The sequence below is a fragment of the Castor canadensis genome, chromosome 16, assembly GCF_047511655.1.
Source record: "Castor canadensis chromosome 16, mCasCan1.hap1v2, whole genome shotgun sequence".
NCBI lineage: Eukaryota > Metazoa > Chordata > Mammalia > Rodentia > Castoridae > Castor > Castor canadensis.
In genome coordinates, this window is record NC_133401.1 from 51717683 (window position 1) to 51861861 (window position 144179).

A 144179-nucleotide genomic window follows, 5' to 3' on the forward strand; every position below is an offset into this window, starting at 1 on the left:
CTTTTTTTTTTTAAAGAACTAGTATTCATAAATAATGAGAACAATTCCATCAAGGATAAGAGTCCTATGCTTTCAAGTTTCTCAATATGAAAAGAAGTTTTCTTTGTTCAGCTTAAATGTGTTTGGCTGACAAGTTTAGTTGAATGGTGGCTTCCAAGTTTTTGAATGCATAGAGCTTAGAAGTGACAATCCAGTGATCAAAGAGAAAGGTAGTGGACCTGTCTTGAAAAGGCATTTTCAGATTGAGTTAATGATTTTATTTAGATTATATACTATAGATACTAAAAATAGTCAAGTTTGTGATGATGTTTTCCTCAACCCACCACCTGGTTGGATATATTGTTGCCCTGGAATTAGACCTAGTTAGATTTGAGACAGTCACTTATTAAACCCCTTGACTGGGGACTGGGGTTGGTAGGGGCAGACTATAAGCAGTGAGTAAGAAGAACCATAGAACTAAGTGGGGGGAGGGGTGATTATAGGGATTGGGCAAGGCACAGACACTGCTCAGGAAGACATACTAGGAAATAGTTCTTCCAAAAATGTAAATTCATCTTCATCTTCCTTCTGAAACATGAAAATAAAATCTCATTGTGAGTTTTCCCTAGAAAATGTGGAGAATTATCCTTCCAAATTATAGTGAAGACATAAGAAAATAGAATAGAATTGTCACAACTCTAACACTGAAGTCTTGGATTTTCTTCCATAGAAAAGGTCCTTATGACTTAGAAACATTTTCATGTTAAAGAAACCAACATTAAAATGACTTAAAGACCTTGACTAAAATTACAGAGATGGTGGACTAGGATTTGAGCCCAAGTTTATCTAACTCTAAAGTGTTTTTTTTTCCATGATAAGTAGACATTTCCAATATAAAAACATCCTAAAAATGATGTTTTTGAATTGATTAAATAGAAATCATGAGTTCCTAGTTACTTCAGAATGTGGAGACAAATCATAGCTTTTTCATGTTATTTGATTTATTTTGAAGACAGAATTTCAGAACCTATATTAACTGTTTTAAAGAATATTGAAATCCACATTTAGAAGAATAGCTTAATTTTTGTGTTCTTTCCACACCTACTACAGAGCAAAATTATTAATATTGGAGTTTCAGTGCCCATGGAACTCTGCAGCACTACTAATTATAAGCAGATAAATTGTTTTGGAAGGTGAACTCTGAAACATCTGTATTTTTTTCCAGCAAAGAGAATTATCTTCTGGATATTTTGATTCTCAATGACTTGGTAAGGCAGGAAGTCAATGAGGTACAATAAATAGATCCAAAGGAAACCTTTTCCTTAAACAGCCCCTCTGAAACACTCATTCTTCAGATGGTACTGGGATTAGATTAGTCTGGCTAGGAGTTCCATTTTTTAAATGAAAACAGCACAGTTTTGCCATGTTATTATCTCTTGAGAAAATGAGCAAACATTATTCCCCCTCTCCTGGATACTTGATATGAAGCTGCTAGGGTTTGTAGACATCTCATCCACTGCCCCACAACTCATATACAAGCTTAATAATTTCCAGATCATATGCTAATGATATCAAGAGTACAGAAACCCACTCTGGTGGTGGTGTTTAGATTTGGGGACTTTGGAAAGAGATTAAGTTTAGAAGACTGAATCCTGGTGGCTTTATAAGAAGGACAGACACCAGACACAGATAATGGACATTCACACTGCCTGTCTCTTGACATGTGATGTCTTGTGCCTTCTCAGGGTTCTGCCAGCAAGAAGGCCACACTTTCTGAAGTGACACAGCTAAAGGAATACTGGCAAGAACCTGTGTCATGCTGTGTGGACTTTTAGCCTCCAAAACTATGAGTTAAAACAAACAAACAAACAACTTTCCTTTTCTTCATAAGTAGACTTTATCTGATATTTCATTATAATAACAAAAAGTTGACTAATACAGAAGCAAAAGCCATGTTTGCAGGAGAACTAGATTTCTACCTGACTCACCAATACTACCTGCTGGGATAACAGAGTATTATAAAGCAATCAAAGGTGTATATGCACATTGTCTCAATCACAACCATGCACAGTCTTCAGCCTGTAATGCATTACCTCTTCCAATGTTAGCATACGTACATAGAAAGACTTTGGAGTCAACACAATCAGCCAAATCAAGCAGATGGTCAAATTCCTCAAACCCCATGCATCACATGCATCACACACAGCCGTACTCTATCGAATCTAAACAGGCTAAATAACTGTCACCTTCAGGTCTAGCATTCTCGTGGCTGAGCATTTTGAAAGAGAATAATGAATTATAGTGAGTGTAGGATCAGGTGACAGGATGACAAGGAGCTTTCAGAGAGCTAGGCCAGTACATAATGGAGTGCCAAAGTAAAGACTTGAGAAATAACCAGGTAATACAGGTAAGAACAGGAACAAAAATATTGCACTTCCAGAGGGAAGTGAACATGGAATAGTGTAATCCCTATTTTACTGCTGACTTATGAACTAAGAATAAGTCCTATGAACTAAGAATAAGGCTTTTTTTAAATCCTACATCATTATTTCTGAGGGTCAGTTTTCTTTTTAAAAAACAAAACATGGGCTGGGCTCAGTGGTTCACAGCTGTAATCTCAGTTACTCCAGAGACAGAGATCAGAGGATTATGGTTTGAGGCCAACCCAGACAAAAAGTTAGCAAGACCCCATCTCAACAAACAAGACAGGCATGGTGGTGCCTATGTGGAAGGTCTTAATTAGAAGGATTTTCAGCACTTGGAGGTAAAAATTCCTACCTTAAAAAATAAACAAAGCAAAAAGGGCTTGAGGTGTGACTCGTGGTAATGTGTCTGCTTAGGAAGCACACAAGTTCAATCAATCAATCAAATAAAAAAACAATCCCACGAACTCCAAAAATAAAAAGATTAATATCTTGAAACATTCTTTCAGAGGAAAATAAGACAGTTTTTCTACAAGACAAAATGAGAGCAGGAGACCTTTGGTGATAATTATTTGTTGATCTACTTGAGCATCTGCAGAAGATAAAATGGCAACAAGTCATTCCATGTCCTCCATACCCCACCTCATGACACATCCGTGTCCCCTAACTTTCAGAGTCCAATTCTGAAGCTGCTTTTCCAAGAAGTTTTCCCTGATTCTTTCAGCCTGAAATGGTCTCTCATTACAGCCTGCTTCTCACTCTGTACTGACTCTTCTGCCATACATCCAAATTCTTAAAATCTGGGATAATGTCTTAATTCACCTCTGTAACTCAGCACCCTGTCAAAAATATAATATTTTACCATTACTAAATTACATTACTAGAATACTGAATTACAAAAATGTAACTGAAGTTTCAGTCTGATGTATTAATTCATACTCTATCTTCCAGAGTATGGCAAAGAACAGTGGAGTAATTACCAAAGGCAGTACTTAATGTGCAAAGTGCTGAAGAATAAAATACAGTGCTGCCACTGCGACTGTCATTGTAACCATTACGTTCACCGTTAGTCAGAGCAGTCTCAAAATGCCATGAAAAGAGTGAGCTGCCCTGACAGATGGAATTTAAAGCAGCATTAATTCTTTTTCAGGTAACATTTGACTGTCAAAAATCACTGATATTTAATCATTTCTAAAGTGCATCACCTATCATGAGGCATAGCAAAGTGATTTGTTTGAAGTAACCTCAAGAGAAATGCTTACAGCCTGAAATTGATATGATTTTACCATTCTAGGCTATTTCAGAGAGTGCAGCAGAAATTTCTCAGCTGCTCAATAGATACTGTGCTGTAGGATATTAAAGTTGCACCATGACACAGGAGTCCCAGGTTCTGGTTCCAGCTTTTTGCCAATAAATATAAAGTAATTTGCTTTTAATGGTTGAGATTTCAGCTTATTTTCTTATAATGTGAGACCTTTACTTCCAGTGTTTGACAGGTATAGGGGTGTTAATGGCTAATTCAGGAAATCAATGTGAATGAAGCCAGATAACTTAGCATAGACACACTGAGGAATTAAAAAGAGGAACACATAATTTCTACTTTCAAGGAATTTAAAAATACAAGGGAGAAAGGATAGAGATGACTTTTGAAGTTAGTTATGTTTAACCACTTGGTTAGATCCAATGGGAAAGGTAAAGTGAATACAATTACTGTATGACAGCAGCAGTCCTTAAGGACCTACTTGCTCTTGTTTAATTGTTACTTCTTTTACCCAATGTTTTTCAAAGTTACAGAATACAATCGATATGGACCTTCAGGACAATGTATATTTGTTACAAGATATTTTGCTCTGTCCCATACTTTTAAAAAAGAGCTTATATAATTTGTTATTCCTAGTGATATACATCTTGAGATTTTTCAGTTACTGGGAATAACACTGTTTTAGGAAAGCCTATTGAGACATCAGCATGGTTAAATAGGAAACAAAACATCTTTATTCCCACCACCTATTTCTCAGTAACAATTGAGAAAACTAAAAGTTCTGGGCTTCAGTTTACTTCCCTCAGAATTCTTCCTTCTTTCTTTTATTCACTTGCACCACAATGGTATTTATAAAGTTTCAGGCATTGTACTGGTCACTGAAAATGCAGAGATAAAAGATGGAGTCATGGACACAAAAAATTACATGCTTGTTAGATGACATGCAAGTAAGCAAGTGAATAAAATGAATAAGGTTCACCTGGAATAAGTCTGAGGAACAAATAGGAACTGTTCTTCTAAGCTTCAATAGAGGCAAACACTGCTGTGTGCAGGACATGACACACCAGGATCCCCAGACAAGGTGGGAAAAGGTTAGAGGAAACCAGACACCACTTACTAGAAAATACTTTTCAGTTTGAAGGAAAGAAAGGAGTTATACATGCATAAGAGAAAGAGTGAGAGTGAAAACTCCACAGAGATGCAGGGAACATATAGAAAAGCACTGAAGTGAGAATGAACATGGGATTGCTGGAGTTCAAGCTAAGGATGACAGACTATTGTAAGAAATCGGGCAGAGATGTAGACAGCAGCAACTTTAACAGGACTAGTATATGCTAGATAATTTGGACTTCATACTGATGGTCTGGTTACAGGTGGTCCTTGAAGGACAAATAACTGGAATAAGTTGATCAGTTTACTTTTTAAGAAAGATCATGCTAACAACAGGGAGGAAAATGCATTGGATGAGGATTATAATAAGAATAAGGGAGTCAGTAATAAGATATGGAGGATATATAAAAGATAGCATGGCAACAAGGCAAGAGAGGTAGAGTGAGATGTAGGTGACATTGCAAAAGTGAATTTGGTAAGATTTAGTTATTATTTCATGTGACTGTCAACAGAGGTGAGGTTAGGGATGGCTGCCAGGTTTCTCGTTTGGGTCTTGATCATACAACTGCTACTGTAACTTGAGCACAACAGGGATTGACTCATCATCAGGTGGGGTTCAAATCTGCTCCCTGTGCCTCTCAGCATCCTTGGATTCACATCTACCCAAGCTATTTCATAATGAAGACAGGTACAGAAGGGAGCAAGCCAATGGCCTTTTAGACTTTTGGCTGTGTTAGACACATCACTTTCACACTGACCAAAAGAAATCCTGTTGGGGAAGGTTGCAGTCGGGTCTGGTGGGTCAGTGAACTCTCTGTGAAGCCATGGCAAGGGTGTGTATACACAATACTGTATGTAGAACTAAGACCCAAATTCAAGTTCCCATCAGCCCCATATGGATGGTGGGGGGATTTCCTAAGATAACAAAGGAAAAAAGCATAATATGTGTATTAGAAATAGAATTTGGGTTTTGACATATTCAGGTGACTCTAGCACTTCAGAGCACAGATGTGCCATGGGCAGTTGGGTACAGACAGGGCTGTTGGGTGCAATGCTTCTGTACTGGGAACACAAATCATGGTATACATATACTTCCATGTAAAGGTGTAAAGTATTACTACCCATTGCTAATATTCTGGTAATGGGAAGTTCTACCTGGTTTTTCCTCTGACAGTCTCATGCTGTGCTACTCTCCCTCCAGGACAATCTACTTCACCCTCAGTATCCTCATTTACTTTCTTCAATCACCCCAAGGTCACTTCCAACTTAGTGTCATTATCCTCTCCAGTATTTGTTCTTTTTGATGATAGCCATTCTAAATAGGGTAAGGTGGAGTCTCAGTGTCATTTTGATTTGCATGTCCTTGATTTCCATTTGCTAATTATTTCCCTATTTGTTAACTTAAAAAAATTATTCAAAAGACCAAAAATAAAAAATCGTATGTTCTCCCTCATATGTGGACATTAGATCAAGGGTAAACACAACAAGGGGATTGGACTTCGAGCACATGATAAAAGTGAGAGCACACAAGGGAGGGGTGAGGATAGGTAAGACACCTAAAAAATTAGCTAGCATTTGTTGCCCTTAACGCAGAGAAACTAAAGCAGATACCTTAAAAGCAACTGAGGCCAATAGGAAAAGGGGACCAGGAACTAGAGAAAAGGTTAGATCAAAAAGAATTAACCTAGAAGGTAACACACACGCACAGGAAATTAATGTGAGTCAACTCCCTGTATAGCTATCCTTATCTCAATCAGCAAAAACATTTGTTCCTTCCTATTATGGCTTATACTCTCTCTTCAACAAAATTAGAAATAAGGGCAAAATAGTTTCTGCCGGGTATCAAGGGGGTGGGGGGGAGAGGGAGGGGGCAGAGTGGATGGTAAGGGAGGGGGTGGGGGCGGGGGGAGAAATGACCCAAGCCTTGTATGCACATATGAATAATAAAACTAAAAAGAATAATCCAGTATGGTATACTATCAATTATAGAATTACTTATAATTCACAAAAATATAATCTCCAAAAAAAATTAAATTTCAAAAAATGTTTGAGAAATTAGACTTTATTATTCAATGATCAAAGTTATTCATTTAGTAGAAATATCCCCAAAGCCCTAAATATATTGTATAAGGTCCCTGTTTAGATATCATTGTTAGCTTTATGTGAAGAGAAACTTGTTTTATGTTAATGCATAACTGACTTCATTCTGGTTCTATTACATATCTCCAAACCACATCTTTTACACCCATAAAAATAGAGAGGATGATAATACCTAATAGGATACTTACATGGGTTATAATAAAAATTAAATAAAATAATCTTTGTAAAAAAAAATTCTTTACATATCCTGGATACTAATCCCCTGTTGGATGTACAGCTAGCAAAGATTTCTCCTGTTCTGTAGATTATCTTTTAACTCTGATAATTGTTTCTTTTGCTGTGCAGAAACCTTTTAATTTGATGCAATCCCACTTTGCTAATTCTTGCAGATAATTGTATTTCTTGGGAATAATTTTCCTGAGCTATTAGAATCATTTTCAGAAGTCGTATTTTGAAGTCTTTCCCTTTTTTTGCTTTAGTAGTTTTACAGTTTCAGGTCTTCTATTAAGAGCTTTAATACTTTTTGAATTGATTTTTGTATGGGATCAGAGGTAGCGATCTAGCTTCAATCTTTACATGAATTTCCAGATTCCCCAGCACCATTTGTTGAAGAGCCTGGTTTTCTGCACCATATGCTATTGGCGTCTTTGTTGAGAATCAGCTGACTCTAGCTCTATGGGTGTTTTTCTGGGTCCATTAATATATTCCACTGGTCTTCATGTCTGTTTTTGTGTCAATACCATCCTATTTTTGTTATTAGGGCTCTGTAGTGTATTTTGAAGTTAGTTATTGTGATAACTCCAGTATTGCTCTTTTTGTCTCAGGATTGCTTTGACTGTTCAGGGTCTTTTGTGCTTCCATATGAATTTTAGGACTGTTTCTTTCTAATGAAGAATGACATTGGGATCTTGGTAGGATTGCGTCAAATCTGTAGATTGTTTTCTGTACAATCACCACTTTCACAGTTTTAATTCTGCCAATCTATTAACATGAGAGGTCTTTCTACTTTCTAGTGTCTTCAATATAATTTCATTGCAGTGGTATTTCACTTCCTTGGCTAGGTCTCCTCCTAGTTTTTGTTGCTGTTATTATGAATGAGATTGTTTTCCTGATTTTTTTCCCCTTAGGATGTTTGTTATTGGTACATAGAAAAGCTACTGACATTTTTTTTTTTCTCCCAGCATTGTGGTTTAAACTCAGGGTCTCTAGGCAGGCACTCCACTACTTGAGCTATGCCTCCCAGCCCTTTTTTGATTTAGTTATTTTTTAGATAGGGTCTTGCAGTTTTGCTTGGAGTCAGCCTCATTTTGTGATCCTACCACCTACGACCTCCTGCATAGGTGGGACCACAGGCATGAACTTACATTTCTGGCTTTTGGATTGAGATGGGATCTCATTAACTTTTTGTCCATGTTGGCCTTGACCCATGACCTTCCAGATCTTTGCCTCCTGAGTAGCTGGGATTCATGAGCCACCATACTTATGAAAAACTCCTGATTTTTATATGTTGACTTTGTATCCTGCTGCTTTGATGGAAGTGTTTATTAGATCTAAGACTTTAGTGTCTTTTAAGTATAGAAGAATAGAACCATATGGTCTGTGACATTTTGACTTTTTCCTCTCCAATTTGTATCCCTTTCTCTTGCTTTATTTCTCTGGCTGAGACTTCAAGTACTATGCTGGATAACCATAGAGAGAGTGAACACTCTGTGTCATTCCTGATTTTAGAGGACATGCTTTCAGTTTTTCCCATTCAGTACAATGTTGGCTGTGGGTTTGTAATATATAGCTTTTATTATGTTGAGGGACAATCTTTCTATTCCTAGTTTTGTTTTTAGACTTTTACTATGAAGGGATGTTGAACGTTGTCAAAGGCTTTTTCTACATCTATTAAGATGACTGTGTGATTTTTGTTCTTGTTTCGACTTATGTGCTGAATTACAATTATTGATTTGCATATGTCAAAATATCTTTGCATTCATGGAATGAAACTAAATTGACCATGGCATACCATCTTTTGAAAGTGTGGTTGAGTTCAATTTGCATGAATTTTATAGAATATTTTTGTCTTTATGTTCATTAAAGAAATTGGTCTATAGTTTTCTTTTGGTGTTGTTTGTCTTTGTCTGGTTTTGCTATCAGGGTAATACTGGCTTTGTAGAATGAGTGTGGTAACTTTCTTTCCCTGTCTACCTCATGGGATAGTTTGAGGAGCACTGGTGTTAGTTCTTTAAAGGTCTGGTAGAGTTTCCTCAGGGAATCTTTCTTTATTGGGAGATTTTTTTAATCACTGCTTCAATCTTATTGCTCATTACAGGTTGTTTATGTCTGTTGGGCTCAATTTTGGTAGGCAATATGTTTCTAGAAATTTATCCATTTATTCTAGGTTTTCTAATTGATTTGAATATAAATTTTCAAAATATTCACTAATGATCCTCTAGAGTTCAGTGACATCTGTTTTAATATCTGTACTTTTATCTCTAGCTGTATTAATTTGGTTCTTCTATTTGGTCAGTTTGCCTAAGGTTTTGTCAATCTTGTTTATCTTTCCCAAGAACTTTTGTCACCAGGCTGTCTAGCTCACCTTTAGTTGTGACTTCAGCCTCTTCCCATACTAGGGAAAGAGACAGGATTGGAGCTGTGGACTGTTTTCTACTTTTCTCTGTGTCACTGACCTTTCTGTGTCACTATGTTTTGAGATACCCTGTCATCTCTTTGATTCCTGGGGCTCTTTTTCTCTTTCTCTCCTTTGCTATTCTTCCCATTCACAGAGTCACATGCAGGAGTCTTCTGGACTACCATTTTACCCCCAAAATCTCAATCAAAGACATTAAGTCTTATGAAATATTCACAAAATTCGCTTTCAAATTAGTTTCTACCTCAAAATCTGTTATGAATAATGGGCATCATATGTCCAAAAGTTTGCCAGTTTGGTACATGAGAATACGAAGTTTGCTTCAATGGTTCTTTTATTATTAGTAGAGGTGAAATTTGTGTACATTCCTTTCAGATTTCTTTTGTGAATTATTTGATTATTTTAGCTGTCTATTTTTTCACAAGAAAAATTGTCTTTTATCCCTGATTTTTCATAGTTCTTTCTGTGTTTCCATTGTATTTAAGAGTGTAATATAAAATAAATTATTATGCTTCACAGATTATCATTTTATGATAATGCATATTGTTATGTAGAACAAGAGGGAAATTGCTGCCATTTACAGTACAACACACCACTGACGTTAAGGTTCATCCATTTCAAGGAGATTAAATTTTGAAAAAAAATAGTATACTGTTGTGGTATGGAGATTAAGGATGCCTCAAATGGCTGTGGTAGGGTTTTTTTGGGAAACATATCAATACATATATGGAGATTTATTATGGAAATTGGCTCACAGGATCATGGAGACCAAGAAGTTTCACAATCAGTGGTCTGAAAGACTGAGAACCAGGAGAGATGGTGGTGCTGATTCAGTGTGAGTCCAAATTATGAAGGCCAGAGGAGACCAAAGGCCTGCTGTTTGTGTGAAACCTAGGGTCCTTAGTTACTGTGAACTCACAGCTCCAGTGTCTAAAGAGAAGAGAGAACAGATGTCTCAGCTTGAGGAGGGGGGAAAGTGGAGAGAGGGAGGGAGGGAGAGGGAGAGGGAGAGGGAGAGGGAGAGAGAGAGAGAGAGAGAGAGAGAGAGAGAGAGAGAGAGAGAGAGAGAGAGAGAGGTGCTTGTTGTTTACTTTTTAATTCTGTTACATTGGACCCCATGGATTTGATGAAGTCTGCCCACATTGTTAAGGATGGATCTTTACTTATTCCATTGAGTCAAATGTTAACGTCTTCCCCCGTTCTCTTACGGGCACAGCCAAAATAATACTTTGCAAGCTATCTGGGCTCCCTTAACCCAGTCAAGTTGGCACATGAAACTAATCCTCACAAATATGCATACCCCAATCCTGAGGAAAGACAAACATGGTAGTAAGGAACAATAGATTTGGCCCATGTAATTAAGTTACTGAACACAAAATAAGATTACCCTGTATTTTATAGGTGGATCCATGCTAATCACAGGAGCTCTTAAAAGCAGAGAATTTCTGTGGCTGGAAACAACAGGTATGTTGCAGCAGGTGACTGCAGAAAGAGCCCAAGGGTGAGAAGATGTCAATGTGCCACCACTGGCACAGAGCCCAGAGGAGCCAAGAGTGGCTCCCAGCCAGGGCCCATGGGAAACGGGGTTAAGTGCCACCTGCACTTGAATTCTGCCCTCAGCCAGCAGAAGCCTGGGGGCAAATTCTCCCCAGAGACTCTGGACATGAGCCTAGCTCAGGTGATGCCTTATTTTGGCCTTATTTAACCCAGATCAGAGTCAACATTTGACCCATCCAGACTTTTGGCCTATAAAATTGTGAGAAAATAAATGTGCATTGTTTTAAGCCATTATGTTTGTGATAGTGTTTTGGGCAACATCAATAGAAAACAAACACAATTATATAATAACAAAATTAGCATAATGAATTCAGAAAGACAGTTGAGTTGTGAGACCTAAATTTCACCAGATTTAGAACTTACTGATTTTTGGAAACCAAAGTTGTGATGGAAGAATCTTTTATTAAGGCAGATAAGGTTAAAAATTCTGGAGATTTTTTTTTTTCTTCTTCTTCTTTTTGGCAGTATTGGGGTTTGAACTCATGGCCTCATGCTTGCTTGGCAGGTGTTCTACCACTTGAGTCACTCTGACAGCCCTGGAGATTTTAAATCAAACTATCAATTATAAAGTTTTACTTTGTAGGCTAAAACTACATTGGCAACTAGAAGCTTGGATATTTTTAATATTTCTTTGTTTTTGCTAATTTTGAAAATTACCCACTTGTCTATAAAATGTGCCCAACTACTGATGACCTGTCATCCAAACATCCACATTAGTCAGAGGCTGAGTAGTTTTCCTTCACTGGATGAAGTACAGAAGAAAAGTAGAAATGTAAATATGTTTCCTACGCAAAATTCTAAGGAGATAATTAAAACAACCAGCTGCTATTTTAAGTGTCCTTTCAGGTTGTAACTTCTAAGCTGAAGAATTATTCTGAGATGACAAGCCAAAGGAAAAAAGCGCTTATAAAAACATGAATATGAGAGTAGCTAGCTTGATTAACAGATGGGGGGAGGGCGGAGGTAGGGGGGTGATAAAGTTTCCCAGATACTTTGTATTTTTTCCTTTAATTACTGTAGCATTCAACTCAGAAGTTGCAAGACACTCTTTCCTTTTCTACCTCTCTCTAGCGTCTTAGGTAAACACTGTGATTTCACATAGGCACTGCTATCCACTTCATTTTGATGATAAGTTAAAGCCACACTATTGTCTTCTCATCAGAATCATGCTCAATGTGTCTGGATTGATTGCTAAAATGCCTTGTGAAAGGTCCAAGTTGGTAAGAGAATTTACCCCATTAACATGGGATTACTTTAAAAATGAAGGTTCATACAAAAATGATGATTCCAAACTAGAAAATAATTAAATGCAGGATTCTTTTGTAGGTTGTAATGTGTTATTTTTTTCTTAGTACCTTGACTGTGCTGAAACTCCACATACTGGCTGGCTGAAGTATTTGTCCCATTTTGTTTCTGGGCATTTCTCTTCAGACAGCTCAGCCAAAACAGTTGGTGAGAAAATACACCAGAGCAAGGAGTGATGGGTGACTTGCTTCTTTTTTAGCTTTACAGTTAAGGATTTGAGGGGGCAACTTTGATCAATTTAGTTCATAATTACTTCCCGCAATAGGTTGGGAAATTGTGTGGTTCTTTAAGAAACTCATGTAAGAAGGTCGCAATGATGACTGGGGATGATATAACAGTATCTTGTGTTAGAGTGTAATACTATTGAAAGAAAATACGTTGTAGTAAATTTCTTTTACCAAAAAGACTTGCTGAACTATTTGAACAAAAATATCTTTTTGGTGATTTTTAGAGATACTTAGAGCAACACATATAGGAAAGATTATTTTAATAAGCATGTATATTACTAAATTAATATAGCCATAATTATTTTCTTCTTAGATGGGGTTTTTTTTTTAAAATCACTGTATTCCTAGCATTTAAACACAATACCTAACATAGACATGGTAGATAACTGATATACAAGTGTTTAATAAATTAATGAATAGCTATCCTCCTCCATGTTTATTTAAATAAAATTCTATGAGCCCTAGCAATAGCAGAAGATACCAGGTTCTTTTCATTCTTTTTTTGTGGCAGTACTGAGGCTTGAGCTCAGGGCCTCACACTTACTAGACAGGTTCTGTACTGTTTGAGCACCTTTTTGCTTTTTGTTATTTTTTGGATAAGGTTATTTCTTGCCTGAGTTGTTCTGGACCATGATCCTATTTACACCTCCAACATAGCACCCATATGTTACCAAGCCCAGCTAATTTGTTGAGATGGGGTCTGGCTAGGTTTTTTTCTGAGTTGGCCATGAACTGACGAGCCTCCTGATCTCTGCCTCCCAAATATCTGTGATTATAGGCATAAATCACCACACCCGGTTGAAAATACCATGTTGGCTAGATCTTCCACACTTCAGTTTTTGCAACTACAATTCAGAAATGAGCCAGGGCTGAGAAGAAAAAGAAGTCAAGCTAGAGCCACATAGGTGACAGTAATGAGGCTGTTTTATCCTGGAGTCTGGAGATTGGAGTCTCATTTCCTTCCTGTACTGATTATGGGCTGATCTTGGGCAAGTACTTTGAGCTTTTTTCTCATATGTAAACAGTGATAAAAACATCCAGTTTATAAGATTGTTGTGAAGATTAGATGCAATAATACATTGCCTTTCACTGTGTCTAGCACATAGAATATAAATGTTTAATTGTTAAGAATATTTTGAAGTAAAGCAGCTGAAGCAGTTTTTAGCTTAGTTACTTTGTAATGAATATTTAAGAGCTGCCTTTCATTTCTTTTTCTTGTGAAGTGGAATTCTTTCATTAACTTCTCTTGGAAGCTCACTGATTTGCATTATATCTCACTAATGTAGAATGAAACCAACCATCACTGATTACATTATGATTAACTTGGCTACTTTGTCATTATCAAACAGTGAAGGATGACATGGTAATGATATTCTGCAATTAGTTAAACAGTGCTCATTTATAAATTTGAAGATATGTTATGTCTCAATGAACTTAAATGTGTTTTGACCCCAAGAGGCTAATTGTCCTGTTTGTGGGTGTGGGCTGTTTGAACCTGCATTTCTTAGGGGTTATGAGGACAAGGGAGGCAGACCAGCCAGTCCTGTGAGAAGACTGTCAGCGTCAACAGTCTGAGTTGCTTTGGCATGGCAAGGTGAATGAGAGGGTCGTGGTCCCTAGTGAAAAGGGGAAAACTCAAGGTGAAAACACTAAACTGAGCCATCTCTATACCCCATCCCCAGGAGTAATAGAAAATTTTAAGTAAACAGACTTTTATCTCTATTATTAGAAACTTCAGCCTTATATTGCCTGGAATCTGCTGTCACAAACATCTGCATTAGAGATAATTTTACCTCTGGAGCCACATGACTCCAGCAGCCTACATGTGCCACAGGAAGCATTTTAGCTTCTAATTCTCCTTTTTGAAATAAAATACCAGAATTATTTTATTCACTCATTACCAGTAAGGTGCATATTATCATCTACAAGAATGTGTGTACCTGTATGTGTATCTGTGTGTATATACCTGTGGTGTGAGATGTATGTAGTCTCTCAGGTGCTTCCAATATGGCAGAAGTATGGGCTGGGGAGAAGAGCAGGCCCAAGTGAATACATATTTCCCACCTAACCATGGTGTCACCTTCCCAAGCACAAAATTCCCCAGTTAATTCATTAAGAGAAAACAAATAGTTTAGAAAGGAATATAAAAAACAGAGGGTTAAATGCTTTGTGAAAACTAAGAATGGTTTCTCTTTATACTGCTCACCAAAAAGAATCCATGTGAGTAAGAGAACACCTTGACTAGCTGCACTGATCAAACACAGCAGAGCTGCGTCCTAAGTGTCATAAGCCTCTAGTGTGATGTTTCCAGATTGCTCTTCACAGATTCAGTTCATTGAAGCTTTGTTCTAAATAAAAAAACATAAGACTACAAGGAACAACACAACACAATGCTGAATTTATATGATTATACGAAGTCTTTGCATTACTTCTAGAACTCTGTCTCCAAACCTGAGATGTTGAAGCCTCTGGATTCAAATATTTCATGTGATGATATTCCAGTTAATTGACAGTGAAATGAAGACCCAGGGCATCAGTTTTTAACTGTGCATTAAAATTTTTCTCCTGTTAATATTTTGTTCTCTCTAGCTTACCTGTTTGACTTGTACTTCTGTCCCTCTCCACTTCCCTTCTTTCCTTTCTTCCTTCTTCCCTTTCTCTTTGCTTAAAAAATGAAACTTAAGCATTGTGGTGGGGAGTTATCTGCTTTGGAATTATTGTAATAAAGTAGGATTCCTGATATTCTGATCACGTAAAATGATTGTGAGTTTTGATGTAACTCTATCTTTTTGATCATATCCAGTTTTCTGGAAAAATACCATAAGTATCCATGACCTGACCAAAAAAGAATAGTAGGCCAAATCAGAGCCCATACCAAGTAATTAAATGACTATATATTTATTTATGACTATCATCTCTTTATCCATCTCACTAAAAAAACCTATTAAGTCTAAGTGCTACTGTGAAAAGCACCAATAAATGACAAAAACCCTTTACAGTTAATATGCATTATTTTCTAATACTGGGAAAGAAGAAAGTAATTTTTTAAAGATTATTTAACGCTTAAAATCAGTGAGTACTCATAAAAATGATAGAAAGCTTTGCTGGAGTTCAGTCAGTACTCATAAAAATGACAGAAAGCTTTGCTGGAGAGTGTTAAAATTATGCACAAACAAGAAGTTTGGGGATAAATACACTTTAATAAATTTCAATAAGTCAAGGAACACAGTGTTATATCTGAAAATCAAAGCATAGACTAAGTTAATACGGGACTTTGTAGGTAACTCAACTTTGAGGTCTTGAGCATAACCTACTAGTGTTCTCTGGCTTCTTAACAGACCTGGTTCCATTTACTATTATAGCTCAATATCTGTTACTCTGTCCAGCAGGATTCTAACCTGGGCATTTAGGGATGACAAAACAATTAGGGTATTGCCAAGTTAGAAAACCACTTAAAAGGGCACCGAACCAGTTCCATGAATGCATTCATGTTGGCTGCATTGTCAGTGTCTGTTGTGTTCAGATACTTTGCCTTTCATTTCCTGAAAATTGAAGCTTCTTTATTTTTCAAACACAATATTTAAATGCTTGAATGAATATGAATTCCACACTGTAATGTCATCTCTTGAGGACAGAAATACTTTTTTATGAAGCATGGGGCATGAAGAAAATCAGGAAATCAAGCAGAGCACCAGTATTGGATGAGAATTTATTGTGAAATTTAATCTTGAATTAAAGTAGGGTTTTTCTAGGATTTATTCACAAATTTAGACAAAGATGACATGACAAGTGCATGACATGACTTTAGAGGTAAGTTGTAATCCCAGGCTTAGTAAAGACTAAAACAACAATATTCTGGTGTGTATTGTAAGACGACAGTCACTTACAAAAAGACATGGAAGAGATTTTTGCTTGTTGGGACATCATGAGCTTAGGGCCTCCTGTTTTATTTGTGGCACTACCATGTCTACACTGTGTATAGAAATTTCTAAATTGCTTCTCCTGGTTAGTAATAATTTAATCACTTGTACAGAATTTAATTATTCGAGGGTCATTATAAAGAGAATTTAGGGAGAGATCAATATCTTGAAGAGTTTTTCACTGTTAATTAAGTATTTAAGTCTTTCTAATGGATTTCCAAAGACTTTGTGTATCAATGTGAACAATATCCATTGTCAAGTTACACCAATTCTTCTCACAAAGAATTGAGCAGTAGCTGGAACTATAAAACGAATAGTAATTCTACAACAGATGCCAGAGATAAAATTAAGGTTTCTGGGAATACTGTCAACTGTTCTTTGAATGGCTGGTAAAACTGGAGGAACTTTACTTACTGTTAGAGGTACTGGACAACAGCCCCTTGACTGTCATATTGCACTGTGCAGCTAGGTGGCCCTACTGGTCTCCTGGAGTGAGAAGTCTCTGACGCCCACATTTGCTCTGGCTTCCTGTTCCTCATTTGCCAGACTGGCTCATATCAGGCTGAATTTTTGGGTGCTGCTTCTGACCTTGTGCTAAGGTCCATGGGTTTTGCTCAGTCATCTCTGTACTTACCTCCATGCAGTGATGATGTGATGGGTTAGAATTCTTATATTGAGAGAGACTAATTCCTTGTCACTCCTCGGATGAGCCCTGATGTTCAGCAATGGTATGTCCCTCTAACTTTCTTTTCTCTAAGTACATGCTTCATTTCTGAAGGAATTTGTTTTATCAATAGACATATAGACATGTCTATAATATACATAACTAGATTCAAAAAAATTCTTTAAGTCGATCATATTTGATGAGGTGATGGATAGGAAAAGTGTTCTTCATTGGTGCTAAAATCTGCATCACTATTTTGTCCTATTCTTTCTATCATGTGACATGCTACCACTAAGCTTTATTACATAACATTTCTCATTTTCTCTTTTATGAAAACCTTTGATCTGTCCTCCAGGAACACATTCTATCCTCTGCCTTTCTCTATTCTGAGAATTTTATTACATACCAACTGTACTAAATTCTAGAAATAGTTGTAAGTGACAAGTACAAAATCTTGAGAACCCAGAGCTTATACCTTCTCTGTTTCGGCAGCATGAGGGCAACAGAAAAGGAGTTGGTCTTCTTCCCAGAGTAATTGAGAAAATAGAGGGAGTATTGAAGGTAAAAATTACATGAGCTTGAGGAGAAAATGTTAATGAAATGCAGGAAGATATTAAAGCTTTTAATGAAACTCCCTAACACAGCTCACCACTGCAGGGTTCTGCAGTAATTTTGGTTTTGCTCAGAGATATAAATTTTCCTACATTTAGAAATGGGATACCATGGAATAGGGAACACAGGTGTATGTTAAATGACTATCAAATGTCTTTCTTCTGAGCAAGAAGTATGCCCTTGGCAACGCAATTATGCCATTTTTCTACAGGAGGTTACATTTTGATTTTAAGCACTTTCTTATTTTCTGGCTACAAGATTCTTGAGGCTCATCTTATATATTTCCTATCTCAGTGTTAGAATCAGCAATTTCTCCAAGGATTCAGGTCTACCTGATTAGAGAATGGAATTAGAAATCCAGATTTGGGCTAGAATGGAGTTTTTGATACTGAGATGATTTTGCTTCCAGAGGTTACATCAAGGTAACATGTGTACTCATGAATCCTTGTAAATACATGTATCTATTAATATTTGTAGGTGTAACATTTGTGTCCATGTCAAGCTGAACATGGCTACACACATTCCCATGTCCCTGACTGTAACCCACTACATGTGTCCTTCCTCCCCTTGTTTGTGTTTCCTCCCCATGCCAGCAGCAAGAAACCTGCTCCGTCCTCTTCCGAACCTTCGCTAAATTCTTCAATTCCAGTGTGCGTGCATGGTACTAAGAGACTTATTTACCAAACCCCACAGAAAATTTCAGCAACCAGAGCATAGTACTCATGTAGGATTTGTTTTGCCTCTAATCTTACATTCTCTACTGATTCCCAAGTTTATGGGTCAGCATTCCCTTCCCCCTCTTCTTAGTGAGGCTGTATTATGCATAGGCAGCTACAGTCTCTTGTCATAGTCTTTATTTTTTTCTTGGAATCCTCCAGCCTCCTAAATATTTGTCCTTAATTTGCATCATAAGATGTAAATCATAAGATTTACTCCTGATGTCATAAAGTCTAAAGAGTTTTCACAAATGCATAGGGCCATGTATCTGCCATTTTAGTATCATATAAAACAATTTTACCACCCTAAAAATACCCTAAGCTCACCCATCAACCCTCCCCCTGAAATCTCTGGTAATTACTGATCATTTTACTTTTTTTCTAGAATGTCACATAACTTGAATCATATAGGCTCTGTTCTTTCTACTCTTCTATTTGTATTCCTTAGTACATACCTATATATTGTGTATATGTATATATACACACACACACAGACACACACACACATATGTATACACACATATACACAAGTATGTGGGCACTGGTGATATCTAGATTCTCTACTAGTGTGGACACATTAGGTGGTATGAAAAGAGTTATACCAATTAAAGATACTATCCAGGAGATTTACAGTAGTTACTCTGAGCTAGTAGGCTCTCCCCCAGAGAATCTTCAAAGGAGAATGGAAGGAGAGTGAAAGACATAGACAGACAGACAAACTCAATTTAATAAATATTAAAAACAAGCTGAGCTTATATCTCCAACTCTCAACAGTGTGCAAAACATTCTTTGTCATTCTGTTGGTATATAAATGAAAAAATACCCAGGCATTATTATCTATCACTTTAATTAAAACACCACAAGTTTGCTTCAGCAGAACAATCCTTTCAACCACTTTGACATGAATTACTAAATATATGAGCACAGGGTAGTGGAGAGGAAGTGGTTGGGCGGGGATGGGAAAGAATCTGCTGCCTGTGCAGTCTGAATTTTTCTATAGATAAAGTGGAATCTTGTTTAGAGAAGACTGTCAGGTTAGGAAGACTAGAAAAAATACTTCACTCTTCCATGCCCAGAAGATGACAGACACAGAAAGTATTAAAGATCTAGGAAACTATAACCTCATCTACCATTAAAGATAAGAGGCCAGAAACTGACCAGAATGGAAGAGCTCTCATAGGAAAGGGCTGGGGAGCTGGGCACCAGTGGCTAAGCCTGTAATCCCAGCTACTTGGGAGGCTGAGAATGGGAGGACTGAGGTTCAAGTGTAGCCTGGGTAAATTGTTCATGAGACCCCTCATCTCCAAAATAACCAAAGCAAAAATGAACTGCAGGTGTGGCTCAAGAGATAGAGCACCAGTTTTGCAAGTGTGAAGTCCTGGGTTCAAACTCCAATCCCAACATTCCCCCCAACCGAAAAAAAAGAGAATTTAAGGCTGGAGGTGTAGCTGCCTTACAAGTGCAAAGCCTTTAGTTCAAACACCAATACCACACACACACACACACACACACACACACACACACACACGCAATTTAAAATAGCTATTTTTGAGCAAAAAAACACATAAAATATTTTAACACTGTGCAGAGGTGGAAAAAATTTTTAAAATGAAACAAATTACTGAGCTGAAAAGTGACTCTCTGAAAAGAGAAAGTGGGATAAAGCATCAATAACAGAAAGTAAAAGATAGAACTAGCTGGCTCTAGATGAACTATTTGAAACTGTAGTTGGAGGAGAAAAAGCAACAAGAATGGTGAGGAATGAAGTCTGATCACAACTTTGAGACTTTTTTTTCTGTTACTGTGACTTGAACTCAGGGCTTCTCCCTTGCTAGGCAGGTGCTCTACTGCTTGAGCAATGCTTCCAGCCAGAGACAGTGTTAAAAGAGTGAATATTTGGGTTATTGGGGTTCAAGGAGAACTTGAGGTAACAAAAGAATAGAAAGTTTATTCAAAGAAATAACAGAAAACTTCCCAAATCTAGAGAAGAATATGAATATCTTGGTACAGGAAGTCAAAAGTCACCAGATTTAACTCACTCAAGCCCAGACATCTCATAATTAAGATTTCAGAGGTGAAGGATAAAGGAAAGACACTGCCTGCTGAAAAAAAAAAAAAAACGATAGACATATCACACAAGGGCTGCCTCATGGCAGGGAACTTAGCAGAAACCATCCAGAGTGATGATGAGTAATGCTAGATTTCACAGCAAGGAAGGATAAAGCCTGCAAACCAAGAATATTGTGACCAGTAAATCTATCCTTTAGGAATGACAGAGGGATAAAAACAAACAGACAAGCAGAAGAGGAGAGACTGTGTCTCCACCAGACCTGTCCTACAAGAAGTGCTGAAGGAGTTCTTTAAGCTAAAAGAAAGAGACATTGGGGCTGGTGGTATGACTTAAGTGGTAGAGTGCCAGCCTAGCCAGCATGAGACCTCGAGTTCAAACCCCAGTTCCATCAAAAAAAGAAAAAAACCAAAACAAATGAAAGAAGAGACACTAATGAATTAGCAGAAAACATGGGTAGGTATAAAACTCACCATTAAGAGTAATGATTCAAATGAGCTAAGCATGCTCTGATATTGCAAGTGTGGTTCATACACCTTCCATACCCTTAACATGGTGACTAAACTAAAAAAAAGTACAAAAATAATCACTGCTTTAATATTTTAAGCAATAGGCAATATTCAAACATACAAAAATGAGATATCAAAAACTCAAAATATAGAGAGGAATGAAATGCAAGTTTTTGTAATAGTGCATTTTCTCTCATCCTTGTCTTTGTTTTTGTTCTTACATTATTTGCTGTCATTCTAAGTTACTATCACTTCAAAGTAGCACCTTCTAATTAAAACAAGTTTTTGTCAGTCTCATAGTAACCAGAGCAAAAATCTGTAACAGACGAACTGAAAATAATAACAAAGGAATCAAAACACAAGGCTAGAGCAACTCATCTAACCAGAAAGGAAGACTATAAGGGAGGAGGAATGAAAGGAACTATGAGAAAATGCAACAATTTGCATAATGACTGTGGTAAGACCTTATCTATCAGCGATTACTTTGAATGTAAATGGATTAAATTCTCCAATCAAAAGAAAGTTATTGAATATATAAAAAAATAACTATCTGTTCCTTCCAACAAACTTATTTCACCCCTAAGGACACACACCAACATCTGACAGGGCATGGATTAAAAAGAATAAAAGATGTTTCAGTCAAATGGAGGCCATATTATAACAGATAAAATAGACTTTAAGCCAAAAGCAGCCAAAAGAAATAAGGAAAGTCATTATGTACTGAGAAAGAGCTTGATGAAGCAAAACAAACTACAATTCTAAGTGTATATACACCCACCATCGAGTACCCAATATATAAAGCAAATATTAATGAACTTTAAAGAGATAGACTCCAATACAGCAATAGCTGGGGACTTTAACATCCCACTTTCAGCCATGACAGATTGAGACAGAAAATCAAAGCAGGATCAGCACAGATAAATTCCACTTAAACCCACTGGGACGTGCATAGTATGTTCCCCAAGACAAGCCTCAGCAAATTTTAAAATCTTGAAATCCTGACCATAATGTGATAAAGCTAGGAAAAATTAACTAGAAAAATGTTGGAAACTGTACAAATACATAGAAATTAAACATCTTAGCCTCAAACAACCAATGGCTCAAGGAAGAAGTCAAGAAGGAAATATAAATAAACATAAAAATATAAAGATTTCTAGAAGTGGATAAAAATGGAAAAACAACCAAAGTTACCAAGAAGGAGGTTTAGAGCAATTAGTGTCCACACCAAATAAGTGGAAAGATATTAAATAAACATTCCATTATTACATTGTAAGGAACTAGAACAAGAACAAGCCAATCCCCAAATTATAGAAGGACAGAAACAATAAAGACCAGAGCAGAAATAAATGAAAAGGAGGTTATCTCCCAAAATACAAAAGATCAATAAACAAGGTACAGTTCTTTGAAAGATATACAAAATAGACTAAAGCTTAACTAGACAAAGACAAGGAGAGAGAAGGCTAAAGTAAATAAAATCAGAGATGAAAAGGGAAACATTGCAACTGATACCACAGAAATACAAAGGGTAATTGCAGAGCAGCTCTGCAAGGGTAATTGTGAGCAGCTCTATGCCAACAATCTGATACCTTAGTGGAAATAGACAATCCTAGACACATAAGCATTAGCAAGACTGAATTATGGAGAAAGAGAAAACCTCCATAGACAAGTAACAAGTAATGAGAAGCCTCCCATCAAAGAAAAGCCCAGGACCACCTGGCTTTACTGCTGAGTTTTTACCAAACATTCACAGAAGAACTGATACCAGCTTTCTTTAAGCTACCCTAAAAAATGGAAGAGGAAAGAATTCTTCCACTAGCACTCTACCTGGTCAGTTTTACCATGATCTCCAAACCAGATAAGGATACAACAAAAAATGAAACACACAGGCTAATACACCTGATGCACATAGATGCAAACATCCTGAATGACATACTAGCAAACTGAATCCAGCAGCATGTAGAAAGATTATTTACCTTGCTCACATGGGACTCAGCCCAGGGATGCAAGGATGAGTCAACATAACCAAATCAACAAATGTGACATGGTGCCTCATCAGAATGTAGGAAAAAGCCATTTTCATCTCAATGTAGAAAAGGCAGTTGATAAAATTAAATGCCCTTTCATGATAAAAAACACTAAACACATTAGGCACTTAATGGATATACTTCGACATAATAAAAGACATTTATAATAAGGCAATGGCTAATATTATTCTGAGTGGGGAAAAGCTGAAAGCCTTCTCTCTGAGATCTTGACTAAGACAAGATGTACACTTTCACCACTAGCATGCAACATAGTGCTGGAAGTCCTAGCCAGAGTAATTAAGCAAGAGGAAAAATGGGTGCTCAAACTGGAAAAGAAAAGTCAAATTGTTACTGTTTGCAGATGACATGATCTTACGTACAGAAAGCTCTTAGCATTCCACCAAAAAAACTATTAGAACTAAATGAAGTCATCAAAGTTGCAGGACACAAAATCAATGTATAAAAATCAGTAGCATTTCTGTATACCAACAGGAATGCATAAAAATACAAACCAAGACAACAATGTCATTTTAAAATGCTGTGTAAAATAAAATACCTGGAAAAAATTAACCAAAGAGTTGAAAACAGCCTCTATAAATGAAATTTGCTGAAATTGTTCTAAGAAGTGGGGAGGGGGAGAGAGGGAGAATGATAGAGGGGGTAAATCTAAGATATGTTGTAAGCACATGTGTAGACATCACAATACATCCTCCTGTACAACTATTATATGCTAATAAAATCATACAAAAATAAAGAAAAAAGAGAGAAAAAATGATCCAACATTTCTGAAAGAAATTGCATAGGTTACAGAAAAGTGGAAAGAAATCCTGTGTTCATGGATTAGAAGTATCTATATTGTTAAAATGTCCATACTACCAAAAGTGATTTACAGATTCAATGCATTCCCTGTCAAAATGCCAGTGGCATTCTTCACAGAAATAGAAAACGATTCTAAAATTTATATGGAAGCACAAATAGCCAAAGCCATCTCGCACAAAAAGTAGAAAAGAAGAAGCACCTGATTTCAAAAACATCACAAAGCTGTGATGTTAAAGATGGCTTGTTATAGGTATAAAAAAGACACATAGACCAACAGAACAAAGTGGAGAACCTAGAAGTAAACCCACACATCTACAGGCAACTGATTTGGGATGAAGGCACCAAGGATACACATTGGTGTTGGGAAAATTGGATATCCATGTACAGAAGAATGAAGCTAGACTCATTCTCACTGGCTATCAAGAAAAACTCAAAGTGGATTAAAGACTTACTTTTGTACTACTTTACAAAAGTAGTAAAGGAAAACAGTGAAAATAAGGCAGGACGGAGTGGCTCAAGTGGTAGAACACCTGGCTAGCAAGTGTGAGGACCTGAGTTCAAACCCCAGGGCCACCACCACCAACAAAAAAAAAACTCAGTGGAAAACAGGAAAAATACTTCAGGACATCAGGATGAGAAGGACTTTTTTTGGAGAAGATTCCAAAGCACAGGAAACAAAAGCAAAAATAGACACATGTGGTTATCTCAAACTAAGACGTTCTACATGTCAAAGGCCACAGCCGGTAGATTGGAAATGGAGAGTTTGACATCTGATAAGACATTTAGGTTCAGAAAATATAAGAAACCTCAAAAACTCAATAGCAAAAAACCAGATAACCCAATTAAAAATGCATTTGGCCATTTCTCAAAAGAAGACCTATAAATGGCCAACATAGATATGAAAACCCCTCAACACTGCCAATCAGCAAAGAAATGTGAATCAGTTGCCTCATCCCAGTCCGAATGGCTTTTATGAAAAGGAAAAGGCAGCAGTGCAGGTGAGGATGTGGATAAAGCGAACCCTGCACCCTGTTGGTGGGACTATAATTAGTACAACATTGTTTCTCAAAAACTGGAGGTTTCTCAAAAACTTAAAAATAGAACCATCAAGTCATCCAGCAATCCTGCTACTAGGTACATATCCAAAGGAAACAATGTTAAAATTTTATCTATACTGCTGTATTAGTTTCAGTACTATTCAACAAATGAAAATGACCTATGTGCCTATCAACTGATGAGTGAATAAAGAAAATGTGGTAAGTGTATACAATGGAATACTACTCAGCTATAAAAAGAATGAAATCCTGTCATCTGTAGCAACATCGATGGAACTGGAGGTCATTATGTTAAATTAAATAAGTCAGGCACAGAAAATAAGTACTTCATGACTTTACTCAAAGGTGTAATCTTTGAAAAAGCTGAGATAGAATGGTGGTTACCAGAAGCTGGGGAGAGGGGGGTGGTGGAGCTTGATTTAAACATTACAGCATGTATACATGCATCAAACCTTACAGGACACCCACCAACATGTCCAACTTTTATGTTTTTATGTATCCATTAAAATAAATTCAAAGCCCTTAATAAGTTTCTGTTTGAAGGCAGTAGTGTTTTCCTTCCTATACAATGAAGAATGAGAAACTTAGAAATGACAATTTGATAAAATTAGGAGAATGCTAAAAAATTACAAAGAAAAAAACAGATTTAATGGTTACTAAAAACAGCAATGATTGATTTGGGGCAGAGTAGATGGAAGAGAGAAACCCAGAAGGCACATTTCTTCGTGATGGGGACCATATCCTAAGGGAAAAGCTAATTGTGTCTGCAGGAAGAGAGCATAAAGACTGACCACAGGAGAGTTTCCAGAATGGGTTTTGTTCTGAGTTGTGAAAGAGTTGAAGAATCACCAGGAAAAGTCACTGAAGAGAAAGTTCAGGGTCAGAATGAACCAGTAAAAAAAAAAGAGACAGTCTGCACTGTTTAAAATCCCACAGCTCTTGAATTTCATTAGTGAGACAGCAAAAGCCAAAAGGACCCCCACAACTAGTTTATGAGGAAAATTCCTTCTAGGCCAAAACATGACTTCGATGCCTCCTGCACATAAATCACATGTAAATCGTTTACTCAGAAGAAACTTTTCTCTGTCACAAGTGAGAAACGAATGAATAGTGTGTCATCACACGATTTATGTAAGCACAATATATGAAAACCAGAGAAATGAAAAAAAAAGCAAGAATACACTGATGAGAGAAATAAATAGTGGAACAAATTTTAGATCAAACGTCTTACCATGATTTGAAAATTAACCAATCGCGTCAGTCTCTATCTGAAGAGACACCATAAGGGTGACAGAGGGAAATGAAAGGTAAGCCATCAATACAAAGAAGTAGAAGACAGAACTCATACAAATAGAGGCAAAATTACAGGAATGAAAGCAAAGTGAACCTTGCTTTGTACACAATAAAATGCTTAGGGAATATAAATTACTGAAGTCAATAAAAACTATGTAGAAATAAATGAATTGCTAAACACAATTAAAGCCTTACAGAAGGTCAAGTTCCACACTGATGACTGTGGTTGAAGAATAGGACCTTCTGTCCTCCCAGTTCCCCATCAAGGATGGAGTTATGCCCAAGAGGGGGAAGACCACTAGCATTTCTCAACTCACCTATGTTGGCCATGTACTGAAGAGGCTAAATTCCAGAAGGATGCAGCTAAGAGATGGAGGCCTCCCTTCCTGTACAATTTCCACTCATGAGGTATAGGGAGGAAGGAAATACTGGGGACCAGAACGCCCCCACACCAGCTGGCTAACAGGGTAAAAAGATCCTAAGCTGGGAGAAGCAAGCCAGGAAGTTCCAGAGATCAGCACCCACTCACTGCTTTGCATCATCCCGGAAGCAGGCTGCTGTTCCTGCTGCCAGCTCTGGACCAGTGGGGCAGAGACTGTGCCCAGTAAGAGAGCTGGACACGAGAAAGTCCCAAAGCTCTTCCAAGGGGATTGGCTTCATTTACCCCAAGACACAGTTTCTGGGATTTTTCAGTGGTCTTTGTTTTCTTTTTTAATTAAAATGATTTTCTCAGAGTGTGGGAATGACTCAGTGTAAGGGAACTTTCACAGACAATGGAGACAAAGGCTTTATGATCCTAGGTCATGAAGTTAGAACAAGATATACAGGAATGATGTGGAGATGAAGGATTTATGATGCCACATTATAGAAGTTAGAGCGAGGTACACAGGGATGATGTGTTTTCCTCACAAAATCCTCAGGAGTTTAGTTAGATTCATTTTTCCTGTCTGGTGTGCTATATTTAGTGAATAATTTCCATTCTGAAGGTTATCTCAAGATCTGGAGGGATTGCCAGAACATTCTGCATGCCTGAACCCCAGGCAGAGGGAAGAAATAAAAGAATGAAGGGTGGAAAACCTTATAGACAAGTTAGCTCCTTTAAGGCAGTTATCTTCAAAGCACCAACACTACATCTCCTTGGCAATAATTTACTCACATGACATCTTGCTGCCTGTGAGAAAGGAAAATGATATATATTTATCCTAGTGTAGGTCAACATTTCTCTTTAAAACCTTTAGTGAGTCAAAACAAGAAGTCTTAAAGGAAAGACATACTTTGATTAAACAAAAATTATCTTCTGTATTAAAAGCATTAGTTTATCAAAGTCAGAGACAAACAGCAACCTGAGAGAGTTTATCCGAAGTCTTGCCTGTTACACTTTGAACCATGAGCATATGCTTCTTATTGAAAATGACAATAATTTCAAATAAGTAAATCTATTTTAATTAGAATAAAGACTTTATGGAATATTAACAAATTACCAGTTCTGGTATATCCTTGGAGAAATTTGCTTTAAAGGCCTGAACCACCATTCTGACATATGTTATAAAATTTATTTTTCTGTGTCTCATGAAAAAAATACAAATTGTGACTAAAAGGAAATTATATTAAAAAAATCTGCATTTACTTTTAAGGAAAACAAATTCCTACACTGCAACAAAGAAAATCGGAAATTGTATAGACTTCTTGTAGTGTCTGACAAAGTGCTATGGCCTTTTGTTATTCAAAGCTTTTCCTAAAATCATCAAAACACAGAGGATCACTTGCCCATCACATGTGCCTCCAACAAAGTAATGGAGTTGTAACTGGACATTGGTACAACCCATAATTTATTCCTTTGGAGTAGAATAAAACACTTTCATCCTTCCCAATGACAGTCTGTGTCCCCTTTCCTCCCCCAAAAAAACCATTGAAGGATGAATCAGACATGCTCAGGATTTTGAAAAATGAGAAAGACTCATTAAACAGAATAGAAAACCAGTGGAATTCAGTGAGATCTATGAGTAAGATCTGATATCATTTAAAATAAGTTGGGTAGAGAAAATCCCTTATGCCTGATTTTTCTCTCTTAGCATTCTGAACTTTTGTCATTGAAAATCAATGAATTAATTTAGAATTTGGTAGGAGAAATAAATCATACTAAATCCTGGAAAGAATTCTGTAAGTACAGCTCAGAGATAGTCTTATACCTATTTTTATATAAATAATTTATTTCATTACTTATTATCTTTTACTAGGGTACAAATTACAGAAATAGGGATTGGTAAATTTTGTGAGACAAGAGGTGGTTGAGGACTAGTGGAGGAGTAAAGCATCACCTTGGAAACTCTAATATTCATCTATTCTTATCTACTACCTTACAGACTGTGTCTACACTCTTATATCTAGTGTATTATTAAAGACAAATCCTCAAGCATTTATATTTTATATAAGTGGGTTTTCTCATAAATTAACTTTCTGTAAGTGGTGATTCAGGGATCCCAACACCTTCTATGTCTAAAGGAAAAGGAAAGGCATGGACGATCCAGTTGTGAGGGTTAGTAAGAGTCTGCCCATGGAGAAGCATTTCACTGTGCTCCCCCTCCACTGGCTGGAGCTCAGTCACCTTGCATGGGCATACCTGACTATTGCACAGGAGGCAATGTAGAGGGGAAGAGCTGGTTGTTGGCTGGCCATTTCTGCTGCAAATATGGACACACTACAACAGCATTGAACTAAAGCAAAGACATGGCAGACGAATGTTTTTTATGTCATTGAAACATGGATGAAGAAGGGGACAAATGTGTACTAACAGGTCGAGCATAGAAGCTCTTCCTCTTACTCACAACTTGGCCATAGACAAACTCTGCACAAGGAATCTCTGGAAAGGCTTAGTTGGTGTTACACAGAGAAACATGGGGATCATTTCTTTCTCTTCCTCTCATGACACTTACATCAAGGATGATATGGTGTTCCCTATGTTCAGACATGGACTTCCACAAACTCAGAGATTCTCCCAAAGCAGGTCTTCTTCATATAGTTTTGAAAATTACCGTGACTTGAAGTTAAGTGGGTATATTTTGTGGAGAAATTAATGAAACATGATTTCAGATTGATCTGACAGTGATGTACAATTTAGATGTCTGAGGCACAAAAACCAGATGAATATTCCCATTCTTATGATAATAAATGTTGACTAAAGAAGGAAAATCAAGAAAAAAAGTAAGGCATATGATAACAATAATTACCAAGTTAACAATGTGTAAGGGGCCTGTTCTTAGATATAGAGAGGGTGCTTCAAATTAAAAGTCCAACAATCACTTCTTTCACCTTACTATAAACTGTGTGAATGCTAATAAGGAAATTCAACTCTTTATGAAACACTAGGAAACAGATTTTGCTCGCTAAACTTCAGATGTCCTTTGCAACTCATAAGGATACTCTATTTTCACCTTAAATAAAATTGTCAAATTTAATAAAGAAATAACTTGTAAAGATTCTGCTACAAAGTGTTTGATGTTATCAGAACTTGTGAAATATTCAGGCAATACTTATAAATACGGGAAATCATGCTTCAGAACTGGGGTGTGGCCATCACCAGGTCAGTAGGGGAAGTCAGTCAGCTCAGTGTACACACATGGCGTGATAGGTGTTTCCTTGTAATATGTCACACTTTATTTCATTCAATAAGCCTGATGACTTTTGATAGGAGAGAGGAAGGATCATAATCTCCCTCTCAGTCCCCACAGCTCCTTGGTCCAAAGAGGAAGTTTAGAATTACTTTCTTTTTGAAATTTGGATTTATGAAGGGCTTCTTTCAGTGGCAGGACAAGTGTCTGGAGCCTATTGGGGACCCTAGGATGAGAAACAGAAAACAATGACCTTCTAAGGTCTGTGTGTATTTTAAGGAAAGGCCACATTTTCCCTTCCTCCTTTCCAGTGTTCTTGATCTTCCATTGCTTGCATGATGCCAATAAGGAAATGATTTGACTTCTCTCTGTACAGAAGCTGTGATAGCAAGAGTCTACCAAGTGCCTCAGGACCTGCCTGCTTCTCAAGCTGCAGTCTGTAGAGCCCAAGTCACTATTTAGGAGGCTATCACTTAGGGAACTGCAGCACCTGAATCCAAGCCCCAAGGGTCAACAAGGATAAGCAGCAGTGCATCTGTGTGCCAGCAGGTCAATCAAGGGAGATCAGGCAGAGCACAGACATTAGCAAATAGATTTTGGACAATCCAGACAGTAACATTAATTTAAAGGGGAGGGGTGAGAATTTAAAGAAATTAAAATATGCCATTGTCACACAGAAAGAGAAAAACCAAGCAGTTTTGGATTTTAAGAGTATGTAGTTTCCCAAATAACTCAACAAATGGAAGAACAACATGATTGCTTACAGAACAATCTGGACTAACAACTGTAAAAATTGCAATAACTAGAAAAGTATTAAGATACTGAAAACATGAGGGAAAAACAAACCCTTGGAAGAAGGAGTCCAGGAGCTCCAGTGTGTGAACAACAGCAGATGGGGAAGCCGGAGCAGAGTCAACAGTGTGCAGGAAAAATTAACAAGAGAAAAAACAATTTGTAGTAATCAATAAAGTCAACCAAAAGAAACAAGTGCACAAACTACAGCATAAAATAAATAGCAAACTCAAGTACAGAAAGAGGTAAAATAAAGCACGTTAGTCATAATCTTAAATGTGAAGGGTACAATATCAGGTTGTGTTAAAGCATATGAAGTTATTTGGTATTTAAAGAAGCATTTCAAACAAAGGAATGGAAAGGAAACAAATAAGAATAAAGCAAGGTCAGGCAAGGTAGAGCTTAAAATTAAAAGAACTGAAGATGAAATTGAGGAGTATTTAATAAGAAAATTCACAATTTATGAAAAAAGATGAACAATCATAAAACTGAGTGTGCCAAACTAAATAGTGGATAAATACATGAAGTAAAAGCTATTAAAACGCAAAAAGAATTTTATTAAAATCAAGAACAGGAAATTAAACCTCTTTCTTCCCATCTTGGGCACAAATCATTAAGGATTTGTAGGTATTCAATTAAAATAAACAATATTTAATATACTTGTATGTATCCATCCCTCAAGTGCATATTTTTCTCTGTCCATGAAACACTAGAGAAATATAATAATTTTTTCTAGGTTACATAGAAACTACCCAAATTAAAAAATGATATATCACATGATAGCTCTCTGACCAGAATCCAATAAAATCAGGCAAAATAATAACAAGTGACTAAAGCTTCTTAGTTCATTAGAAATTAAGACATAGGCCCCCAGATTATCTGTAGATCAAAGAGGAGGCCAACGGAAAATTGCAAAAATACCATACGTCATTGAAAAGAGAAAACTTTAGGCTCACGACCTCTGTGATACAATAAAGTCTGTGCCCAGAAAAATGTGTTCCATTTAACTCTTTTAATATTGAAGAAGACTACAAGTGGAAAAAATAGCTAATTATATATGTAAGTAAGAAAAGGTCAACAAACACGAAAGAAAATAGGTAACAAAGATGAGAGCTGAAATAAATAAAACAAAATAAACAAAAAGAAGCAGAAAATAATTAAAAAGTTTGACTTTTGGAAAGATAAATTAAATACTTAAATATCTTGTTATTCCAACAAGGGATAGGGTCAAGAAAAATGAAAAATACATAGACACACAGACATAGTTGTGCTCATACACCCAAAAGCACACACACACACACACACACACACACACACACACACACACACACATGTACACATACCCACATATACAATTAAGAAAGTTTCAACATTGAAAATTCCCAGAAATGAAAGCCTGCGCAGATTAGCACACAGCATTGGTATCTGTGGGGGCTACACAGAGCTCAAAAGAAGGATGATGGGTCTGTATCTGAGTAGCTCTGGCATGTGAACTTAAGGATGACTTACTACAGCTGTCTGACTTGTACACAAACCATGCTGTTTCACTGAAAATCAAAAGCCACAAGCTCGGGGATTCTTGGTAGAGCAGATAGCTCCAGCCCTTCCAGAGAAATCTCATAAAGTGAGTCCACAAATGCAAAGAACAGCACCAGCTGGAAGTCCTTAGGTCGTAATCCTTGTTCATGTGTTTTGGTTATTTTTCTTATTATTGTTGTCCTGGGGTACATTGTGGCATTTACAAAGGTTCTTACAATACATCAAATATATCACAGTTGAATTCACCTCCTCCATCATTCTTCTTTATCCTTCTACCCCATTCCTGGAATAGTTTCAACAGGTTTCATTTTTCCATTTACATACATGTGTAGACAGTATTTGCACCATACTCACCCTCCTACACCCTTTTCCCACCTCCTCCCTCCTCTCACTGGTAGCAACCCTCCCCCACAAAGCAGGACCTGTTCTGACCTCTTGTTCTCCAATTTTGCAAAAGAAAACAGAAAAAAAATGACATTTTTGCTTGTTTAAGATAGGATACACAGGTAGTTTCCTTGTGACATTTCCATGTGTGTATGTATTATAACCCAAAGTGGTTCATCCTCCTGTATTTTTCTTCATTCTACCTTAGTTCCCTTCTTGTGGTAGTTTCAACAGGTTTAAAAATTTTACATTCATTCTTGTATAGGAATTACATCAACATATTCACCTTCTTAACTTCCTTCTTTTACCCTACCCCTTTCATGTGTGACCTCCTCTTACTGTGACCAGTTTTTCATAATATTGCTGAATTTGTATTAGGTCTATAATCCACATATGAGAGAGAATATGTGACTTTTGGCCTTCTGAACCTGACTAACTTCACTTAAGATGATGTTCTCCAGTTCCATCCATTTACCTGCAAATGAAAGAATCTCATTCTTTTTTGTGGCTGACTAAAATTTCATTGTATATAAATACAGTATTTTCTTAATCCATTTGTCAGTAGTGGGGCATCTTGGCTGTTTCCATAGCTTGGTTATTGTGAATAACACTGCAATAAACATGGGTGTGCAGGGGCCTGACTCACATTCCTTTGGGTATATTCCTAGGAGTGGGATTGCTGGATCATATGACAGATCCATGTTTAGTTTTTTTAAGGAGCTGCCATATTGTTTTCCAAAGTGGTTGTACTAGCTTACATTCTCACCAGCAGTGTATGAGGGTTCCTTTCCCCCCTGCATCCTTGCCAACATTTGTTGGTGGTGGTGTTCTCAATGGTAGCAATTCTAACAGGAGTGAGGTGGAATCTTACTGTGGTTTTGATTTGCATTTCCTTTATGGCCAGGGATGATTTTGGTTATTTTTAACTGAGATTGTTGCTGTTTTATTGCTAGTCCAAATCTCCAGTGGTTTAATTTGAGAAGAATTTACTCTGACGTCAGGGGGAGGTGAATTTTGTCATCCCATGGAGCATACTAGTTGGCTCTGGGAGGTAAATGCACTAGTACTTCTCTGCTCCATGCCAGTCCTCAGCTGAACAAGGCCACACATCATTCACTGAAAACTATGTCGTTTGCACCCTGCTCTTCAGTACTGACATGGAATAATCCAGTGCAACAGGAAGACCTTAAACCTGCATCACTACATTGTTGCCACTCTCTACAAACAAACATTGTTCTGAGTTTGTGTCTTTTCTTATAGAGAACCTACTAAGCTTTTTGATGCCTTCTCCAACTCCCTGTCCAGTCACTATGCCGAAGCAGCTCAGCACTAAAACTGAAGAAAGTGTGTGTTCTTTACGGCTTAACAACACAGTATAAGCAAAGAAAATAAATTCAAAATGCAGACCCTAAAAGATGCAGCTCACACATTCAGGGATATCAACCTGCAGCAGTGTATGTTTTGATTTATCTGTTGTCAAATTCAATTTTGATATATCTTATGAGTGCTTATCTCTACAACTTAAAATATATTCTATAATCAGAGGCACGCATATTTTATGTGCTAACACACTGGCAATTATATTTTTCTGTGATACGTACATGATAAAATATAAACACCAAACCAGATATTAAAAAGGGATAGGAGCAAAATAAGTAAAACTTGGTATTTCAGATTCTTGCTCGTATAATCTCCTGGGGTAGCAGTTGCTTAAATATTGGGGAAAATGGTTTTCTTTGTCTATAGAAAGTCATGAGCAGAATTTCATTAAGCAAAAATGTCTTAAGAGAAATAAGCTATACACACTCCAGTTTACCTACTGGCTTAAATACAAACACTAAGAGAATTATCCTAAAGCTAAGCTATTATCTTGTGTGTGGGCCGGGGCGGGGGGGAAGGGAGGGAGAAGGAGGAAAAGAAGCAAGGAGGAGAGAGCATGAGAGAATGAGAGAGATATCTTTATGCATATCACATCCTTGGGAAATATGCACTAGATTCAATTTTATCCATCTCTTTGTTTCTCATTTCAAACTGGGAAATCTCTTTACCCTAAATAAGATTAGAGAGGGTCATTTACCCACTTACACAATCAGGAGAGGCTTTTTTGGGGGGCGGGGCAGTGCTTTTTGGGACAGAGTGTCACTCTAGCTCAGGTTTGCCTTGAATTCACTATTGGCCTGCCTTAGCCTGAGCGCTGGGATTATAGGTATGATTACCATACCCAGCTGTGAAAGGCTTTGTGTATATGACTATGCTGACACGTACAGTTTTTGTCTGAATTCTTGTGCTAGTTTGCACAGTGACAATTATATGACTCAGTCAGCAATTAGGTTGGTCACTGAAAAGTCATCAGCAAGTCACACTTTCTGGCCCATTTACTCTGTAGTGCTCCTTTGGTTACAGGCAGAGACTAGATAGATGACCGTGGATACCAAAGACTGTTTGCTACATAAATGACAAGATTTTGTCATTTTTTTCCAGATAATTCTTCCATTCGCTTCAGTGTTCTTTTAAACTGTGTTTGACAAAAATTGGTGAAACTAAACAAATAGAGTATGTCATTACCGTAACCTGTAGTGATATACATGACAGAATGACAGAGCTCTCCTGTAAGAGCTTTGTCCTGTATAGTGGGTCTTTTTCTTTTTTTTTAACACCCCCACCAAGACAGTGTGTCACTCTGTTGCCCAGGCTGACCTTGAACTCCTGGATCAAGTGATCCTCCTGCCTTAGCTTCCTGAGTAGCTGGGACTACAGGCAAGTACCAGTGCACCAACAAGCATACCATTTATAATAACTTGTGCTCTAAGTTTTGAGTCTTAATATTTGGAACTGGTATGTTAGTAAATATTTGACTTCTATATATTCTCTAGTATGAAAAATAAAGTATAGAGAAATTTACGGTCTATTTAAAAATATTAAGGAGATTGTTGATCAATAATAACAACAATCACCATTTTGCAGGGAAAGTAGAACACTTTGCTGCTGTGTTTTAAAAGTTAGTGAAAAGACATGGTGTATGAAGATGCCATGAACAAGTGTTGAAAAACACAGGAATCTCCAGACGACTTTGCACCATGGTATGTGGTGTGACCTGTGACTCAGTTTCCCTCTCAGCACCTGCTCTCTTCTGTTCTCTGATAAAGCCATGCTGTATGGATGACTTCTCCCAATGCTGATTCTTTTACCTGAGGAAGACGACATGCTGTCCTCTGGGATTTCTTCCCTTAATGTAAGTAGTCTGCAGTCCCCAAATCAACTTCAGAATCTCTACAGGGATAATTCTCTAGGCAGCTCTCAGCTACCTCCAGATGTCAGGGTGTTATGACATCATTCTGAACCCTTCCGATACTGGGCCACATGGTTTCTGACTCCAGAAGGGTCCCCCTTTTTTGTTATCCCTTACTTCATTAAGATCAATGGGCAGACACATGATTTTTATACATAAAACTAAAATTCAACTACTTGCAAAACTAGAAATTCACCACAGACCTCCCCCCAAAATGGAGATCTGAAATTTTCAAGTCTATAATACAAATATTAAGATCTAGCCATCTTGGGAAACCCATTACAAAACAGAATTTTGAAAAGAAGGACCAGGGCTTTTCTAATAAATCAAATACTAAACAGTTCTACCTCTTCCAGGCCCTAGAGCTCTTGGCAAACGTCGGAATCTTCTTACAATAGCGCTCTTGTTTGTTATTTAGAAAAGCTCAAGAGAGAATAATGAAGTACTATCTAAACGTTATCTGGACATTTGTGTCATAAGGAACAAATCAATGTTTATACAGTCACTCAATTTTCACATCTGTAAATGAGTGTGTTGGACTTAAGAGGTGATTGAGCTACAACTTAAGATGATTTTCCATGGCTAAGGTGGATCATGGTATTTCTTCAGCTGTTAACCTGATTATAATGTTCTAAGGATAATTGTAACATTACAAACATTTGCAATTCATTTGTTAACACACAAAAAAACCAACCCATGAAAATCTATGGATATTTAACAACTTGATGATCCCTCAGAATAAAGTCTCTCTCCATAAATTTCTGTTTAAAACTCTCTCACACAGCACGTTCTTACCTTTGTTTGGATATTGTACTATGTCTCATGCAAGCAAAACCTTTTTGACCATTTGACTCTTCTTGTAAGTCACATATAGGCCAGATGGGTTGGCATGTGTTCACAGACATCCAGATCAGCCAACAGAGAATTTTAAAAAATGACAGACAGGAGGGTAAAATCATTTACAGATACAGAGGAGTAAATCATTTGCCTGTGTTTTACCTGGATCTTGGTAACGGGAAGGGGAAAAGACTGGAAGGAGGCCATGGTAGAGACATGAAAATGTTTTACATATTACCCTACAGCAGGTCTAGTTACTTTCGTCTTTATTTTGTTTTCTTTCTCTTTTTATTTACTCCTTCTGGGAGTGGGTACCAGTGGGAGGTGGGTGGGCACAAGGAAACAAGGAATGAGGGCAAATATGGTGCCCTCATTTATCTTTATATGAGAATAGAAGAATGAAACCTGCTGAAACTGTTCTAAGAAAGGGGGAGAGGTTAGATGAGGGAAAATGATGGAGGTGGTAAATTTTGTAAGCACATATGTAATGTCACAGTGTGTCCCCCTGAACACTATTATATGCTAATAAAATTAAAAAGATTTATAAACTTTGAAAGAAAAGAAACCCTTTTTATAATATTCCCTTGAGAAACCTAGGATTTGCAAATACTTCCTCTTCCTTTTGATCAGTATATAAATCTTTTTTAAGACAAAAAGAATAATAATTCCCTTCCAGTTCTCCCATAGCCAGTCATGGCTCTGGAGTCTTTCAAGCGCTAAGGATCTCTTCATCAACCTTCTCACTGAGCTACTGTGGAGATCCGCTCACATGAGATCACTCTTCTTGCTTCCATACAGCTAGTAGTGACACTTTCCAGCTATATTTTACTGGAATTCCTGGACATGTACATAAATTGATTCAGTCCAAGAGAATTGGTGGCGTTATTACCAGTAAGACTGTTTCTTCTCACAGAGAGACGCACTGAGACACTGAAGAACTTCTCCCACGGTCACTGTTTGTGTTATGGACTCCAGTGGAGAATTGGGGGAAAGAAAATTGTCCACTTCTGGGTTATGCAGATCAATAAGGCATTCCTAACACCGAGGTTTCGATGCTTGGTGGTTGGATATACCCAGTAATATGCAGATTTATGTTGGAAACAGCCTTCACGTACCCAGAGCCCAGGCGTTACGCTGGACTGGTGAAATCCACTCACTCTGCCGAGCCCTGAGCTCCAGTCTTGGCCTCCCTTTACTTGGGTTGTTGCAACAGCCATCCAGCTGCTGTGTCTCTACCATGGCCTCCTTCCAGTCTTTTCCCCTTCCCGTTACCAAGATCCAGGTAAAACACAGGCAAATGATTTACTCCTCACAAAAATCCCTCAACACACTCTCATTTCTACCATGGTGGTTTCCATCATGTTGTACTTGGAATCGAGGGAGTAAGTGTGGGAAGAAAAAGGAGAGAAACTTCATACTTACTAGCATTTAAAATAAAGATTTACCATTGTTCAACCTTCAGCTTCTCACAACACTCCTGATCGTATCTATTTCACCTTTTTTATCCTCTGAACCGTCATGCTGTTTTTCCTTCCATTTTACTGAAGTAATACTATGAATTTGTCACATCATTAAAGTCTCTTGGCTTTGCATTTGCTGCACCTCCCATCTACGAGCAGTCTCTTAGTAATGTTTTATGAATGAGCTTAGGAGAACTTGTTCCTGGTCATCCTTCCAAATCCTGCAACAGGAGCCAACTACCTTCCCTTTTCAGACACTGACATGCCTGGACTGACCTTTTTGTGGCACAGAGCAGACTGTTGATTCCATTATTTTGCTGATTATAGGGCAAGTACAAATTTCCATTTCTTCTTGATCTTCTAGCTCAGTACTTTATTCTTAAGAGTTGGACAGACATTTTACTTCTTTCATATTAGTCACTATGAAAATGTTTTACATATTACCCTACAGCAGGTCTAGTTACTTTCGTCTTTATTTTGTTTTCTTTCTCTTTTTATTTACTCAACTTTATCAAAGTTTGTTTTCCAGTTTTATTAAAGAGTCAACAAGATTTTTTAAACTTTTCCACATAGCTGTGTTTGATATTTTTTAGTTTCTGCTCTTATCTCCACAATTTTGCTTCTGTTAATTTAAATATACTATGTTTTTCTGCTTAATTATAATTTTTGGATCTTGTTTTCATTGATTTTTATTATTTCTTTTCTAAGGCCATGTATTTTCTTCTTAATACTTCTTAATCTAAACTAAACATTTCACAGAATTTATTTCATTATTGTTCTGTTCTAAGTAGTTTCTAATTCCTACTAGGAATTTTTCACTAACACATAGATAATTTAGAGTGCATTATGCTTCTTAATAATGGAGTCTTGCGGTGTTTTAAAAATTATCTGTTGTTATGGGCTAGAAAATATGGTTTGTTCAATTCAAGTTGTGAAATTTATTGCACTGTACCACCATTTTGCATGCGGTCAGTGTTTGTAAGTGTTCTGAGTACTTGAAAAGAAAAGGTACATTCTTACCACTGATGTAATCACACTTCTTATTATGCTGCTCAAGTCTTCCATATTCCTAATGAATATGCTTGATTTATAAGTTAACAAGAGTTGTAAAAATATTCCACACTGTTGGAAAAAATTGTCACTTTTTTTTTAGTTCTACCAGTATTTATTTTATGTAGAACAGAACTCATATACAGAATTTTAAGGCTGTTGTAACTTCCAGGTGTGTTCACTACTTGTCAGGGACCACTTCTGTCTCTGAGAATAACCCTCCTGAGCAGAATACATTTGCTTATTTGATTCCTTAAAGACCACATTGTGCTATTTTATAGCTCATAAAGCTTTTTGTCATGAGCTCGTGACTTAATTTTTTGGTTTTTTAGTGTTAAACTCTTATGTTTTACATCTCTTATAATCACATGTAATAGACTGTTTTTCTCTTTAGTATAAAATGGCCATAATCCCGGCAGAATTTTTGTTTAAATTATTTATATTAGTAATGCATTTTTGTTAATTTCTCTTGTTGTTTTCTGTTTATTTCTTTGGTTCTTTATTTGTTTGGAATCTTTTTCTTCTTCCATTTTGGAAACATGATTACCTAAGCTATTGATTCTTTCTACTGCTTTAAAAGTTGAAGATTTATATCTATTATTTTGATATTTATCAGAGAAACCTTAACATTAATATTTAATTTAATGTTTTAATAACTTTCATAACATTCATGTTTAATGTTTTAATAACTTTAGGAGCCCACTATTAATATGGTACAATAATTTCTTCCTGGACCAATGTCTTCAAGATTTTATTTATTTTTAATTCCGTAACTTAAACATCCTTTTGACTGCTTTATAGAGTTAATGTATGCTCAAATACAATTTTTCAAATCATTTTGATCATGTTCCCCCATTTTTTCTTCTGGCTTCTTAGTTCCTTCTTAGTTCCATTTGTTTCCTCCTAAACTATAAATTTTGCAAGTTATTTCCTTAAAAACGTGTTATCATTAACTAGTCTCACTATTTTTTTTCCTGGAAATCCCTTCACTAATCATTCATTTTTGAAAGATAGCTGGAAATGCTATCCTAGGTTGGTGACCATTTAATCTCAGTAATTTAAAGACATGGTTATTTAATGACTTTAAGTGTTTCACCAGGAAAATATGTGAAGTTGTGTGTGTGTTAATTAGCTCGACTTAGCTGTCCTACATGTACACACACTCAAAGAATCATTTTGTACATCAAATGTGTGTATAACTCTTGTCACTTTTAAATGCTAAATAAATAATTTTTAAAAATTAAACATGAAGATATAATTTGCAGCACCTAAATTCAGTTGTTTCTATTGGAAGTCAGTAGTAAAATTCTTGTCCTTTTGTATAATATGTCATTTTTCTCTGCCTTCTTTTGAGATTTTCTCTTTTACTTTGGTGTTTTGTGGACTCACTAGTTTGCTAATGAGGACTTTTACATCATATCTTCACTAAGCTGGGCTTCAGGAATCTGAATAGTGGGTCATTTCATATGTTGGAAATTTCCACACATTGTTTCACAAAGTACTTTTGTCCTCTATCTTCTCTCCTGGAACTGCACTTGACTATACATTCATTCTTTCTTCCTGTCTCATTAAAATTTATACAACAATGCCTATCCAGTTTTGACTAGCCAAATAAATTGTATCTCTATTTTATTAACATATTAAAATTCTTGTTTTCATTGAGTATTATTGGCTAATGCATCTTGTCCTAGCTACTCTAGAGGCTGAGATCAGGAGGATCATGGCTTGAGGCCTGCCCAGGTGAAAAGTTTGCAAGAGCTCATCTCAACCAATAGCTGGGTATGGTGGTGGATGCCTGTCATTTCAGGTACACAGGAAGCATAAAGTAGCAGGATCATGGTTCAGGCTGGCCTGGGTAAAAAGCAAGAACCTATCACAAAAATAAGCAGAGTAAAAAGGACTGGAGGTGTGGCTGAAGCAGTGGAGCACCTGTCTAGTACTTGTGAAGCTCTGAAATAAAACCCCAGTACTGCAAAAACAAAACAGAACAAAACAACCTGCTTTCTATTTCTGATAGTTCCAATATTTGCACATTTGCATTCTTTGGTGGTCTGTGGAATTTTCTCTTTGTATTAGTCTTGCTTCTACAATTGGTCATTTTTGTAAGTTTGTGTTTAAGGAAGACTCATGCATGGTGAAATCTGAGATCTGGATTTAGAGTTTTTTCTTTATAGAGGATTTGCTACCCTCATCTATCATAACCATGTTTAGATAAACTTTTAGTTTTTCATACCAAAAGTTTTTGGATTCTGATTTTTTAAAAAAGCATGAAAGTACACTTGTGGTTAGAAATTACCAGAGGATTCTGTCTATGCCAGTATCTTCACAGTCAAAGCCAAGGCATTCATGTTCACCTATGTCTACTAATGAAAATACAGCTCAGTGGGAGAACATGTGCTGAGTGTTCATGAGGTCATGGGTTCAATCTACGGCAACATTCACACACACACACACACACACACACACACACACACACACACACAAGCTACAATTACCTGATTGCCCCAAACAGTCAGTGCCCACACTTGGTTACCTAGTCTCCTGTTGCTCTTGTGGCCCTTCAAGCCTGTCCTTAGGCTACCAGAGAGTCAGAGCAAATGCTCACACACTGATTTAGATCTTTACTTTCCTCACTGCTGTCAGTTCTCATGTCCCAGCAATTTCTGCTATTTTTGTGTTTTCTCAGATGAATTTATCTTCCAGAAACTAGTATAAAAAGTTATTTATCAAGAGAATCTTCTCTGAATAACAAGCCTATCATACTTGTATAAAATATGCCATTATAGACTTTCTCATGCTTCTTTGTCCTTTTCTTAAAAAAAGATGTTTTCACTGAACTCTCTTCACACACAGACTGAGAATGCTGTTTCAATCAAGGCAGTATGGAGGCTTGCTGACAGGTACCACTTCCCTTAATTTCCATGAATATGAAAAAAAACCTCAGGTTTTTTTATATCCCATGGCTACAGGGATAGGTGGGCAAGTTAGTATGCTAAAAAAAGAGGGTGCCAGTGTAAGGATAGACAGTAGCTAGTGTTATCAACCTCAAGTAGGCCTCTAAAAGTACAACTCTTCCATTGGAAGGAATCTGGACCTGCTGTATCCTGTGCCTCTCACTGATTTACTTTTTCTGTCTGGATCTGAGTTGCTTCCTGCAAAAGCCACTGACAAGGACCATCTTTCATGCAAAACAATTGCATGGAGTGGTAAGAGCCTTGACTGAGACACTGGACAGTAGTTAACTGCCAACCCTCATCTTGACCAAGACCAGACTGACCAGCCAGCAAACCAATCAGGTGAGCTAGGCAGTTTCAATCTCAAAGGTTACTACAAAGCCTAGCTCAGCATGTGAGAGCAAATTCATCTGACCCCAAGAAATCTGGTGGCTAAGAGAGCTGAATCTGACTCCCAAGAAAGCCTTTGAACAAGTGGACATATTGAAGGATCCCAGACTGGTTCAGCAGGATTGGGTTGAAACCACTCAGACCAGTCTCTATCTAAATGCTGTGCAGGGAGCCAGCAGGTTAGCTGGTTAGAGTTCAGCATCTGGGTTTCTATCCCAAGACAAAGAAGGGTGATGAGGTGAGCTGGCCAGCAACTACAGCCCTTAACCTATCACTCAATCCAGCAGGGTACACATATGTACCATTGACAGGAGCCATTCTCCCCTTACACCTAAACAAAACAAACTGGAGGCCTGGGTGGAAGAGAGGGAAAACTTCATCATGAAGAAGAGACTACAGTCATTGGATTCCATGAACAGGAAAAGAACAGACTCTGAAAGCAGCAGAGGGCTTTCTAACTCACTAGCTATGCTCAGAGAACCCACAACCAACTCATAATGGCTAACTCACATACCTGGAACTGCCCACACCCACTTTAGCAGCTGTTCTAATCCTGAGCCATCCACTCCCAGGTTATACCTATATAATCTATGGCCCTAAGGGGACACAAGAATAAAGACAACAGGAGAGCTACAGACAAAAAACTGAGGACCAGAGATTGAAGGGAGTACCCAGTGTCTGACACAGCACAGAAGGTATACACTGTTCTCAAGAAGGAAGAAATACTGACTTAAAAATGTTTCATTTTGTTAAAGTTTTAATTTGTCCATCTGATTTGGCCAATTTTTTCCTCCTTAATTTAATTTCTTTTCTTTTTCAAAAACATTTTTCTTCTCTTTTCCTATATCTTATTTGCAAACTATTCAATCAGTGGTTTATTCTACCCCCTTCTTACATTACTGTTAACCTTTCTATACTTTTTCAATCCTTGACAATAGCACCCTCTACACAATAATTGAACTGTATCTCATAGCCCTCACACTTCACACCCTTTCACATTCCTTCTTCCTCATGTCTTCCCTAAATCCCTTTATATTTACTACCTATGTTTTAACTTCTATACAAACATGTTTTATTTTTGTAACCTCCTACTGTATAAGAACTCTAGTCTCCTTCATATATAACATGATTGGATATATAGATAATGTGGCCAATGTTATTTTACAAACATATGTTAAATATATATCTGGTTTGATATTGGTGAATTTGTTATTGCTAAGTTATTATTCCCAGCCCAGAGGTCAAAAATGACTTAACAACTTAGCAACTAACCAGTTTCGTCAGAACACAGAAAATAATTCAAGAGAAAGACTTTAGGTGACTAAAGTCCCCCAATTAACTAATTGACTACAGATGAGCAAATCTCAAAATAGAGACATAAGAAGTATGAAAAGGCAGGGGGATATGAGTCCTCAAAAAGTCAGCAATCACACAACAAATGATCTGATGGATGGTGAAGGGGATGAAATATCAATTTGTGATTAATGAGAGGAATGAAGACATGCAAAAACAAGTCAATAAAATAAATAAATACAATGAGAACACAAAGAAACAGCTAAATGAACTCAAAGAGACACAAACATCTGGATGAACTCGGAGGGATACTAACAAACAGTTAAATGAAATCAAGGAGGGCATTTCATTCAGCTCTTCAGCTAGTTGAAATCAGGAAGACAATGTAAGACATGAAAGAGGAATTGAATAAAAATATAGAAATCATCAAAACAAAACAAAACTAATTAAAGCTCTGAAAATAAAAAGCTCCATAATTCAAATTAAAAGAAATTTGGTTGAAAGCTTCTTCACAAACTGAATGAAGTTAAAGATAGAATTTCAAGGCTTGATGACAAAAGTTGGTATAATAGAACAAAGAGATGAATAGATAGAAAAAATAATGAAGAAATATGAATGGATTATGGAAGAACTCTGTGACTACATGAAAGACCAAACCTATGCACTGTAGGGATTGAAGAAGGAGAAGAGATGCATGTTAAAGTCAAAGGAAACATATTCAACAAAATAATACCCAAAAACTTCAAGTGTTGAGAAAGAGATGCCCATCCAGTTATAGGACTGTAGAAGTCCAAACTGAAGCAATCAAAATCCAAGTTCTCCACAGCAAGTTATAGTAAAAACATTAAGTACAGAGAATAAAGAAAGAATATTAAAAACTTCAAGGGAGAAGAACCAATTCACACATTGGCAAACCTATCATAATAATAGCAGATTTCTCAACAGAGAGACAAAGAATATCACTTCATACCAACAAAAAGAATAATCTATCAAGAGGGAATAATAATAGCTAACTTATATGTGCCTAATGTCAGCACAACCAACTTTATCAAAAAAAAAAAAAACAAAAAAAAAAAAACCCCAAACCTTGTCTGGACTTAAAAGCAATAGATCCAAACATAACAATAGTAGGATACTTCAATACCCCACTATCACCAACAATCATCCAGACAAAAACATCAATAACAAAACCTCAAAATTAAATGACACAATAGACCAAAGACATCTAGAGTATTTCATCCAACAGCAGTACAATACACGTTTTTCTCAGCAGCCCTTGGAACTTTCTCTACAATAGATATTTTAGGACATGATGGAATAAAACCAAAACTCAATAACAAAAGAAACTACAAAAAATATTCAAACACAGGAAGACTAAAAACAAATGGCAATGAAGTCCAGAGGATCATTAGGGAATAATTTGAAAGCCTAAACTTAGATAAACTGGAAAATCTAGAAGAAATGGATAAATTTCTACATTCATTTGAACAACTGAAGTTGAACCAAGAGGATATAAGCCACCTAAATAGATATAACAAGCAATGAGACTGAAGTAGTAATAAAGAGTTTCTCCCTCCCCACATCCCAAAAAAGCACAAGACCTGATAGATTCACTGCTGAATTCTTCCAGACCTTAAAGAAGAACTAACACCAACACGTTTCAAAATTGCCCATGAAATAGAAAGGGAAGGAACAATACTAAGTTCATCCCATGAAGCCAGTATTACACTCATCTTGAAACTCAAAGATGCAACAAAAAGAATTGCAGGTTGATGTCTTTAATGCACACAGATGATAAAATTTTCAATAAAATACTGGCAAACTGAGTTCAATTGCACACCAAAAGCAGCATCCAAAATGATCAAGTGGTTTCATTCTAGGGATGCAGAGATGATTCAGCATATGCAAATCATTAAATGTTATCCAACGTATAAACAGAAGCAAGGACAAAAATCACATGGACATCTAAATAGATGCAGAAAAAGCCTTTGACAAAATTCAGCAAGCTTTCACAACAAAAGCTCTGGAAAACAGGAAATGAAGGAATGTATCCCAACATAATAAAAGCCCTATATGACAAACCTATAGCCAACATCATAAATGGAGGAAAAGCTAAAATCATTTCCCCTAATGTCAGGAATGAGACAAAGGTGTTCACTCTCTCCACTCTTGTTCAATATAGTACTGGAATTCCTAACCAGAGGAATAAGAGGAGGAAGAAATAAAAGGGATTTATAGAGGGAAGAAAGAAGTCAAATTATCTGTATTTGCAACTGATCTAATCTTTTACCTAAAAGATCCTAAGACCGCCACTAAAAAGTCTTAGATATCATAAATAATGTCAGCAAAGTAGCAGGATACAAAAATCAGTAGTTTTTCTATATACCAACAGTGAACAGACTGAGAAAGAAATCAGAAAAACAATATAATTCACAATAGCATAGAAAATATAAAATCCCTAAAGATAAATTTAATGAAGGAAATGAAAGACATCTGGAATAAAAACTATAAATTACTAAAGAAAGAAATCAAAGAAAACAACAGAAGATGGAAATATCTCTTAAGATCATGGATTAGCAGAACCAAAAGCAGTCTATCTGTTCAATGAAATCCCCATCAAAATTCCAATTATATTCTTTACAGAGGTAGAAAAAAATCAATCCTATAGTTCACATGGAAGCACAAAGAAACCTCAAATTGCCAAAGCAACCCTGAGCAAAAAAGAATAACACCAGAGGTATCACAATAACTAACTTCAAACTATACTACAGAGCCATAGTAATAAAAACAGCATGGTACTGGCACAGAACAAATGGGAAGACCAATGGAAGGGAACAGAAGACCCAGTCGTAAATCCATGCAGTCATAATTATTTGCTTTTTGACAAAGAAGCCCAAAACATATGTTGGAGAAAAGACAGGCTCTTCAACAAATGGTGCTGGGGACTGAAGAGGATTTAAAGTAGATCCCAATCTCTCACCCTGTACTAATATCAATTTCAAGTGGATCAAAGATCTCAATGTAAAATCACAAACTTCGAAACTGCAACAGGGAAGAATAGGGAAACCACCGGAACATACAGGCATAGATAGTTACTTCCTAAAAAGAACTCTAGTAACTCAGCAGTTAAGAGAAAGGATTGACAAATGGGACTGCAGGAAACTAAAAAGCTTCTGCACAGCAAAAGAAATGGTCATTAGATTGAAGAGGTGACCACAGAACGGGAGAGAATCTGACAAAAGCTGTATAACTGACAAGGGACTAATAATATACACAGGGAATATACAAGGAGCTCAAAAACCTAAACTCCCAAAGAATCAACAACTCAATGAAAAAATGGGTTAACTGAACAGACAATTCTCAAAAGAAGTACAAATGGCCAATAAATACATGAAGAAATGCTCATGAACCCTGGCCAAAAAGGAAACACAAATCTAAACCACACTAAGATTTCACCTCTCTTTTGAGGGTAAAAGAAGGAAGTTAAAAAGGTGAATATGGATGGCGTACTTCCTATACAAGAATGAATATAGTTTTTTGCAGATTGCTAACCAGTTTTCCCAGCAGTTTTTGTTGAAGAGGCTGCTATTTCTCCATTGTATATTTTTAGCTCCTTTGTCAAAGACAAGTTGGTTATAGTTGTGTGGCTTCATATCTGGGTCCTCTACTCTGTTCCACTGGTCTTCATGGCTGTTTTTGTGCCAGTACCATGCTGTTTTTATTGCTACTGCTTTGTAATATAGTTTGAAGTCAGGTATTCTGATACCTCCTGCATTGTTCTTTTGACTGAGCATTGCCTTGGCTATTCGTGGCCTCAACGCACACGCACAGGAAATTAATGTGAGTCAACTCCCTGTATAGCTATCCTTATCTCAACCAGCAAAAACCCTTGTTCCTTCCTATTATTGCTTATACTCTCTCTACAACAAAATTAGAAATAAGGGCAAAATAGTTTCTGCTGTGTATTGAGGGGGTGGGGGGGAGAGGGAAGGGGTGGAGTGGGTGGTAAGGGAGGGGGTGGGGGCAGGGGGGAGAAAGACCCAAGTCTTGTATGCACATATGAATAATAAAACGATAAAAAAAAGAGAATGAATATAGAATTTTTTGCATGACCTGTTGAAATCACCATAAGAAGGGGACTAAGATAGAAAGGAGAAAAAGAGAGGGGATGAACCAATTAAAGTTATTATACATATATACATGGAAATGTCACAAGGAAACTCGGTATGACTATCTTAAAGAAACAAAAATAGAGAACAGAAGTCTGGGGGCTTGGTACCAGTGGGAGGGGAGAATCTAAAGAAAGGGTGAGGAGGGGGAATATGATGGAAATACTATGCACTCATGTATGAAAATGGAAAAGTGAGACTGCTGAAACTTCCAGGCATGGGGAGGAAGGATAAGGGAGAAGGATGGAGGTGGTGAATTCAACTATGATATATTGTAAGATCTTTTATAAAAGTCACACTATAACCCCAATACAACAACAATTAAAAAAAGAGAAGTTAACGAAGAAAAAAGTAATAAAAAAGAAAGATTTCACCTCTCTCCAGTCGGAATGGCTATCATGGAGAACACAAACAACAACAAATGTTGGTGAGGAGGCAGGGAAAAAAGACACCTTTATACACTATCAGTGGGAATGTTATTTAGGGCAAACCACTATGGAAAGCAGTATGGAGGCTCCTCAAAAAACCAAACAGAACTACTGTATGATCCAGCAATACCACTCCTAGGGATATATGTGAAGGAATATAAGTCAGTACACAATAGAGACACCTGCACACCCATGTTTATTGCCGCATTATTCTCAATAGCTAAGCTACAGAAACAGCCCAGATGTTCTACAACTGATGAGTAGACCAAGAAAATTACATATATGTATATATATACATATATAATTATATATGTATATATATAATTATATACATATATATAATTATAATAAAATTCATTCATAAAGAAGAATGATGCTATATTGTTTGCAGGTAAATGAATGAAACTGAAGGTCATCATGTTAAGCAAAGTAAGCCAACTTCAGAAAGACAAAGGTCACATATTTTCTCTCATATGTGGAAAATGGATCCAAAAGATAAATGTATACACAAATACAAACATGATCAAATATGCATATATGTACGTATGAATATATATGCACATACCCACATGCATAACATGTTTCCATTAGTGGGACTATTTAAGGGGACTTGGGGAAGGAGAGAGAGGAAAAGAGAATGATAGAAAATAGTATCAAAATGCATTGCATCTGTGTAGGAAAAAGATGTAAGGAAGCACTCTGAAAGCTGTTGAATAGTAGGGTGTAGAGGGAAAGGATAAAGGAGTGTAATAAAATGGGGGTTAATCTGATTAAAGTACAGTATAGTTACAGAGGAAATACCATGGTGAATAACCTTAGAATAACGAACATATACTTAAAAACTGAAGGGCAGGAATATAAAACAGGTCCGGCTAGGAGGTGAGTTTAGTGGGAGGGTAAAGGGGGAATGGGGAGGGTAAAGGAAGGTGAGTGTGGTAGATGAACTTCATGTATGTGTGTGAAGACAGAACACTGAAACCTGTTGAAATCAATCTAAGTAGGGAGGAGGGGGATGAGGGAGAATGATGGTGGGGATGGACCTAATCAAGGTACATGGTAAGCATTTATGGAAAGGTCATAAAGAAAGCTCCCACAGAGCTAATGTATTTTTTGTATTCATTCTGTGCAGTCTTGCTGATTAATGCTTCATTTTACATATTTTCCTTTGTAATTAGAAAAATCTTCATAACTCTGAATCACAGGTTGGTTCTGCCACACAATAACCACTGCAGAGCTTTCATGAGCCAATAGAACGAGTGACAAGATCATTTGAATTTCAAAGAACAAGGTGAACATCTATCAATGTAGACTCTCTTCCTTCAGTTTTCCTTATTGCCAAAATACATAACAAAATATTTGAGTCAAAGTAACATTAGTTTACTATAAATTGTCTTAAACATAGACTTATACTCTTAAGAACACATTTAACATAGTAAATATCACAATAGACATTACTATATCTAATTCTTTGTTTTTATAGTTTTGTGCCATCTATTATTATGCCAGTATTTGTGCTACTGGCAGAAAGAGTTATATAAACAGTTATTGTCGACTGCATCAGTCAGGGTTTGGTCTGGAACACAGAAGCCATATTAGTATAGGTTTTGAGTAGGAGAAACGTAACTCTGGGAAGCAGAGGATTATCAGCCATGAAAGGACTAGGGGTCTGAAATTCAGACGGCTGTTTTCAGAGAATATGAACACACAAGGCCTCTAGGAAAGCTCCTGCTACTGAAGCACAGGGAGCGAACCTCAGGTGCATACCTGGAGCACAGTGAGCCGTCTTAGGTGTGCACCTCCACACCTAGCTCCTTAGTGTGGCTTCTTCTAATCGTGGTTATTCCCAGAAGAAGCTCATTTGTCCTACCACTCACTCTCTCCACCCCATACACAAAAAACCAGGAAAATAATAGGTGAGTTGTTTTAGAGTATTTTTGGCTGTTTCTGCCCCCTACCCCCACTCCCCTTGGCAGTGCTAGGGTATTTACTTATTTATTTTTATTGTGCTGCATGGGTGTACCTTGTAGCATTTACAAAAGTTCTTTTTTTTTAAAAAAAAATTTTATTGTTTTATTATTCATATGTGCGTACAAGGCTTGGGTCGTTTCTCCCCCCTGCCCCTACCCCCTCCCTTACCACCCACTCTGCCCCCTCCCTCTCCCCCCATCCCCTCAATACCCGGCAGAAACTATTTTGCCCTTATCTCTAATTTTGTTGAAGAGAGAGTATAAGCAATGATAGGAAGGAACAAGTGTTTTACAAAGGTTCTTATAATAGATCAAGTATACCATACTTGAATTCACCCCCTCCACCATTCTCCTTTATCCCTCCTTCCCCCATTCCTGGAACAGTTTCAACAGGTCTCATTTTTCCATTTACATACATGTGTACAAAGTATTTGCACCATTCACCCTCCCACAACCTTTCTCCACCCCCCCCCATAGGACCTGTTCTGTTCTCCTTGAGTTGAGGGTCTTGCATATGCTAGGCAAGTGCTCTAGCACTGAATGACTTTTCTTTTTTTTCCTAACTTTGTGGTTATGCTTCTTAATTAAAAAAAATTTTTCTTTGCTTCCAAGAAAGAGAAACTAACTGAGGCTAAGTTAAATAAATAAATTTAAAAATAAGTGGAATTTATTATAGCAATATGAGTCAAGTCCAAGATTCAGAAGTAAAGCTGAAAGACACGTAGGAAATCCTCAGGAGGAAGAAGAAATAGACTGTGAGGACAGAATGAGAAGAATATTATCAAGGTGACTTTTATTCTTTGTCACATTATACTGTTACTAGTCATGTTCGTGCCCCTTTGCCAGGACAGGTCCTGAAAGAAACCTGATTGAGATTTGAGCTATCTCTTTCAATCTATATTCTGGTGGACATCTTACCACCCAGAACACATATGTGAGGACTGCCACACCAGCAGTCATTGAGGGCTCTGAGACATCATCAGAAAATCAGAAAATGGAACAAAGACAAAACAAAACAACAGAATGAGCTGGGTCACTAGTGGACATGCAGGACCATCCAGTTCCCATGGCCTGTACATGGGAGAAAAATAAGCCTATGGATAGACAGACATAGATTTGCTTAAGGGACTGATATTTTACAATTCTTTTAATAGGCAGCCAAGCCTAATCCCTTTGAAAAGAAAGAAAGGAGACCTTGAGTCAAAGACAGGACTTAGTAAGACTGATCTTATCTTCACAAGGGCTTTGACAATAGATCCAAGTTCAAAACCAAGAAGGAAGGAAGGAAGGGGATGCGAGGGAAGGAGGGAAGATGTAATGTTGTGAAGTGATTTGGGTAGAAGGTTGGGTCTAAGCACAAAAAAAGGAAAGAAGAAAATGCTTCAGCAAAGATAAATTAGGATTCTAAGTCTAGCAGCAATTGTGAGAGAGAATTTATCAGAAATACATGCCTTCATTTTCATCTGCCATTCTTTCAGTGAGTAATTACATATTCCTCTACTTTGGAAACACCCTCTGTGTCAAGAGATTTAAATTAAAAGGACATGTGCACATTGTTGGATTGCTAGAAGTTATAGACAGTGAAATATTAATTTTCAGAAAATGGAATGCAATAAAACAGAATTTGCTGGGATGCCTGAAAACAGTGATTTCACACTTGAATTTAATGCTTTAACATGTATCACGAGTGGAAAAATCCCTTTTGAAAAAACAAGAATTAACTGTGTTGATTAGATGCTCAATCACATAGAAATCTTCCCGTTCTTAAAAGTTGACAAGTATATCATTGTAAGTCCAGATGTCAAATAATTTGAAGTCTGAGCTGTCAGTTGGTGTGGTGTGCAGGAGATAATGACAAAGCACGGTAAAGAACACTTTCTGTGGGACCCTAAAGCCACAAGGGCACTTGGTTCATTGTCTGGGCTTCCCAGCCACGTGATGACTGGAATAATGAAGGCAGGGCAATCCTGTCTTCTCCCCACTGCCCACTTACAAACCTACAGTAGCTACCTTCCCTAAATGCACTGAATCATGCCCTATCCAGTCACAGGTTCTCAAAAATGCTCCTTTGCCCTTATGGAAGCATAAAATAATGAGCCTTGTTTCTCCAACCCCCCAGAAACAAAGACCCAGAGAACTATGTTTGGCAACATAGTGAGACCCCCATCTCAAAAACAAGCAAGCAAGCAAAGAAACAATAAAATAACAGAGTGAAGAGACAAACCAAGCATCAGAAGTGGACTCATATATGACACCTATTTTAGAATTATCTAATACAAAGTTTAAGATAAGTATAATTAGTGTGTTAAAGTACGTAGTTAAAAAAGCAGACAACATGTAAGGACAGATGAGAAATGTAAGGAGAAAGGAAAACTCTAAAAAATACAAAAATAAAATGTTAGAATCAAAATATATTTTTAGAAGCAAAGAAGCTATTTGAGTCATGATCAGGGGAAGAACAACTATGCTTGAAGATATGTCAGTAGACACTTCCCAAACTGAAAGGGAAAATAGGAAGAAAAAATAGGTGGGGAGAGAAGAGGAGGAGGACAGAGGAGGAGGAGGACAGGGAAGGAGGAAGAGGACAGGAGAGGAGGAGGAAGAGAACAGGGGAGGAAGAAGAGGACAGAAGAGGAGCAGGAAGACAGGAGAGGAGAGGAGGAGGATGGGGGAGGAGGAAGAGGAGGACAGGAGAGGATCAGGAAGATGCAGAAAAAGGAGGAGGAGGACAGGAGAGGAAGAGGAAGGGGAGGAGGGGGAGGAAAGGGAGGACAAAGGAAGGAAAGAGTAGACGGGAAAGAGGTAAAAATGGAGGGAGGAGTAGAGTGGAAAAAGGGAGGGAGAATATTTGAAGTGCTAATGACTGAGAATTTTCTAAAATTAGTGATGGACCACAAAACATATGGAGGAAGTGCACAGAACCACAAGCAGGACAGATACCAAGGTATCCACACAAAGGCAAACTGGGAAACCAGAGACCAAGAGAAGATCTAGGAAGAAGCAGAGGCTAAAAGTCACCTTAGCTACCAAGGAACAAAGATTAGAATTATGTCAGACTTCTTGTCCCAGAAACAAGGAAAAAGTGATGGGAAATATTTAGTGTTGTCAGTAAAAACAACTCATCCACAATTGTGTATCTAGAAAAATTGCGTCTCTAACAAAATTGTTTTTTAAAAGTGAAAAAGAGATACATTCTCAAACAATAATGACAAATATTACCTTAAATAAAGGCAAAATCTCAGAGAAAGACTAATGAGGGTAAAATAAATATTTCATTTGAATAATTTAAATTGATTTAATACATAACTACTTGTCCAATGTAGCAACACTACTGATTATAGGATGCAATTATATGGAGGTGATGACAGCAGTGGTGTAAGAGACTGGAAGGAGGGACTAGACATGCTGGGTTAGCAACTATCTGCTTTTCCCATGAAGCCGAATATTGTCATTTGGAATTAATTATAAAAATAAACTCATAAATGCTACTCTTAGTGCTTGGTAGATTCACCAGGAAGAAAAATCAGGATATAACTAAACTAAAGAGTACCATGGATCAACTTGAGTTAATTCATATTTATTGAAAATTTAATTGTACTTCACTTTCTTAAGCCTTTGTGGAACATTCACCAAAAAAGAGCAAATTCTGGGCCATGAAAGTTACACTCAGTTAAAAAACTAAAAGGAATAAAAATCATATTCGTATGTTTTTGTATTGTAAGAAATAAAATTAGAAGCCAGTCACAGAAAGATGTCTGGAAAACCTCCAAGTATCTGTAAACAACATACTGCTAAACATCACAGGGGTCAAAAAAGAAGACTCAAATAAGTTTTTTTTTAAATTGAACTAAATGAAAAGTATGAGTATACAAGTCCAAAGGCAAAGCAGGTACATGTATATACTGGGCTCTAGTTCATAAAGTTTTTTTTTTTGGTCACACAGATGTGGATTGAAAATTCTAACACTGAACCATTAAATGGTGGATGACTCCTGGTGGGACCCAAATTTCTCACTGTTGGAGTGGAATCTACATGTCAGAAAGAGAGGAGGCTAGAAAACCCACTTGTTAATGGATTGGAGTAGAGAGCATTATTAAGACTTAGTGTTTGACTCATTATGAATACACATGGTTACGTATAGAAATAGGGATTTATATGTATCGATACATATATGAATTAATACATATATATGTATTAGGTCTCATATCTTGTTTTCTAAAGGAACCATAGATCCTTGGAAAACTGAATTATTTAAAGGACTAGGGTAGGAAATATTCAGGATGATCCAGGAGCACTGTGTAAAGGCATAAAATTATTAAGTGCTTATAAATAAAGACACACGTAGACACACATCCATGCATATACGCATGTTGATAGGATATTCCTAAATATGGGGTGATGAAACATCATCTCACCTCTGCGATCTGAGTCCTCCAAGCCCCAAATCTCATTCTAACCCCAAGAAAGCATGAGATAATTTCCATCAGAAGGCCAGCCTGCAACACAATTGACCAATATTTCTCAAAACTGTCATGACCGTCAAAACGAGGAAAATATAGAAAGCTGTTAGACTCAAAAGCCTAAGGAGATCAGATAATTAAGTTTACTATGGTATCCTGGATAGGACACTGGAATAAAAAGTAGGAAAAACTGAAGAAATCTGGGGCTGGGTGCTGTGGTTATGCCTGTAATCCAATCTACCTGGGAGTTAGCCATTGGGAGGTTTGAAGCTTGAGGTCAGCTCTGGCAAAAAGTTAGCACTACCCATCTCGACCAATGGCTGGACGTGGTGGTACATACCCATCATCCCAGCAATGGCAGGAAGCATAAACAGGATGACCATGATCCAGGCTGGCCTGGGCAAAAAGTGAGACCCTATCTCTAAAATAACCAGAGCAGAAAGGGCTGGCAGAGTGGCTCGAGTGGCAGAGAACCTGTCCAGCAAGCATGAAGCCCTGAGTTCAAGCCCCAGTACTACCAGAAAAGAAAAGAAAAAAAAAAAACCTAAAGAAATCTGAATCAACTAGGGACTTCTGTGAAGAACATGTCAATATTAATTCATTAAAGATGTTAATTATTTGGGGACTTTGGGGTGACTACAGGGGAACTTTGTACCATTAGGTCATGTTTTTGTAAATGCAAAACTTCTTTTCTATTTATTTTGTACTATCATATTATTGTTGTCCTAGGGGTACACTGTGACATTTACAAAAGTTCTTACAATACATCATACTTGAATTCACCCCCTCCATCATTCTCCTTTATCCCCCTACCCCCATTCCTGGAATAGTTTCAACAGGTCTCATTTTTCCATTTTCACACATGAATATATAATATTTCCACTACATTCACCCTAAAAAAATCATGAAAACAAGCAAATGAAGAATAACTCCATGTATTCAGCCATGTAAGGGGCAAATACTTTTCCTGCCACTTAAACAACAATAGTGCATTTAATGTTACCCCTCATGTAATCACTGAAGCCTACAAATTTAACATGAAATTAAGTTTATGACATTTGACCAAATAAAGATGAACACAATGAAGGATTCTGGATACAGATGAAAAAGGGAAAATGAAATAACCAGAACAATGCATTTTCATTAAGAACATGGTTTAGTTGTATTGCATTTAAAAATTCAGTAGCTGGAAAAATGAGCAGGAACCCTCTAAAAACAATCCAGAGAAATGATGTCCTGGAATGTTAACCAGGTAATTTCAAAATTCAGTGAGAGCATCTTCTGTGGTTATGTAAACCATGTCAGCAAGCATCGTTCTCAAAATGACCTGTCATACATTAAACGAGGCATAAGAAAAAGAATCGCACACCAGCTACCTGGAGGTTGATGGCACAATGGTGAGTAAATTTAAGAATTAAAATTGAAGGAAGCTGCAGCAGGTTTCATGAAACTCAGAACTGGTTTCCAAGCACTGGAAGTGCAAAAATTATTGCTGCTGGTTGAACAGGAATATAATTGTTTTAACAAATTTTTCATATTTTAAATTTAATAACTTTCATGGTCATGAGGCCTTTAAATCTCCAATAATCTTTAAGGTGAGAGGGAAATTATTTTCACAATCTATATGAGATGAAGCTTCAGAAGTGGCATTCATTTAAAGTTTGATTAAATGTGGACTGAAATCCCCAGCACCTAAGAGGAAACTTAGCTCCTCCCAGAGACAAGTATTCCAAAAAATGTACTTGAGTATGAAGCACACTGCCTGTTGTGAGGGAGTCCTGGGGACACGAAGATGAACAGAAAGTGGAATAAACTTCAGATAATGTGGATGCCCCAGGTATACTCTTTTTTTTTTTTCTTGTGGTACTGGTGTTTGAACTCAAGGCCTTGAGTTGGCTGGGTAGGAGTTCTACCACTTGAGCCATACCCCCAACGTTTTTGATATAGTTGTTTTATTACACAGGGTCTTTTATTTTTGCCTAGGGTGGCCCTGGACTGTGATCCTCCTACCTACCCCTCCCAGGTAGCTGGAATTACAGGCTGTGCCACCATGCCCAGTGTTCCTACATATAGATTGCCTGAGCCAGATATGGGTGATATGATCCATCTTGTGCTGAAGTAATTTTATGGTAGCTTTTACTGCAGAGGTATTATCATAAGTATGTAATCCAGTTTGTCAAGAGCTAGTCTTCATAATCCACAATCAAAATCAAAATATATTTGTGCATCATTATTCAATTAAAAATCTGAAGTCAACAACCAGGTGTTAGGAAACTGAACCATTCTCCTCTGCCCTTCAGATAATACTCATAACTTTTTTACTAAAAAACATTTTTTAAAAAGCTCAATTTTTGATCATTCATTTAGAATTATTAGCAAGTACGTATTTAAAAAACACATAACACATACATTTAGCTTATAGAATTTTCATGATTAAATATGATGATGTAGTAAAGACATGATTAATCTAGTCAAATTATTAATTTGGTTGAACTATTATTTTTATATCATATCATAAGTTCTCCATATAACCACACAGGTATTTCTCCTCAAAAACAACAACAACAAAAAGGAAGCAAGACCTTTAGAATATTGGTATAACTATGGATCTTTGTCAGAAGTGCATCATGATGTAGAACACTTTTTCTTATCTAGCAAACTATCCTGTATCATTGTTTTATCATTCTTTTGTAGAACTGAATTTATCTGGAGGACTTAAAGCCAATCTGGGTGAGCTTATTAAGGCCACATGTCACTGCATTGGGCAGACATTGCCTTCTCTGTGCTGTTTGCTCCCTTCTGAGGCAGAGATGGTGCACCTCCATGCACAGCTCTGTTGGCCTCAAAGCATTCCAGGACTTTCTTTTCCCTCTTGCCAAGACTGAGACCATGTTAGCAAAGCTCAGCAGATTGGGAGGCTCTTCCCATCCACATGGCTGATGTGTTCTGGGCCATAGGCCATTGTGGCTGGTCCTCTAGGCAGGTGTCTCAGTACATGCATTGGACTTCTGTACCTACATCTGCTCTCTTCCGTCTTCCCATGTGGGGCTGGCAGATGCTCCAGTCTGCCTCTCACTTCTCCATTTTCTTCCTGAAACTAGGTTGGGTCTTTTTCGCTTAGCTGCACCTGTTTGTTGGAGGCATTCTTGAATGTGGTAGATGTGCAAATATAGTCATCTTAAACTGGCCAAGGCCACTATGGGAAGGGGACCTGGAAGTAGTGAAGAGGTTGGGCAGAGATGAACCAATGTGGGTTGTAATACACAAGTGCATGGAAGCAATACTAGGAATCTCTCTGTAAAGCTATCTTTATCTCAAACTAGCAAAATGTTATGTCTTTCTTATTATCTCTTAAGTTTTCTCTTCAACAAAATCAGAGAATAAGAGGGCAGAACAGGTTCTGCCTGGAGGTGGGGAGGTGGCCCAAATAACGTATACACATGTGAGTAAATGTAAAAACAATAAAACAAAACAAAACATAACAAAGAGAGCCATTGCCTCACTGGTAATCCAGATAGCCTCCCAAACGACTTTACCCTTAATTAGTTAAATTGACTTTCCTGTCTTACAAGCCAGACAATTGTTGGTTTTGTTTTCAATGTGCCACATTTGATAAACTTTACTTTTACATAATACATTCCAAATCTTCAACCAGAAAAATTTACAGTGTTTTCACTTCTGCTAATATCAGGTGCAAATGAAGTACAGAAAGAGCAAAAGGGGTGAATTTGACTGAAGTATGCTGGAATGCAAATATCACCATGAAAGCCCTTTGTACAATTAATTCACTCTAAGTAAAAATAATTTTAAACTATTTATGTGCGGTGTAACATATACATGCTTCCTAATTAGTAATTTTAATTAATTATAGCTAAGTTTAATTGTTTTTAATGAATGGATATTTTTCAATTTCATGGTGACTACTTAGGTTGTTTTCAGGTTATTCTTAGACATCTGGTATATATATGTGTGTGTACAACAGCCCATAAATATTCTTAGACATATCTTCTGACTAAAGTCACATGTGGAGTGTGCAAATCCTCAGGGTTTCTTTAATCTTCTAAATTGATCTAGAAATGTAAATTTCTGTTTCTATGCTTGGTAACTCCCATTCTTTCCTACCTCAATTTTTTCTTCTTTTAAATTTGTGCCAATATTTTAGATTCAAGCTGTACATAATTGTTATTTAATATACACTTTTTGGATGACTACTGGAGTCAACTATTTTCATTTATATTCAGACTACCATTTAAACATTGTATGTGTAATGCATTCTGTTGACATTTTGAATCAGTTTTCTCATTGTATCTTATCACATAGCTTTTTTTTTTTTTTTTTCATTTTTCTTTTATTATTCATATGTGCATACAAGGCTTGGTTCATTTCTCCCCCCTGCCCCCACCCCCTCCCTTACCACCCACTCCACCCCCTCCCGCTCCCCCCCTCAATACCCAGCAGAAACTATTTTGCCCTTATCTCTAATTTTGTTGTAGAGAGAGTATAAGCAATAATAGGAAGGAACAAGGGGTTTTGCTGGTTGAGATAAGGATAGCTATACAGGGCATTGACTCACATTGATTTCCTGTGTGTGGGTGTTACCTTCTAGGTTAATTCTTTTTGATCTAACCTTTTCTCTAGTTCCTGGTCCCCTTTTCCTATTGGCCTCAGTTGCTTTAAGGTATCTGCTTTAGTTTCTCTGCGTTAAGGGCAACAAATGCTAGCTAGTTTTTTAGGTGTCTTACCTATCCTCACCCCTCCCTTGTGTGCTCTCGCTTTTATCATGTGCTCATAGTCCAATCCCCTTGTTGTGTTTGCCCTTGATCTAATGTCCACATATGAGGGAGAACATACGATTTTTGGTCTTTTGAGCCAGGCTAACCTCACTCAGAATGATGTTCTCCAATTCCATCCATTTACCAGTGAATGATAACATTTCGTTCTTCTTCATGGCTGCATAAAATTCCATTGTGTATAGATACCACATTTTCTTAATCCATTCGTCAGTGCTGGGACATCTTGGCTGTTTCCATAACTTGGCTATTGTGAATAGTGCCGCAATAAACATGGATGTGCAGGTGCCTCTGGAGTAACAGTCTTTTGGGTATATCCCCAAGAGTGGTATTGCTGGATCAAATGGTAGATCGATGTCCATCTTTTTAAGTAGCCTCCAAATTTTTTTCCAGAGTGGTTGTACTAGTCTACATTCCCACCAACAGTGTAAAAGGGTTCCTTTTTCCCCACATCCTCGCCAACACCTGTTGTTGGTGGTGTTGCTGATGATGGCTATTCTAACAGGGGTGAGGTGGAATCTTAGTGTGGTTTTAATTTGCATTTCCTTTATTGCTAGAGATGGTGAGCATTTTTTCATGTGTTTTCTGGCCATTTGAATTTCTTCTTTTGAGAAAGTTCTGTTTAGTTCACATGCCCATTTCTTTATTGGTTCATTAGTTTTGGGAGAATTTAGTTTTTTAAGTTCCCTGTATATTCTGGTTATCAGTCCTTTGTCTGATGTATAATTGGCAAATATTTTCTCCCACTCTGTGGGTGTTCTCTTCAGTTTAGAGACCATTTCTTTTGATGAACAGAAGCTTTTTAGTTTTATGAGGTCCCATTTATCTATGCTATCTCTTAGTTGCTGTGCTGCTGGGGTTTCATTGAGAAAGTTCTTACCTATACCTACTAACTCCAGAGTATTTCCTACTCTTTCTTGTATCAACTTAAGAGTTTGGGGTCTGATATTAAGATCCTTGATCCACTTTGAGTTAATCTTGGTATAGGGTGATATACATGGATCTAGTTTCAGTTTTTTGCAGACTGCTAACCAGTTTTCCCAGCAGTTTTTGTTGAAGAGGCTGCTATTTCTCCATCGTATATTTTTAGCTCCTTTGTCAAAGATAAGTTGCTCATAGTTGTGTGGCTTCATATCTGGATCCTCTATTCTGTTCCACTGGTCTTCATGTCTGTTTTTGTGCCAGTACCATGCTGTTTTTATTGTTATTGCTTTGTAATATAGTTTGAAGTCAGGTATTGTGATACCTCCTGCATTGTTCTTTTGACTGAGTATTGCCTTGGCTATTCGTGGCCTCTTGTGTTTCCATATAAATTTCACAGTAGATTTTTCAATCTCTTTAATGAATGTCATTGGAATTTTGATGGGAATTGCATTAAACATGTAGATTACTTTGGGGAGTATCGACATTTTTACTATGTTGATTCTACCAATCCATGAGCATGGGAGATCTCTCCACTTTCTATAGTCTTCCTCAATCTCTTTCTTCAGAAGTGTATAGTTTTCCTTGTAGAGGTCTTTCACATCTTTTGTTAGGTTTACACCTAGGTATTTGATTTTTTTTGAGGCTATTGTAAATGGAATTGTTTTCATACATTCTTTTTCCGTTTGCTCATTGTTAGTGTATAGAAATGCTAATGATTTTTCTATGTTGATTTTATATCCTGCTACTTTGCTATAGCTATTGATGATGTCTAGAAGCTTCTGAGTAGAGTTTTTTGGGTCTTTAAGGTATAGGATCATGTCGTCTGCAAATAGGGATATTTTGACAGTTTCTTTACCTATTTGTATTCGTTTTATTCCTTCTTCTTGCCTAATTGCTCTGGCTAGGAATTCCAGTACTATGTTGAATAGGAGTGGAGATAGTGGGCATCCTTGTCTGGTTCCTGATTTTAGAGGGAACGGTTTTAATTTTTCTCCGTTAAGTATAATGCTGGCTGTAGGTTTGTCATATATAGCTTTTATAATGTTGAGGAACTTTCCTTCTATTCCTAGTTTTCTTAGAGCTTTTATCATGAAATGATGTTGGATCTTATCAAAGGCTTTTTCTGCGTCTATTGAGATGATCAAGTGGTTTTTGTCTTTGCTTCTGTTAATGTGGTTTATTACGTTTATTGATTTTCGTATGTTGAACCACCCCTGCATCCCTGGGATGAAGCCTACCTGGTCGTGGTGGATAATCTTTTTGATGTGTTGCTGAATTCGGTTTGCCATTATTTTGTTGAGGATTTTTGCATCAATGTTCATTAAGGAGATTGGCCTATAGTTCTCCTTTTTGGAGGTGTCTTTGCCTGGTTTTGGGATAAGTGTAATAGTGGCTTCATAAAATGTGTTTGGCAGTTTTCCTTCCCTTTCTATTTCATGGAACAGTTTAAGGAGGGTTGGTATCAGTTCTTCTTTAAAGGTCTGATAGAATTCAGCAGAGAATCCATCAGGTCCTGGACTTTTCTTTTTGGGGAGACTCTTGATTGCTGCTTCAATTTCATTTTGTGTTATAGGTCTATTCAGGTGATTAATTTCCTCTTGGTTCAGTTTTGGATGATCATATGTATCTAGAAATCTGTCCATTTCTTTTAGATTTTCAAATTTATTTGAATATAGGTTCTCAAAGTAGTCTCTGATGATTTCCTGGATTTCCATGGTGTTTGTTGTTATCTCCCCTTTTGCATTCCTGATTCTACGAATTTGGGTTTTTTCTCTCCTCATTTTAGTCAGGTTTGCCAGGGGTCTATCGATCTTGTTTATTTTTTCAAAGAACCAACTTTTTGTTTCATTAATTCTTTGTATGGTTTTTTTGGTTTCTATTTCGTTGATTTCAGCTCTTATTTTTATTATTTCTCTCCTTCTATTTGTTTTGGGATTTGCTTGTTCTTGTTTTTCTAGGAGTTTGAGATGTATCATTAGGTCATTGATTTGGGATCTTTCAATCTTTTTAATATATGCACTCATGGCTATAAACTTTCCTCTCAAGACTGCTTTAGCTGTGTCCCATAGGTTCCGGTAGGTTGTGTTTTCATTTTCATTGACTTCTAGGAACTTTTTAATTTCCTCTTTTATTGCATCGATGATCCATTCTTCATTAAGTAATGAGTTATTTAGTTTCCAGCTGTTTGCATGTTTTTTGTCTTTACTTTTGTTGTTGAGTTCTACTTTTACTGCATTGTGGTCAGATAGTATGCACGGTATTATTTCTATTTTCTTATATTTGCTGAGGCTTGCTTTGTGCCCTAGGATATGATCTATTTTGGAGAAGGTTCCATGGGCTGCTGAGAAGAATGTATATTGTGTAGAGGTTGGATGAAATGTTCTATAGACATCTACTAGGTCCACTTGATCTATTGCATATTTTAGATCTTGGATTTCTTTATTGAGTTTTTGTTTGGATGACCTATCTATTGATGATAATGGAGTGTTAAAGTCTCCCACAACCACTGTGTTGGCGTTTATATATGCTTTTAGGTCTTTCAGGGTATGTTTGATGAAATTGGGTGCGTTGACATTGGGTGCGTACAGATTGATGATTATTATTTCCTTTTGGTCTATTTCCCCTTTTATTAGTATGGAATGTCCTTCTTTATCTCGTTTGATCAATGTAGGTTTGAAGTCTACTTTGTCAGAGATAAGTATTGCTACTCCTGCTTGTTTTCGGGGGCCATTGGCTTGGTAAATCTTCTTCCAGCCTTTCATCCTAAGCATATGCTTATTTCTGTCGGTGAGATGAGTCTCCTGTAAGCAACAAATTGTTGGATCTTCTTTTTTAATCCATTTTGTCAAACGGTGTCTTTTGATGGGTGAATTAAGTCCATTAACATTAAGTGTTAGTACTGATAGGTATGTGGTGATTCCTGCCATTTAGTTATCTTAGTTGTTTGGAGGTTTGATTGTGTGTACCTAACTTGATGTTACTCTCTACTGTCTTGCTTTTTCTTATCCTGTGGTTTGGTGCTGCCTGCCTTTTCATGGTTAAGTTGGGTGTCACTTTCTGTGTGCAGGATCCCTTGCAGAATCTTTTGTAATGGTGGCTTTGTGGTCACATATTGTTTTAGTTTCTGCTTATCATGGAAGACTTTTATTGCTCCATCTATTTTGAATGATAGCTTTGCTGGGTAGAGTATCCTGGGGTTGAAGTTATTTTCATTCAGTGCCCGGAAGATCTCACCCCACGCTCTTCTTGCTTTTAATGTTTCTGTTGAGAAGTCTGCTGTGATTTTGATGGGTTTACCTTTGTATGTTACTTGTTTTTTCTCTCTTGCAGCCTTCAATATTCTTTCCTTAGTTTCTGAACTTGTTTTAATGATGATATGTCGTGGAGTAGTTCTATTTTGATCTGGTCTGTTTGGTGTCCTGGAGGCCTCTTGCATTTGTATGGGAATATCTTTCTCTAGATTTGGGAAATTTTCCATTATTATTTTGTTGAATATATTACGCATTCCCTTCGCTTGCACCTCTTCTCCTTCTTCGATGCCCATGATTCTCAAGTTTGGTCTTTTGATGGAGTCGGTGAGTTCTTGCATTTTCTTTTCACAGGTCTTGAATTGTTTAATTAATAGTTCTTCGGTTTTTCCTTTAATTACCATTTCATCTTCAAGTTCTGAGATTCTGTCTTCTGTTTGTTCTATTCTGCTGGATTGGCTTTCCATTTTGTTTTGCAGTTCTGTTTCGTTCTTTTTTCTGAGGTTTTCCATATCCTGGCTGTTTTCTTCTTTATTGTTGTCTATTTTTGTCCTGAGTTCATTTATCCATTTATTCATTGTGTTCTCTCTTTCACTTTGGTGTTTATACAGTGCTTCTATGGTTTCCTTTATTTCTTCTTTTGCTTTTTCAAATTCTCTATTTTTATTGTCTTGGAATTTCTTGAGTGTCTCCTGTACATTTTGGTTGACCCTATCCAGTATCATCTCTATAAAATTCTCATTGAGTACTTGTAGTATGTCTTCTTTTAAATTATTCTTGTAGGCTTCATTGGGTCCTTTGGCATAGTTTATCTTCATTTTGTTGGAGTCTGGCTCTGAGTTTCTGTTCTCTTCATTCCCCTCTGGTTCCTGTATTAATTTTTTGCTGTGGGGAAACTGGTTTCCTTGTTTTTTCTGTCTTCCTGTCATTGTCCTTGGTGTTGTTACTGTCCCTGTACTGTGTGTAATTAAGTATTTTCTAGCTTGTAATAATAACAATGGTAATATTGAGAACGGAAGAGTGAGCTGAGATGGAAAGCAAGAAGTTAAAGAAAAGGGGAAAACAAATATACAGACAAGAGGGAGAAAGCAGAACAAGGTATCAGACAAGAGAGTTTCAAAGGTATAAACAGGGAGTGTTAGTGTACTAATCGACAGTAAGCTGAACAGACAATAGAGAGACAGAGAGAGGATTGAAAATCAAAGATAAAAAAAATAAAAAATAAGTATATGAAAGTAATATCTATTTATAAAAATGAATTAAAATAAAATGGAAAATAGGAAATTAAAAAAAAAAAAAAAAACAAAAAAACCAAAAAACTTCCAAGTTTATATGCAATGCAATTTCAGTCTTAATAATTTGGATGTCCGTCTTAATCTCCAGTCCTGGAGTTGGTGCCTCAGATGTTGTTCTGTAGTTGTCTCATCAAAGGGGATGCATAAAGTAGAACAAAACTACACTCACACACACACAGAAGAAAAAATAAAAAAAAAGCCCCACCAAGTGTCCCCAGTTCAAATGCAATAGTTTCAGTAAGTTTTTCGGCTTGCAGGTGTAATTCGGTTGTTCTCTCATCAAAGGTAGGGAGAAAAAGAAAAAAAAGCGTCTGGAGGCAGTTCTGAGAGTGGTATCTGCAACTGTGGCTTGCCTGCCTGCTGCTCTCAGCCTGTAGCTGGCGGCGTTATTTATGCAGATCTCTGGGGTGAGCTAGCGCTCACCTGGTCCCACAGGCTTTGTTTGCTCAGAGTTCTCCTGTGCGGGGGAGGGGGGCCTCTGCTACAGGCTTTTCCCTTTCCAAGCACTGGGAAAGGCGACACTGCCCCGCGTTGTCAGGCCTGCGTGTTTATTTACAGTTCACGTGGGAAGTGGGTCTTCCCTCCTCTCACAAGCATCCCCGCTCCTGGTTGCTGGCGCGCCCCGCTCCCGCCAGAGCCTCTCCGGCCCGCCCGGCTCGTTTATTTACAGTCCTGGGAAGGATTCCCTTCCCCCAATCTTCAGCGCTCAGGGCGCCCCACCCTCTTTCCAGCGTGTCTTAACTGTTCTTATTGCTTAGTACTCAGTTTCTCTTTTTTTCCCGGGTGGAGGTCAGTCTGTCCAGGGGGCTATGCTGCTCTGGCCCAGGCTTGTCTGTGGGGGAACCGCGGTACCGCGAAGCTCACCTGGTCCGCGTCTTCCCAAGCCGTATGGGCGCCGGCCACTGGCGGCCCCGGGGGCCTCCTCGGTTCTCCGTTTAACGTGAAGTGGAGATTCTCTGCGCCGGCTGGAGATGTGGAGGGGTCAAAGTTATGCCTTTTCTCGGTGATTATGCCTGTAAAGTGTGTCTCCAGCGTCTCTCCAAGATTTCACTATAGGAGGCTCGCTTTCTGCTTCCTACCTCTAGCCGCCATCTTGGAATCTCCATCACATGGCTTTTGAAGTTTACCTACAGTTTAGTTTTATTAATAACCACAGCATTTGGAGTTTTTATGTAGTCAAAACAGGACTTTGCCTTGAGGTTCATAACTTGGGTGTTATGTACATGAAGTTATACTTCACACTTACATGTTTTATTTTCTCTCTCTTCGTTATTTCATGTGTTCCTTTCCTCTGTGTTTAAAGTCAGCACTTTATCTGGAATTTACTTTAATGTGGTTAAAGCTAATATTTTTGTTTTCCTGATGACTGACCAAGTTGTTGCAGAGCAATTACAATCAGACACTGCACACGATTCACATGTCTCTCCTCTTCACAGGGCCTTTCATTGGTGAGTTTGCGCAGAAAGAGAGTAGCGAGCTGACGACATCTCTTTTTATAAGGATGTTTATTTAAGTAGTATCGCCTTTGTTATAAACTAATTTTATATTCAGGTAGAATAGTTCTAGATATTCTTCCTCACTAGTGTGCTTGTACCTTTGCTGATTATAATGACGGTGATTTAATTACTGAAGAAACCAAGCTGCATTAATCTCTTTCTAAATATTTTGAGTTGCTATTGCTAATTATTTTTATGGCTCTGTCACATTCCTGAAGAATTGTCTGATGACATTTGGTCATAATTGCAGTAATTGTATTGCTTATTTGTAGATAATTAGCATTTCCATACTCAGTTTTTCTATAAAAGATTGTAGACCACCTCACCCATTTACATAGATGGTTTTTTTGATGTGCAGTAAAATTTTCTAATTTTCCTTACTATTAACAGATAACTATTATTTATTTTGTACTTCCTTTGTTATGAAATTCTTCTTCATTGTATTTTCTACCTGGTAATTATTGATATTTAGAAAAGATGCTGATTTTGTTTAATATGTACTGGGTGACTTGATAGAGGGTTATTTTCTAATTAATTCTGATGGATTCTAATTAAAAGCTTTGATTCTCATCTGCTAATAACAGTGAATTTACCCCCTTTCAAGACTATTCACCAACAATTAAGCACTTCTCATGATTCCCAGTTTCCTTGTGACATCACTTCCATTCCCATGCTCTTGGTCTGCTAGGGTTGTCTTAACATAATGCCACTGACTAGGTGGCTTAGAAAACACATTTGTTGCTCACAGTTCTGTAGATCAAGAACCAAAGATCAAAGTCTAGTCCATTTGGGTTCTGGTGAAGGCTCTCTTCCTGGCTTGTATCTTTTGGCTTTCTCTTTGTGTCTTCCAGTCTTTTCTTGGTGAGTTTGTGCAGAAAGAGAATGTGAGCTCTCTGATATGATGTCTCATCTTACAAGGATGCTAATTTTATTGGTTCTGGGTCTCACCCTAGGACCTCATTTGACCACAATTATACATGCTCTAATTTAAATCTAAAAATTGAGTGCCACCTTTCAGATCTTTAAAGTTTCCCATGTCAATAATTTTCAACTCTTCAGAAATCCACTCCATTCTGTTCCTGAGTGCCAGACTTCTATTTCCAGCTGTCAATTACCAAATGAATTTGAATTCATTATCTCACCCATATGCCCAAACACATTAGAGATACTGTTTTATTTAATTTCCTTTTCTTCCTCATTCCCTGCTAAAGATTTGGTCAAAAGTCCTCTAGAATCTCAACTCCACCCCTCCCATGTACTTACTACCCTGACTTCATTTGGATTCATCTTATGCTTCCTTAGATAAATGAAGGTGCCTTCTTCCACTTCACCTTTATCCAATTTCCCTTCCCTTAAGGGACCACACTAGTTCTCACTGAGCTGTAAATGTCACCCTCTAAAGAATATGGCCTTTGGAATAAGTGCTATGGTATATGTCTGAGAAAGGTTAATTCTAGTACGAATACAATCCATAACTTTCAGAGCTTTTAAAAAATCTTCTTATGAAGTTTTACAATATTTTATAGTAACTCCTACTGTAAGCATCTAACTCATGTGACTCAAATTGAAACAAAAAGCTCAAAATTCTGTTGTAAGAATTTAGGTTTTGCCTACTTATCATACTTGTAACATTCCATCAGATATTCTGCTTCTTGAGAATATCTGTACTTTTCATCAACTTGGGGATAGAACCAAGCTATCTGTTTCTAGAACAATGGACATGAGTTTCTGAGACTGTATTTATTAATAATTCTCTTAAATCAAAAGTCTATGCTCTCAGATATACCTAAAAAATGTAATTTGCATGAATTAGAAAAATGGTGTCTGTCAGTAGAACAAATTCCCACATACATCAGGCTTTAGGAACTTCCTGGCTATTGCCTTGGCTTTGACTGAAGAACAAAACAATAACCAAAAACCAGTACAAAAGACAAGTGAAGAGGCAGAAAATGAAAACCATTGAATAATTTTATTTAACAATGAAATACTATCAGCTACTGTATTCTGCACACATACCAGAGCAAAAAACAATCAATTTAAAGACCTTAAGTTTATCCTTGACATGTTGTAATTTGTCATTTGGTTATCAGGAAAAGTGTTAAAATGCTATGATTTTTAGGGCTGAGGAGCGTGGCTCAAGTGGTAGAGCATTTGCCTGGCAAGCATGAGTACTGGTGTTCATTCCCCAGTACTATAAATCAATCAATCCACCATCAATATAACACCAATCCTCCTATCTCTTCTCTCTTATATCAAAATACCCAGGACACAGCACAACAAATACAGGAAATTTCTGACACGTGGAAAGAACAATGTGGGTGCTAAGGGTCCTGGGGACTTGTAGAACAACACATGGGGAGGAAGTTCTCTGGATTTCTATGTATACAAGAAAGGACAGGGAGGAAGCCTCAGAGGAGGAGTCAGCAAGAGTCAGATAATCCTCTACTTGCCTCCTCATCCCCCAAAATACCTCTAAGATCCTGTTCCTCCTTTCTGAAGGATCAGAACAGGGTGGCCTACCAAGAGAAAGTCTCTTTTCCTGCCCAACGCCAGCCCATTTCAAGAGAAAGAGCCAACCTTTCCTCTTCAGTGAAGGGTTAGGAGCAGAGGTGGTAAGCTCACCACTTTCCTCTCTGTGTGCCAGTGGAGCCCAGCAGAACCTGGACTTCCACCATCACTCAAAAGCACAGAGGTGCTGAGAATCCTGTGCCACTGTTTTCCAGAAGGCACCAGTAAGGCTCAGTGTGGAGTAAAATGTCCATCCCACTCACCTGAAATTAGGGCTGAACACACTCAAGTCCTTGTGCCACATGTCAACAGGTGGGCTTAAAAATGTTTAAGTACGATACACTGTACAATATTGAAAACACCCAGAACACAAGAGAAAATCAGTCATTACATTAACAACCAGGAACACTTCAATATGAATGAGAAAGGAAGTCACATGCCAACGAATTGTCCTTGACTGGGCAAACAGTAAAACAAACTGTAGTACAAGCACAAGGTAGAGTACTAGTCAGCAATTAAAAAAACAAAAAGGAATGAACTATGGATAACAACTTGCAAATATCCTAGAATTATTCTGACTGAAAAGGCCAGTCCAAAAAAAGGTCACACACTCTTCATAATATCCTTAAGTTTAGCAGTAGGGAACAAATCAATGGTTGCCAACAATCAGTGATGGTATGGCTTGGAGGATGAGAGGAGATGAATATGAATGTCAGTATAAACCAGAAACATAAAGGATCCTTGTGATACTGTCACGGTTCTGTGGCCTGACTCTTAGTATCAAATCCTGGTTGTGATATATGTAGGATAGTGTGGCATGAAATTATCTGTGAGGGAAACTAGGTAGAAGGTACATGGCACCTCTCTGTATTATTTCTTATAACTATATATGAAAATAATAATCAATTTAAAAATAGAAATAAGCAAATTATCAAAATTTAACCATATTCTAAGAGAAGAACTTTTGCAGGGCCCACTGTAAAAAGAAAATTTTGGATTCATAACTCAAAAATTGATTAATTTCACAATAGTGGCAATATAACCTTAAACCAGTTAAGTTCCTATTCATACTATACTAACTAAGTACTTCTGGGAGGAGTGAAATTATTGGTTGTTATTTTCAGCATTATAAGCAATATATTATTGGTGTGAATTTAAGCAACAATAATTTTCTAACTAAAACGAGGTGATCTTATATATATACATATATGTATACACACACATGTATCACATCACAGTGGTTAAGATTATATGGTTTAGAAGCCAATGGATCAGAGTTATAATTTTGGCTCTTTAACTAAATTACACTGTTCAATCTTGGACAATTTATTTAAACTGTCTCAGCTTAGTCTCTTCCTTTACACAATGGTGATTAAAGTACTTGAACAGTGTAGGGCATGGCTTAAGCAAGGTAGCAGGTATGATGCATTTCCTGCAGTGTGTGTTGAGAAAATGTCAGCTGTTGTTGTTGTAATTATTATTATTATCATAAAAGACCCCCCACTGGAGTTTCCTATGTTAAATGTAAGTTTGAGTTGTATTCCTTGACTTGGGTCAAATTTCCCAAAGCTGACAATGATATGAAAATTCCTGTGTAAGTGATTTATTAAAAGAAAGCTCTTTTAATAATTTGTAGGATATTAATAAAATATGGACAGAAAAGGGAGGAAGAGAGCCAAGGGGTAAACTTAGGGAAAGTCTAAGTTTGATTGAGGGAGGCTCAATCAAATCACAGCTCAAAAGTATCCAGACACTAAGAAAGCTGAACTTTCTTGCCTCAACATCTACTGGTCTCTGGTCAGTCTTTGCTTAGGTGCTCCTTGTTCCCATAAAAAAGGACAGATGATTCTTACTATTCATGTGCACCTGTTCTACAAAGTCATCGTGAATATTAAACTAGGAATATTCATCATAATTCCTAAAGCAAATACAAGGTTAGGCTCCCATGAGCCTCTTGTTACAACATTTTTGTCAACCAATTAATGTATAATTTTGCTTTTATGTGTGTTTCTGTTTAAAGACACCTTATTTAACATACATTACTGACTCATTACCATTGCACTCATGGTTAACAATACTATAACTTACAAAGCTTATCTAACATTTTCAAATCTCCATAAGGCATATCATTGACTTGGGGGTTCCAGATAAGTTTTAGTGAGTAGGTGAGTTCACAAATACAAAATCAGTGGGTGATGAGGATTAACTATAATTTCTCAAGATCCCTTCTCTTTTTTGGAAGTAGGCAATGTGGCATCTGTAGCTCATGGCAAGGCAGAGATAAAGTAAGACAGGTGGTGTTAGAGGTAAAGGCAGAACACTGATGTCTGTTATGATCACCAACATACTTCAAGGATGAAGATAGCTAAATTCTTCCTATGTACCATGACTATGTGGACATACTCATGCACCCCAGCCATGGTCTCCCACATATTAAAAGTACTGTTCAATGAGAAAAACATAAAATTATATTCAGAGACAATATTTATAAACAGTAGGTCTGAATTCACCATGTTTGTAACGTAATTTCAGAAGTGATTCTGAAGGATTACTACTTCCTTCAAAGCTTTTTACCCCATACCTCATACTCAAAAATCTTTCAGCTTTTATCATATCTGCTGTTCACTTTAGGTACCTTTGTATATTGGTTATACTATTGTTGCAATATTCTGGGGTATTATATTTCCTGTTTATTCAAACTTCCATATCTTGCTACCAAAAACAATAAAAATTAACTTATCTTTTCCTGTTTCTGCTATTCTTATGTTTTTGGGAGGTTTGGAAAATGAAATTTATGTTTCTAACTCCACTGAATAATTCTCTAGAACTCTTAGAGGTAACTTAAGTCTTCATTGTAAACTGAGAAAGTTTTGTTTGCTTTTTTGAAACAGTTGCCATGGACACACTTTACAGAAAAACTCTGAACAAATAAAAACCCTTTAATACAGCCTGAGAGCAGTCACGGAGAATTCAGCAAGTTTGCTGTGTCAGCATGAAGCAAACTAGCTTTTAATTTTATCAACTGAGAGGACAACAATCAACATTACAACAAACAACAAAAGCTTGGATTTTTTCCCGCCACTTAACGTTTTGTTTACTTATGATGGAATAAGGAGAGTAGAATTGCTAAACTTCTCCTTAGTTTTATAGGCCTGTTTCTTTCTAAAATTTCCTCTCCTTTCTTACTGTACCATGACATTTTAGGAGAGTAGTTTCCAGTGCTCAGTGTAGCGACTCTACAATGTCCAGACCACTCTTCTCTCCAGTATGTAGCAGTGACATGGTTTCAAGATTGAGCCTCCTTCCAAGAGTGGGCTCTGGATAATCTAAGCCAGTTGACTGTTCAGTGAGCTCACCTGTGGAGCTTTACATGCGATACCTAGATTCCTATCCCGGCACTCTGATTTCATTTGTCAGATGTAGAGCCCAAGAGGAGGTAGGGTGGTTGATCACTGACAGACACCACTTCCCTGTGTCTCTGCAAATCTGAAATAGAACCTCAGGTACATGGCTACAAGGAGAGGTAGACAAATTAGTATGCTACAGAAAAGAGGGTGCCAGTATAAGACATAGAGTAGCTAGATATATCAAACTCTAACTATACCTCTAAAGTGCAAATCTGCTGTGGGTATGAGGGTATGAACCTGGACCTGCCCTATACGAGCCCCTTCCAGCCAGAGATTTTTGAGTTTTTTTCTGCTCTGTTTAGACCTGAATTGCTTTCCAAGAGCCACTCACGAGGGCCACCCCATGAACAAAACAACTGCATGGAGGGCAAGCCTCACCTAGTCATGGGACAGAAGCCAAATGACATCTGTGCACCACACCAGGAGCAGAAAGACCTGCACGAAAGCCAACCAGGTGGGAAAACTGGTTTCAGTCCTGAAGGCCACTGCACAGGGCAACCAAGTATACAGGAGCAAATGCACCTGACCTTTGAGAAAACTTTTAGCTAAGAAGTTTGATTAAAGGTGTCCAGACTTAATCTACACGGGGTTTAGTGTGACAGAGACCAACTGAGACTCAGTGTGGACACAGCAAGCTGGTGGGGATTTATATTCTTCACAGACACTGATTTACGTGAGTACAGGGTAAGAGTGGTGCACTCCATTCACATTAAACTTGGGAGCCGAGGGTAGCAGGTAGAGGGAGTCTCTCATGTGTTTTTTTTTCTTCTTTTATTATTCATATGTGCATACAAGGCTTGGGTCATTTCTCCCCCCTGCCCCCACCCCCTCCCTCTCCCCCCCCACCTCCTCAATACCCAGCAGAAACTATTTTGCCCTTATCTCTAATTTTGTTGAAGAGAGAGTATAAGCAATAATAGGAAGGAACAAGGGTTTTTGCTGGTTGAGATAAGAGCTGCCACGGACTGGATGTGGCTGCAGCCCCCCTCTCAGAATGAGTGGTCCTGCTCACTTGGCTCTCTCTGCATTTCAACAGGAAGTCTTACCTGTACAGCCCCCAAACAACTCCACCAGCAAAGTGCTCTGCTAAGAGGATTGCTCTGGAGTGTCACTACATGGTCCAAGGCTGCTGCCAGCACCCTGACCTGGGAATTTTTGCTCCGTCCTGCACAACCCGCCTTGAAGCCAGAAGCCTCCCACAGTGCAACCCTGCAGTCCTTTTTTTTTTTATTGTTTTATTATTCATATGTGCATACCATACAATGCTTGGGTCATTTCTCCCCCCTTCCCCCACCCCCTCCCTTACCACCCACTCCACCCCCTTCCTCTGCCCCCCACCCCCTCAATACCCAGCAGAAACTATTTTGCCCTTATTTCTAATTTTGTTGAAGAGAGAGCATAAGCAATAATAGGAAGGAACAAGGGTTTTTGCTGGTTGAGATAAGGATAGCTATACAGGGAGTTGACTCACGTTAATTTCCTGTACATGCGTGTTACCTTCTAAATTAATTCTTCTCAAACTAACTTTTTCTCTAGTTTATGGTCCCCTTCTCTTATTGGCCTCAGTTGCTTTAAAGTATCTGCTTTAGTTTCTCTGCGTTAAGGGCAACAAATGCTATCTAGTTTTTTGGGTGTCTTATTTATCCTCACACTTCCCTTGTGTGCTCTTGCTTCAGCCCTGCACTCCTGAAGCTGTTCATATAACCATGTCAGCAAGAGGGTCTAACTTGAGAAAAAGGCAGTGAACACAACACTTCCTGTCAGCAAGAAATATAAACTCGCCCCCCCCATTTAATTTGTTTTCATTTGGTTGTTTTTCTAAAATTTGGTTTCTTTTTTCTGGAATCTTTAATTTTTAGTTTATTTCCCACACCATTCTCCATCTCTCTGCTATAGCTACATAGCATTCTTTCACACTATTATCTCCTTTATCTACCTTCCCTTTACTCTATTTCCTACTCCCTTTTTCCCCCACACCATCACTATTATTACTCAGTTTCTGATCTTTTTTCTACTCAACCTGTATTAAGCTCTAGGAACCAGAGTTTTGTTCCAACGTGACCTTATTGGGAAGACTGAGAAAGGTTTCAATTGTTTCTTACTCATCAGATATTTAGGAGATAGCAACTTAAACAGATCTATTATGTGAAATGAGATTGAGACATTCTTAAAGACCCTCACAACAAAGAAAAGCCTAGGCTAGATGGATTCACTGCTAAATTCTATCAGACCTTTAAAGAAGATCTAACACCAATTCTCCTCAAATTATTCCAAAAATACTAACAGAAGGAATGCTACCAAAGTCATTCTACAAAGCCAGTATTACCCAAATATCAAAACCAGGTAATGACACATCAAAAACAAAGTGTTAGGCTAATATTCCAGATCAACATAAACACAAAAATCCTCATAAAATACTTGCAAACTGAATCTAACAACACATCAAAAAAACCATACAATCTGATCAAGTAGGTTTTATTTTAGGTATTCAAGAATGGTACAACATATGTAAATCAACAAATGTAATATATCACATAAACAGAAATAAGGATAAAAACCACACCATCATATCCATAAATGTAGAAAAAAATCTTTGACAAAACTCAAGATCCTTTCATGATAAAGTTTCTGAAGAAACTGAGAATAGAAGGAACATATCTCAACATTTCAAAGGCTACATATAACAAACCTATAGCCAACATCATACTAAATGGGAAAAAACTGAAACCATTTCCTCTAAAATCAAGAATGAGCAAGGGTGTCTATGCTTATAGTAGTAGAATTTCTAGTCAGAGGAATAAGACAGGGGAACAACAAAAAGGGGATTTAAATAGGTAAGGAAAAAGTCATGAACTATTCATATTTGTAGATGATATGATCTTAATACTTAAAATATCCTAGAAAGTCCACCAAAAATATTTTACATCCCATAAACACATTCAATAAAGTAGCAGGATACAAAATCAATGTACAAAAATCATTAGCATTTCTATACATCAACAATGAGTAGCCTGAGAAAGAAATCAGGAAAACATATACCATTCACAAAAGCATCAAAAAAATTAAAATACCTAAGAATAAGTTTAATGAAGGAAGTGGAAGATCTATACAATGAAAACTGTAAATCACTGAAGAAAGAAAGCATCAGAAGTGGAAGGACATCCCTTGTTCAAGGATTGGCAGAGTCGACATTGTGAAAATGGTATGTTACCAAAAGCAATCTATATGGTCAGTGCAATCCCCATCAAAATTCCAATGACATTCTTCACAGAGATAGAAAAATTAATATGAAAGTTCACATAGAAGCACAAAGTCAGTCCTTGAATAACCAAAGCAATTCTGAGCAAAAAGAGCAATGCTGAAAGTATGATGACAACACCTGAATTTGAAGTGTACTACAGAGTCATAACAATAAAAACAGCATAATACTGACAAAAAAACAGACATGAAGACCAGACAAAAATCCACACAGCTACAGCCATTTGATACTTGACAAAGGAGACCAAATCATGCAGTGGAGAAAAAAACAGCTTCATCAACAAATGGTGCTGAGAAAACGGGATCAACCTGGGATCCAGTCTCTCACCTTGTACTAGCATCAGTTCAAAGTGAACAAAAGATCTTAATGTAAGACTTGCAACTGTAACTATTATAGGCAGGAATACATAAAAAATGGAAACACTTAGACATAGGCAATAACTTCCTAAATAGAACTTCAATGGTTCATCAATTAAGAGAAAGGATGAACAAATGTGACTGCATTAAACTAAAAAGCTTCTGTATAGCAAAGAAAATGGGATAACATCTTTGCCAGCTATTCATCTGACAAGGAATTAATAACCAGAACATACAGGGAGCTAAAAAAACTAACCCCCCAAATAATCAGCAACTCAGTGAAGTAATGGGTAAATGAATTGAACAGACAACTCTCAAAAGAAGAAGTACAATGGACAATAAGTATATGGAGAAATACTCAACACCCTTGGCAATAAAGGAAATGCAAACCAAAATGACACTGAGATTCCACCTCACCCCAGTCAAAATAGCCATCATACAGAAGACAAACAGTAACAAATGCTGGTGAGGATGCAGAGGGAAAAAGAAACCCTTATCTACTCTTGGTAGGAATGGAAATTAGTGTAACCACTATGGAAAGCAGTGTAGAGGTTCCTCAAAACACTAAAAAGAGACCCATCTTATGATCCAACAACACTACTTTGGGCATATACCTGAAAGAACATAAGTCAAGATGTAATAGAGCCTTGTGCAAGCCATATTTATTGCTGTACTATTCACAATAGCCAAGCTTTGGGAACAGGCCAGATGCCCTATAACTCTTTAATGGATTAAGAAAACTGCGATGTATATATACCCAGCCTAATATTATTCATTCATAAATAAAATGATATTATGCTGTTTTCAGGTAAGTGGGTGGAACTGGAGATCATGTTCAGTGACATAAGCCAGGCTCAGGAGGACAAAGATTGCAAATTTTCCCTCATATGGAATCTAGACATATAAGATGAATGTATATATAAATACATATATGATCTTATTTAGAGAAATATACATGTATATACATATACACACTATGCACACACATATAGACACAGAGAGAACATGATTGTGATAGTGCATCTTAGGGGACTATGGGGAGCAGGGAGAGCACAGGAGAATGATAGGGAGTGAATAATATCAAAATAGATTACATCTGTGTATGAAGATGTCATAGTGAAATCCTCTGTAAGCTGTTGACAAATAGGGAAACAAGGTGGTAGAGAAAGAGGAAGTAATGGAGGGGAGTTAATCTGATTAAATACAACATATGCATGTGTGAAATACTGCTGTGAACTCCCCTTGAACAAAATACACTTAAAAATGAAGCACAGGAGGGTAAAACAGGTCCTATCTGAGGGTTGGTATCAGTGGGAGGGAGGGGTTGAAAAGAGGGTGAAGGAGGAGGAGTATGGTGGATAAACTTTGTATATATGTATGAAAATAGAACAATGAAACCTGCTGAAATTGTTGTATCAAGGGAGTGGGAATGAGGGAGAATGATAGGAGTCAATTTAACTAAGATACATTGTAAGCACACATGTAAATGTCACAATGAACCCCTGCCTGTAACAACTAATATATGCTAATAAACATGTTTAAAAAAAAAACCTTCACTAGGTATATGCAGACTATAGTAAAGTTGAGAACCGGTGGTTTACACCAGTCTTGGTAATCTCAGTTCTCTTGACTTTGATTGGTTCAGAAGCAGGGAAAAGTCAACCCAGACATGGTATTTCTATCAGTTATAATTAGCATCCACTGTCAACTTAAAGGAAGTCTGGAGATGAACCAATGAGGTAAGGTGGCTAAAAAAGTCATCAGAGTCTCAGGCTTGTTTTGTGTTTCCATCTTTTAAACCTCTCTCCCTTCCTGTGTAACTACCTTTATCTCAAACAAGCTAAAATGTCATGTTTTTCATTTTGTCTTTTTTCTTTATTCTTCTACAAAATCGGAGAACAGGAGGGCGGGACAGTCCTGCCCAGGGGAAGAGGGGTTGGCACCAGTGGGAGGGGAGAGGTGATGGGGAAAGGGGGCAGGAGGGTGAATGTGGTGCAAAAAATGTGTACACATGTAAGTAAATGCAAAAATGATACATGTTGAAACTACTCCAGGAATGAGGGGAAGGTTTGAATGGGGATAAAGGAGAATGGTAGTGGGGGGGTGAATTCATATATGACATATTTGATACATTGTAAGAACTTTTGTAAATGTCACAATGTACCCCACCCAGCACAACAATAAAGGAAAAAACAAAACAAAACAGCCTCACTCCCACCAGAAAGAGGAGGGAGTAAAAGAAAGACTCAATGCTATTCTTTCTTTCCTTCTTTTTCTCTTCCTTTTCCATTCCCTCCTTCACCTCCCTCTCTTCTCCCCTTCCCTTTTTGTTTTTTTGAGATGGGGTCTCACTGTGCAGCTCAGGCTGTCCTTGAACTCAGGATCCTCCTGCTTCTACCTCCTGAGTGCTGGGATTAATAAGTGTGAATCATCACACCCATTGGTCAGTCTTTAGAGATAATTGCTGAAAGTGCCACTGATTAAGACATAGAAACAGAGAATGTCTTTTCACTTCAGGGAGTTTAGTTGGAAGCTGTACACATCTCCTGTGCTTGACAAAAACCTAATCACAGGCATATATCTAAGTACATGGGAGAATGCATTTCTTAAAGCAAAGTGCAGTATAGCCCTAAATAAAATTAGATCTTTGTTTATTAGAGGCAAGGGCAGAAAAGATTAATAGTAGGCAAATAGAAGTATTCACAATAGCATTTCTTTTACCTGGCACTGGTCTACAAATGACTCAAGGAAAAGGCTGATGGTAAAAGACAAAACCTCAGAACCTTTGTCTTTCACCACACTGTTGTATCACTGAATCCACAGGCCTGAGGAGTTCTTAATTTATGTTTACAAGGTTGATAAATTCTGATTAGTTTTTGCAAGTAGCAAAGCATACTCATAAATGCTAATGATAATTTGGTTATTCATTTTAATTTTAAAAAGTATATTTGTCTTGTAGGTAAAATAGAAAAAGATTTGCCATTCTTAGATTGTGTCCAGTCTATTTGTAAGCCATCATGTCCTAATCTAGTTATCAACTAAGGAATTATACATATATCTAATCAATTTATAATAAGCTAGATTTAGAGTTCACAATCATTTGCTTTGTTTTCGACACACAAGAATTATATATATTTATTGGGTGTGATGTGATGTGTCGATACACGTATACATTGTGTATTGATCAAATCATATTTAGAAGACTGATCACTTCAAATATCTCTCATTTTTTTATGGGGAGAGTGCTCAGAAGCTTCTTCCCTAGGTTTCTGAAATACGTACTATGACATTGCTAACAATTGTTACCCTGTGTGCTGTAGAATCCCCAGAACTTATTCCTCTTACTGAAGTGTAATTCTGTATTCACTGACAGTCTCTGCCCATCTTCCCCTGTTCCCTCTCCTCCCCTGGCTCTGGTGACCACTATTCTGTTTCCTTTTAAAACATGAGAGGAGTTATTGCTTTTTATCCTCAGCTATGTGAAAGGTTTAGTGAAATTTCTGAAACAGTTGGGAATATTGCATCTAGGATTCATAGTGGATAATCCTACAAAGGCTGCTGTTTTATGAGCAAGCCCTGGAAATAATGTTTGATGTGAAGAAATATTTTCTAAATAACCAATAAGTTTAGCCTGTGTTGAAAGAAAATTTGTTTTTGAAAAATACAAAATGACACTGCTTCTCTCCAGATGTCATGTTTTATGTTTATCTGTGTTTAATGTAAACTATTTCTTGTTTTTACTTTCATTTTTAGAAACAGAAACTTTGCTAAAACACTTTTAGTTACTTCTCAAAGGTGTTTGTGAATTACATTGCAGCTAAAGAAATACAACTGCTGTTGAATCATCAATGTGGCAGTTATTATATTTAAGATAGGGAGTTTGTAGAATTCCCTCTTATCCTGCTTCCTACTATAGTGAAATTGTTCTGCCATGGAGCTCAAGGCAGTCACTGGTTATTAGGACTATTTATATTATTTTCACCAATTAATATTAACTAGTTTTATTAACTTCCTGCACACACAGGAGTGGTGTAAGTTACTTTCTAAGCATAGAGAGCCAGTATGTGCTCTCTTTCCCTTCAAAGTCAACCAATTCAAACAATAGACTTGTAGTCATCTCCATAACTACCACCATCATCATGAATGACCACAGTGTGATGAATTTCTACCTGGTGCTTTTATTATACCATCAATAATTGTCAAGCAGCATGGTTGCCATGGGAACTTTCCATTTTCTATTCTTACAACATGCTCATCAGCAGGGGTAATTGGGAAGCTTAGCCTAGATTCAAGCTAGCCTTATACCTAGTCCTCTATGTGCTTCCTATATAGGGGATCCCCAAAGGCATCATCTGATAGATAGAGCTTTGGATAGAATGGCATAGAGCAGATGCCCTTCCTGGAACTTAGTACCAACAGGCCAATATAATTAGCAACACTATACAAAAGGCATACTGGGAAATCCTTAAAACTAAGGTGAGGTACTTTTAGATGGGTATAAAGTAAAAGCTAATAAAGGGGGAAATTCTGATTAGCTTAGCAGTTACTCTTCATAGGACAATGGTGTGGACACATGCTCATTTTCATGGGTTATCTGCTCCTCGCACTCGGGAGACTGAGGCAGGTGGATCACAAGTTTGAAGCCAGCTTGGGCTACACAGTGAGACCTTGTCTCAAAAGAGAGAGAGAGGAGGAGAGAGCAACAGCAAGCGAGGAGGAGGAGGAGGAGAAGGAGGAGGAGGAGGAGGAAAAGAAGGAGGGGGAGGAGAGAGAAATCCTCTAAGTAAAAAGGTGAGCAACATTAATATTTATATTAATATATCAGCATAGTAATAGAATGTATTGATATTTCTAGTTCAGTATTCGGAAAGGACTTGCTGCTCTTTAGCACTTGGAAAAATTTGGAAATCCTACTGGACACACCACATATGCATTGAGTTACAATTTTCATAGTTTGGGAGATTTTTCTTTCCAGTCTGTCAACAGTATTATGAGCTAATTATGTCATATTACTGATATCATTTTGGCTTTATAAAATTTCAAATTATAAGAGTGGCTCTGTTATTATGCAATTATTTCTATTCTATTTCCCCATTTCCCTATAGATGTAGGAAAATATTATTGTTACCAATATACAATTTTCTAACAGCTAGACTTCTGACACATATACACAAAATTTCTAGAAGTTATCCTTAGACATATGTAATCCTACAAGTCTTCCACATTTCCTTATGTGCTGATATTTCATTATGGATGTGCTATCTGTAAATAAGTTATAATTGCTTTCAAGTTAAGCATAATACAGTAATTTTGGGGTTTTAGAATATAATATCATGGGTATGAGATCATAAGATTGAGATTCAAAGTAAATGATGGGAGATTCATATTGTCTAGTGGTAGCACGCTCGCTGAAATATGCTAGTATGTTTTTTAACAATGCTAGGTTATCAGAATTATTTTTGTCTTCTGGGAAGTGGGAAGGAATAGCTTCTTCAGGAAAATCTAAGCTTTTTCTTTCACATGGCTCAAAACTTTCCCGGCTTCTGCCTATTAGCCAACTAGAGATCCACTTCTACATTTTTAGATAAGGGATATGGTAGGGTTTCAGGGGAAAAAGAATATGACACATGAGGATAGAAAGAGACCAAATGACTGATCTATAAAGGAAGATAAAGAGATTGATTTTGAGCAATTGATTCCAGCAGTTGTAGAGGATGGTCAGCAGGCTGAAAATCAGCAAGATTACTATGTTATAGTTGTGAGATGAAATTTCTTCCTCACATTTTGTTCTTAAGGTCTTCAACTGATTAAATGAGGCCCCTTCACATTATGAAGTGTAATAACCTTTACTTAAAACCAACTAATTTTCCAGAGTGGGATTTGGGCTAGTGTTTTGACCAAATAAATAGGGCACTGTGCCCAGCCAAGGTTACATATAAAGTAACTATCACAGACAGGCTGTGAGGATTTTGTGGAAAGGATTGAAACCCCTGATAGCCATTTGTTTAAAATTTGAGAATTAAAATGCAAGTTTTTCTAGTGATTATTTTTATGTACTTCTCATTAATATGGGTAATTTGTGTTTCTCATTGAGAACCGGAAAAGAATAAACAGAAGAGCTATAAGAAATTATTGCACAAATTGCAAAGGATGAGGCAGTTCTGAAAGAAACAATTGTCTAAGTGGACATGTATCCATGCTCCTAGGGTCAAGTAACAGGAGTCTAAATCTACCCAGGGATAGAAGTGCAAGAGAAAAACATTTCCAATCTGTGTCTTACAGGTTCAAGCAAAGAAAGGCTTAGGCATGAGGCTCTGTAGAATTTAGAAATACATTACAACTTCATATTTACGTTAGTTTTTTTTTTTAATCAGTAAGAGGTAAGATTTATTTTGGCTCACAGTTTCAGAGCTGTCAGTCCACAGTCACTTGACTCCATGGTTCCTGGGCCCATTGTGAGGCAGAACAATATGGCAGGAGCATGTAGCAGAGCAAAGCAGCTCACCCCATGGCAGACAGGAAGCAGAGAAGGAAAGAAATGACCAGAAGAAAGATACCTTTCAAATTCACATGTCCCTAGTACCTTCTTACTGCAACCAGGCTCCACATCCTAAAGTTTCAACCATCTTCCAAAATGGTGCCATCAACTGGGGACCAAGTCTCCCATATAAGCCTGTGAGAAGCATTTCATATTAGTTCAAACCCTAACAACATTATTGATTAGGAAGAAGATGAAAGGAGTGAGAAAAAAGTCAGATCCAGAAAGATCAAGTGAACAGTGATGAGGAGAAGAACAGGCAGGAGATGGGCAGGTGTGGACAAGGAAACCAGTGTTCTAAAGTAGAGGGAAGAAGGCACAGATGGGAAAAAGAGAAAGTTCCACAGTTTTATAGAATGAGTGGAAGGGAATCTTACACAGATGATACAGAAGTATAATGCTAAAACAGTAATAATAATAATAGTATTTATTGAGTACTTCTTTCAATATTCCCAGAACTTATGAGATAATTGTTATTATTTTCTCCATTACCCATGTGAGAATCAATTAAAGGCAGGTCTTTTCTGTCAAAGGGTTTAATGTATAGTATAGTTATCATTGTGCAGATGTCAGCTTAACTTCTCCGAATTGTTGCCTATGTTGTATACGTGCTTAACCTTGCAGGGTTCCTGTCTTTAAACAGAGGACTGCTTATTTTTTTTTCTTCTTAGCTGAATAAGTTCCTGTTATCACTGGATGTCCTATCTTAAAAAATGCTTGCTTAAGATGACTATTGCTCAGAGGAATTTCCTTGCTTCCCCGCCCCAAGGTCCCCTTGTCCCACATGTCCTCTTTGTGAATTAGCCAATAGTGAAGATTGTGAACCCAAACCCATTCAGTCAGGGCAAGGGGCAGACTTGTGTTAGAGAAAAAGACCTGGGTGGACTTCCCACCCAATGTACTTGCTAACCAGACTCTTTGCAAAAGTAAATTTTGCCTTGCCTGTTGACTTCTGAGTTGTATCATCTCTCTTGGGACACCCCAAAACTCCAAATCTATTTCTAACATCCATCAGAGGAAACTGAGGCACAGAGAAGTTAGGGACTTTTCCAAGGTCACAAAGCTAGTAGATGGCAGATGTAGGGTGGGAGCCTAGGGAGTCAGGAACTGTGTTCCTAACCACCAAACTGCAAGCTATACATGAAGCTGTAAGAGATGCTGCTTCTTTTACCTTTCCAAGTTGACTTTCTACAACCTTAATCTGCCTATCAAAGATGAACAAGGGAAGCAAGCTAAGATCAAACTATTTATAGGTACTAGAAAATACAAGCTAAAAACAATTGAATCAGGCAACCATGATGAGGTGCTGGGATCAAAAAGCTATGAGTAAAAGAGTCTAAAGCAATACATGCTTTGAACATTTGGGGTCTGCAGGCCAGGCTAACCAATTATATCCTCACACTGGAGCCACCGAGTAATTCAGCAATTCAGAGCAGGGAACAATGAAAGCTAACAATGAACTTGAAAAGGGAAGGCACCATAGTGGTTTAAACACTATTATTAGTGTTTTGAGCAAGCAGAAAAACTGATCTTTAAGTCTGCTTCTGAGCACAGATCAGGCAACATAGGATGTGAATTAAAAGCATGTAGACATAATAAAGAGAGCTGGTATTTGTGCAACCAAAGAAAACCATTCCAATAAACATGGGAACTTTTGGGGAGAAAGGGTACAATTTTAGGGGATAGGTGCTCTCTTAGAGTTTGCTTGCATTTTTGAGGAAGTGAAAATATCAGAGCAAAAAAATATTTCAAGTGCATCTTGACCCTGAAAGTCTAGACTTACCTAATACAACTTATTATCTCATTTATTAATTTACTTTAGAGGCATCTACTCAGCACCCACTTGCTAAGATTTAATACTTCCAAAAAGCAAATAGTATGTCAGGTAGGAGGAAAGCTGTTAGTTGGAGGTAAATATTCTGGGCCATTGCATTACTCACTAGTAAGGCTAAATAACTAAGGCATTTGATGTGTTAGTTTTGTGAGATCTTTCTTAAGGCACTCATGGACATTACAGTAGGTAAACATGGAGTAGACTCTGCATCAGACAATGATCCTCCCATGTCAGCTGTCTCTGACCTGCTCAAGACTGATGATGGCTAACTTTGCTGCAGTTTTGCCAGCCAGTTATTCAATCATCAGCACCACAAATCAGCCACAGTGGAGTATTCATGCCAGAGATATCAGCCAACACTATCACCAAGACAGTGGTCAAGCATGCCTCAGTTCTGCCCTCCCATCATACTGTGCCTTTGCAACATAAGCTTAGTGAAAGTAAAGACAAACTCCTTGAATGCTTTTGTGTCTCCACACAACAGGGCACAAGTTTCTCAGATATCTGCTTGTTTAATTCCATCAGGAAGGTTTCTTTCTTTCTTTCTTTTTTGTGGCACTGGGGTTTGAACTCAGAGCCTCATGCTTGTTAGGCAGCCACTCTTATCGCTTGAGCCACTCTGAAATTTTCAACTTGTTAAAGTCACCATAAGAAGAGGGCTAAAGTAGAAAGGAGAAAAATGGAGGGGATGAACCAATTCAGGTTGTAATACATATGTACATGGAAATATCACAATGAAACACCTAAAGCTATCTTAAACAAACAAAAGTGTCATTTTAAAAAATAAAAACAGAGAACTGAAAGGCAAAACAAGCCCTGTCTGTGGGGTTGGTTCCAAGGAGGGGGGGGATATAAGGAAAGGGTGTAGGAGGGTGAATATGGTGGAATATTATGCACTCAGGTATGAAAATGGAAAAATGAGACCTGTTGAAACTATTCCAGGTGTGGGTGAAAGAGGATAAAGGAGAACGATGAGGGTATGAATTCAACTATGATAATACTGTAAGAACTTTTGTAAATGTCACAATGTACCCTCAGTAAAGAATAATACAATGAATTATGAAAAAAATGTAAGGCCAAGGGTAGTCTTTAATTCCTAAGGAATAAATAGAACTCACTAAATTGAGCAATAAGCTCAATTAGTTACCTTCAGAAACCTATGCATCTCTTGGTTTCCAGTAAATCACATGAGTTACTAAAGCCTCAAAATATCCTTAATCTATCTATCTATCTATATCTATATCTTATCTATCTATATATCCTTTATATATGAACAGAATTTGGTCAGAGAAACTTACAATGTAACAAAGGGAGAACACTGGAGGTACAAACAATTGAAAAGTAAATGCATAAAAGAATGAGAATGACTTGAGTCTGCTAGAAAAATGCCTTTATAAACTTAAGGAAAGTGTCATGGAGAAGGCAGGGAGGACCTCTCTATCCAGTGAAAGCTCCCTCTCAATCCACAGAAACAGATTCTCCATCTGTTTAGAGAATAAAAGGAAAACGTAATGGGAAGGAAAGGAAGGTAGAGCCAAGACTCAAGTAATGAAGTCTCTATAACGACAGTGCCAATGTTGACTCAAATAGAATCTCTCTCTCTCTCTCTCTTCCTCTGCTCTCTCTCCCTCTCCTTCTTTCTCTCTCTCTCTCCCTCTCCCTTTTCCTCTGCCCCCAATGTGATATAATGCCCAGATGCCTATTTTGAGATACATCCAAGCTGACAGCACTTGAAGGAACACTATAATGAGATTATTTTTAAACTATCTCATATTATTTTCAAAAGTTGAAGGAAAACTGATTGAGTCAAGAACCCTTCAGAGAAACAGCCCATTTAAACAGAACCAGGTAAAGCTCTGTTTACTGAGAATTAGGTAAGCATTGGGAAAGAAGCTTCAGATCTGACAGAAGTTTTAATCTGATTAAAAAAGAAAATTTAAAGGTGATGAGTGAGAAAAAATTCCTGCTGTGCCTTTTTAAACTTGTGTAAAGGCAATCAATCCACCTCATGATTTAAAACTCATCTCCAGCAAGGTGAAAAACATGTGTTGAACAATTCTACTTGGCAAAGGTCAAATCAGAGAAGTTTTCATTTGTCCCCATCCACCCCTTCTCCACTTCTATAATTAACGCACAGCCTAAATTAAGACTGTCAGCATTGTAGGCTGATACCCTTTTACTTTTCTCCCCATTTTCCACCTCCACACATTGACAATGGTAATTTTAGAAAACAGCATTTGGAATTTAGACTAAATTAAACAATTGACATAGCAAAAATTAAGGGCTTAGATAAAGTATTCTCTGATTTTTGTAAGAAAGGATCTGGTTTGATGGACTAACAGAGGCAATGCAAAAATTAAAGGCCAAAGAGACATTCGACCTAATAATTATTTTCACATGCTTCACCTATGCTTGAAAAATGCTTGCCTGTGTAATAAAATTTTCTTTTACTCTTAAAAAAAATCTATCTGCTGATTTTGAATGAAGGAAGCAAGAAGAAGATTTATTCTTGACTTGTAAAAAATTGTTTTGGCCTTTACTCAGCTACTCCAAACCAATATTTTTGGAATTTAAAGTAAGCACATATAATGAGGAATGTAATCATTTTTAAACAGGAAAGAATCTATGCTTTAAAGTAAAGTTTTCTTTAGGAAGTTTAAATGGTTACTGTGGAATTCAGTGTTCTTTTCCTTGGGGATTTAGAACCACCAGGAAGTGTGATTTCTGAAAATTTATATCAAGATGATGTGGTCTACTTCTAGACCAACCCAAATGTTTTCTACAAGGACATGAAGCTAAAGATACAAAAGGTAAGTTAGCTTGTCTTAATTCATGACAGTCCCAAGACATGGCTCTAGGAGATTTTATAGCATCACCACCTTCTCTCATCCTATACATCAGGCTTTGTAGAAGTCAGAGAAATGGGCTTGATGAGCAAATAAAGTCCCTACTATATTCTGTAACTGTCCTGCCCCATTTCTTACCTAAAAGTCGGTCAGGTTCCTGTCTGAAAACCTTTCCATATACAAGTTCTAAGACCTAATTTTATTTATTTATTTATTTATTTTTTATATCATTTGGCACTTTTATTTATGAACTGCTAAGGTTTGGTTCCCTTTTAAAAGTAGCTATATGCCTTATCCCTACTTCCTCTCTCAAGTCAAAATTTCTTTTTTTTTTAATGTTGTCAATAAACAAGTTTTATTAATAATTTTTTTTTCTTCTAATTTTCAAGTTTTTTTTTCCTTTTATTATTCATATGTGCATATAAGGCTAAGACCTAATTTTAAATGGCTGTCCCAGTTGTCAGGTGCTTTCCATAATGTAAAGAGAAGCTAGAATATTCTCTCTGAAATTAGAGATCTTCAAACTAGAGCTCATAGCGGATGCAAAATCACAGAATCAGAGGAGTTACAGTGACTACAGTGAACTGAAAATTCAGTCAAATAGAGAATGTGTCTGTGAGAAATGCATCCATTGAATTACATTAATACTTACTTTTAGTGGCACTAGGGTTTGAACTCATGGCTTCAAGTTTGTTAGTCAGGTGCTCTACAGCTGGAGTAATGCCTCCAGCCTATACTTTTAATAATATATTAGTGAGAGATGATACTTTTTGAATATTTTTACTTGAAAAAAACCCAAAGTCAACACAGCAAAATACAAGATTTCAGAACCACTTTTCTTAAGAATTCACTTTGGAAATTTTAAAGATTTCATTGTGGACACTGAATTATCTCCAGAAAAGAATTGGTAAAATATCTTTTTGATTTTCATTTCAGGTCACTGAAACTTTTCTAACATATACATTTAACTAATTGCTATGCATTGATATTATATTGCTCTTGGTGTTTGGAAAATAGATATAAAAAGTCTGACTTCATGATGGATGAGTTTGCTAGAGGTGATTGGGGTGATGAAGCAGAGGAGTGTGTCATCATAGATCCCCTAGCACAAGCCCTTTCCCCTTCTGCATAAGCTGACAGAATCAAAGCACAAAGACACCATTTACTTATCTACACATCCTGACTTCAGAATATTCTGGGGTCAGCTTTGTTGTTGCAGAAGAGAGAGTGCTAACCATGTAGACATCAAAAGTAAAGAGCTTTGGGATTCATTATCTTTTATGTATGAAAAGGGGAAGCAGAGGTTTAACAAAGGAAGTGTGCTTAAGAAGAAAAGAATCAGCTCGGTGTTCTTTGAATCAGTCACTGTTAACCCCTGTGGAAAGCCAGCCAATGCAGTCAAGCAAAGTTGAAGCACCCAGTATGATTCAAATGTCCCCAATTTTTCTCTAAGTTCAGACAGCTGCCTCCCCATCTTCATTAACCATAGCCTATTTATAAAACATTCTATGAGGAGAAGATTGTGCTGATTCTTAACCCATTCAAAAATATCAAAGAAAAGCAAAGTACAGACCAATGTCTCATAAACATACTTGCAATATTTCCCAACAAAATATTAGCAAGCTGAATCCAGCAGCATAGAAAAAGAACTATAGACTGTTAACAAGTAGGATTTACGCAAGAATGCAAGTGGGTTTAACATCTGAAATCAATTAATTTAATACACTATATTAACAGAATAAAGAAGAGGAAAACCAGGATCACTTCAACAGAAGCAGAAAAAACCCAATATCTTCTTATGATAACAAAATAAAACAAGCTAGGAATACAAAGGAACTTCTTCAACATGATAAAAAGCATCTATAAAAAACCTACAGCAAATATCATTCTTAAGAGTGACTGCAAATATCATTCTTAAGAGTGACAAATATCATTCTTAAGCTGACTGCTTTCTCACTAAGATAAAGAAAAATTCAAGAATATCTCTCTGACTGTTCAAATTTAACATTGTGCAAGTAGGTCAAATTCCAAATAATTAAGCAAGAAAATGAAGCAAAAGTCATCCAGATTGGAAAGAATGAAGAGTCAACAATATCTACTTACAGGTGACATAGTGTGCTGTGCACAGGAAACCAAAAGGAATACACAACAAATCTTAGATGAAGAATGAAGCTTAACAAGGTTACAGGATACAGGATTGATATATAAAAATCAAGGTATCTTTATATGGTCATAACGAATAAGTCAAAGTGCAATTTAAAATTTGTCATATGTAATAGTAGGTAAAAAGAAAAAGAGTTAGACATGAATTTTTAGAAGTATAATATTTGCACACAGAAAATTACAAAGTATTATTGAAAGATCTAAACAAATGGAAGATATCTCAAGTGTAAGATTTGAAAGACTTAAAAGGACAACACCCTCCAAATTGACATGTAGATTCAGCATAATCTCTATCAAAATCCAAACCGGCAACTTTCTTTTGAAGAAATTGAGACTGATCTTAAATATATAAGATAAAGTTTAAAGAGAACAAATTTGTAGGAGTCATGCATTCTAATTTTTAAAATTAGGATAAAGGTACAGTAATTAAGATAGGTAGAACTAGTATAATACATACATATATATATTATATATACGCATATATACAATATATACATATGTATATATTGTGTGTAGGAATAAACATACACACATGTTAGAAGAATTAAGAGTCCAGACATAAACCCTTTCATTTATGATCATTTGACTTTGGCATTTCTTTAGCATATAATAGTTGTACCGGAGAATACATTGTGACATTTAAATATGTTCTTACAATATATCTTAATTAGATTCACCGCTCCATTATTCTCAATCTCCTTGCCCCTTCTTAGAACAATTTCAACAGCATTTGTTATTCTATTTTCACTAATGCATACAAAATATATCCACAATATTCTCCGTCCTTCATCCTTTCCTTATGTCCTCCCCCACCAATGGTAACCACTCCCCAAAGGCACTTGTTTTATTTCCCTCTCTGCCATTTTTAAAGTGTATATTGGTAGTCCAAGGGGATTATTGCCTTGGAATTTCAGACTGTGTATATCACATTTTAATCAGATTAGTCTCCACATTACTTCTTCTCTATCACTCTGCTCCCCTATTATTCTACAGATTACAGTGTATTGTGTTATATTATCTTCATACACAGAGGCAATATTTCAACATTTTTTTACTGTCTAACATTCTCTTCCCTCTTCCTTTCTCTTCTAGTCCCTCAGAGAGACTACTAATACAATCATGAACTCTTTCTCTCATGTATGCATCTATATATAATATATGTATTTATGTGTACATTTATCTTATAGGTCTAGCTTCCACATATAGGGGAGAACATGTACATTTATCTTATAGGACTAGTTTCCACATATAAGGGAGAACATGAGAGGCCAGGAAAGAATAGAACTCAAGAGGAGAATTGGCAAACTCAAGAGAGCTAGGAAAATTGCAAGTACAATCAACTCAGTAAACCAGCAAAACACAAAGATAAAGCCAGAAAAAGTAAAGAACAATCAAGATGAGACTCAATCTGGAAAAAAAGCAGTAGAAACACAGGAAACAGTAAATACCTCTCAATCATAACTCTAAATGTAAGTGAACCTAACTCTCCAATCAAAAGACATAGATTGTCTGACTGGATCAAGAAGCAAAGTCCAATAATATATGGTCTATAAAAAACACACCTCATGATCAAAGACACACAAACTAAAAGTGAAAGTTTGGAAAAAAGATTTACTAGGTGTGTGGAATCTGAAAGCAAGCAGTCAAAACAGATTTTATGCAAAAAAACAAGAAAAAGATAAAGGTCATTGTGTAATAATAAAGGAAATGATCCAGCAAGAAGATACAAAAATTCTAAAAATATATATGCACTGAAAAGCAGTGTCCCCAATCTCATAAAACAAACATGTCTGAGCTTAAAGGAACAGATAGATCCAGTAGCAATAATAGTGGTTAATCTCAATACCGCACTCTCTCAAATAGACAGAACATATAGACAAAAAATTAACAAATATATTCTAGAAGTAAACAATACCATAGATGAAATGGACTTAAGACATTTATAGAGTATTCCATCCTAAGGCTGAAGAATACACATTTTTTTCAGCAGCCTATGAAACTTTTTCCAAAATAGTCCCATCCTAGGTCATAAAGCAAACTTCAACAAATACAAAAAATTGAAATAATCCCTGCAATCCTAACAGACAACAATATAATAAAATTAGACATCAATTGCAAGGAAACCTGCAAAAACCATGGAGATTGACTGACACACTTTTGTTTTTAAATTATATTTCACTATTATTATTTTCTTATTATTCATATGTGCATACAATGCTTGGGTCATTTCTCCTCCCTGCCCCCACCCCCTCACTTATAACCCCCTCTCCCCCCATCCCCTCAATACCCAGAAGAAACTATTTTGCCCTTATCTCTAATTTTGTTGAAGAGAGAATATAAGCAATAATAGAAAGGAACAAGGGTTTTTGCTAGTTGAGATAAGGATAGCTATACAGGGAGTTGACTCACATTAATTTCCTGTGCATGTGTGTTACCTTCTAGGTTAATTCTTTTTCATCTAACCTTTTCTTTAGTTCCTGGTCCCCTTTTCCTATTGGCCTCAGTTGCTTTTAAGGTATCTGCTTTAGTTTCTCTATGTTAAGGGCAACAAATGCTAGCTAGTTTTTTAGGTGTCTTACCTATCCTCATATCTCTCTTGTGGGCTCTCGCTTTTATCTTGTGATCAAAGTTCAATTCCCTTGTTGTGTTTGCCCATGATCTAATGTCCACATATCAGCGAGAATATATGATTTTTGGACTTTTGGGCCAGGTAACCTCACTCAGAATGATGTTCTCCAATTCCATCCATTTACCAGTGAATGATAACATTTCATTCTTCATGGCTGCATAAAATTCCATTGTGTATAGATACCACATTTTCTTGATCCATTCGTCAGTAGTGGGGCATCTTGGCTGTTTCCATAACTTGGCTATTGTGAATAGTGCTGCAATAAACATGGGTGTGCAGGTGCCTCTGGAGTAACCTGTGTCACAGTCTTTTGGGTATATCCCCAAGAGTGGTATTGCTGGATCAAATGGTAGATCAATGTTTAGCTTTTTAACTAGCCTCTAAATTTTTTTCCAGAGTGGTTGTACTAGTTTACATTCCCACCAACAGTGTAAGAGGGTTCCTTTTTCCCCTCATCCTCACCAATAGCTGTTGTTGGTGGTGTTGCTAATGATGGCTATTCTAACAGGGGTGAGGTGGAATCTTAGTGTGGCTTTAATTTGCATTTCCTTTATTGTTAGAGATGGTGAGCATTTTTTCATGTGTTTTTTGGCCATTTGAATTTCTTCTTTTGAGAAAGTTCTGTTTAGTTCACTTGCCCATTTCTTTATTCGTTTGTTAGTTTTGGGAGAATTTAGTTTTTTAAGTTCCCTATATATTCTGATTATCAGTCCTTTGTCTGATGTGTAGCTGGCAAATATTTTCTCCCACTCTGAGGGTGTTCTCTTCAGTTTAGACACCATTTCTTTTGTTGAGCACAAGCTTTTTAGTTTTATGAGGTCCCATTTATCTATGCTATCTCTTAGTTGCTGAGCTGCTGGGGTTCCATTGAGAAAGTTCTTACTTATACCTACTAATTCCAGAGTATTTCCTACTCTTTCCTGTACCAACTTTAGAGTTTGTGGTCTGATATTAAGATCCTTGATCCATTTAGAGTTAATCTTGGTATAGGGTGATATACATGGATCTAGTTTGAGTTTTTTGCAGACTGCTAACCAGTGTTCCCAGCATTTTTTGTTGAAGAGGCTGCTTTTTCTCTGTTGTATATTTTTAGCGTCTTTGTCAAAGACAAGTTGGTTATAGTTGTCTGGCTTCATATCTGGGTCATTTATTCTGTTCCACTGGTCTTCATGTCTGTTTCTGTGTCAGTACCATGCTATTTTTATTGTTATTGCTTTGTAATATAGTTTGAAGTCAGGTATCATGATAACTCCAGCATTGTTCTTTTGACTGAGTATTGCCTTGGCTATTCATAACCTTTTGTGTTTCCATATAAATTTAACAGTATTTTTCAATCTCTTTAATGAATGTCATTGGAATTTTGATGGGAATTGCATTAAACATGTAGATTACTTTTGGGAGTATCAACATTTTTTACTATGTTGATTCTACCAATCCATGAGCATGGGAGATCTCTCCACTTTCTATAGTCTTCCTCAATCTCTTTCTTCAGAAGTGTATAGTTTTCCTTGTAGAGGTCGTTCACATCTTTTGTTAGGTTTACACCTAGGTATTTGATTTCTTTTGAGGCTATTGTAAATGGAATTGTTTTCATACATTCTTTTTCAGTTTGCTCATTGTTAGTGTATAGAAATGCTAATGATTTTTCTATGTTGATTTTATATCCTGCTGCCTTGCTATAGCTATTGATGATGTCTAGAAGCTTCTGAGTAGAGTTTTTTGGGTCTTTAAGGTATAGGATCATGTCATCTGCAAATAGGGATATTTTGACAGTTTCTTTACCTATTTGTATTCCTTTTATTCCTTCTTCTTGCCTAATTGCTGTGGCTAGGAATTCCAGTACTATGTTGAATAGGAGTGGAGATAGTGGGCATCCTTGTCTGGTTCCTGATTTTAGAGGGAATGGTTTCAGTTTTTCTCCGTTAAGTATAATGCTGGCTGTAGGTTTGTCATATATAGCTTTTATAATGTTGAGGTACTTTCCTTCTATTACTTCTTTTCTTAGAGCTTTTATCATGAAATGGTGTTGGATCTTATCAAAGGCTTTTCTGTATCTATTGAGATGATCAAGTGGTTTTTGTCTTTGCTTCTGTTAATGTGGTTTATTACGTTTATTGATTTTCGTATGTTGAACCACCCCTGCATTCCTGGGTTGAAGCCTACTTGGTCGTGGTGAATAATCTTTTTGATGTGTTGTTGAATTTGGTTTGCCATTATTTTTTGAGGATTTTTACATCAATGTTCATTAAGGAGATTGGCCTATAGTTCTCCTTTTTGGAGGTGTCTTTGCCTGGTTTTGGGATAAGTGTAATACTGGCTTCATAAAATGTGTTTGGCAGTTTTCCTTCCTTTTCTATTTCATGGAACAGTTTAAGGAGGGTTGGTATCAGTTCTTCTTTAAAGGTCTGATAGAATTCATCAGAGAATCCATCAGGTCCTGGACTTTTCTTTTTGGGGAGACTCTTGATTGCTGCTTCAATTTCATTTTATGTTATAGATCTATTCAGGTGATTAATTTCCTCTTGGTTCAGTTTTGTATGATCATATCTAGAAATCTGTCCTTTTTTTAAGATTTTTGAATTTGAATATAGGTTCTAGAAGTAGTCTCTGATGATTTCCTGGACTTCCATGGTGTTTGTTTTTATCTCCCCATTGGCATTCCTGATTCTACTTATTTGGGTTTTTTCTCTCCTCATTTTAGTCAGGTTTGCCAGAGGTCTGTCGATCTTGTTTAGTTTTTCAAAGAACCAACTTTTTGTTTCATTAATTCTTTGTATGGTTCTTTTGGTTTCTATTTCATTGATTTCAGCTCTTATTTTTATTATTTCTCTCCTTCTATTTGTTTTGGCATTTGCTTGTTCTTGTTTTTCTAGGAGTTTGAGATGTAGCATTAGGTCATTGATTTGAGATCTTTCAATCTTTTTAATATATGCATTCATGGCTATAAACTTTCCTCTCAGGACTTCCTTTGCTGTGTCTCATAGGTTCTTGTAGGTTTTGTTTTCATTTTCATTGACTTCCAGGAACTTTTTAATTTCCTCTTTTATTTCATCAATGACCCATTGTTCATTAAGTAATGAGCTGTTCAGTTTCCAGCTGTTTGCATGTTTTTTGTCTTTATTTTTGTTGTTGAGTTCTAGTTTTATTGCATTGTGATCAGATAGTATGCACAGTATAACTTCTATTTTCTTATATTTGCTGTGGCTTCCTTTGTGCCCTAGGATGTGATCTATTTTGGAGAAGGTTCCATGGGCTGCTGAGAAGAATGTATATTTTGTAGAAGTTTGACGAAATGTTCTGTAGACATCAACTAGGTCCATTTGATCTATTGTATATTTTAGATCATGAATTTCTTTATTGATTTTTTTGTTTGGATGACCTATCTATTGATGATAATGGGGTGTTAAAGTCCCCCACGACCACTGTGTTGGAGTTAATATATTCTTTTATGTCTTTCAGGGTATGTTTGATGAAATTGGGTGTGTTGACATTGGGTGCATATAGGTTGATAATTATTATTTCCTTTTGGTCTATTTCCCCTTTTATTATTATGAATGTCCTTTATCTTGTTTGATCAATGTAGGTTTGAAGTCTACTTTGTCAAAGATACATATTGCTACTTCTGCCTCTTTTGGGGGGCCATTGGCTTGGTAAATCTTCTTCCAGCCTTTCATCCTAAGCCTATGCTTATTTCTGTTGGTGAGATGGTTCTCCTGTAGGCAGCAAATTGTTGGGTCTTCTTTTTAATCCATTTCATCAAATGATGACTTTTGATGGGTGAATTAAGTCTGTTAACATTAAGTGTTAGTACTGATAGGTATGTGGTTATTCCTGTCATTTAGTTGTCTTAGTTGTTTGAAGGTTTGAAGTTGATGTTACTCTCTACTTTCTTGCTTTTTCTTTTCCTGTAGTTTGGTGCTGCCTGTCCTTTCATGGTTATGTTGCGTTTCACTTTCTGTTTGCAGAATCCCTTGAAGAATCTTTTGTATTGGTGGCTTTGTGGTCACATATTGTTTTAGTTTCTGCTTATCATGGAAGACTTTTATTGCTCCATCTATTTTGAATGATAGTTTTGCTTGGTAGAGTATCCTGTGGTTGAGGTTATTTTCATTCAATGCCCAGAAGATCTCACCCCACACTCTTCTTGCTTTTAATATGTCTGTTGAGAAGTCTGCTGTGATTTTGATGGGTTTACCTTTGTATGTTATTTGTTTTTTCTCTCTTACAGTCTTCAATATTCTTTCCCTAGTTTCTGAACTTGTTGTTTTAATGATGGTATCTCATAGGGTAGTTCTATTTTGATCTGGTCTGTTTGGTGTTCTGGAGGTCTCTTGCAACTGTATGGGAATATCTTTCTCTAGATTTGGGAAATTTTCTGTTATTATTTTGTTGAATATATTACACATTCCCTTTGCTTGCACCTCTTCTCCTTTGATGCCCATGATTCTCATGTTTGGTCTTTTGATGGAGTCGGTGAGTTCTTGCATTTTCTTTTCACAGGTCTTGAGTTGTTTAATTAATAGTTCTTTGGTTTTTTCTTTAATTACCATTTCATCTTTGAGTTCTGAGATTCTGTCTTCTGTTTGTTCTATTCTGCTGGATTGGCCTTCCATTTTGTTTTGCAATTCTGTTTCATTCTTTTTTCTGAGGTTTTCCATATCCTGGGTCGTTTCCTCTTTAATGTTGTCTATTTTTGTCCTGGCTTGTAATAATAGCACTAGTGATATTTAGAATGGAAGTGTGGGAGGAGATGGAAAGCAAAGAAGTTAAAGGAAAAGGGAAAAACAAATAAAAAGTAGAAAATAACAAAACAAAGAAACAAACAAAAAAAGTTTCAAAGATAAAGACAGGGAGAGACAGTGTACTATCAACTGTAAGCTGAAAAGACATTAGTGTGACAGAGAGAGGATTGAAAATAAAAAATAAAAAGAATTAAAATAAAAAATTAGTAAATGAAACAATGTATATATATATATATATATATATATATATATATATATATATATATGAAAATCTCCAAGTTTGAATGCAATAAAATTTCCGTCTTAATAATTTTGGTGTTCGTCCCTCAGCCTCCAATCCTGGAGCTGCTGCCTCAGTTGTTGTTCTGTAGTTGTCTCATCAAAGGGGAAAAATAAAATAGAACAAAACCACACAAAGCAAAAGAAAGAAAAAAAACCCACAAAGTGTCCCAAGTTCAAATGCAATACAGTTTCAGTAAGTTTTTCAGCATGCAGGTGTAGTTTGGTTGTTTTCTCATCAAACGTAGGGAGAGAGAAAAAAAAGAGTCTGGAGACAGGTCTGTGAATTGCTATCTGCGGCTGTGGCTTGCCTGCCCACTGTTGTCAGCCTGCTGTTGCTGGAGGCGTTATTTATGCAGCTCTCTGGGGTGAGCTTAGCACTCACTTGGCCCCGCAGGCTTTGTTTACTCAGAGTTCTCCTGTGTGTGAACTGCTGCTACAAGCTTTCCCCTTTCCAAGCACACTGGGGGAGGTGACACTGCACCTGCTTTCTCAGGCCTGCCTGTTTGTTTACAGCTCATGTGGGAAGTGGGTCTTCCCCCCTGTCCTGTGGAGTTTTCCTCCCTCTGCCAATCTCACAAGCTTTCCTGCTCCTGGTTGCTGGGTGTGTGCTCCTGCTCCCGCCCTCTCCAGCCAGGCCCAGCTTGTTTATTTACAGTTCTGTGAGGGATTCCCCTACCCCGCTCTTTGGCACTCAGGGCACCCCACCCTCTTTGCAATGTGTCTTTATTGTTCTTATTGCTTATTACCCAGTTTCTCTTTTTTCCCCAGATGGGGGTCGGTCTGTCCAGGGGGCTATGCTGATCTGGCCCAGGGTTGTCTGTGGGAGTACTGTGTACTGCTTAGCTCACCTTGTGGTCCACATCTTCCCAAGCCATCTGGGTGCCAGCGTCTGGTGGTGGCCCGGGGGCCCTCCTGGTTTCTCATTTAATGTGAAGTGGAGATGCTATGGGCAGGCTGGAGGTGTGGAGGGGTCAAAGTTTTGCCTCTTCTCGGTGGCCTTGCCTGCAAGGTGTGTTTCCAGCATCTCTCCAAGATTTCACTTTAGGAGGCACCCTTTCTGCTCTCTCTAGCCACCATCTTGGAATCCTGAGTGACACATTTTTGAATGAGCAATAAATTGTTGAAACTGTTAGGAAAGAAATTAATAAATTCCTAGATTCAGATGAAAATGAGGACACAAGTTATCAGAACCCGAGGACATGCAAAGACAATCTTAAGAGGGAAGTTACAGCTTTGTGTACCCTCACCAGAAAATTAGAGCAATCTCAGATAAGTAATCCAATGGTACAATGTAAACTCTTAGGAAAACAAGAACAAGCCAACCCAAAAAGTAATAGACAGAGATTAGTAAAACTAGGACAGATGTCAATGAATTGGAGACCCTCCAAAATGATGCAAGGAATCAATGAAGCAAATTTTTTTCTATAAAAAAATAAACAAGGTGGACCAACCTTGCTAAATGAACTAAAAGAAGAAAGGAGAAGGTCCAACTTAATAAAATCAGACATGGAAAGACATGAAATTAAATTCAGAGGATCACATGGGAATATTTTGAAAACCTATATGTCAGGAAACTAGAAAACAAAGAAGAAATAAATAAATTCCTTGACACATATGATCCACTAAAATTGAATGAGAGGACCATAATGACTTATATAGCTCTATAACAGGCCATGAGATTGAGACAGTTATAAGGAAACTGCTTTCAAAGAAAAGTCTATTCAAAAACTGATGTTGGCACAGCAAGGTATGTACTTGCAAAAAAATGAAATCAGAACACTTCTATGCTCATATACAAATCTTCATGATCTTAGGTGATGCAAAATTTCCTTTGATATTATGTTTCCTACTTCTTAATTGTGGTCTGTGCATAGAAACTTATCTCCAAGAATAGAGGAAAGGGAAACAAATGAGTAACTTTATGGCCAAGAAGGTGAAGCTGCTTCATCCAGGTCACCATGGTGATGATCAGCAGGGATATGTCACACTTTTCAGCATGTTCCTTTCATGTGATATGCTGGAAGTTGATCTTTACTTCCCTGGTCTTCCTCCAAACCCAGTGTAACCAAGATGAAAAACACCAGACAAATCTTATCTGAGGAACACTCTATAAAATTTTGTTAAGTTCATCCCAAAATAGGAAAATCTGAGAAACTGCCATAGCTTAAAGGAGCCTAAAGAGACATGATAGAAAAAAGTAAAGTGGGATCCTATGTGTGATGTCCTACATGGCACCCAGAAACAGATCATTACCTCGTGACTCAGAATAACTGAATAGTGTGTAGACTTCACTACTGTGACTGCTAATCTGAATGAATGACACATAGGAACAGCTCTATTTAAATATAACACTATTCTAAGATTTAAAATGTTTTCTAAAAAATTAAAGGAAAAATCTCAGAGATGCGATCAGAAGAGAAACTTTTTCTTCAAATGTCAAGGAGATAAAAAATTGTCCTTTTGAAAATCTCTGGAGGAAATATATAAGCACATTCTCACTTTTAATTTACATGAAGATTGAAGAGAAACTTTAGAAAAGCCTGAAGACAGTTAAATAAGGTGAATATTTCTGGTTTGAACTAATAAGAAGAAATTCTTTTTATGTCTTTTCTAGAGTTTAACACTACATTCTAACAATTAAAAAAAAATTGAAGGGGAGATTCCAAGATGGTGACTAGAGGGAGGCAGCAGAAAGCATGCTTCCTAAAGTTGACTCTTGGAGAGATGCTGGAGATATACCGGGCAGGAAAAACCACTAAAAAGAGGCAAAACTCTGACACCCCCACACCCCTAGCCCACGCATAGCATCCCCACGCCATGTCAAACAGAGAAACAAGGAGGGTTCCCGCACCACCAGATGCCAGCTCCTAACCTGCTTGGGAGATGCTGACCACCAGGTGAGCAGATAAGCAGCACATGGAATCCCTGGGACAAATCAGCATAGCCCCCTGGACAGACTGACCCCTGCCCAAGGAGAGAAGAAAAAAATAAATAAACTGAATAATAAACAAGCAGCTGGAAAAAAAAAAAGAGACATGTAGCAAAGAGGGCGGTGTGCCCTGAGCTCAGGAGAGTGGAGGAGGGGCACTCCCTCACATGAGCTGTAAATAATCAAGCCAGCCAGAGAAGACGGGTGTGACACCACCTCCCCCAGTATGCCTGGAGAGGGAAAGGCATCCAACAGCAGCTACAGTGTGGCACGCTCCACCTGAGAGTGGGGGAAGATCACTTCCCCATGCGAACTCTAAATAAAAAAGGACTGCAATTGCAACAGGTGGGTAGGGCTGTATACTGGAGGAAACAAAAGGTGCAAGTGTCCAAGAGAACTCTAAATAAACAAAGCCTGTGGGGCTAGGTGAGTGTAAAGCTCATTCCTGAGATCTGCAATAAATAAAGCCTGCAGCAACAGCTGGCTAACAGTAGGTGGCAGGTGAGCTGCAGTCTCAGATAGACATTCACAAAGCTGTCTCCAGACTCTTTTTTTTTTTTCCATTTGATGAGACAACAACAGAACTACTACTCAGATACCAACACCAGGACTGGATGCTGAAGGAATAACACTAAAACTATTAAGACTGAAACTATTGCTTTTGAACTTGGGAATTTTTTTTATCCTCTCTCTGTCTCTCTAATGCCTGTTTAGCTCACTGTTCATTAGTAAACTATCTGTCCCTGTTTATTTTTTTGGCTCTGTTTTTGTTTTGTTTTGTTTTTTTCCCCTTTTCTTTACCTTCTTTGCTTTCCCTTCTCTTCTCACCCTTCCATTCTAGACATCATCATTGTTACTATTACAAACTAGACAATACTGAATTACACACAGTACAGGGACAGTAACAGTAGCAAGGGGAATGATGGGAAGATGAAAAAAGAGGGAAACCATTTTCCCCCCAATAACAAATTAGTACAGGAACCAGAGGTAAATGAAAAAAACAGATGGCCAGATCCAGACTCCAATAAAACAAAGACAAACTATGCCAAAGAACCCAAAGAAGCACACAAGAACAACCTGAAAGAAGAAATCCTGCAAGTAATCAATGAGAATTTTATAGAGATGATACTGTATATGATCAACCAAAATGTATAGGAGACACTCAAGACATTCCAAGACAAAAAAAATAGAGAATTTGAGAAAGCACAAGAACAAATAAGAGAAACTATAGAAGCACTGTATAAACACCAAAATGAAATAAAGAACACAATAAATAAAGAGATAAATGAACTCAGGATGAAAATAGACAATAATAAAGAGGAAGTGACTCAGGATATGGAAAATGTCAGAAAAAAGAACAAAACAGAAATGCAAAACAAAATGGAAGGCCAATCCAGCAGACTAGAACAAGCAGAAGACAGAATCTCAGAACTTGAAGATGAAATGGTAATTAAAGGAAAAACCAAAGAACTATTAGTTATACAACTCAAGACCTGTGAAAAGAATATGCAAAAACTTACTGACTCCATCAAAAGTCCAAACCTGAGAATCATGACATTGAAGAAGGAGAAGAGGTGCAAGCATAAGGAATGCATAATACATTCAAGAAAATAATAACAGAAAATTTCCCAAGTCTAGGGAAAACTATACCCATACAGATACAGGAAGCCTCCAGAACACCAAATGGACCTGACCAAATAGAACTACCCGACAACATCCTAGCATTGAAACAACAAGTACAGAGACTAGAGACAGAATATTGAAGGCTGCAGAGAGGAAAAAACAACATACAAAAGTAAACCCATCAAAATCACAGCAGACTTCTCAACAGAAACGTTAAAAGCAAGAAGATCTGGGAGTGAGGTCTTCCAGGCACTGAATGAAAATAACTTCAACCCCAGGATATTCTACCCAGCAAAACTATCATTCAAAATAGATGGAGCAAAAAAGTCTTCCATGATAAGCAGAAACCAAAACAATATATGACCACAAAGCCACCACTACAAAACATTCTTCAAGGGATTCTGCACACAGAAAATGAAATCCAATATAACCATGAAAGGGCAGGCAGTACCAAACTACAGGAAAAGAAAAAGCAAGAAAGTAGAAAGTAACCGATTTAGATACACACAATCAAACCTTCAAACAACTAAGACAACTAAATGACAGGAATCACCACAACCTATCAATACTAACACTTAATGTTAATGGACTTAATTCCCCCATCAAAAAGCACTGTTTGACAAACTGTATTAAAAAGGAAGTTCCAACAATTTGTTGCTTACAGGAGACCCATCTCACCAACAGAAGTAAGCATAGGCTTAGGATGAAAGGCTGGAAAAGATTTACCAAGCTAGTGGCCCCCGAAAACAGGCAGGAGTAGCAATACTTATCTCAGACAAAGTAGGCTTCAAACCTACACAGATCAAATGAGACAAAGAAAGACATTCCATACTAATAAAAGGGACAATAGACCAAAAGGAAATAACAATTATCAAACTATATGCACCCAATGTCAACGCACCCAATTTCATCAAACATACCCTGAAGGACCTAAAAGCATATATTAACTCCAACACAGTGGTTGTGGGAGACTTTAAACACCCCATTATCATCAATAGATAGGTCATCCAAACAAAAAAAAATAAATCCTAGATCTAAAACATACCATAGATCAAATGGACCTAGTTGATGTCTACAGAACATTTCATCCAACTTCTACACAAAATACATTCTTCTCAGCAGCCCATGGAACCATCTCCAAAATATATAATATCCTAGGGCACAAAGCAAGCCTTAGCAAATATAAGAAAATATAAATTATACCATGTATTCTATCTGATCACAATGCAATAAAACTAGAACTCAACAACAAAAATAAAGACAAAAAACATGCAAACAGTTGGAAGCTGAACAATTCATTGCTTAATGAACAATGGGTCATTGATGAAATAAAAGAGGAAATTAAAAGGTTCCTGGAAGTCAATGAAAATGAAAACACAACCTTCTGGAACCTATGGGATATAGCAAAGGCAGTCCTGAAAGGAAAGTTTATAGCCATGAATGCTTATATTAAAAAGACTGAAAGATCTCAAATCAATGACCTAATGCTACATCTCAAACTCCTAGAAAAACAAGAACAAGCAAATGCCAAAACAAATAGAAGGAGAGAAATAATAAAAATAAGATCTGAAATCTCTGAAATAGAAAAAAAACAAATAAAAAAAAACATAGAAAGAATCAATGAAACAAAATGTTGGTTCTTTGAAAAAATAAACAAGATTGATAGACCCCTGGCAAACCTGACTAAAAGGAGAAGAGAAAAAAACCAAATCAGTAAAATCTGAAATGCTAAAGGGGAGATAATAACAAACACCACATAAATCCAGGAGATCATCAGAGACTACTTTGAGAACCCATATTCAAATAAATTTGAAAATCTTGAAGAAATGGACAGATTTCTAGATACTTATGATCATCCAAAACTGAACCAAGAGGACATTAAACAGATCTATAGATCTATAACACAAAATGAAATTGAAGCGGCAATCAAGAGTCTCCCCAAAAAGAAAAGTCCAGGACCTGATGGATTCTCTGATGAATTCTATCAGACCTTTAAAGAAGAACTGATACCAACCCTCCTTAAACTGTTCCATGAAATAGAAAGGGAAGGAAAACTGCCAAACACATTTTATGAAGCCAGTATATCACTTATCCCAAAACCAGGCAAAGACACCTCCAAAAAGGGGAACTACAGGCCAATCTCCTTAATGAACATTGATGCAAAAATCCTCAACAAAATAATGGCAAACCGAATTCAACAACACATCAAAAAGATCATTCACCACGACCAAGTAGGCTTCATCCCAGGGATGCAGGGGTGGCTCAACATATGAAAATCAATAAACGTAATAAACCACATTAACGGAAGCAAAGACAAATCCACTTGATCATCTCAATAGATGCAGAAAAAGCCTTTGATAAGATCCAACACCATTTCATGATAAAAGCTCTAAGAAAACGAGGAATAGAAGGAAAGTACCTCAACATTATAAAAGCTATATGTGACAAACCTACAGCCAGCATTATACTTAATGGTGAAAAACTGAAATCATTCCCTCTAAAATCAGGAACTAGACAAGGATGCCCACTATCTCCACTTCTATTCAACATAGTCCTGGAATTCCTAGCCAGAGCAATTAGGCAACAAGAAGGAATAAAAGGAATATCAATAGGTAAAGAAACTGTCAAAATATCCCTATTTGCAGATGATACTATCCTATACTTTAAAGACCCAAAAAATTCTACTCAAACACTACTAGACACCATCAATAGCTATAACAAGGTAGCAGGATATAAAATCAACATAGAAAAATCATTAGCATTTTTATACACTAATAATGAACAAACTGAGAAAGAATATATGAAAACAATTCCATTTACAATAGCCTCAAAAAAAAAATCAAATACCCAGGAGTAAACTTAACAAAAGATGTGAATGAACTCTACAAGGAAAACTATAAACTCCTGAAGAAAGAGATTGAGGAAGACTCTAGAAAGTGGAGAGATCTACCATGCTCATGGATTGGTAGAATCAACATAGTAAAAGTGTCTATACTCCCAAAAGCAACCTACATGATTAATGCAATTCCCATCAAAATCCCAATGATGTTCATCAAAGACATTGATTTATTTATTTGGAAACACAAGAGACCACGAGTAGCCAAGGCAATAATCAGCAAGCAGAACAATGCTGGAGGTATCACAATACCTAACTTCAAACTATATTACAGAGCAATAACAATAAAAACTGCATGGTACTGGCACAAAAACAGACATGAAGACCAATGGAACAGAATAGAGCACCCGGATATGAAGCCACACAACTATAACTAACTTATTTTTAATAAAGGTGCTAAAAATATACAATGGATAAAAGACAGTCTCTTCAACAAAAACTGCTGGGAAAACTGGTTAGCAGTCTGCAAAAAACTGAAACTAGATCCATGTTTATCATCCTATACCAATATTAACTCCAAATGGATCAAGGACCTAAATATCAGACCCCAAACTCTAAAGTTGGTACAGGAAAGAGCAGGAAATACTTTGGAACTAATAGGTATAGGCAAGGACTTTCTCAATGGAACCTCAGCAGCTCAGCAACTAAGAGACAAATGGGACTTCATAAAACTAAAAAGCTTCTGCTCAACAGAAGTATTGGTCTCTAAACTGAAGAGACCACCCACAGAGTGGGAGAAAATATTTGCCCAGCTACACATCAAAGGACTGATAACCAGAATATATAGGGAACTCAAAATACTAAACTCTCCCAAAATTAATGAACCAATAAAGAAATGGGCAAGTGAACTAAACAGAACTTTCTCAAAAGAAGAAATTCAAATGGCCAAAAAACACATGAAAAAATGCTCACCATCTCTAGCCATTAAGGAAATGCAAATCAAAACCACACTAAGATTCCACCTCATCCCTGTTAGAATAGCCATCATTAGAAACACCACCACCAACAGGTGTTGGTGAGGATTTGGGGAAAAAGGAACCCTCTTACACTGCTGTTGGGAATGCAAACTAGTACAAGCACTCTGGAAAAAATTGGAGGCTTCCTTTTTTTTTAGCTTGAAAAGCAATTTTTATTGAAGAATTTGGAGGGAAAGTTTATTATAATAGTAAAAATGCTAAAGTTGAATGTTGTGAAAAAGGGCATGGTGCAGCAGTGGCTGCAGCATCTGGCCAGGAGTGGGGACAGGCCAGGGCAACAGCCAAGAAGTAAAGCATCTAAATTGATAAGTGCTAAGACGAGAAATCATCTGAGGTGGGGCCCTCGATGGACACCACCAAGAGCCATGACACAGGAGGGGAACAGGCTTTCCTGTCACTAGATCAGAATCCCCAGAAATGCTCTAAACAGCGCAATCCACAGCTACAAATTGAAATCCTGTTCCTCTGTCTTCTGGATGAGCCCTACCCCCATCCCCAGGTCCTATCTCTAGGGCCAATGCTGAGGAAGTCTGTCCTCAAGAGGCACAGCCCAAGGATGGGGATGGCTGAGTGCCAGCCTCACAATGAGGTTGCTCCAAGTGGACCCTGGAGACAGGTGACATCCGGGATGGATGGCCCAATGGGGGCAGTGACCCTCCGGCCTCACATTGCACGTAGCTGCAGGAGTCCTTAACATTTTCCTACATGAATCTGTAATTGTTCTGAGGGCCGAGGCCATGTCTGGAGAACAAGTTGGATGAAATAAATTAAGAAAATCCGCAGGATAATTTCCCTTCTGACCTGGCTGGGAAGCAGAATGCCACCCACAGTAGGAACATCTTCCCACCCACCAGTCCCATCCCATCCTGTCCCATCTCGGAGACAAGTGTGGTTCCTCCCAGTGCATCCAGGAAATAAAACCATCAAACAGATCATCCAGAGATTGCTGGACCTGGAGATGCAGCGGAGTGCACAACCTCTGCCTGGTGCCCCTCAGGCCGTGCCACTAGCAGAGTAGGAGAACTGGGGGGAGTGCGGCCTCTGCTCACTGTCCACACACTGCATGTTGTCGTCTTGGTCTGGTGGTGTGATGGTGATCATCTGAGCTGTGAACTCCTCATCAAAATGCCTGGTATCAGTCTCTGAGGTGACCTGCGGCTTGAAAGGTGGGCTGAGCTTCTTCTCCTACACATCCTGCCACACAATGCTGGCAAAGAAGCGATGCTGCATTATCTCCTTGGCATTGGAGCCCCCACCAAGCCTCTGTTTAGGGTCCTTCTTGAGCAGCCCAGCCAGCAGGGACTTGGCCTCAGGCCCAAGAGACTGTGGGAAGCGGATCTCCTCCATGAGGATAAGCTCAAACAGCTTTTCATGGTCCTGGTTGTAGAAGGGCAGGTGGCCACACATCATCTCGTACATGACCACACCCAGCTCCCACTAGTCTACTGCTCGGCTGTAGTCATTGTCCTCCAGCACCTCAGGGGCCAGGTACTCGGGTGTCCCACAGAAGGTCTTCATGGTGGCCCCGTCCTTGATACCCTCCTTGCACAGCCCAGAGTCTGTGATCTTGATGTGTCCATCTTTGTCCAGCATGAGGTTCTCCAGCTTGAGGTCCCGGTACACCATGTTCTTCTCTGAATGCAGGTAGTCCAGGGCCGACACAATCTCAGCACCATAGAAGCGGACCTGGTCCTCAGAGAATACGAGCTCACGGGACAGGTGGAAGAAGAGCTCACCATCATTGGCGTATTCCATGACAAAGCACAGGCGGTCGTGGGTCTGGAAGGAGTACTTTAGGGCTGTGAGGAAAGGGTGCCTGGAGTTCTGCAGGACACGGTTCTCAGTAAGTGTGTGGGCCACCTTGTCCTTGGCCACAATAACCTCCTTCTTAAGGATCTTCATGGCATAGTAGCGGCCGTGGCTTTCTCCTTCACCAGGATCACCTTCCCAAATGTGCCCTTGCCCAGCAGCTTCAGGTACTCAAACTCGTTCATGGTCACACGATGCTTGGGCTTGGCCAGGGAAACTTCCATCTCCTCAGCCCCTGAGTTGTCACTGGGCAAGCCTGACAGGCTCTTCCTCCTGCCTCTTGAGTCCATCAGCCACAGTCTGGATGGTGGTTGTCCACTCTTCCTGTTCCTCGGATGTCTCCACATGGAAAGTGCGCTCAATAACTGTGGTCCACTGCAGGCAGCGGATGATGAGGGTGTTGGGCCTGGGCCGCTCTGTCTTCATCAGCTGGCATTGTGCCACAGAGAAGTTGTTGAGTGGTGACTCACACTGGTCCACATCCTGCGGCCGCTCCTTGTAGCCAGTGAAGGTGCCGTCGTTCTTGAGGAGAAAGTAGCGAGGCCTCCACGTTTTGATGTATTCCCCTTGTTTGTGAAGCCAGCCTTCCTTCACAATGGCCACGTCATTCATGATGTCCGTGGTCCCTGGGGGCCAGCGTGGCCCAGGGATGCTCACAGTCTTCTCTTAGCAGGCCAAACCCAGTTGGCCTGGCCACAGCCGGGCCGCCGTGTGCGGGCGACAGGGCCTAGCCGGACCGTGGCCTCCGGTGCCAGCTGCTCCGCATCCCACGGGCGCTGCTGGCCGGGCCTCGGAGCCGTCGTCGGTGCCGGCCCGCTGCCCGCTGCTCTTCGCGGCCGCCTGTCCGGCATTGGGTGCGCTGGGCAGGCCGCCCTCCGTCTCCGTCCTGCCGCCGCTGCCACTGCCGCCCTGGAGGCTTCTTAAAAATCTAAATGTAGATCTGCCATATGATCCAGCAATCCCACTCCTGGGGATATACCCAAAGGAATGCGACACAGGTTACTCCAGAGGCACCTGCACACCCATCTTTATTGCAGTGCTATTCACAATAGCCAAGTTATGGAAACAGCCAAGATGCCCCACTACTGATGAATGGATTAAGAAAATGTGATACTTGTACACAATGGAATTTTACTCAGCCATGAAGAAGGATGAAATCTTATCATTTGCAGGTAAATGGATGGAATTGGAGAACATCATCCTGAGCGAGGTTAGCCAGGCCCAGAAGACCAAAAATCATATGTTCTCCCTCATGTGGACATTAGATCAAGGGCAAACACAACAAGGGGATTGGACTTTGATCACATGATAAAAGCGAGAGCACACAAGGGAGGTATGAGGATAGGCAAGAAACCCCCCAAAAACCAACATACCATTTGATGTCCTCAATGCAAAGGAATTAATGCAGAAACTTTAAAGCAACAGAGGCCAATGGGAGAAGGGGACCAGGAACTAGATAAAAGGGTATTTCAAGAAGAATTAATTTAGAAGGTAACACACATATACAGTAAAGCAATGCGAGGCAACTCCCTGTATAGCTATCCTTATCTCAACTAGCAAAAACCCCTTGGTTGGTCATATTACTGATTTTACTGTCTCTTCAACAAAATTAGAGATAAGGGCAAAATAATTTCTGCGTGGTAGTGGGGGGCAGAGGGAGTGGGTGGGAGTAAAGTGAGGGGGCAGGGTGAAGGGGAGAGAAATGACCCAAACATTGTATGCACATACGAATAAAAGAAATTTAAAAAAAAGATCAATATAAATCCCCTTCAAGAATGAACAACCACACAATATCAAAAAAAGCCAAATCTAATATTTCAGGTTTATCCAATATCCACAATGAAACAAAGTGATAAAGTGACCAGTCCCCTAATTTTTCTGTAAGTGGATGATGGTATGATCTGAAATAAATGAGTTTGGCTTTTCTCACTTAATAGATAGAGCAGGTTTATAAGACAGAGTCTTTAGAAGAAAGGTGAAGTTTCTCAGGCTCATAAAATTCTGGGGAATTTAATTTGAGCTCAATAAACAGAGATGAGGTGTGTGGTAGAAGACTAACCTTTGAAAACCTATGATTCAGACATAGGGATATAGGAAAAAAACTGAAGACATCCATTAAAATGATTGATTTATTAAATATAGAGGTCCCCAGACCTCTATATAGAAAACTACAGACCAGATCTCTTATAGACATAGATATAAAAGTTCTCAACAAGATGTTAGTAAGTTGAATCTAAAAGTATATACAAGAATTATATGCCACAGCCAAGTGGGCTTTATCCCATCATCCAGGACTTGTTCATCATTCAAAAATCAATTAATCTAATCCATCATATCTAAAACCTGAAGAAGAAAACTCACATTATGCATAACAATAGGTACAGAAAAAAAATTTGACAAAATCCTGCACCAATTCATGATAAAACTTCTCAGTAAACTAAGAATGGAAGGGAAGTTCATCAACTTAATCAAGAAAGAATATCTATGGAAAACTAACATCAAACCTATCAAAGATAAGCTCAATTTTCCCAGGAGAATCAAGAATAAGGCAAGAATATCCCCTTTCCATGCCTTTTCAACATTATACTGGACTCCAGATAATGCAAAAATAAAAAGGATACAAAAGGCATATAGACTGAGAAGAAAAAGGTAAAGCTGCCTTATTTGCAGATGGCGTTATCATATGAAAATCTTAATAAACAAGCAACTGGAACTCAGACATGATTGTGCCTGGGTTGTAGAATATGAGGTTAATATACAAAGTGAACTGCATTCCTACATGCCAGCACTGAGTAATTGGAATTTGATGTTAAAAAACACAATATAATTTATATTAGCATCTTGAAAATGAAATAGGTATAAATGTAGCAAAATCTGTAGGAGCAAAACAACACTCAGATAAAAGTAACCAAGTAAATGGAGAGATAGTCCATGTTCATGGGTGGAAGAATCCGTATTGACACTTTGTCAGTTCTTCCCAATTTGATTTATAGATTCAATACAATATCAATCAAAATCCCAGCAAGGTATTTTGTGAATATTGACTCAGTGATTTTAACCTTCATATACATAGGCAAGTGATCCAGAAAAACCAACACAATGTTGAGAAACAAGAATGAAGTTGGAAGACTGACACTACCTCAAGACAGTAATGAAAGCCACAGTAGTTAAGACCATGAAATGGTCCCAGAGGAGCTATTCTACTGTAAGCTGGCTTTCTGTTTTGTCTTAAGGTAAAGGCCAAGATAATAAAATGAAGCAAAGCAAGCCCAATGGATTCGGTATGTGGGACAGTTTCTTTTCTTTCTCTTTTTTTGGGCAGTACTTGAGTTTGAACTCAGGGCTTTACACTTGTGAGGCAGGCGCTGTACTACCTGAGCCAAGCCTCCAGCACTTTTTTGCTGTGGTTATTTTGGAGGTAGACTCTTGCTTTTGACTCAGGCTAGCCCAGACTGAGACCTTCCTATTTTATGCTTCCCGCCATTGCTAAGATGACAGGCATGTGCCACCACATCCAGCTTTTTTCCAGTAAGGTGGGGTTTTGCTAACTTTTTTGCCCAAGCTGGCATGGAACAACTGTAGTTATGTAGGATTACAGACATGAACCACCAGCACCTGGCTTATTTTATCTCTTAAAAAATTTATACAGGCACTAACTTTCCCAGTCATTCTGTTCAAAGAGCAATACAATTTGGTTGACTTTTATTAAATTTTAAAGGGGGGAGAATATCTTCACTTGTAGAGGCAGACAGGCCTGAGAAATGATCTGGATGACATATCAGTGGACAGAAAGCAAACTAAAATGCAAGAGTTTAAGGATTTGTTAAAAGATAGGGCTGAACTAGGTTAGTGATGCTGGTCTTGTGGTGGTTCTACAACACATCAAAGCAGAGCTAGAAACATGAAGAGCTGGCTCCTCTTGGCATCCTGTAAGAGAGAGAAATGAAACATATTTCAGCTTCCTGGAGTCAGGTTATGTACAGCCCAACAGAAAACTAAGCCCCTGTCCTTGGAAGTCCTTTCCTGGCTTGGTGTAATCATTAGTTGGTATAAACTAACTACAAATTGGAATGAAGAGGTAAGATGTAGTCACCAAGACAGTCCCAAGTAAAATGGCCAGTTCTATAAACTTTTCATTGTTGCATCATGGGAAGCTGGACCTTTTCAGGAGAGACTGAGTATGTGGATCTTATGCCCTAGACCAGACCCTTTGAGACACGGTTGGTTGTTCTCCCACCACCCACTGTAGCATCGTCTTGTCATAAATACCCTGACTTGCACGAAACTAGAACCCAGTAGAAGAGTCAGGCAGAACTCTGGTGTTCCTTAGCTGGCTTCCTCTGGCAAGGGCAACTTTGATTTTGATTTCAACTATGTTGATTCAGGGTACCTTTGAGAGCCATTGTTGCCCATGGATGAAAAAAGTAAAAAATAATTTGGTATAAAAAATAACATACATATTGTCATATTAAAGATCATTTCACAACATAAATCAAGTAATGGTAATTTCTTTATTAAAATTTGCTGCAGATAGCAATGAGAAACTGCATCTTTATTTCTATAACATGGCTTTAAGTACATTTTTCTAAGATGTGTCCACTAATTTGGCACAAAATAGAAACATTTTTATATTCCTCTCCATTCCCTCACCATCATCAAAACAAATATGCAAATAATTTATCAGCATTGTTTACATATTTTAAAGCATAATCTCATAATATACAATTATTTGACAGCTTTACTTTCTAGCTTGGATTTTTATATTCTATTATAATAAATTACTATGAGATAAAATTGAGTGTCAGTCTTTGTATATGTTTTGACAACCATAATAACGAACAGAAGCAGAAGCTATTATTCTACCATTTTATAGATGAAATAAACATTAAATATATCACACCCAAAGCAGTGAGTTTTATAATTTCAGGCAATTCAACTCTAGTGACAATGTCCTTTAGTAATCTTGCAAGTGTACAGCTGTGTGTGTTTTAGGTCTGGCTTTCAGCAGAACTTCAGAACAGCTCATGATGGAAAGCCTTCTCTAGAAACTGGAGATTTACTTCAGAAACCCAGATCTATGTCTCAGGTGGATGAAGACAGCAGAGACCATGAAGCCCTGGAGAGCTAAACCTCGGAGATCTAAGTTCTCTCTTAGTGATGTCACTACATTTCCTGTAGCCCTACACAGGAATGCTCACCAAACCCAACTCTAATCATGGCGGCTTGGAGAATCCCGTGAGCCTGGCATCCACCCTAAGCATGTCACTTGAGCACACCTATTAGCACACCTGTGCTTTCTTGCTCCAACAGCTAAGTCTTATGCTTACCTGGAGTCACCACAAATATTCATGTGGCACAGTACACACTTACGTCTGCAATTACTTAATCATGTTTTGAGTAGAAAAGTAAGCAAACTGAGAGAAATATGTTTGAAAAAAAAGCAGTAAAATCAGCAAGGGTAAAACTGAGTGGTTAGAGAAAATGTTCAAAGTCTAGAAGGACAGCAGTTGGCTTCACAAACATTTTTCACTCTACTTTGGAGAAACTCAAGCAAAGCCATTACTACCATGGTTTATTCAAGGAAGATACGAACTGTAGTCTGAGGAGTCAAGAGTTTCATAATTTTAGAAAGGCCTTGAGTTATCAAATAAAAGTCAGTGAAGGGATGTATTTCTATGTTTGAAGGTAAAAGAAAATAGATGTTATGTGTCATTTTAAAAGAAACTTTTCACAGTGAACAAACACTGTGATACTGAAAAAGATAAGACCATATCTATTGTAACTTCTTTCTTCCCTTCTATTCTTCCTTCCTTCCCTCCTTCCTTCCTTCTCCCTTTTCATTTTCATGTATTTTGAGACAAGTTCTTGTTATTCAGCCCAGGCTAGCCTCAAATTCCATTTCCTCCTGCTTCAACTACTCCAGTGTTGGGATTACAGGCATACATCACCACACCTGGCTCTCAGCTTCTTTAATGTCACTAAGAAGAAAGGTCTGAAAAGAAATCACCTACTTACTCAAAATAAAAAGCACATGCAGAGCCTGCATGTGAGATAAAATCAAAGTTGGGGGAAACAGGAGGGTTGAAAACAAGCCCAATACTGGTCTGAGTGAGAGGAGAATGATCACATAGGTAAGGAGACATAAGTTGTCACCACATATTTGCACTCTGGTGAATTGTGACCCAAAGTAATTTGCTTTGATGCTCCAGTTACTTCATCTCCATGTTAACCTGCTACTTGAGTGTAATTTAAAAATTCTATGATTGTTCTCACAGAAGGATAGTATAGAAAGTTTAATTGCATAAAAACGACCAGAGCAAGCCTTCAGATTGTATTTCCATTCAATTATGTTTTCTTTTTTCTTTTGGGCCACACTGGAGTTTGAACTCAGAGCCTCAGACTTGCTAGTCTACCACTTGAACTACTCTGCCAGCCCTTTATTTTTCTTTTATACTATTTGAAGAACTATAGTTTTTCTTGACAACTGAGTTGTTCACTCAAACTTTACATAAAATGTTCAGCAGTGAAAATACTAAGTCATTTAGGTTTAAGAATTTCAAATAGGAAATAAAAACCTATTTTTTAAAAACCTAAAATCCTATTCTAAAATACCTGATATTAAAATTACTTATTTTCAGTCTATAATACATATATACATGGAAATGTCACAAGGAAATTCCCTGTTAGCTATCTTAAACAAAATTTTACAAGATTTGAGAACAGGAGGACAGAACAGGTCCCGCCTGGGGTGGGGGGGGGGTTGGTACGAGTTGGGGGGAGAGGTGGGGACAGGGCATGGGAGGGTGACTATGGTGCAAATGCTGTGTGCACATGTATGTAAATGGAAAAATGAGACCTGTTGAAACTATTCCAGGAATGGGGCAGGGAGACAAAGGAGAATGATGGAGGGGGTTAATTCAAGTAGGACATATTTTAAGAATTTTTATAAATGCCACAATGTACCCCCACCCAGCACAATTAAAACATTACAAATTAAAAAAATTATTAATTTTTTGGCAGTAACAAAGTCTGAACTGAGAGCCTTGTGCTTGCTAGGCAGGTGTGCTACCATTTATGTCACACCTTCAGCCATTTTTAGCTTTTGTTGTTTTTCATTCAGGCCGAGTTTTTGTCTAGGGCAAGCCTCAGATGGCAAGCCTCCTAGCTAAACTTCAGAATGGTGACCATAGTGGCAGCTCCCAGAACAAACAAGGACCTTCTCGCCTTATGGAATTTCCCTAAGACCCATCAAGATTTATTTACAGTAACCATTGAGATATAATGTGTACTAATTATCCAGAAATAAGATGCTGAACCTATTAAGTTAATGAAAGGGTTTAAAATTCACAGCACCTTGCTCTTTTCACAGGCTACTTCACATTAGGGTCTGAAATAGAACACTGACTTCACAGAATACACAAATGTCCTGAGTGAATTGGATTGTAACTTTCAATACAGAGTTTCAGAGAAGACATGTTTTTACATTAGCTTGGCTCAAAAATATGGTAGCTAAGTTACTATGTAATAGAGATACTGTGTGCAAATGCACAGACGACTCTGCTGCCAGTGGGTCGTGTAAGGAGTATAAGTCAATATGGACTAGAGCCACCTGTCCACCCATGTCTGTTGAGGCTATTCACAACAGCCAAGCTATGGAGTCAGTCCAGGTGCCCAACAACTGATGAATGAAAAAAGAAAATGTGATACATGTACACTATGGAGTATTATTTAACCACAAAGAAGAATGAAATTATGTTGTTTGGAGGAAGATAAGCGAGACTGAGAAAGACAAGTATTCCAAGTTTTGTCTCATATATGGAATCTAGACCTCAGAAAGTAATGACACAAATGTAAAAGCAGGACTATTTGGGGAGGAGGGTGAAAGGAGAGGTGATGAATTGAAGGAAGAACTTTATGTATGATGACAGAATAATTGAACCCATTAAATTGCAAAAATAATGGGGTGAGGTGAATACGATAGTAGTACATGGGGTGAATTTGATCAAATTCACTATGCATGTAGGGAAATATCACAATGAAACCTCAGGACAATTAATCACACTAATACAAAAAACCGCACAAATGTTATTCTTTTCTGTTTTAGAGTCAAGCAATCTCAAAAGTATCAAATCTTTGGTTTGCAGAGAGGAATTAGGTTTCCTGAGTATGATGGCCATTAGAGACCCACTTCTTTAAGCGCTAACTGGATCTTCCGCTGAGTCGTTTTTCTAGAAAGACATATGGCATCTCCCTTCCTCCCTATACTTCACATGATCGTTTAATAGAAAGAAATAAACAGAAAAAGTAGCAGAGAGTCACTTTGAAAGCAGACAGTTTAGTTAGTTAGTATTGTGCTATTATCGTTTTAATTTGCTATATTTCAATATAATTATTATGTTGTTTTTCTGACCAGATTTTAAGTTTCTTATGGGTAGCCATTGTGTCACATTTTAAAAAATCTCTTACAATATGCCTGTCCAGTGTCTTACACAAAGAGAATGCTCAGACAATGTGTGTTGATTGACTGGTTTCCCAGTTCAACATCAGCATCAACGCTGTCTGGAAGGGGCAGTGGAGGGGTGGGAAATTGGTGATGCTTCCAAGAGATATAAAAGGCTTCTCTCTGTCCTGGGATGTGTAACAGAGACAGGTGATTTATTTTGGGCTTTTGGTACTATCAAACATGCTTCTGTTTATATAGACTGAGGGAAACTTCCTCTCTTTTCAAATGGATCTTCTCTCTATAGTTCTTCTTACCCTGAATTTCATGGGTTCTGTACCTCAGCAAGCAACAGAGTTCAAACCTTTACAGTTTTGGCTTGTCTGTACTAATCTGGTGATGTGCACATACACAAATGCATTCCAATAAAAAAAACAAGTCTTGTTATGATAGAAGAAACCCAAGTCTTATGGTCATAAAAGGAAAGGAACACAGGATAAATGTATTAATTATATTTTTTTTGTGTAGTTCTTTTGTCAGAGCTCATTATTTGTTCTTTAGATAAGACTGAAATATTGGTGTGACAATGTAGAATATTTACAATACAAATTTCTCAGTTTTCTCTGAAATATTCCTTAGATAAGAGAGAGCCTTTTACTAAAATTAACATTAGCACAAAGATAATTGTAAATAGAAACAAATCTTAGTGTTCCTCCTCTGGGACAGACATTAGCTGGCTTTCAAACATTTCATAGTCAGTAGGCATTACCCTAAAAATGTCAGATATATTTTATATACTTAACCAGACAGTCATGTGACATAAACAGTGAGATTAATACAATGCATATATAGCTTTCAAAAAGGCTGTGGCTACTGAATCATTGTGGACAAACAGTCCTAAGAGAGCAGTTTTATTCCAGGGAGGAGAAGAAGAACCTATATTTCTAATGTCTCCTTCATGACCCAGTAGGACCTGGACAACGAGACAATGGAGGGTTGAGAAAGGCACCCGTCCATCACAGCGAGCCCAACGCTGGTGACGTGCTGTTTATTTACAGTGTAATACAGACAGACCTATGGCTCACACAGCCAACACAGACAGCACAATAAACGGTACTGAGAGCCATTTATATTCATCTTAAAATTAAGCGCACGGGGTGGTGTCAAAATTTTTACTCTCTGACAGAGATGCAGCATTTATCAAGTGCGAAATGCCTCGTTCTTCAAACAGAGCACAGTTGGGGCTTGGGTTTCTGCAATTCTCGTTTCACTCTAATGGAGAACAGTGAAATCAGAGCTAATCTTTGCTCATCTCCTCTGTCCTCATAGTTATGTCTAAGAAACATACTGTCTTACTTTTCCCATGCCTGTTTTTGATGGTTTGCAACAAAAACTCTGTCTCTTTTTTTCTCCTCACAAATAGTATGATTTGTTATTTACTGATTCCTTTCCTCTTTTTAATTGTTAATATAACAATTTTTAAAGCAAGATGGCAAATAATAAAAAAAAGATGAAATTGTGATTTAAGTCTGTTTATGACTAATAGGTGAGAATTCTACATTGCATTGTAGCAATCAGGACACATTTTCCAGGGTTATCCCCTGGCTCTCAGTAAGTTCTGTAGAGTTAAATATTTCTGAACCTTTTCATTGGCAATTAAATAATTCTGCTTTTAGGAAAATGTGATATCAATATTTAATCTTCACTCACTAAGGTTTTCATGTGTGTGTCTCATCCCATATGAACTCCATATTCTTGCTCTTGCTACATACATTTTTCCTTCAAAATCAAGAGAAAGTAATAAAAATTATCTAAGTGTGACATTAACCTGTGCAGTTTTGATTTGTCTCTATGAACACAAATACATAAATGGATGCCATTGGGGGATTGGTATCAGTGGGAGGGAGAGGATATAAAGAAAGGGTGTAGGAAGGTGAATGTGGTGGAATATTATACTCATGTATTAAAATGGAAAGATGAGACCTATTGAAACTATTCTAGGAATGGCAGGAGAGGGGAATAAAGGAGAATGATGGGGGGGGTGAATTCAACTATGACATATTATAAGAACTTTGGTAAATGTCACAATGTACCCCCAGTATAACAATAATTTTTTTTAAAGAAGAGAAAAAACAGGATCATATAGTGGATAATGACTCCTAAGATATGGTACCGTCTTGGTAACCTTGTACCAAGCTGGCAACCTTGGTTTGCTATAAGTGCATGCTCATGAGGCCTCCTACTGTACTATCAAGCTAACTTCAAGATGGTGGTGAATATAATAAGGCCAAAAAATTCCTTGTGGGGGTAGGGGGGAACAAGTCTTGTAGTCACAGAAGAACAGAACAACAGGTGAACACATTCATTCTGCTTTCTTTGTGATGCTCATGCTTAAGTTTACATAAAATTAATGGCATCACATTTTCAAAAGTTAATCCTTAATATCTGACAAACAATTCTATTTTACCCACGTGGTTAAGAAGTGAGGGCACAGGTGTACAGCTGGGGGAGGGATGTGTGTTGCAGCACACACTATACCTGAGTGAGGTTCCACAGGGTGGGAGGGATCCAGCTTCAGGCTGCAATCCTTCAACACGGAAGGAAATTCAGGTACACAGACTAGAGAGAGGTGGCTCTAGCACCAAGAGGGAGGCTCCATTTCTGCCTTGCACACTGATATAGCTCCAGTATAAATCGTATTGTCTGGTATGTGGCTGGCAGTTGTTTGTTAGAATTTTTTTTCTCATTAGAAATCTTCACTAACATTTAATCTGAGTGCTTATCACAGAGCTATTCTTGATATTATCCATAAATACTGTGACTCAACTTACAATCATCCTTTCATGTTCCTCATTTCTTTATAATTGTTTTTATCAACACTTACTGTGCTAGTTAGACTTTCTGTCATTGTGACAGACACCTGGAGAAATGACTTAAGGGAGGCAGGATTTATTTTCTCAGTGTTTCAGAGGTTCCAGTCCACTCTGGTGGGGAGGGTAAGTCAGCTCACATCATGGCAGCCAGGAAGGGGAGGGAGAGGGGGAAGGGGGAAGCTGGAAAGGGAAGGGGAAAAGGAGGGGGAGGGGGAGAAGGAGAATGAGAGGTGGGGGCCTATACTAGTGGGTTCCTCCTTCCTCCTTCATTCTATCCAGGCCCCCACCTTAATGGATGACATCCACATTTAGGGCAGGGTTTTTCCTTCTAGTTAGTTCTCTCTGATACACCTCACCGACTCACCCCAGTGTGCGTTGCTAGTCTTCTAGGTGCTTCTCAATCCACCAAGCTGACAGTCAAGATGAACAATCAAACTTATCTTCAAATTAATGGAAAAGACACAGAAAAATTAACACATCTTAAAATCATCTATAAAATTCTATGCTTATTATTTCATCCTCTCCTTACAAAACTTATTTAATAAGCCTATTTATTTGACTTTTCTCCAAAAATATTCATATACATAGCAATTGGGAAAAAACTAATAAATGAGACTGGTGTCAATTATCCAACTAATCTGGAGCATTGATAAAATATTTACTCTCTTTTGGACCCATTAATGAAGAGAATCACCAATGTTTGTCTTAGGAGATATTTTCCCTAGTAAGTTATTGCTGGTGGAAAATATGTCCTGATTGCTACAATGCAATATAGAATTCTCACCTAACCATCATAAACAGACTTAAGTCACAATTTCATCTTTTCTTATTTGCCATTTTGCTTTAAAGAATATTACATTAACCAAGTCTTCAAATACCTTTCAAATTCTTCCTATGTAGGTTCATTCAGCAAAATTAAAATATAAAAATCAAATGATAACGTGATTTGGTCTTATTGATATGTATCCTATGCATGCTTAAAAATAATTTACATAATTGTACATAATTACCGAAATAACCCTTGTTGTTTGAAAATATGAGCATATATTTATCATAAATTTTAAAGACTTGAATAACTTAGGACTTTTGTTAGAAAAATGTAAGATCCTCATAGACCTTTAAGTGGCTATTGTTCTGCTTCCTGCATCATTTTTTTCACCCACTGGTTCATCAAACATGCATTCACCATCTCCTTTTTCAGCCACTGTCAATGGCGGACATTCAGAGGTAAAGAAAGACATGGTTTCTGAATTCTTTGAGTCAGAATCTTCTGTGATCCTATACATGTTGTTCTCTGTATACTTTGTACTTATGGGCAATGTTTTTGGAAGTTACCCCTTCTATTCAGAAAGTTTCAAGCATATTTATATAAACTGAATATGTCTTGGGACATTTTGATTCTAATAAAATAATAAGAAATTTTACATGATGTTCATTCTCACACTATGATTTAGTTATTAAAAGACTGATAGGATAATCTGTTAAAATATGATAATTACTTTCTCTTTTAGTAAAGTGTGAAAAAATCTCATTTCATACGTTGTTTTCACACCTTTATCTCATATTGTATTTTTAAGTGCATATTTATTTTGAGATATAAAATTTATATGCATGAATGGTGGCAAATCCTTATTTATACAACTCAAAGTAAGCAATTTCCTGAAAAACTGTCAAATATAACCAATAGTAAGAAGTCTGTGTCTGGTTTGATGATGATGCCCAGGGTAAAAGTACATTCTAAATGCTCTAGCTGCTCTGTGACAGGGACCACTGGGCACTCATGAGTCCATCCCCATCTGTCCAAGGCACACAGCTGGATTCCATTCTGCGCCTCCTGTGTGGTTATGTCTGGTCCTGTGACTGCCCAGTGTATGAAGGAATGGCCTGAGGTCACCAGGCCATTCTCCACCCCAGCTAAAAGTCTCCCTCCATGTCTTCACACTTTCTTCCTTACAGAAGACTGGAGTGGGGAGGACTGCCATGTTCTGAATGTCCACTTCTTGAAAAGGGCAGTCATGTGCAGTTAAGAAACAGATCCAGGTGTGATGTATTTGATATATTGTAAGAACTTTTGTAAATGCCTCATGTACCCATGTCTAGCACAACAATGAAAAAAAATTAAAAAAAAAAAAAGAAATAGATCCAGGGCTCAGAACCCATGGAGAGCTCTGTTATTTATTCTTTGGCTAAACTACTGCTTATGAAAATTTTGAAGATCAAGGTCCTACCAAAACTGCAGCTCAGAGAGAGAGAGGTTGGGGAGGAACACTAGGGTTCGTTTTGTACTGGATTCTGTGAGCTGTATTTCACTAAATACAATAAAAATAAACAGAGTTCTGAAAGAGCTGGCTGCTCTGCAGGCAGACATTAAAGGTCTTGCACTGTTGGCTAAGCCAGCCTTTTCAAAACTGTGAACATGAGATAGAGCTGAAAAGGTCTTTGAACACAAAGTCACAAGTCTTCTCAGTTAAATGAAGAACTCAACCCAGCAGAAAAGAAAGGAAAAAAAGATTAAAAATGCTGCCTGTCTAAACCTATTGTTCAGACCGCAGCTGCCACTGTTGAAAGAACGAGGCAGAGAACCAGAGGCGAAAACAGGTGGCAGTTGCTTCTTGGCCCTGGGCTAAGGTCAAATGTAAGACATACAGCAAGCTTGAGAAGTTGGTGCGCACAGTCACTCGCATGAAATAAACTGAGTAAAGCCATGAGAAGTTTTCTGGCGGAAGTCAATAGCTAAAGAATGAGTGGCTTAGCCAAAAGCAAGACAAAGCAAAACAAAGACACCAAGGAGAAAATTAAAAAGTCTGAATGCAGGTCTCTTGGGCACAATGAGAATTGGGTGTTGATTTTGAGCTACCTCTCTACTGCTCTCCCCAGGACATGCTCCATTTCAAATTCCCACAAAAGAAATAGTTGCCAAAGTCAACATCCAGAAGATTCCCCTACGTTTCTTCTTGGAGTTTCACAGTCTCGGGTCTTGCATGTCCATCTTCAAGACATCTGAAATGACTCTAGTTTATGGCATAAGTTAGAGGTCTAACTCCATCCCACTAAAGGTGGCTACCCAGTCTTCCCGTCACTGTTGGTTGAAGAGGATGATCTGTGCCCACTGTGTCCGTGGCAGCCTATCAAAGATCAATTGACTGTATGTGTGTTGGTCTGTTTCTCAGTTGTCTCTTGGGTTCCATGGTTCTGTTCTGTCTGCCTGCCATGTAGCCCGGCAGTTTCACTCCTGGGAACAGCTCCTAAAGAGAGGCAGGCACTATCTCTATGAGACGTTGTGTCCTGTCATGTTCACTGATGCTTCAGTCAAAATAACCAAGATGTAGAAACAACCAAAGGCCTTTCAACAGATGAGTGGATTTAAGAAATACATGAGATATGTCGACACAGGCTCATGTCTGTAATTATAGCTACAGGAGAAGTAGAGGTTGGGAGGATTGTGGTTGGAAGCCAGCCTGGACATATATTACTAATTACTAAGACCCCATCTCAGCCAAAAAAGTTGGGTATGGTGGTGTGTGCCTGTCATCCCACCTATGTGAGAAGTATAAACAGGAGAACTGTGATTCGGGCTGGCTTGAGCATAAACATCAGGCCTTATTTTAAAAATACATAAAGAAAAAAGGTTTAGGGGTACGGCTCAAGTGGTAAAGCACCTGCCTAACAAGAGTGAGGTCCTGAATTCCAACTCCAGTATTTCCAAAAAAAAAAAAAAAAAAAAGGCATAAACACACAATGGAATATTACTCAGCCTTTAAAAAGAAAGAAATCCTTCTATTTATGACATATATGTAGAATATTCTGCTAAATAAAATGAGCCAGTCGCAGAAGAACAAATACTGCAGTGGTCTGGTTATATACCAGAACAGTGGCTGGCAGGGGCTGGAGAGGGAGGGAAACGAGCAATTGCTGCTCAGGGATTTAAAGACAGCTAGGTGACATAAATTAGTTCTAGAGAGCCACACAGCAGAGCCTATAGTTAGCAATATGGTATTGAGCACTTAAGAATGTGTTACGCTCATAGATCCCACATTAAATGTTCTTCCCACCAAACAAAGCAAAAGCAAGATCCCACAAGGGACCACAGGAAACTGTTGGAGCTGATGGTGAACGTAATATTGGTCATGACAACGGTGTCACAGAGCTCATGTGTTCAAACTCACCCAATTGTCTACATTAAGGCTGTAGTGAAGTGTGTGAAGTAATGTATATATATGTATTTAATCTTAAGGGAGCCATTCTGCAACATATACATATTTCAAAACATGTTGTACACACAGTATTTGTCAATAAAATGTTAAAAAAAATAAACACATAGTTTTTGTATAGAAGTTATACATCAAAAATTTCCCTGGGAGAGCGACGTTCACAATGCCCTCTCCAAAGGAGTCTGTGGGAGGAGAGGCATGGGGATGAGTGGGGGCTCCTTCCATAACCAAGAACCCCAAATCTACCATCCAGGTGCCATCACTGGTGACAGCATGGGAGCCTCAGAGCCATCACCCCATGAGGATGCCATCGTGCCCTATGATCCTGCCTGGTGTGAGGTCCACTGTCTTTACCTGCAGGGCTGGTGTCCATGGGGCTGCCTTCTTCCATTTCCATGTTTTAACGCTGTTTGCTGCCTTCTTATTGTGGGAGTGAAGACACTGGCACACACGGGTCTGGCAGGACTCAGCCCGTGCCGTATATCTGCATTTAGAAACGCAGGCAAGGATAGAGCAGAGTCCCACGTTGTCTCTCTGGGAGAGGGCACTGTCTCTCTAACATGGGAAGAGGCCACAGATTTATACTTCTTGGGGTATAAATCAACCCTAGAGGGGTTAAATGTGGTAGAAAGAGCTTTTTGTTCACAAAAATTAAAGCAATAAAAACCTATATTCTCTTCTTCTAGAACATAAAACCAGGTGATATTTTTATCCGTTATTGTGTGTCTATGTTATAGGAAGTGACGTGCTATGACCAAGATCAATGAAGACATTTCCAATCTCTGTCCATTATGTGGACATCCATGATATCCTCAGACACCTGTCTCCCCAGCATGAGAACGAGCTGTGGTGTCAAACAGTGACACCTGCCTGGGACCATTAGGTGAGAAGGAAAGGAATTTATCTTGCCTAGAGGTTTTAGTGAAAAAAGCCTGCATGATTCTACATCAAAACCTAGATTTTATTTATTCATTATTTTGGATGGTATTAGGATTTGAACTCAGTGCTTTGCACTTGCTAGGCAGGCACTCTACCACTTGTGCCATGTATCCCACACTTTTTGTTTCAGGCTAGTTTTCAGATATGGTCTTCCAGATTTGCCTAGGGCTGGCCCAAGACAGTGATCCTCCTGCCTGTGCCTCCCACATAGCTGGAATTATAGATGTGTACAACCATACCTGGCTTGTCCTTTGAGATAGGGTCTCACTAACTTTTTGCTTGGACTGGCCTCAAACAGCAATCTTGTCTCTGACTTTCAAATGGTTGGGATTACAGGTGTGAGCCACTTGCCCCTGATCTCCAAACCTAAATTTGAAAGTACAACTTTCATAGCCGTTCACTTTTTTTTTTTTTGATGTGCTGTGGATTGAACTCAGGGCCTCAGGCATGTTAGATAAGTGCTCTACCACTTGAGCTATGCCCCAGCTCTTTTGTTTTTACATTTATTTATTTAGTCATTTTATTTTTTGAGATAGGGTCTCACTAACTTTTCCCAGGCTGGCCTTGAACTTGTGATCCTCTTGCCTCTACCTCCTGAGTAGCTGGGATTACATGTGTGTGTCACCATGCCTGGTATCTACAGATCTATTAATGTTGAGTACATTTCAGTTCCTTCTGTAAAGTGTACCAATGGGTAACACAGCATGACCTCCTACTCTCTGACAGGTTTTTATACTTTGCAGTCAACCATTTGAAGATCCTTGCTAACAGTCTGCACAAACCGGTAATGAATAGCACATGTGAGTTATTACAAATGACACTCTAACTTCCAGGTAAACCTATTTTCCCTATGAGACAGGTTTGGAAATTGAAACATACATTAGAAAAAATTCTGACGTACTTCTACATCCCATTTTGGAGTTCTTGTAAAATGTAAGTCACCAGGACCTGACTCCAGTGATAGCCATGGCTCAGGGTCCCAGGTAGAGGAATGGGGAAGTGCTGTGCCAACTTCAGAACCCCAAGGGTTCAAAGTCCCTTTCGCACCCCAGAAATGTGACAGGATTGGGGCAATTTACATGAAAAAGGAATTCCTTATTTTGGAAAGAACCCAAGGGAGAATCCTATGAAATGTCTCTTTCAGAGATTGTTCAGAGGTGTTAACTTCACAGGGTTGTGAGGATTCATAGCTTTCAGCTACACACTTACTGAATGAAAGTGAAGGGTAGTACTTAGTGTCTCTAACTCAAATGTCTGCTTTGTAGAGTCAAGGCTTGCAATTTTTCAAATATTTCCTTAGAACTTAAACAGTATTTCTTCATAGTAAAAGGAAACTTTCCAGAGCTCATGAAATAAAGTGCTATTTCTGGCCCTGGGTTTTCTTATAAAATATCTTGCATTGGTGCCATGTGTTGGTGTAAATTCCTGCTATCAGAATTTCTTAGTGGCATAGTTTCTTTTTTCTTTTATAACTTTCTGTTCCCATATCACAGTGGGCTCCATTTCTACACCTGTGTCCTTTCTCATTTATTTACATATTAATTCAATCATTCATTTATTCAGGAGGTATTTAGTGGCTGTCTCTGGATCAATTGCTATGGTGAATTTAAATGACTGACACCTGTGTCCAGCATTCAGCGCATTGCTTGGAACTCAGGGCTCTAAGCAAGAATGTAGAGAGTGAACAAGTCATGAGGTAGTGGGTGAACAATGGTCTTCATCCAACCTGTCACCAACCTAAATCTAATAACACCAACAATCCATCTGCACTAGTGCTGAGTGCAGGCTTTCGTGTCTGGAAGGGAATCCTGTGAAATGAGCCTTAAGTTGAGATCCTTAGGGTGGGCAGGATGAGTTCAGAAAGGTCCAAAGCAGGAGACAGACAATGAAGGCAGCACCAGGGTGAAGACATACATGGTATGCTTGCTGTCACTGAGGGAACCGGCTGTCAATCCAGACTGTTTCAACATAGCCATGCAGCCTCCATGCCCTACAACTACCCGGACACTTAGACCTCCTATCTCCTACACCAATGTGCAGCTGTCTTCCTCTCCATGGCCCTCAAAGGCACAGTCCGGCCAAATACTGAACAGGCCCCTAACTCACCTCCCGGGCAGGAAGCAAGCAGTGGGGGAACCAGTTTACTGCACCTCTGAGGACAATCAATGACTGACACTTAAATGAGACCCCATGAAAGCGAGGGAGGAAACCACACTGATTGACACAGCCCATGCTGTGAGAGGGCTGTTTGTTCTCAGAGTACATACATTCTTTTCTTCCACCATCATTCACTTCAGAAAGGAATTGATTCTAGTCTCAATAAGCGGAAGGACGTATGTTTACTTTTCTAATATACACAGAAGGGCTAAGGAATGGCACCATTTACATAAGTAAGGGGGCGAAGCATTTAAAAATATATTTATATTAAGTTTTCCTGGCATTAGAATCTTAAGTTTTAAAATCTTATCAGCAGAAATCCTTCTTAGCCTCTATATCACTCTATAAGCCAGACATTGTTCTCTTCCTCTCTTTTCTGTACCTCTTACATACAGCTCCTTAGCTATACATATATTGAAATCCTATGAAATATATATCTTGGACAAAATTAAGGAGACTTTCTTAAGAAACAATGTACCAATCATAAATGCAATTGAGGTGTAGGGCCTTCATGAATGAACCCTTGCAAATGAGAGCCCAAGGCTTACTTTCATTAGTATAATGTCACATTTTCCTCTGAGTGGACACCATCGTAACCCTCAGTGTTAGCACGAACACTCCTGTGATTTTGTGAGCACCTGGAGTAACATCTGGGGGAAAGGCTGGTGTGACTATGCCCAGGCAATTCAAGACTCTTGAACGTGGTATGCAGAAATCTCATTTAGTTGTTTCTTAAGAAAATCCCATAACAATTTGTATTGTTGCCCCTTTGCATTTTGTTGTGACCTTTTGAACAGAATAAAATGAGAGGAGGAGGAGAAAGTTTGGAAAGTTGTATGCTTAGTCATAATAATACACACAGATTTTTATGGGAAATGTCACAGCACAGAGGCTTCTATAACACAAGAAGTCTTAACCATAGTCATGGGAGTTCAGAACAATAGTGCTCAAAGGCAATGTAGTGATTTGCTTTTTTCCAAACAAAAAGAATTCACTTTATCTCCACATGACTCAATATTTAACATTTTCTGATTGTGTAGCTTTTCCAACCCAGAGGCTGCCATGGAATATTAATAGTTGTGTTTTTTAAAATTTTCAATTAACATCAAAATGTTTAGATATTTATGAGAAAATGTTCAGGAGTTTTTCATCCATCTGTATGATGGCAGAATTAATCAAAATGACAATGGTGGAGCTTACTGTGTAGTTTCAGGGCTGTGAGAAAGCCAGTTTAAATTCAAGTTCTGCTAATGACTTTCTGTGTGTTATGTCTGAGCCTCACTTTCAGCATCTACAAAATTTATACAAATTAACTACATTATAATGTCTGCCTAGAGGGACTGGGAAAAAGAGGGCAATAGGGTTAAATGGGAATGAACAAATACATAAAGGAAGAACAGTCTTGCAGAACAAGGATAATAACATGGGCCAAATATCAGGTCAAGAAGTTGGGAAATCCAAGATCAAGGTTCGAGCTGGTTTATCTCTTGATAAAGGCTCTCTTGCTGGCTTGGGACAGTTCATTGTACTGTGTACTCACGTGACCTCTTCCTTCTGGGTGTCCAGAGAAATAAGGGTCTTAATCTTCTTTTAAGTCCATTAATTCATTTTTAAAGTCCATTAATCTTGAGGACCCAATAATCATGACCTAATCTCAACCCAACCACCTCTGAATGGTGCCACCTCTTACTTTGGCAGCTAGAGCTTCAAAAATAGATTCATGCTCTGCCAATAACAATGCTAGTATGATTATGGGGCCATTTATTTTTAAGATTTTATGTTCTGGTAGCCTTCTAGCCCTACTGTCTTAACATGTCACTGTGGGGGGTCACTCCTGACTTCAACCAGCAAATGAAGCATAAGGAAAATAACTTTTTCAATAAGGCAGAATATTAGTGCAAAGAAGCAGGCAAAGAAACTTGAAATGGAAAGACAAGCAGTTCCACCACAAATGCAAAGTGATGTGATGTTGCATACATGTGGAAGGAGACTATGGAGGCAGCCATCTTGGGGTTCATGTTTTATGGCTAAGATCATGGTGATGGAGAGCCTGTGATATCTTTTAATTGTTAATTTGGATGGTATATCAGTACCACAACTGAAAATAATCAAGAAAGGATTTAATCAAGAAAGGCATACTCAAGAAAGGGTAATTCAAGGAAACTTAAAGTAACAAATTACAAAAGTGTAGACATTAACAAAGATATATGGTATCCTGAGGCCAACCACAGGAATTGGTACAATTACCAGATGTAAAGGGATGAGAAAAGGGAGAAGTTGTCATAACTTGAAAAGAAATGTGGAGTAGATGGAGCCACCTTGAGAAGTAGTGACAGGCAGGAGAGGAACAGAGGTGTCCTGATTATCTCATCAGAGAGAGTCAGCTGACCTCAGCTCCTCTGTCTCCTCAATGTCACCATTGATTAAAGGCCAGGGAGCCAGTTGACACATGCCACACAGATCATCCCTTTAAGAAAAGACCACAGGTGGTGGGAATGTAAACTAGTACAACCACTCTGGAAAAAAATTTGGAGGCTTCTTAAAACACTAAACATTGATCTACCATTTGATCCAGCGATACCACTCTTGGGGATATACCCAAAAGAATGTGACACAGGTTACTCCAGAGGCACCTGCACACCCATGTTTATTGCGGCACTATTCACAATAGCTAAGTTATGGAAACAGCCAAGATGCCCCACTACTGACGAATGGATTAAGAAAATGTGGTATCTATACACAATGGAATTTTATGCAGCTATGAAGAAGAATGAAATGTTATCATTTGCTGGTAAATGGATGGAATTGGAGAACATCATTCTGAGTGAGGTTAGCCTGGCCCAAAAAGACCAAAAATCATATGTTCTCCCTCATATGTGGACATTAGATCAAGGGCAAACATAACAATGGGATTGGGCTTTGAGCACATGATAAAAGCGAGAGCACACAAGGGAGGGGTGAGGATAGGTAAGACACCTAAAAAATTAGCTAGCATGTGTTGCCCTTAACATAGAGAAACTAAAGCAGATACCTTAAAAGCAACTGAGGCCAATAGGAAAAGGGGACCAGGAACTAGAGAAAAGGTTAGATCAAAAAGAATTAACCTAGAAGGCAACACACAGGTACAGGAAATCAATGTGAGTTACTCCCTGTATAGCTATCCTTATCTCAACTAGCAAAAACCCTTGGTTCTTCCTATTATTGCTTATACTCTCTCTACAACAAAATTAGAGATAAGGGCAAAATAGTTTCTGCTGGGTATTGAGGGGGTGGGGGGAGAGGGAGGGGGCGGAATGGGTGGTAAGGGGGGGGTGGTGGCAGGGGGGGAGAAATGACCCAAGCCTTATATGCACATATGAATAATAAAATAATAAAAAAAAAAGAAAAGATCACAGGGAAATAGAGGACAGTAGGTAAGAGGGGAGAAGCAGAAGCTACCTATGCATTCCAGCTGATTAAACTTAGCTAATGGAATGCTAGAACTAAAAATATATTGTTTGTGAAGGTAACACATACCTGTGGGCCAACACAAAGAGGTGCTGCATGGAAAACCACAGTCCCATCCCACCCTTCCAGTCTGGTCACTGAAGACACTTGTTAACTCAGTCTAGGCTTAGCTCTTCCAGCACTTAACCAACATGAACATTTTGACCCATATTCTTGTAACCTTATTTCTTCGTTAATCTACTATAAGAATTGCCCACTGACTTCCTGTTATCGCATTATGCTTCTCTCTGGCCCTTTTAGTTTTTGTTTTTATCTCTAAAAGTTAGCATTATGTATTTAATAGATAAATAGTATTGTTCAAGATGCTATCTTTTAATTATAAAGTTTATTTGAAGAGATAGTTTATTAAGAAAACATATACAAACTCTAACACAGTGGTAGTGGCACACTTTAATACCCCCCTATCATCAACAGACAGGTCACCCAAACAAAAAATCAATAAAGAAATTCTAGAACTAAATCACACCATAGATCAAATGGACTTAGCCAATGTCTATAGAATATTTCATCCAACTTCTGCACAATATACATTCTTCTCAGCAGCCTATGGAACCTTCTCCAAAACTGATCATATCTTAGGGCACAAAGCAAATCTCAGCAAATATAAGAAAACAGAAATAATCCCATGCATTCTACCTGATCACAATGTACTAAAACTAGAACTCAACAACAAAAACAACAGTAAAAAATATGCAAACAATTAGAAGTTGAACAACACATTGCTCAATGATCAATGGGTCATTGATGAAATAAAAGAGGAAATTAAAAGGTTCCTGGAAGTTAATGAAAATGAAAACACAACCTATGGAAATTATGGGATACAGCAAAGACAGTCCTAAGAGGAAGTTTATAGCCATGAGTGCATATATTAAAAGGACAGAAAGATCTCAAATCAATGACCTAATGCTACATCTCAAACTGCTAGAAAAACAAGAACAAGCAAATCCCAAAACAAACAGGAGAAAAATAATAAATATAAGGGCCAAAATAAATGAAATAGAAACAAACAAACAAACAAAACATACAAAGAATCAATGAAACAAAAGCTGGTTCTTTGAAAAAGTAAGTAAGATTGACAGACACCTGGCAAACATGACTAAAATGAGGACAGAAAAAACCCAAATTAGTAAAATCAGAAATGCAAAAGGGGAGATAACAACAAACACTACAGAAATCCAGGAAATCATCAGAGACTACTCTGAGAACCTATATTCTAATAAATTTGAAAATCTTGAAGAGATGGACAGATTTCTAGGTACTTACAACCATCCAAAATTGAACCAAGAGGATATTAATCACCTGAATAGATCTATAACACAAAATGAAATTGAAGCATCAATAGTCTCCCAAGGAAGAAAAGTCCAGGTCCCGATGGATTCTCTGCTGAATTCTATCAGACCTTTAAAGAAGAACTAATACCAACCCTCCTTAAACTGTTCCATGAAATAGAAAGGGAAGAAACACTGCCTAATTCATTCTATGAAACCAGTATTACACTCATCCCAAAACCAGACAAAGACATCTTCAAAAAGGAGAACTACAGGCCAATTTCCTTAATGAACATCGATGCAAAAATCCTCAATAAAATAATGGCAAACCGAAACCAACAACGCATCAGAAAGATCATTCACTATGACCACATCAGCTTCATCCCAGGGATGCAGGGTGGTTCAACATACACAAATCTATAAATGTAATACAGCACATTAATAGAAGCAAAGACAAAAACTTCTTGATAATCCCAACAGATGCAGAAAAAGCCTTTGACAAGTTACAGAAACTGTCAAAATATCCCTAATTGCAGACGATATGATCCTATACCTTAAAGACCCAAAAAACTCTATCCAAAAACTCCTAGACACCATAAACAGCTATAGCAAGGTGGCAAGATACAAAATCAACTTACAAAAATCATTAGCTTTTCTATACACCAATAACAAACAAACCGAGAAAGAATATATGGAAACAATTCCATTTATAATAGCCTCAAAAAAATCAAATACCTAGGAGTAAACTTAAGAAAGGATGTGAATGACCTCTTTAAGGAGAACTATAAACCCCTGAAGAAAGAGATGGAGGAAGACTACAGAAAGTGGAGAGATCTTCCATGCTTATGGATTGGTAGAATCAACATAGTAAAAATTGCTATACTACCAAAAGCAATCTACATGTAATGCAATTCCCATCAAAATCCTGGTGACATTTATCACAGAGGTTGAAAAAAATCTACCCTAAAGTTCATTTGGAAATAAAAAGACCTTGAACAGCCAAGGCAATACTCAGAAAAAAGAGCAATGCTGGATGTATCAGAATACCCGACTTCAAACTATAATACAAAGAAATAGCAAAAAAACCCACCATAGTACTGGCACAAAAAGAGACATAAAGAACAGAATAGAGGACCTGGATATGAATCCACACAGCTATGCCCATCTTATTTTTGACAAAGGTGCCAAAACTATACGATGGAGAAAAGACAGCCTCTTTAACAAATATTGCTGGGAAAAGTGGTTATCCATCTGCAAAAAACTGAAACTAGATCCATGTTTATAACCCTGTACTAGTATCAACTCAAAATGGATTAAGGACCTTAATATCAGACCCAAAACTCTGAAGTTAGTACAGGAAAGAGCAAGAAACACTCTGGACATAATAGGTAAGGACTTCTTCAATAGAACCCTAACAGCTTAACAACTAAGAGAAAGGATGGGACTTCATAAAATTAAAAGGCTTTTGCACAACAAAAGAAATGGTCTCCAAACTGAAGAAACCACCCACAGAGTGAGAGAAAATATTTGCCCGCTATACATCAGACAAAGGACTGATAATCAGAGTATACAGGGAACTTAAAAAACTAAATTCAATGAACTAATAAAGAAATGGGCAAATTAACTAAACAGAACTTTCTCAAAAGAAATCCAAATAGCCAAAAAACACATGAAAAAATGCTAATCATCTCTGGCCATAAAGGAAATGCAAATCAAAACCACATTAAGATTCTACCACACCCCTGTTAGAATAGTCATCATCAAAAACACCACCAATGACAAGTGTTGGCAAGAATGTGGGGAAAAAGGAACCCTCGTACACTGCTGGTGGGAATGCAAGCTAGTGTAACCACTCTGGAAAACAATATGGAGGCTTCTTAAAAATCTCAACACAGATCTGCCATATGTTCCAGCAATCCCACTCCTGGGGCTATACCCGAAGGAATGCGACATAGGTTCACCCATGTTTATTGCAGCACTGTTCACAAGATGCCCCACTACTGATGAATGGATTAAGAAAATGTGGTATTTATATACAATGGAATTTTACTCAGCCCTGAAGAAGAATGAAATCTTATCATTCGCAAGTAAATGGAGGAACTGGAGGACATCATGCTGAGTAAGGTTGCCAGGCTCAGAAGACTAAAAATCGTATGATCTCTCTCATATGTGGACTTTAGATCTAGGGCAAATACAGCAATGTGGTTGGACTTGGGTCACATGATAAGGGGAGAGCACATACAGGAGATATGGGGATAGGTAAGAAAACCAAAACATGAAAGTGTTTGATGTCCCCACTGCAGAGGAACTAATACAGAAACCTTAAAGCAATAGAGGTCAATATGGGAAGAGAATCAGGAACTAGTGAAAAAGTCAGGTAAAGATGAATCAACTTGGGTTGTAACACATTTGTACATGAAAGCAATGCTAGAAATCTCTTTGTATACCTACCTTATCTCAACTAGTGAAAATTCTTTGTCTTTCTTATTATTGCTTATGTCTTCTCTTCAACAAAATTAGAGATATGGGCAGAATGGGTTCTGCCTGGAAGCAAGTGGTGGTGGTAGAGAGGGAGGGGGTGGGGAGCAGGGGGAAGGAATGGCTCAAATAATGTATGCACATGTGAATAAATGAATATAAAAATTAAAAAAAAAAAGAAAACATATCTTCACATGGTAGGTATGTACTTGTACACCTTAAATCCCAGAACTCAGGAGACTGGGGCAGAAGGACTCGATTTGAGGCCAGCCTGGTCTACATAATAAGACCCTCTTTCAAAAGAAAAAAAGAAAAAAAAGTATCTTCAAACACAATTTCAGCATGACACAACCTACACATATATGGAAACATTAGACGGTATGCCATTAATTTGTATAATTTTTATGTTTCTATGTATCAGTTTAAAATATAATAAAAATGAATAAAATTTAAAATATATGCATTTTCTGGTCTAGGGATTAGAGTAGAAAATCCCTAACTCTAACTCAGTGTTAGAGTGCTGCCTAGAATGCCCAAGGTCCTGGGTTTGATCCCCAGCATTGTAAATATATACACATAAATAAAAAAATATATATTTCTACTTATGTATACTAATATGTATATACACTTATGTGTATACAGGTATACATAAAAAGCTCTCTGTACTTTATTATAGCAAAACTCCTTTCCCTAACTAGCCAGTCTTTGGCAACAACTAACCTCATCTCTGCCTTTTTGAGACTGGTACATAAACAGATGGTTATAATGTCATATGTAGTTTTTTGTGTTTATTTTCTTTATCTAGAATAATGGTTTTCAGAGTCCCCATGTGGTTAAATATGTCACCAGTACATTTCTTTTGATAATGTTTCATGAATGCCCTACAATTATTTACCTGTTCAGCTACTAAACATGCTGAATTGGGAGGTAAAAGGTGTTCCTGACAGATGTGTGACATAAAATACTGTTCTCGTTTGCTGCCATTTTCTCTTTCCTATCATTTTTTTCTGTTTTCTGAAATTACCTTTACTAAGGTGTGCATATGTGTGTAGGTATATATGTATAAATGTGTGGATATATATATATATATATATGTATATATATATATATATGTATTAATCTAATCTTTAATTTTTGGCACTACTGGGGATTGAACTCAAGGCTTTAAGCTTATGTAGCAAGCATTACCACTTGAGCCATGCCCCCATCCCTTTTTGTTTTAGATTCTTTCTCAGATAGGGTTTCATGCTTTTGTTTGAGCATCAGACTACAATCCTGTTATCTCTGCCTCCTGATTAGCTGGGATTATAGATGTGTATCATCATGCTTGGCCCTAATATAGATTTTAAGAATCAAGACATTACTTACAATTTCTTTAAAGGAAGAGAACATAGTTTTAAAAAATTCACTAAGAGAAAATCCTTCAGGTGTGGTGGTGCATGCCTGAAATCCCAGTTATACAGAGGAGTATCATAGTATCATGTTTCAAAGCTAACCTGGGCAAAGGTAGTGAGAACCTATCTGGAGAATAGAAACCCTGAAAACAAAAAGATTGGGGCTGCGACACTCAAGTGGTTGAATGTTGTGTTTTGCTTCAATCTCCAGTACTGAAAAAAGAGAGGGGAAAAACCCCAAACCATACATGGAATAAAAACACTAATTCTAGATGTTTTCAAAGCAGAGACCATCTCTTTGAAAATGCAATAAAAGTTTAAAGACTCTAAAATAATTCATAGTATGACAATGTATCAAATCGCAAAGAAGAAAAATAGAGGAGATGAAGAAATTCAGGTTATAATACATATATACATGGAAATGTCACAAGGAAGCTGTAGAACTATCTTAAATAAACAAAAATGTTATTTTATTTTTCTTTTCCAAAATTGCAGAACACGAGTGCAGAACAGGTCCTATCTGGGGGTTGGTACCAGTGGGATGGGAGAGGATATAAGGAAAAGATGAAGGAGGGTGAATATGGTGCAAATATTGTGTACACATGAATAAAAATGGAAAAATGAGATCTGTTGAAACTATTCCAGGAATGGGGTGGGGAATGGTGGAGGGGTGAACTCAAGTATGATATATTTGATACAGTGTAAGAACTTTTGTAAATGCTACAATGTACCCCCATCCAACACAACAACTTTAAAAAAACAAAATAAAATTATAATGTAAAAAAAGAATTGAAAGCTAACTTTGCATGTAGTGCTTTATAACATATAAAGCATGTTTTCATAAATCACTTCATCTAACTAGACCGACAGGTATCAATACAGTATTTTGGATATCAGAAAATCATGTCTTTTTTCAACTTTTAATCATGGTAAAAACAACCTGAGTTCTATTTTTCCCAACTGCTGTTTACAAAATCTACTGAGGGAGAGAGGAGATAAGATGCTTGATAGCAATTTAAGGAAAGTGATGTGGTGAACCACACTAGGGTATAGATTTAACAACTCATAAATAGGATAAAAGAGTTTTTATCAAATGTTACCAACACACATAAGGGAACAAAGTAACTTTCACTTAAATTTTATAATTGTTGTTTTATTAGACAATATTTAATTTGGGATAAATTTTATTTCCATGTCAGGACCAAAAGAAAATGATCATCAGTAATTGATTAAGCAAGCTTGTTTACCACACCAGCGACATTTCATCCAGAGCTCTTGAAATTCTGGGAAGAAATTTTTGGGAGTGATAAATTAAAAACAACTTTGCCCAATATAAAAATGAAATAAACAACTTGTTAATATGTTAGGCAATCAGAGCATAGCTAAAGGAAGAAAACAATAACAAAGAACAAATTTAAATAGAAAACTAAATCTTTCAAGCAATTCTTCTGCATTGGGTTTTGCTGGAAATTTTGTCCTAAGGACTCTCTCTCTCTGTGCTATTTACCAACACACACTTGTTCTACTTTCCAGGTGTCTTTTTAAGATTCCTGAAGACCTCTCTTTTATTTCTTTGAGCTAACATAGATAATAAAATGGTGTTTGCAAAGCTGAGCCAGACATAATAAAAAGACAGTCTCCCCAGCACAAGAGAGGCTTATATTTGTATTTACAGGCTTCACAATAAAGGAAAGCCATATGTGAAGCAATAATGCCAAAAAATTATGATGAGAGAGAGAAAAATATGAAAGTTAGTTGGCATAAAGAAAGAAATATTAGAGCTCAAGTTTTATTCTGTTTATTCATTGCTCTAATAAAAAACAAAGGAAAAATCTTTACAAACAGATGGAGATCTGATATCAAGATGTGTTTATGAGTTCATTCTAAGTCCTAGGAGTGAAACAGAGATTGTGGGTATTTTAAAACTATGTCACAGAAGAGGATGAGGGAAAATATGAAAGGAGCCTCATTTATTCTCCAACACCTTCTTTTCAGTGGAAATTGTGATAAATGAATGAACAGAGTGGGGATTTTTGTTGTAAACTTCAGTCATTTTCACTGTAATTGTGAGGAAATCAAAATGCCATTATTGGATCAGTTTATGTTTCTGAGAAATTGCTTTTGTGGCCATATAAAGCACATGTTGACTATAATCTTGCATAAAAATACTCCTTATGTGATGCATGAGCCAAATGGTGACAGGACCAACAGAAGGTCACACAATGTCAAGATCACAGGAGGGGAAACATTGTTTTTTAAGCAACAACTTCAACAGCTATCTAAAACTGTACCAAGAATCCATTTGCAGGGTAAGAGCAGACCCAGTTTGGCTTCCTCAATTGATTAGAATTACAGTCCAAACGGTGTTCAAATTCACATCAGAAGTTGGTCTCCAGAGTTTATTCAGAAAAAAACGTTTCCAGATCATCCAGTGGAGGTCAGTTGAGATAGTTGTTCTGACACTCCCCAGACAACTTCTTCTGCCTTACAGACGAGAATGTCTGTTTGGATATCCATCATCCAAGATCTTCCTATGATGCACAGAGTTGCTGGGATAAATAAGTAACTAGAACAAACTTCACTCTCTTTCAGAACTCACAAAAAATTGTCTGATGTGGGAAATGCTATGATGGGAGTAAAACAGTAATGTCACAATGACTGCCATGCTCAGGGAGGCGGGGGAATTACTTGACTAGAACAGTCAGAGAAGATGTGGCATTTGAACTGAATCTGAACAGTGAGTGACAATGTGTCCACCATGAGAGCCAGAAAGGCAGCAGGAAGAGAAAGTGTATTTTTAACAGGCTGCGTCACTTCTCGAGACTCATTTCTTAGACCATGAAGAAGGAGATGTTGCTCATCTTGAAGATTACTATAAAGACTTATAAAGATTATTATGGAGCTTGGCACACACCATAGTGAGGACTTCCTATCCTCTATCATGACCGTTATCTTAGGTGGCATTTATTCACCCCCATGGGTGCCTGCTTCTTGATACTCGCAGAAAGAGTTAGAATTACTCATCTTCTTAACAGTGAATGGGTGATATTAACATTGTTTAAAGATAGGCAAAGTTTGAAGAGAAAATTATTAGGAAAAGAATGTCTGTATTCTATATATTTTATAAAGAAGGTGTTCTGTGTTTTAAAATAAAATGAAACAGGGTCATTGAGCCTTGAAGCTGAGGTCCTAAGCAAGAGTCCCCTCAAGAAGCATGATCAAGGGTCTCAGACAGAGAGGGTGTTTATTGCATTAATTCCACAGTATTTGTCTTCCTTTTGAAGTCATATCCTAGTTCTCTTTGAGCTCAGTTCTTCTCCAAATGATCACTACACAACTTTTCAGGTAAAAACACGGACTCTATAAAATGGCATCTTTTCCCCTACAGGGAAAAAGGAGCTTCCAGGTTCCTTTTTAAATGCCTGCTACAAAGAAAGAAGAAACCAGACAGAGCGCAGGTCTAGAGGATCCTTCTGTGAGCGGATGGTCGTTTCTTTTCCAGGTCTCTCACTTCCTACTTCTTCCCTTGCCATGACAGAGAGAGTGAGAGCTAGACGAAAAGTACTAGGGCCCAGATGGGCAATGTGACACACCATTCAAAGTGCAGGAACTCATTTAGTCAGCCAGCTGGTAAAAGAAGTGGAAGATGGAGGAACAGAGAGGCAAGGATGCCAGAGAAGGAGGGAAAAAAAAAAGTTAAGAAGGCGAAAATGGTTGATGTACTTTCTATACAAGAAGGAAAAAATTTAAACCTGTTGAAATCACCAGAAGAACTGGACTAAGGTAGAAAGAAGAAAAATAGAGGGGTTGACCAATACATATTTACATGGAAATGTCATAAGGAAACTCCCTGTGTAGCTATCTTAAACAAACAAAAATGTCATTTTATTTTGCTTTTAAAAATCAGAGAATAGGAGGGTAGAACAGGTCTTGCCTGGTTGGGGGGGGGTGTTGTACCAGTGCAAGGGGGGAAGAGGTGGGGAAAGGGTGTGAGAGGGTGAATATGGTGCAAATATTGTGTAAACCATGTATAAAAATGGAAAAATGAGACCTGTTGAAACTATTCCAGGAATGGTGGAGGGGGAATAAAGGAGAATGATGGAGGGGGTGAATTCAAGTATGATATATTTGATACATTTTAAGAACTTTGTGAATGCCTCAATGTACTCCACCCAGCTCAACAATAAAAAAACAATGTCAGGTATTAGGATTCAGAATGCCTTTACTAATGAACTTGAACAGTGTATTAGGAATAAAAAAATATACACTAATTGTCTAGAGAATTGTCAGACAAGACTGCAAGCATAATTATTTGGGCCTTGAATTAGAAAGTGCCTTTAAAATAACAGTGAATAAAATGTGGGTTTCAGAAGCTCTAGCTGAGGAAACTGATTTTTCTTTGACTGAATTTATGTATCCAAGTAGCCATGGCAAGAGTGTGAGATTTTGTTTTCTTTAGTAGATTTATATAAACTCTTGCAAAAGATACAAAAATATTTAATATTCTTATAAAATGATAGCTAACTACTGTTGGGTTGGAAGATTATTTATTAAATTCCAGTTGGACTTGCTCTGGCTTACTTGCTTGTTCATTTCCAGGAAAAAATGAAGTGCGGCACTAACAAGATATGGGTCTCCATTTCTCAAGAACTGTTGGGAAACATTAATGACTCATTTAGGGAAATAAACAAAAGTATTAAGAAAAGCAATTTCACAACTCTAAAGTCACAGAGCTCTTTCCCATACAAACTTATGAAGAAAATTGTTTAAAAGAAAGAAAGAAAGAAAATGTTTTTTTCTCAGGAAAGAACCAGAGGGAAACAGTAAAGGTGGAGGAGTCATAAGATTGAAAACACTTTGCTTTCACAGTTGGGAGTATATGGGATTTTGTTGTTGTTGCTTTGTGCTTTTTTCCCTTTAGCTATTTGTCTGCTTTGAAAATGGCCAGAAGCCATACTGATTTAGCCAAAGCACGATTACCTGAGACACTTAGCTCTCAGCAGTAACATGGAGCGAGGGTTTTTGCTTGCTTGTTTTTAATATTATCACTACAATTATCTCTATATCAGAAACATTATATTGTAGTCTTTTAGTACCATGTAGTATATTTGAACTTAGAGTTCGAAGTTAAGGATTCATCTGATATTCTGACAAACATTAAGCAAAGTAACAAAACAAAACAACAACAACAAAAACCCTTATTCTGAAACTGTATGTATCCTGTTAATTTTGAAACAATGGCAAATCTGCAGAAAAATTGTAGGTATGATAAAAATGGCTCCCAAGCTCTCCTTCCCCTCTTTCCCCCTCTTTGCTGTTCCTGGTTGGTAATGTTCTGTCACACTTGTGTCAATGCTCTCTTGCTTTCTCTGTTTGTATCTGGAGTCTTTTCTCTAACACAATGCCGTCACCTCTCAATGCTCCAGTGTGAACCCCAAAACAAGGACCCTCTGTACGCGGTCACCAAATGAACACTGATAACAGCACCAACACTCAATGCATGAGTGACACTCAAAGTCCACCATATGCCCCAACAATACCTCTTTAATCGGTCTGGTCCCACAAGCTCTCCAGCCAAGTACATGCACGTAGCTGCTGTCTCCTCCAACTCCGTCAAGCTCATCAGTCATTCTGTATCGTTTCTGTGACAATCTTAATGTGTACAGGGCTCTCATGTCATAGGATGAACCTCAATTTGTGTCTGTTTGAGGTTTCCATACCACCAAACTCAGGCCATGACTTCTTGGCATTGCATCAGGAGACAAAGACACTATGACAATGTCCCGCTGCTGATGATATTAAAATTGATCACTTTGCAAAGGTGGTGCCTGCCAGATTTCTTCACTGGCAGGTATCTAGGGTTTCTGGATAGGGATCTAGGTTAGGAAAGATGAAGAGATTATCGCTAGGGGACTAGGTAAGTTGAGAAGGGTCTGAGAGCCGGGTAATGCTCACAGTGTTACCCATGATGAAGCTTCCTCCCTTGTTTTGATTACAGTCATGAGAAGTATTTTAATTACACTGATATATTTAGTATAATTGGAATATATATACTAATATTCCATTCTCCAAAACCCTAGCCACCAGCCTTTACATCAACCAATGACTCTAACTTATGTCTATTATTGTTCTGATCATTGCCAAACCATCTATTCCTTATTTCCTCCGTGTTCATTAGTTAGTGGTCCAGTTTAAGATTCCTTCTTTCTGTATACACACAAATGGGTAATCTATTCATGTAATTAAATGTATAAGTTTGTTTCTATCTATAAATTTATTTATAGAAATGTGGAGTAGTGGATTTGTATTTTATTCATTGAGTTGTTATAACATTTTCCATTTATTTTGGTGCTCAAATTGTCATAGGTTTGGCCAGTAGAAACCTCTTTAATTTGCATCTGTGATACAGTGTGAGATGTCTATCTGGACTTTGTCCCCAGTTCTTGGCAAAAAACTTCTGAAATCCTTGTAATTTCCTGAGTGATAAAATGATATGAAATTCTTTGGTCATTCATATCGAGTTCCCTTCAACTTTACCTGAGTTGATATTAAAAAGATGACCTTAGTGTGAGATAGCTGAGGATGGGGGTTGCTAGAGGAGCCAGCTATGGGGTTGGACATAGTCAGCCTCACCCTAGACCAACAAGAAAGCTCGCTTCCCTTCACTGTAAGTTTATTTCTAGAAGCTAAAGTCTGAGTGCATGGTATGCATGTTGGTACCAGGATGTCACTACTCATGGCTCCTCTCAGCAAACAGAACTACAAAATATCCAGTTATAGAAATAGATGAATGTATAATTTTAGGTATAATCTACTTATAAATATATATAGCTATGAAGTCATTGTTCATATATTGATGTGTTTGGTGCATGAATCTGTAACGCTTTCAATGTCTATGTATGTATACACAGTCCTGTAAGACTGAACTTTACTTGTTTAAAGGTCTTGATCCTAAACTCACTCAGATGAAATAATCCCCTTGATCATTCTTGTTTTGAATTAGTTTCTGTGCTGATAGCTTCATGGGCTTTGGTCTCTCCCAATGAGGTCCCAATATGCTTTTTTTAAACTTAATTTTTAAAAAAATTATCTTTTTTTATTATTGTTGTACTAGGGGTACATTGTTACATTTACCAAAGTTCTTACAATACATCATAGTTGAACTCACTATCTCTATCATTCTCCTTTATCCCTCTTCTCCCCATTCCTGAAATAGTTTCATCAGGTCTCACTTTTCCATTTACATACATGAGTACACAGTATTTGCACCGTATTCACCCTCCTACACACTTTCCTTATATCCTTACCCCCCACTGGTACCAACACCCCCAGATAAGACCTGTTCTGCCCTCCTGTTCTCTGATTTTGTAAAAGAAAGAAAATGACATTTTTGTTTGTTTGAAGATTTTCTTTAACGTTAATGGCTGTTGCATCCCAAAGCCATGCCCTTGATCAATAGTCTACTTATTTCTCTAGTGTCCCACACTTGTCCTACTCTTCTGTTATGACAAGGAACCTTTCTGCCATTTCCAAATGTGTGAGTCTACCTCCTGTCCTGGTCCTCTGCACACTCCTCCCTTCCCTCTCCCACTCCAGTCATTTTACACTTAGTCAGCATCCAATGCATCTGTCACATGCAGTTGACTCCTGTCTTGTATGAGACAGAGCTCTGCTGCTTCTGTCTCCCTCTTTATCCCTCCTCTGTAATATCTCTGCATTATCTCTGTATTTCCTCCTCCATGGCCTGTGTATCTGTATTTTTGTGACTTCTCCCTTGACGTTGACAAGAAAAGGGACCATACCTCTTGTTTCTGCTTTCCCAGCTTTTTGTACAAGGCCTGGCACATAGCATGTCCTCTCTATATTTTCCTGCGAGGTAAGCACTCTCCCACTTGAGCCATACCTCTAGTCTTTTTCATATATTTAGTTATTTTTCAAATAGTTTCTTACACTTTTTGATTGGGCAGGCCTCAGACTGTGATCCTCTGACTTCCAACTCCCATGTAGCTTGGATTGTTGTGTATCCCACTATGCCTGGCTTATTTCTGCTAACTTTTGCCCAAGCTGGCCTTAAATGTCAATCCCCCTATATCTATCTCATGAGTACCTGGGTTTACAGGAATATGCTTCCATGCCCAGCCTAATGAATGTATTGCTTAATAAATTAGAATAAAAGCCTATTTGATTTTATACTGTTTCCTATTCTCTTTTGGTGAACTGTGCTAAACACGTGATATAGTTATCATTTTAACTCAAGTAAACAGACACTGTCTCTTAGACCACATTAAACCATGAAGGAATTAATGACTCTCCATCACTGAGAACAAGATTACTGTTGGCAAATTGAATATTGACTGCCTAGACCTATGGAATGTCAGGTGTTGAATAAATTTTGTGTAGACATTCTTATCTGAGAACAATGAATATGTCCTGGTTAGGTGTCTTCTAATTTCAGAAAACCTCGATGATAAGTTCAACTAATTAGGAGATTTTTGCAATTCCCAAAATCCATGACATTGCCACCATTTGAGAGGCGTCTTACTGAATTGGTTTTTAACCACAGTATGCATTCAACTTCCAGTTATCATATCTTAAAAGTTTTCCCCAAATTAGTTCATATACACCTTTCTCATATTGTATGAAAAATTTAAATAACTTATTTTTAATTCCAAAGAACACAAAAATATCCATTTAATAAAGTCACTCACTGCTACTCAGGTTGAATCCCCAAGTACCGCAGCCATGCTGGGGACCAGGAAGGATGCAGAGAACTGTGTGTGTCACAGGTGTCACTGCCTCAGGGCCACCTCTGCTGAGTTCACCTTTGTGTCTCCATGGAAACTAATGCTTCCCATTTCATGGGACTATTTATTGTGTTCCCATGGAGACATAGAAGCCCAAATTAAGTTTCTCTTTTGAATAAAACCCAAACATGTGGCATGTCCATTCTTTTAAAAAGACAATCATCCACAAATTTTACAGAAATACAGAAAAGCCATTATGACCCTAAAAACAAAGAACAGTGAACACATAAACAGTTCTCTGGCTTGTGTAGCAGAGAAACTTCACCTAAACTGCATTTTTTTTTCTTTGTGGTCCTGGGGTTTGAACTCAGGGCCCACACCTTGAGCCACTCCACCAGCCTTTTTTTGTGAGTTCAAACCCCAGGACTGCCAAAATTTTTTTTTTTTAAATTAGCACATAGAATATCAAGTTGATAGTGACAGGCCAGACAACGAAAGAATTTACCATTAAGCAGAAATAATGAAGATTTAATCAGAATTTCCTTGAATTATCAGAAGGTGATAGCTCATTTCCATGAACTAGATCTCTCTTTAGGTAGTGAGGGATCAGTCAACTTTCTGATGCAATACTCACATTCTAGATTTGTCTTTTCAGTCTGACAACACTACCTGTGATCTTTACCTCTCATCTTAGAAACACTGAATTAAGAGCCACTGGGT

At 37.7% G+C, this 144179-nt stretch overlaps 1 long non-coding RNA gene and 1 pseudogene across 3 annotated transcripts; one reads left to right on the top strand and one right to left on the bottom strand.

Moving 5' to 3' along the window:
- The first annotated feature begins 17070 nt into the window (after positions 1-17070).
- LOC141418101 (uncharacterized) lies at positions 17071-73854 on the top strand. Of its 3 annotated transcripts, none has more exons than XR_012442744.1 (4): positions 17071-17245; positions 35565-35832; positions 72868-73019; positions 73602-73854. It is a non-coding gene; the product is annotated as an uncharacterized lncRNA (long non-coding RNA). The 3 variants fall into 3 exon arrangements; XR_012442745.1 differs by having other exon boundaries at positions 35747-35832; XR_012442746.1 differs by lacking the exon at positions 35565-35832 and having other exon boundaries at positions 72050-73019.
- A 32659-nt stretch (positions 73855-106513) lies between these two features.
- Positions 106514-108184, bottom strand: LOC109679941 (RAC-alpha serine/threonine-protein kinase pseudogene; annotated as a pseudogene).
- Between the last annotated feature and the right edge of the window lie 35995 nt (positions 108185-144179).